Consider the following 116,819-nt stretch of genomic DNA (forward strand, 5'->3'; position numbering starts at 1 on the left):
CCATGCCTAGAACCGCCCATGCAAGGGACATAAGGTCGCCTACTCCAAAGCAGGTCAGATTATGGGTCAGTTTATTTTTTGGGCTATTTATATAGTGAAGCTGCCATGTGCACTACTTCATGGAAAGGATTTAACGTTTATAACAACCTGGTAAGACAGTGGGGACATTAAGGTTGTTTGTGAATTTAGGCCATTATACTACAGGTCCTAATATGCAAACTTGACCACGACTCAGGTGATAACGATGAGTAACCTGGTAATAGAGGGAGTTTTCTGTGGTAAACATTATCTATATTTTTATTATATTACTATACTAGTCTATATTATTTCACATATTACATTATATTGTTCATATTGCACTATATTTATCCTAAGAACACACTTATTTTGTAGCATTACTTATTTATAGCATTTATTTATATTTATTGCATCCCATTAATCCAGCCATCCAGATTTACTTAATAATTCACTTTCTTGTCTACATTTGTAAATTTTGCAATTACTGTACATAGCACAGAATTACTGTACATAGCACAGACTCTTGCACTCAATTACTGTACATAGCACAGACTCTTGCACTTTCTGCTTATTTGCACTTCTGGTGAGATGCCAAACCTCATTTCGTTACTCTATACTTGTATATGTGTAATGACAATAAAGTTGAATCTCATCTCATCTCATCTCATATTTATACTGCATTATATTATATAACTGCACTCTGCATTACTGTGGTACAACACTGCCTCTCTTCTCTGCTGTTTACATTACTTGCTGCTATTTATCATACCAAGTCACTTTAATCACTTGTCACTTTATCTTGTCATTCTCTGCAAATACTGTCTCAATTCTCAATTCCCCCAACTTCATCATTCATTTTGTACTTGTATATACCCCCTGTTTTTATTTTTATTTTTATTTTTATTTATCTTACCTATTCTGTTTAATGTGTATTTTTGAGCTTTCTTGTCTGTGCTGCTGTAACGCCCAAATTTCCCTTCTGGGGATCAATAAAAGTATTATCCTATCCTAAACAGAATTTTTTATAATAATAATAATAACTTTATTTATATAGCACCTTTTAAAAACACATGTTTACAAAGTGCTTTGACAAACAGCAAAAACAAGAACAAAGCAAACTAAACCAAACACAGAAGAACATGAACAACAGTAAGAATATAACAGATGCAAAATACTAAAAATCATTAAATACAATTCAACAGAAAAGAACCCAAAGTGCACGATACCCAACAGAGATATATAACCCGACCATCACAAGAACCATCATAAGAAACCAGGCAACACAAGAACCCAACAACAAGAGCTGAGACCAAGAGGACCAAAGATTTAAAAATATGTTAGAAAGTGTTCAGTTCATTCCTTTAAATAGGTCTATAAAAAATATCAGTCTACATCTTTACACTATGCTTTACATATCGTCCAAGACCATATGACAGATGGTCTTCTTCCCTCCCAGCATACTTGTGTTGTACCTGTGTCGACGTCTTGTATGGAGGACGAGATCTGACAGAAGTATAAATAAATAAATGTATAAATAAATACTGGAATAAATAAATAAAAGAATGAATGACTAAATAAATAAATAATTAAATGCGTGAATAAATAAATAAAAACTGGTAAATAAATGGGACATAAATAATTAAATGTCTTAAATTTATTTCTACATTTATTTATTTCTACATGTATTTATTTCCACATATTTCTACATTTATTTATTTCCATATTTATTTATTTCAACATTTATTTATTTCCATATTTATTTATACATTTATTTATTTCTACATTTATTTATTTCCATATTTATTTATTTATACATTTATTTATTTATACATGTATTTATTTCTACATGTATTTATTTCCACATTTATTTATTTCTACATTTATTTATTTCCATATTTATTTATTTCTACATTTATTTATTTCCATATGTATTTATTTACACATGTATTTATTTACACATATATTTATTTATACATTTATTTATTTCCATATTTATTTATTTCTACATTTATTTATTTATACATGTATTTATTTCCACATGTATTTATTTCTACATTTATTTATTTCCATATTTATTTATTTATACATTTATTTATTTCCATATGTATTTATTTCTACATGTATTTATTTCCACATATATTTATTTATACATTTATTTATTTCCTTATTTATTTATTTATACCTCCATTTCTTTATTTCTACATGTATTTATTTCCACATTTATTTATTTCTACATTTATTTATTTCTACATTTATTTATACTTGTGTCAGATCTGGTCCTCCGTATCTTGCTCTCCGCGGTGCTGAAACAGTGACGCAGGACGCTGCCGTTCATCACGCATCCACTCCTCCTGCCATCTTTTTGTGCTACACGACAGGCTAACTGGCCAGGCGAGGGGTCTCCATCAGAAGGAGGCGGAGAAGCCTGCAAGCAGTAGAGAGAGAGAGAGAGAGACTGAACCTTCCCTGGAGAATCGGGAAGCTCTTCCACACAGGAAATAGTTATTAGAAAGGCTGTACAATGTCCGACTTTGACAGCAACCCGTTTGCAGACCCGGACTTCAGCAATCCCTTTCAGGTAGTTCACTAAGCCAGCTAGCTCGCTTCAAATCCCAAAGAGGCCAGTCTTTTTCATTAGCATCTCTTGCTAGCTAGAGGTTTTTCTTGGTTAACGATTTGATAGCTGGACGAGCTAATCGTGATCCACATGGTTTATCTCCATCTTCGCACATAATACGGCTGCTTACTTATTCAAATGGCTTTTGGGGTGCGTTGTTGATTTCAAACTTGTAACAACGATGATACAAACTCAGGACAAAGACACATGATGTTAGCTGGCTAGCTCTGCCCGACAGTAAACATTGGCACCTAGCGCCGGTTAAGATAGGTACATTATGTGCCAACAATTAATGCAAAGGGGATAAATATACTTCCTACTGAAGGCTGCTGTTGTCTCAGCAGAGCTCCAACTAAAAGGTGTTATTCTAACTCCACGTTACTTGCAATATTGACACTGAAATTGTAATTGAATTGTCTTTAATCATCCTAACTTAACCTCCTTAACCACCTTCATATAAGGCTTTAATAATAGTGTTTGACAGTAAAGATAACTTTGTGTGGTTCTTCAGTGTAATACTAGATATGTGTGTGCTCAGCACAATGTATTTCCCGTGGAAACTATCCTACCTTTTAGACAGTCTTTGCTGGTTTTCATTCAAAGCGAACACCTTCACAGGTGCAGGTTTGAATGTTCTGTCACCTCCCCCCCCGGCGGGTGCGTCACTCTGTGGGCGGAGTCACGGTTACAATGAAAACATCTATTTGCCCTCCATACAACATGCAGCCACATTATTGTGCCTGTACAGTTCCCTCCCCTCTTTGCAGATCCCATGCAAAGTTTGAAATTCCCACAAGATGTCCTTAAATTACCTCCTGGTCTATGTAGGCACCCTACCTGTACCTGTTGTCAGCAAATCAACAATAACTGTTAAAAAAATTACAGTAAATAGACCCAGTAGATGTGTGGTGAGCTGATGTGTTTAACACAAATCATAAACTTTTGATTTTGTGTTTTTGTAGTTTTTAACCCCTGAAACCCTTCATGGTCCTCTCTGTCCCATAGGATCCTTCGGTGACGCAGGTGACCCAGTCTGCCCCTCCTGGTGGTCTGGAGGAGTATAACCCCTTCACAGACGCCAGAACGGTCAGCTTTACTAGCAAATAAATGTGTTTGTCTGCTTCCTAGTTACTGACCTCATTTCATCCAATTCCCTCTTTCTCTCTTCCTCCTCCTCCTCCTCCTCTCAGTCACAGAGGGTTTCTCTGACAAATTATGACTGTGGCCCAGTTAAAGTTGTGATTCAGGGTCTTTTTTTAGATTGCATGAATATTAACATATCATAACTGTGATGGGTTTACAGGCGGCACCTGGAAATGCCCCCAAATCTGCTCCTGCCCCAGCTCAGAACACACAACCTGCCATCATGAAGCCCACAGAAGAGCCGCCAGCTTACTCACAGCAACAGACTCAGGTACTGCACACAGAAACATGTTGAATGTATACTCGTGTAATTTTCCTTTAACTTTCTTGAAGTTCCTATCATTGTTGTTCATTATAAACACGCTCTCTCTGTCTTAGCTTTTGTTTCACATTTCCTCTTGTCCCTCATATACTCACCTGTTTTCTGTTTTCTACTGGCCCACAGAGGCGTAATGAGGTACTGTCTATCATCTGATGTTTTCCATACATCTTTATGTCACTGTCTTGATAAGTGTGAATGCATTCCATGCCTTTTCCCATACCTCCTGACTTTAAAGCTAGATCAATATTTACTGGGGCTGTCAGCGTTAACAGGTTACTCACAATGCGATAAAGGTCTGAAATGAATGCACTTGATTTTTTAAATTGCGTTGATCTATTTTGTCCCATTGGGTGCACCGTAGCTTAGTCAGCTCACAGACAGCAGTGTCTCCCTGTAAGCACAGTGAATAAAAAAAAAAAAAAAAACACTTCTGCGCCTCTAAATGGCTCATTTGACATCCAGGTGACTCAGTTGACGAGTTAAAAGTAATGTTCACCTCATGACATCAAACAAACATTTCACTTTTTCACTGTCCTCTTTAGCTGGAAACATTTGGACTACCACTTTTTCTTTTTTTTTTCAAATAAAAGCAGTTTTGTACCCAAACAGGAAATACCCTTAGCTCAAGACAGCACCAAAATACAAAAAGAAAGCATATGACAACCTTTTTTGAAATCCAAAAATAATAAAAATGTAATTAATTTCAAAAAATTGTCCTTTGACAGCCCTTATATTTACTAGAAAGACAAGTGTGTGAACAAACAGTAGCTAATTGCTTTCCCAAACCTAACCCCATTTTTTTATTTTCTCAAACTAACACACCCAAGATCACGAGTGAAAAAAACACCTTCATTGCCTACATGATTGTATAATGACTCCTCTGAAAGGCTGGCTGGCAAATTCTAAACTGTTTCTGCCTTGTCTGTGTCAGGACCAAGCACGTGCTCAGGCTGAGCTGTTGAGAAGGCAGGAGGAGTTGGAGAAGAAAGCAGCAGAGCTCGATCGCCGGGAGAGAGAGTTACAGACCCACGGAGCAGCAGGTCAGCCAGTCCATCACTTAGTCGCCTGATAAATTCACTTACCACATTAACCCCGGAGTCTGCATTTGTCATCACCAATCAAAAGAATCGTGACAGTGTTGATGAGACTCAGAATAGGGATGTGTTACCGGTCACATTTTGCAAAACACCCTGACAGAATAAAAGTGAGCTCTCAGGAGAGGAAAAGGGATTTTAATGAGGAATGTGATACTATGGGAAAGTGTCTCAAGTTTTATGACACTGAGAAGAACTCTGCTTGAAAATTGTATGCTAATTTAAAAGTAGAAGGTTTTTTTCTACTAATGTTCACAACTTTAAAGCTATTCCCGCAATTTCAAATGTATTTAAAATAGTCTCAGACATTTCATAGTTAATCTACATCCGTACATTTATATACTTGTTTAATTATAAATAGTATTAACACTCCTTTAGCTTAGCAGAATGAGCTGGGGAAAAACAGGATTGTCTTTTTGATTGGCTACTTTTGTTCTAATTCTTGCACGCTCACTTAATATAAGTATGCTTCTAAATATAGTGTTTTAAATTAGAGTTAAAACTCATATACTGTACATTGCCGGGGAAACTACCAAGACTCCCGTGTCCTTTGTCCACACAGGTCGTAAGAATAACTGGCCTCCATTGCCAGAGAAGTTCCCAGTCGGCCCCTGTTTCTACCACGATATCGCAGTGGACATTCCTGTACAGTTCCAAAAGACCGTCAAGATCATGTACAACCTTTGGATGTGTAAGTGGCCATTGAAATCCCTGTGAAAACTATCGTTGTCTTTCATTTTGATTCTCTAAATTACTCCTTTAATCAAGTGGGTTTACTCCAGAACACACCTGCCTGTTTTCTTATTTTTAATATTTAAAGACAGACGGATGTGTATTTATTTTGCTGAGGATAAACTATATATCATTATGTTCTTGTCCTAAAATTACACTGAAGGTCCTAATTTTGTTGTTATTTTATTTTTTTTCCCCCATCAGTTCATGCAGGCACTCTCTTTGTCAACATGTTCGGCTGTCTGGCCTGGTTCTGTGTGGATGCATCTCGTGGTATAGATTTCGGCCTGGCCATGCTCTGGTTTCTGCTGTTCACCCCGTGTTCTTTCGTCTGCTGGTACAGACCACTTTACGGGGCTTTTAGGTAAGGAGACACTGAGAAAATTAAACTGACATCTGCAGCAGTCTCGCCCTCAACCATTGTTAAGTGATTACAACCATTACTTTTGATTTTAGAGGCTCGTTCTTCACTCTTCACTTATTTTCTAACCATGCACTTAATAATTATCAATATGGTTTGGCTATATTGGAAGAGCCTGAGAGAAGCAGGGGGGAATAATGCTTAGTGGTGGAAGATAAGTCAGGGACTAAGTTGAAGAAAGTTATTGATCGCTCATTCACTTCTTCTTCTGTGTTTCCTCTGCAGGAGTGACAGTTCATTCCGCTTCTTTGTCTTCTTCTTCGTCTATATCTGCCAGTTTGGAGTTCATGTTCTACAAAGTATCGGCATCACCGGCTGGGGAACATGGTGAGTATTTGTGCTTCTGCTGATTCTGTACCTCTGCTGATGAGTGTGTACTAAAGTTCACTAATATCGTCATTGTATCGTTCTGCCAGTGGTTGGATTGCAGCTTTGACTGGTCTGAACACCAGTATCCCAGTGGGCATCATCATGTTACTGATCGCAGCTCTGTTCACTGCACTGTCTGTGGGCTCGCTCATTATGTTTAAGAAGGTAAGACAATGACAGAGTACTCCAACATGACTGCATCAGTTGCTATGTAGTGTTGTAGTGAAGACCACATAAACCGAGACCAAGACATATCCAAGACCAGAGGGCTCCGAGACTGAGAAAAGACCGTGACATTTAGAGATCGAGACCGAGTCAAGACCATAAATATCACTGATCATCATCATGTTTGCAGCAGGCGTGTCACTCACTTAGACCGTAACACTGGGAAGGTTGCGGCCGTAACCGGGGGGGATAAAAATCGAATTATGAATGAGGCAGTTATTTGTTCTTTTAGAAAGCGGGGTTTCCTTCTAATCACAGTAATGATTTGGAATAATAGCCTATCAGTGATGGTCTGGACCGGCTTTAATTTAAAATCCAGAGTCCGCCCAGTCTGAGATCGAGACAAGACCGAGTCAAAATGCTTTAGATTCTGTGACGAGATCGAGACCTTCAGAAAGTGGTCTTGAGACCAAGACTGATTTCGAGTACTACAACACTGCTGCTATGTTTAATAGGTGTAAAGAAGGCATGAAGAAGCCATTTTATCTTGAGATGCAGACCGAGAAAAAAAGGCTAAAACACTTTAATAATGCAAATTAGTTGAACATAAATGTTGGAGAGTGGTAAGGCAGAGAGTAAAGTATTGGGGAGTGGACAGACACACTCTTGATTACTAAAGTTGTTTTAAATTAAAATGTGATGAGACAGAAATGAAACATCTACCTTGATCATTGAATGCTTTTCAAAAGGCCTCTTGGTAGATTTACATCACTTGACCTTATTCCAACTAATGTCCTCTTCATTTCTCTCCAGGTGCACGCACTGTATCGCACCACTGGTGCTAGTTTCGAGAAGGCTCAGCAGGAGTTCGCTACTGGGGTCATGTCTAACAAGACTGTTCAGACTGCAGCCGCCAACGCTGCCGCCAATGCTGCAACCAACGCTGCTCGTGGAGCCTTCAAAGCTCAGCCATAAACACACACACACACACACACACACACACACACACACACACACACACACACACTTAGACATGCTCTGTCACACATACAAGCTTATAAATACAGTAAGTTGGAGGTGCACAACTCTGGCCCTGCAGGCGATCGGATACATTTAATTCTGTTATTGAATGTTTCGCTCAGATCTCCCTGCGCCCTTTGCTTAAAACTTGCAAAGAATTTTTAAGAGGCATTAAAAACAAGAGTTTAATTAAATAGGGTGACCAGAGTTGTCCTTCTTCAATTAAATGAAGCATTCAGTAAAGAAAAAAAAAACCTCCTACATCTTTCCTTTCTGCTTTTCAGTCCGATGACTGTCTGCTCACAAACCTTGAAACATCCACTAAGTGACTTAGTGTATGTTAGACCTAGTGTTCTGCTCTGAGTGAGTGGGATTTGATCTCAAATTATGTTGCTCCATTCCTCGCTTACCCTGTTCCTCTGTCACCTTGAGGTGATCCTAGGTCAGGCAGAGGTTGCATTTTCTAGCATACCTTGTTTTTGTCACGGTGATGACCTCCGAACAGCCTCCTGCCTGTTTATAATACAGTCATGAAAAATGATAATCGAATTATGGTGTTTTGCACATACTAGTTCTGTTTTCTTGGTCAAATACTGAAAGTACGGTGAATGTTTGAATGGTTGGGCCTGTACGTGAATGTGAACTCTCACTTTTTCTATAATCCAATACTTGGTCACTGAGATCTGAAAGGTAAATTATACCTTGTCCCATATGTGTGCTTCTAATCTGAGAAAAATTATCATCCTGGTAATTTATGAAAAATAAGAATATGTTCTTATGTGAGAACCTGCCCGCCGCCCCTACAGCGCCCCAGTGACACATGTCAGTCAAACAAATATTCACTCTTTGTGTGCTTCTTTGATCGGCAGTGTGGGCTGGGTCGGCATCGTCGCAGCTTATTGAGATTTGGCCGCATGAGAAGAACATGCATGATTAGCACACTTGAGGAAGCGTCAAGTAATTCCGGCTGTTCTGTTTTTTTTTTTTTTTTTGGGGGGGGGGGGGGGGGGGTGTTATTTATTTTCCCTCTGTTTCTGTGAAAAGTGGGCTTTAAAGTTACTGCATGTCCCAGTGGCTATCTGATCGATACAGTTTTGGATTTTTTTGCGCAGATGTACTGACGACACCCTGTTCCCACCACAAACTTTTAAAGAGGCTCAGTCAGATATTATGACGTCCTGGTGCGCTAATAGGGGAGACAAAGTTAAGATACATTTTCATCTTCATCTTTTTATGTGTGTTTGACACTAACAGACTACTGTGTTGCTCATCTCTTTGTTGTCTTTGTAGCCCCTTACACTCGCTTACAAATCTTAACGCTGCTATAAATCATCTCATGTTTAAAGAGACACATACTGCACCACACAAAGGGGGATAAGTGGCCTGAACTGGACAGCTATAAACCTATGATTCTTTAAAGATGTAACTAGTCCTTTTTCATTATTACATACAGAGCTGAAAAGAAACATTAAGATAACAGAGGACTGGACTTAATGTACATTCAGTGATATCGCTAAGATACATGAATTCATACAATAACAGTGTTATCCAGCACGAAGCTGTACAGACTACTGTCACAGAAGTGAGTGATGGACATGGGTTACTTTTCTTGTTGTGCTTTAGCATCTCATAGCGGTGGTGAGTGTCTGAAGATGTGCATGACAAGAGGACTGATGACTGATCCTGCTTTGTTCCAAACGTATGATGAACTGAACATTATAGTGGACTAAGTACTCCAGAGATTGTTACACATGTAAAAGTCACCGATTCATCATTGAAAACCATAAGCTGACAGCTTAGTTGGCAGTATTGTTTTTGTTTGAAATTCATTGCACATTTCTTGTTCTATGTTGACCTTAGTGCAAAAGACAAAACCTTTTTATTTATAATGTAATTTAAGTTGTTTGCTTTTCAATTTTGTTGGGTTGGATTTAACATTGTGTATTATGTTTGTGTGGTTTTGTAAAGACATGATCATAGCATCAGCTAGATTGAAAAAGTGTTAAATGACTTATGTACCCTGCGGGAGGAGTGCTTGTGTAGAAGAGGACGTGTGTATGATTGGTATGAAAGGAAAAGGTAAAAAAAAATCTCCCTCAAGTGTTATTCTATGTCCTGAAAAGCTGTGAGAAATCTACCAAAATGTCCATATAGATTTGTTTTTAAATCTTGGTTTGTGATGTGTTCCCTAGCTACGTTTAACGTTAGGATAATACACAACTTTCCCGTGCTACAAACACCCACTCATTCTCCCGTACATCTAGAGGTCGACACCGTTTCTAAATGAAGCCATGCCACAGAGGGTCATTCCTTGATGTGTCGGGAGAGCTGGTCTGCAACCGTGTTGTGATCTGTGACCATGATTTCACTGAATCAGAGAAGAAAGTCATTCAAAAAGGGACACTTGTATATTTTGTAAAGTTGAACATTTGATCCCCATTATCAATCACATGTAAAAAGAAAATGTAATGCACTCTTGTCTGGCCTTCGTTGCATGTGAAATAGTTTGAGTTTTGTATATTTATGGTATTAACATGAAATAAAATTTGAAAGAAATATTTCTGGACTTTGAGAAAACCTTTATGCGATCACATCACTTTTATTCCATTTTTATCCATGTCATTTATTTTATTTTTAAAGTTATTTTTTGGGCCTTTTTTTCTTTGTTGGATAGGAGAGCTGAAGAGAGTTGTTGGGAGGACAGAGTGGGTAATGATGTCCAGCAAAGGGTCAAGGTCGGGTTTGGACCCAGAACCGCTAGGCTATCAGCGCTTAGGTACACTTTTTACAACATTTTTAACAAAATTCTTAGGATTAGACCTTAACACCAGTGGGTCCCGACTTCTGGGGTTAAGTGACGCCAAAAAAATACCCTTGTCATAGCTCTGAGAATAGAGAGCAGATCACACTAACAGGTTATCATCACTTAAAAGAACAATAAATAAAAGACCACAGTTTTGTCTTGGAACCCTGACTGGGGGAGAACTGGTTCAAGCCACCATTGTGTATTTTCTACTTCCCGTCTCTAGGTGTCAGTGTTTCCTCAGAAATTTAGTTTTTAACAAGCACTAAGCCTGAAGTTAAGGTTGTACAAGTGTAGCACAAATTTACTAAAGAAAGTAGTTTATTGAGAAGACCACAAATGACAGGCTGCAATTCTCCTCACACATTAACTCGTACATGCAGCATCAAACAATGTGCCACCAATGCTGTTACTCTTTTGTTAATATAACAAAAACAGTGGACAGTAAACATCAATTTAAAAGCATAAGACTAGAAATTCTTTATGTATTATAGAAAAACATCCATAGCATGATTTCACTTTTCATCCTCTCAGCCCACTCATTCTTCTTTCTGCAAACACGCCAGGGTTGAATTATTGCACATCTCAACTACAATGAATACAAGCAACCACATTATGTTACATCAACAGCAATGAAATGATGTATTATTGGGGGGGGGGGGGGGGTTGAAAACAGGGGACAATATTTAGCAATTTGAAATGAATGAAGGCCCAAGTGCAAAACATGGTATCAGCTGACACTTTAAAAGTGTCAAACAAACAAAGAGGATTTCTCTAGACCGCATTAACAATATACAAAGCTGACCTATTTCTCTAGAGAAGGCTTGAGTTTAATTTTCAACCACTTGTTTTTGTCTAGTCTGTCTTTACAAAGCTTGCTCCTTTCTGTGTGGTGTGCAATAAGATAACATTTGATAAGCTGTGGTGCAGCCTGCGTTATCTCACTGTGAGCAAACATCCCAACATGAAAGCTCACAGCAGTGTCGGAAGACATCTGGGCCGGTCTCTTGTTATTTTTCTGCACACACTCTGCTGGTTAATAAGCTGCAACGAACCCACAAACAATCCACTTAACAGAAGGAACTCCCTTTAAAGTGAACAATCCCATGAGTGGCACATTTCAAACAGGTAGGTAGACCGTCTGACTGTCCTGCTGTGCAGCCGATTCAGAGCATATGGACATTTTAAAAACCACAACAGTTAATGTCTTACACACACAACACAACACGTGTGAGCTGTTGTGGGGTGTTTAAGTGCACACATCTGTTAGTATTCAGAGGTTTGTTGAGGTCTGCAGGTGAACCATGTGAATGAACATTATAATGACGTTACAAACCTGCACACTGCTTTACTGGCAGTGTTAAACTTGTCCACAGTTACACTAACAACACTTGCGCTACCATTTCCTAAGCATTTCTCTATTACAATACAGTGGTTTGTATAAGGTGATACTTGTTACAAGAAATATCAGCATCTTGGTCAAAAACACTGAATAAGTGTGCAGGTAACTTTGTTACCAAGGCCTCTATCTTTCAATAATCAGCTGATTTTAACAAAGCAGAATACCCAAAAGGGATGGAATCACTCAGAGAATCGTCTGTTCTCCCTTTACTGACACGTACAGATTTCTATGTAGGAGAGTTTAAAAAAAAAAGGATGAGTCCGGGAGAATCCAAACAGCCTCAAAGTCTCAGAGCAGGCAGATCAGACTCTTCCCCTCTTCGATCTCCTCCTGCACTTTATCGCTGGATGTGGCGATCTCAGCCTGAGCAGAAAGGACAGAACACATGAAGGTCGCCAGCGTTCCTCCTATCGCTGTGTAGAACGCCCATCCAAGACCACACAGGGCCGGCCTGAAGGGCGAGGCCTCGGTGCTGCAGTAGCTCTTCACCTTCTCTGAACCCCAGCCAGCAGGGTACAGCATGAGACCGACCATCAGCAGCAGGCCTGGAGGGAGAGACGAGACCATGAGACGAAGGGTTGAGTCACTTGCATGTAAACATCAGGGCTGAGAGGACAAACAAGTCCAAGTGCAGCTGGGAACTAGGTGACTCAACTCTGAAGAAGAAAGCATATATCTTTTCAGCTGACAAAAAGAGACCCCCCTTCGATTGGTTACCTAGTCAACAGATCCGTCCAGCCGAACACGCCTATCGAAGCCCTTTGTTGAAAGAAACGCGCATAAAGACTGAGGTGAACTTAAAACGTGGAATAGCTTCTGCCAACTTGTAAACTCAGGTGTTTCAACTTGTAAACTCAAAGCAGAACTTCCCCAAAGGCTACGGCATGATTATAAAATCCACAGATATATGCTTGCATAGACATGTTGCACACCTACATTATTTGTAACAGGGTCCCATATTATTAGCATTAGCTTCAGCAGCAATGACGCTAACTTGTTATATAACTTGTCCACGGCCTGGCTTCTTCTGAGCGAATCACAGGACCGTATAGATTTCAAATAATGCAAATGTTATGTTGACTTGATATTTTCCTTTCTTGGCCAGTTTGTTCACAGCTCTTAACCTTGGTATATGACGTATCTAACTTTCTTCCTGTTTATGTCTTTTTTGAAGACTGAATAAACAAAAAGAAAAGAAGAAAATCAAGCAAACACCAACCAATAAGAGTTCAGCTAAACACTCACGCATCTTCATTCAGAGACACACAGACACACAAACAAGAAGTCTGACCTGCGATGGCCTGCAGCAGTCCACAGATGTTGAATAAGCTCTTCTTCAGGATGCTCTGGAAGCACAGGCTGAAGATGGAGATACAGGCCACCACTCCGAGCACTAACGTCCCCGCTGCCAGAAACAACATGGCCGCCTGCCAGAAGCCACTGGCCACTTCCCCAAACGTCCCAGCGTAGGGCCCGCAGCTGACCCCAACCCCTCGTCTGCCGATGCGAAGGCAGCGGCTGTAGAGACCCAAAGACGGCCGGTACTCCCCGGAGTCCACTCCCGCCCCGCTCGCACTGGAGTCCGAGCGAGGGAATCCCAGCAACCAATCAGGGCTCATGAAGGCGATGAGCTCAGCGAAGGCCACCAGGATGCTGAGCAGCGTCCAGAGCATGGAGCGGCATGTTACAATGACATGGCACATGGCGTTTTGTCTTTCTGAGACGGCGACAAGCAAATTCACAAAATAGAATCAATTTTTTTGGAAGCACTTTTAAGCTTTTCCAAGTGTCAGAGCGCTGATATAGAGGAGCCGAAATTCCTTTCCTTACATAGAGAAAGGTCCAGTCGGTTCCCTGTTTGGATCCAGATGTGCAGCTGATGTTATCCTCTCTGAGCAGATGTCAAGCCTACTTTCTTCTTCGGTTTTTCCCCCCTTCTTTTTTTTTTTTCTCCGGTCATCCCAAGACGTGCAGCTACAATGCGCCGAAACAGCTTCCCTCCGCCATAATGCTGTTTGAAAAGTAACCCTGCAGAGACACAGACACAGACTCTGTATGAAGTGGGAGTCACTGACGTGCACAAGAGGGGGGAGAGGGAAGAAGAGTGAGCAAGAGTTTAAGAAGACTGCTTTCCCATCCACTATGAATCATGAAGTTAAGCCTCCCACAGAGCGCTACCTCCAATTCACTACCAGCCAGCTGTGTGTGTACCACGAGCAACTATTCCAGATGTCTTTGGAACGGTCGGGATTAGTCACACACACACACACACACACACACACACACACACACACACACACACACACAGAGCTAAAGACAACAGATATGACTGTTACTGTCGTCATTTGATTTGTGATAACTGCGCCTTTGTGCATTTGATTTTTATCTGCAAAATGACTGGAGCCTCGTGTGTCTCACCGCTCAGCAGCTGTCAACACAAATCGGTGAAGCGCTCTGTTACAGCATGCCACATCTGACAGCAGCACACAGAATCACATGCCTGATCGTCTCTGCTGCAGCAAGCACACACATGAAATCTCCACTGGAGCTCCATCATTGCGCTCGCTTTTCAAAGTACCGTCTGAATAAACATATTTTATGCATTAGAGTGAGCGGTTATTGGATTTATTGTAGCCTTTTATTATGTTATAATTGATGCTGAAGCATTAAAAAGAATGTCAATTCTCTGTTCTTGATTCAACAGCAATCAGCAGCACATAACTCGTAACCTGTAACAGATGACGTGTTCGGAGCGATCCTCTAAATCTTCTCTGACTGCATTTGAGAGTTTGTGCATGCGAGTCACTGTTGAAGTGTGTGTCTGAGTGAGTGTGTGTATAGGTCCCAATCACAGTCATTGTTATACTGTTGCTATGTTATGATTGAGTCGTAGTGACCACACTGGCCTGGATACAGCTGTGGTCCCACGGGAGCTCTGAGGTTTCTTAGAAGGCCCCTGATGTCATGATCCTGTGTTATGATACACCCAGGAAAATATTCACGATCTGGTTAAGTTCAAGAGGGCTTTAAAAATAGTTGCCCCAGCCTTGTCCCAAAACTGTGAGATCAGGAAAAGGCCTATCTAACTAAATCACAATAAAAATGTGAAGTGTTTAAAGCTTCTTTCCCTTTTTTTCTGCTTAGATTTTTAGTTTAGTTTAAAATGTTGTTATTTAGAAAGCAGTTATAAAACATTCAATACTACAGATTTGACTACATTTTAGAAGAAAGCAACAAGAAAACACACAAGTCCAAGAGTAAAACAACAGAAAGACATGCAAAAGCCCTTTTATACCTCATCCCAGGGACTTTGCTTCATGTCACTACAAAGACAGTTATCAATGTCATTAAGTTATCAGGACAGTCCACGTATTGAAAAAAGGGGAATGCCAAATCTTGTTGAAGTGCCTCCGCTTATTCCACAGCAAGAACCAAATTCTCTCCAAATCAGAGTGTGTTACTATTTCTACACGTCACAATTGAGTGTGAATATGCTGGGTTTTTTTTTTTTTGCTTTGATAATTTTGTAAAATAGTAGCTGTTGAGGACATTTATTAAGTCGTTAAAACAGATCAGAGACTGTGAACAGCACCAGAAGGATGGTCAGGCTTTAAAATTGTATGTTTTGCAAAGATTTTAAGCAAAGCAAATGTTACTCCAGTGTTTCCTTACTTTGTTACAGCTTTCCACTGAAAACACAGTCCCTTTGAACCTTTAACAGCAAGATTCATGGATTATCCACGGTAATGGGACTATTTTTCCTGGAAAGTAAAGCTGCTGGTGAGTTATTGAAATCCAATTTCCTCAAACGTAAGCATCATTAACAAAATCTGTGGAGAAAAATGTCCCAGGTGTTTTTGGGGGGGACTTTTACCTCAAAATTTCAAAACGTTGTAACTCGAAACATGACTTTGCGCGGCATGATGCCGATTAAACTTAGTGAGGAGTGATGAAGTGACTCTTTAAAAGTGTCCCAGTCTGTACAAGTTATGAGATGTACTATAAATCATGCTTAAACTCGCTCCAATAGATTCATAACTTTCACATAAAAGAGAAGGAAGGCTTGTTGATCTTATGAGAGAAGACAATTTATTCATGTTATGACTCTTAAATCATGCTGAATGTGTCACTTAGCTGGTGATGAAAAGTTCAGCCCACAAACATTTATTAAGAGCGATAAGTCACTCTAATGTCCTGAGGGAAATAAATGTGGCATGAGGTTATAACCTCCCCACCAGCCTCCATTTGGGATGCTAAATCATCCCATCACATCTGTAGAGAATGAACACTACAGATCTGAGTCAGTTCAAAACACTTCAGACGATTTCCCAAGCTACAAAATAGGAGCATTATCTCATGCAGCTAAAAACGCAGACTGAGTAGGGGTAGAAGTGGGTCAAAAAAACAAAGTCACAAGCATGACGACATCTGACGAGAAGGTATGAGATTTGAAACACTTCAGATGCGGGTGTGTCTCAGTTCAGCGCGGCTCAGTCGTGTTTGCATTTCACGCCTGTGTTCTCAAGTAGTTCTGCTGCTGCTTTCATCCACGTGAAGAAAGGTGCATTCTTTTATTTTATTTTGTGTACAGGTTTGCTTTGTCTCCGGTTTGACAGTGATGCCTATCTGTGTCTTTCCCAAGTTCATCTTACACTATCAAGTTTGACTGAGCAGTATGTTAGGCGGAATGTCTGCTTAAAAGTCCCCTTATTCTCAATTCTCTTACTACAATCTTGTATCCTAATTACAGATTACATGAACCCTCAGCCAAAATACACGGTCTTCATGTAATTACCCTGCTTGGGAAAAAGAGAGGAAGAACATTACGGTTACAGGCTGACTGAAAGAATAGAATTAGAACAAAGAAGCTACTGCACAGCAACATTACTATTCATTATCAGAAAAAAATGGGAAATGACAGAGATAAACAGGAAGCAAACAGGAAGCAAACAGGAAGCAACAGCAGCAAAAAGCTTCTAACGCACAGTCAATGTGTTGATGATCAGTCAACTTGTCTTGCTTCAAGCTAAGCTGGTGATTTATGGTGCAATAGCATTTCATGTGCATGATATCCTTGTAAGGTGAAATTATACCCTTACAAGGATATCATGTCCTACAACTTTAAAGTCTGCACTGAACTATTAATGATGGACACGTGGATGAATGCATGTATACGACTGTGATGAACGTTATTCTTCGTTTTAGGGAAGCACAGCAATTCTTGTTGTACAATGTGACATGACAATTAAAGGATTTCTAATCTTGTCTATTTTGCATTTATAGGGTTTTTTTTAGGGTATTTGTAGTCTTCGAGAGAGGGCAGCTCAATTCAATTCCATTTAAAGCGCTATATCACAAAATGAGCACTCACAATCAACATGTCGCTCATTAGGTCTGAATTTATTACAACTAAGAAGACAAAATATTCTATATACTGTAAACAAACACTGCTTTCTCACCCTCAATGAGTACATTTTACCCATTAGATGAAGGCCTGAGTATAATGATGACCATGCTTTTACATCATTTTTATGTAGTCAGGTGAAGCTCTGGCTATCTTTCAGCTACCCTCATATTATTTGGTTCAAGTTAACTGATGGGAAAAAAACCCTGCTTTTTGGATTTTCTTTTTTATTTAGGAGGGGATATGTTGTAAACAGACACTGTTTAAAACGTTTAGGAGAACAGACAGACATGACATATAACAAATAGGCATTCTTTAGTATTATTTATTTATCACACTTCATATTGCGCTTTTTTTTTTCTCTAACGTGCGGTCATAGATTAAGGAGGGGTGCACAATATTCAATTATAGTCCTTGAGTTTATTCCAGCTCTTTTATAAGCCCCTATCACTCTCCTTATTGTTATCTAAGTTTCCATTCTCATTACTGACAATGGCTTCCCACAACAGCACTCATCCAGCCTGACTCACCACATAAAAACTGTGTTTAACCTCTATTTACAGCGACCATTAAAATATAGTAATGTGTGTGCATCCTGAATAAATATACATGTGTAATTGCAGATCTGTTAAGCATGTATCTTCGTGTTTGTTTATCTGAATGAGAGCCATCCAGGCTACAGTGTTGGGTCCTCTGTAGTGATTCAGAGTCTTCTGTTGGCAGCTGATTATAGTCCACCTAGGTCAGGCACGCTGCTGTCGGTTATGACTACAATACCCTCAAATTAGCAGCTCTGCCTCTTTAAACCACAGGGATGGAGTCTAAACATACCTTGTCGAGGCAGCCGGCAGCCACCTTGTGTGATCTCTCCCAGTTCTTACTGGAAATCTCTTCACTCAAACCTCATCATGGCTCTCTGTAGTCTCACTAAGGACGGCACTCTGAGGGAGATGGAAACTAGAAGGGACTTTTTCTTGTGCGGTGTTTTGAGGAAGTGTAGCTCTTTCTTTCTGTCTTTCTCTGAAGAACAATATTTTTGAAGAACAATATTACAATTTAGAGGGCTCTACTAAATAATAATGTTGTCACCCTCTCTCGTCAGTACTGGCATTACTAATTGGTTAAGCATACTTTTTTGATCATTTGCATACAATGGCTCATCTTCTGTAAGAAAACTCTTTAGCCTGGGGCAGCTCCATATACAGTCTATGAGCGTATTTTCACGGGAGTGCTGCAGTGCAGAAAGGTCACTACGTCCTGAAATTGATAAACACGCTCCACTTGTTTACGTCTGTTTGAACAGATTTCTGGGAAAGTGCTTGAGCAGCACTTCCTTGGCAGGGTCAAGCTTTTCTATGTGTTTATGTGAGTGCTGGAGGAGGAGTATTTTAACACTTCACGGCACATGAGACACTCAGAATTATGACTTATTCATAACCCGGTGATCAAGGTGAAAGGTCTCTGCCTCCCAGTTGCTTTTGATAGATATGTATCTTCTTCAAACTGTCAGATCTTTGTTACTGCTGCTTTCTGCGTGCCTGTCTGTGATATGCATCACCAACACTGACATATCACGGGGTCTTATGATTCTTTCATGAGTCGTGCATGACGCTGAGTTTGACCGATGTTACATTAGATATGCTACAGGATGAAAGCAGTCATTATTGCATCTGATCTGGACCTGTTCCCACACTGCTCTAATGTCCTGATAGAAACCAAGCCTGCCACACAAGATTACATGCATGTAGTGAGGGCCTGAAGCCAACACACACTTTTCCAACCCTTCATTCAGCCAGCCAACATGAACAGTCTCCTTTTTCTACTATGAGAAAAACTTTCATTAATGGAATTTATAGAAAGGAAAACCTGTGGGCTGACAGCGAGCCATGTGGACTGTATGTTTGGCTGTGAAAACCTGTTGGCCAAGCAGCCTCTAAGCTCAATCAAAAGTGTACAAATAAAGCAGAACATCAGTATGAGCTGAGACATTTTGCTGCCTCAGACAAAGCAGTGGACCGAGGCATATGTGGGTCACTCAGTTGGCCGTTAGTTAGAGGAGGCGGCCGGGTAGTAAATCTGGAGTAATTGCTCTGAGATATCAGCAAAGGGCTCTGGTAGCATGCCAAGGTGCTGAGGTAATGAGTTCTGACCGCTGTAGTCTGCCTGTAGAGGGTGAATGTGAATGAGGACTGAAGGTGGGTGGTTTACAGATAAAAAAAACAAAAAAAAACAGTTGACCCAGATTGGTCTACAAAGAGAGCGTTACACACAGACGGTAAAAAAAACAAAAACGTTGAAATAAAAAATCCATTCATGGACATTGATTGAGATTGGGATTGGGAAAGACAGTGGAAATGTTTCTGTTCCTCTAAAACCCCTTTCACACTTGAATGGCACTCCTGGACATTACCCAGGTGAGTTGAAGTGAAGAACGCAACCCTAACCACAGCAAACAAAGTTTTTGCTGGCAGCCTTCTAGTTCACATGTCCACATGAAGGCAGGATGAGCCAATGTGTACAACACACGAACACAGATGATACACTACAACATTCACTGCAAGCAAGTGGACTAACTGGTATTGTTCACTATGGTTTCAATATTATGATACCCTGTGTTTTGTAATCACAGAATCGCCATTATTTTTTATGATCGATAGTGTTGAAAAGTGCTGTTATCAGAGGTTTTAATTTTTGGCCTTTATATGCCGTCATTTGAGAGACAGTGGATGGAGTTGAAAATCAGCGCGAGAGATATGCGGGAAAGGAGCAACAGGTTGGAGTCGAACCAGGGATGCCCACTCTGAGGACCATGGAGTGTTTGATAGATAGACTCTTTATTTTATAAAAGAACACAAGGCATTGATTGGTATTAGTATCTTACTGACGGTAATTCTGGTATCCTGACAACCATATTGTTCACATATCTAAATTCCTCTGCTTCATATTTCTATAATGTTTGCTTCATTATTATGTTTCCCAGTGGTGTTTGTATTTTGAATAAGTCCCTATGCTCACCTCATCTAAGCCAAACCAACAATTTCCAGTAGTAGGAAGGCGTTCTCAGAGAACCTCTTGCTGTGCGGTATATGTGTGAAAGGGCAAGTCTGGAAAATGTCAGGACCTGAATGTCTGGAAATTGTCAGGAAAGTGTCCATACATCATGTGTCAAAATGGTTTTTGATGAGCACAAGCCTTTCACTGTTTTCAAAAAAGGGAATTTGAGCAGGTTTATCGCCCACCCAGATCAGATGATTCCCCACTTTGATCGGGTCTTGGAGGACTCCATTAGCTCATTCTTCTTCACTCACACATCCTGGACCAGAAACCTCAAACCAAGGGGAACTGCTCCCTAAGCTGCACAGCCTGCTCTGCTCTGGTGCTGCCATGCATCTGGACCAGCAAAAAAAAGGAAGGCCCTCAAAACCAAAAACCACAAAATAGGCACCATCTTTAGGACTACACAGCTACCCAAACAAGATGTGGACAATCACAGGCTGCTAATGACACTCTAACTTCCTTTGTGTGTTTCCAAGAATCAGGGAAATAAGAAACCCCAAGAGATATGGAACTAGTATGATAGCAGTCGGCGCACAGGGCAGGACCAAACATATCCCTCATTCATAAAAGAATGCAAGCAGCAGAGCTCTTGGAGAAGTGAGGGAGAATGGAGTGTATGAAGCAATAGGGAACATTACACAACCGATAAAGTGGGAACATACCACACTCTTAACACTCCATTTCCCAATCAATTTTTTTTAAGGAAATTATTTATTGTCAGCGATTTATCAAGACTATGTCGGGGCGTGGCCAAGAGAGTGATGTTAGAACAGCAGACAAGCCACAACATTAGCTGTAGAAAGAGACACCCCTTCCCCTGCAGCGATGGCTCGTAAATCTTCATCACAGCTCATTTTTATCAACTGAACAACAGCTTTGGATCAACACCGAGCCCTCTTTTGCCCTCAGGCAGTGTGAAAAAAGCAGACCTTTGTAACACAAACCAGGTTTTCCAACACATGTAGTGAGAACAAAGGCTTTCAGCCAAAAAAGGTATTAGAAGACCAACAAAGACACTAATAAGCTGTACATAGTAACCCCTTTGATCGTCACACCTGAGGGAGGCAAACTTCCACCTGCTTTCACAGCAAGCTTCATTCTACAAACAGGGGACAGATAGTTCAGAGAGATCCATACAAAGCACCAAAGAGCACAAGCACAAAGACAAGTTCAGTTTCTTTGGTTTACATGAGGCTTTCTCAACCCTCACAGATATTACGAAACAAGCCAATCTTCTGTCTACAAGAACTCTAACCATAACCATGTGAGCCACCGCATTTGTTGCCTTCTATAAACAGTGACGGAAAGAGTGGCAAACTGAGAAAAAGGTTCCCATGGATCGACCTTTACCACAACTTTTATCTAACTTCAGCGAGGGAGAGATGTTTGCCTTCGATTGCATGTTTAGTGCTCCAGAGTTAGACAGGATTTACTTGACCGACATCGATTATACACTATCAAATTATTCAAGCTGTAAAAAGCCAATAAATTTAGCCCCCACAACTGGGTGAAGAAATGCCGGTAAGTTCTAGCCTTCAAATATAACCGGGGAGGCTGAGGTTTCAGAGACAATAAGAGGCCCCAAAAATGTAAACAAGACCCTTCCAAAAGTGTGCAGGGACAATCCTTTACTGACGCACAAACAGTTAAAAATAAATACACACCTTAAAAACCATGGACGATGCCAGCCTGTGCTCACTCGTCTGGGGTGTAACTGCATCTAAACGCATGACTTCCAAAGAGAAAAGTTTCTCGTTTGTGGGCATGTGTTTGTGTGTGCACCAAAAAAAAAAAAAAAAAAAAAGAAGCCCTGAATAAAAACATCTCTGCCCTTCATCTGGTGCGACTCAACTCAACAAAGGCTTCACAAAGACGTGCCGACAGTGGCCCCCTTCACTCAATCTTTAGCGTTCAAAGACCTGTCACCGTTGGCCCAGAATTCACTCCCTCTATCTCCAAGACAGGCCGCTGTGGCCCCCTAACCTATTCAATCTGTGCAGCACCCCGGCCCCTCACTCCCTACGCATGACTCTGAGGTGGCCCCACAGACACTGACGCACAAAGCCCCTCAGTGACCCTCACATTTCACTTACACAAAGACAGGAATGACACGGCTTTGCTCTGCTCCCTCCTGACTCCTCCAGCTGTCTCATTTGTTTCTAAATAAGATGATGGATGGAACAAACAAACTTTTCCTGCCTTCTTCTTCTAAACAAATCAACCCTACCTCCTCTACAGTGGTGTTTGAAGGACCTCACAGTATTACTTGATATAAAACATGTGTTTTTGGAGGGGTTTGGATTTGCTACTGGTGCTCCTGGTTTCTATTCATTGAACTATGAGATGAAGTACAGTACAGTACATTACCTCGTACAGGTAATCCATCACGTCAAACACTTTCAGTTTCGCTGATTTTTTTTATCTTTGTTTTCATGAATTCAAAGTCGCTGATTTTACATCAGAACATCACTTCGACTGTCATATAAAGTACTCAACCTGTAATAGGAAGTGTATAAAAAAAGGTTATGGATCAACCTGTGTGGTGACTGCTCCCTAAATCTAAACATTTGAGCAGCCATTATTGATAGTTGATAATATAGTGTTGATGTCTGCAGCCTTGTGAATTCATGGGAGAACACAGGTCCACCATTTAGGTACATAATCTATCAAAAGACTATATTGATATTTTAAAAAAAAACTACTCCTGAGCAGATTATACATTAACATCATGTGTATTTGTGTATGTTTTAGTGTCTTTCCTTTTACTGCTTCTTCTCATATATCAGATTTTTTTCTTTTGCAGATGTTCTAAACCTCGGTGAAGATGCTGAGTTCCCACCAATCATTTGGTATAAATGTCAGCTATCAAATGATTCATCATACAGCTTTTGCATTTGAAAAGCACTGCTAACAAAATCACCCTTTGCAATCACAGTAATATCACTTCATCTGCTGATATGTTACAAGTTTGCACTTGTTATCTGGAGGTTGTCAAAACTAAGAGTATGCAGGTTGGGACAATCTCACTTAAGTCAATCACAGCTCAACTGCTTATATAAGAAAAGGCCTGGAACCTGTTGAACATTACAAAATGCTGAGGTGGAACAGTGGGAGTTCTGGTGAAAGGACTTTCTGAGAGATGGTGGCAGTGATTCCCCTCCTCTCATCACTGCAGTTTGTCCTTGAACTCAGCTAGAATAAACACTGAGCGTTTTCCTGGCTGTGTTTAGTTTATGATGTAGTACCACTTCCCCCTCTCTGTGCACTGTGTATCAGGCACAGAGCGCCATGGGTGGCTCTAGATGGACCTCCTCCTTCTTCTCCTCCTCACTGCCCTTCAAGGACATGAGGTTGTGGTGGAGGGAGAAGGAGAAGGGTGAAGGGGAAGTTGCTGTGTGAACGACAGATTGGAAATAAAAAACAATACTGAAGGAGTAAAATAACAGGTTAGGCTTCTCACAGAGATGTGGATGTGCTGTTATGTCAAACTGCTACCAGATGTTACTGTTATTGTAGACTGTCATTGTTTAAATACAATCTCGACATATGAAACTACTCTTTATATATGACACCACCTGTTTACATTTTCCATACTGTATATTCACATGTGAAGCAGATTGATTTAATGTTTATCTTGTCATGCTTGTTGTCCTTAAAGCTGTATGTTTGCCTATGTACGTGCATTTAAAATTGAAGTCAAATTCCTTATGTGTGTGTTAATGCCTGGCCTGTCAATCTGATTATGATTTAAAGATAAGATGCTGGACCTGAACACGGATGAAGCTGGCTATCTTTCTGCAACTGCATATCTTATTTCTACTCTGCAAAAGAAATGGCTGAAAGGATGTGCAAATCCACATCTCTTGCAGGAAGTGTCAACATAGAAACATTAAGTTACTTTATAAGTATTATTAGTTTCTCTCTTTGGATTAAGAATGCAGACTTCAACTTTCCAATAACAGTCACCACAACCACTGTTCAATTCAAAAGCTCAACCAAATTAAGCTCGCTTGAGTTGTGACTGACACATAGAGCAACATTAGCCCGAGAAGGACTTCTTGTGTGTCTTGTTCAATCCACAAACTGTTTCATTCATGACATTTTCAGCAACAGTAATCATACAAGCCATAGAAACGTGTGAAATCAGTGTCATAAACAGCTGCATGATGTCTGCTTGGTTGCGTCGTCCTCTACTTACAGTCTCGGTGTAGATGGTTACGACGCCGTGTGAAGAATGTGAAGAAGTTTTTTTTTTTTTTAGTTCTAAACTTCTGCTTTTTATCCAGGGCAGCTCAGCTCTGCTTTACCGAAAACCCATTCACCAACTCTCCTTTCTTCAGGACGTTACGCTTCCACTCTCACCCTCACACTTAAAGACATCCCACTAACATCTGACGTCACGCTTTCTCCTCTTTTCTCTTCTCCCTCCCCCTTGTCCCTTCCCCCACTCCCCCGTTTGTCAAGAGGAGACGAAGAAGGAGTTTCACTGTTGATGAGAAACATGATGAGTTCCTGCATGAAGTCATTCAGTAAACGCGTCCTGGATAAGCTATCACGCGTCTCTATCAGTTTTTTATTCGTCAACTAAATGTTGTGATGTCTGGAGAATACATTAAAAGTTCTCCTTTTTCATTTGCAGATACTCAAAAGTGGACTAGTAGGCTACTTATTTCTTCATACCTAGAAGCTGCTTTACAATTCACTCAAAGATGATAAATTATCTCGATTTAAGTCAAATAGATTGGGAATATGAATCATGGAACATGCACAATTCTTTAGGTACAGCACATAATAATCAATAATATTAATTAGTCTATAATAATTACACACAAAATCAGTAAAACATACTGGGTCAATGTATGTCCTGCTGCTCGTGTTGTTGGGTTCTTGTGTTGCCTGGGTTCTTATGATGGTTCTTGTGATGGTCGGGTTTTATATGTCTGGTTGTGTATCGTGCACTTTGGGTTCTTTTCTGTTGAATTGTATTTAATTATTTTTAGTATTTTGCATCTGTTATATTCTTACTGTTGTTAATGTTCTTCTGTGTTTGGTTTAGTTTGCTTTGTTCTTGCTGTTTGTCAAAGCACTTTGTAAACCTGTGTTTTTAAAAGGTGCTATATAAATAAAGTTATTATTATTATTATTATTGAACCAACTGATAAACAGCAGGTGTTTGGAATTGGCTGAGCTGTGGCGTTTCACATTTTTAGAGCTATTTGTGGTTTTAGTGGCATCCGGGTTGTATCTACCTCCTGTGGTTATTTTTAAGGTGAAAACATCATCAAAATAAGGTCACTGTAGAACACAACTTATGGTTATATTAAACAAAGGCTTTGCTATAACATCACCATTTAAAAATGTTCCGTTATATGATAAAGGAGTCAATTCTGTTGATGTTCAATGCTAACTTAATCTGATGTCACTGAGATTTTCAGTATGTGGTACATGAGAGTTGTGATTATTAGTGTTTGGAGCAGCTGTACTTATTATGGTGAGGCATCCTTTCTGTATGTTAGCTTTGAACTAAAGCAACAGTTTGCTATCACCAAACACAGGTCCTTTTTGTTACATCATTTTCTGTCTTCAAATGCTTTCACATTCCCGTATGTACACCTGAAAAGTTCTAACTCAACGTCAGGCAGGCTGCTCCTAAAATCCTCATGAGTCAGTTGAGCACACATGCACAGAGCATGACGTTATCCCTCCCTTTATGGTATCAACAAAAGAGCGAAACAGAAACAATCATGAAGCAGTTTGATTACGTGCATGCAGATGAGATCAAACAGTCTAATGACGTGCAGCGTTCCCAGGAGTCATCACCCCCTCCCCCTCACTAGCGTTGAATTTGCCAGACTCGTACCTGCAGCATTCTCACATGTCATGTGAAATGTGTTCAAGGGGGCTTGCAGCGAAAAATTCTGAGTAAAGACGGAGGGAAAAATAACTTATTTTGTTTCTGTTTCCAGTGTTTGTTCTCAACTAACTTTTCGCTGCTGGAGGTAGCTAACTTAAATGTGGAACTAAAGTTTTGACGTGATATTTTTTATATGAAGGTCTGAGACTTTAACCTGACGTCTCTGATTATTGGTTGTAGAATCATATACCGTTAGTTGTTTTCATTGTTGAAAGCTCCAGAACAGATTTCAGATCATAGGCTTCCCTCTCCACTTTGTCTCTTCCTGTTGTTTTCTCTCTTGCTAACGACCCAGGGAGCTGAGCTGGAGACACAAACCACACTTAAAAGTTATTACATTGTGGTCTGTGGAACTGTGACAACTCAGAGGAGACTGTCACACTGGGACATGATGAAATTTGAGAAAGGTTCAAGTCACTGCAGCAGGGAATAACGTAAGACACCAGGCCCCAAACTGGACGTTTAAATAGGATTATGCGGTTTGGATGCAAAATTGGATGTAAAATGGTGACTATGATACATTGCTGGAGGAAGTTCATATAAATATATGGCTGAATAGCAGTTAAAAGTCACTTGAGACTAGTAAGAGATTAATAATCTAAACTACAGGTTCAGTTCAGGTTCAAAAATGTGTTTGTGTTTTTATTCTGCTGATAATGGAAAAACGTACGCCTTGTTTTTCTCTGATCTCTGCACTGGTTTCTTCTGTGTCATATAATCATATTTTAAATATCCCTGCCTCTAAGTCTGATTCAAAATACTTCTGATTGTCTTGATGTCTCCTGAAGGGACACTATAAATAATCATAGTGGGCAACATACTGTAACAAACTCACATTTATAATGAGACTTTAACTTTATCTGTGATGTTTAAATAAACATTAACCCCGTGCTTCTTCATCATGCAGTCTAATTTATTATAATGTATTGTGATATCTAATATATAATATATATCTTCCTGTAAGTTTTCCCTCTACATTACAGTAAAACTTGGGCTTTTATTTTCTTCAGTACATAAAATGTCCCTGCCTTTATTTGGGACAGGTGTTGATATGAGACAGGTCCTTAATAATATATTTTTTTAACGCGTGCACAGCAAAGATTAGAAAGACAATAATGTACAATGATTGAATATGAGTACAAAATAAGGATATTGATAAACAAATTGAATTACAAGTCACTGATTTGAGCTGCTGTTAAAAGACAGCCCATCCATACCATTGTGCTGCACTGTGGGGAAGAGAGTGAGACCCCCTTTCAAATACATCTTTAATCCACAAACAAATCAGCATTATGGGGGCCTTTAATTGTCAAAAACAAAAGGCAGCAACACCCAGCTAGTAAAAGGAAATGGAGCTTTAAATTGGGATAGGCTTTTATTTGAAGATTTGCAGTATCTTTAAAATGATTTTGCCATTTTGTAATTTCTTATATGTCAAAAGTAATGTGAACTGTCTTTCTGTATTAAATCATTTTACTTGCTGCATTCAGGGACTTTTAAATTCATGTTTTCATGGTGAGTTATTATGAGAACAGAAAGTACCTAAGCCTTGTCTCTGTAAGGTCTTGCAAATGTTCTGCTTTGTGTTTCTTTTTTTAAATATTCCAACATCCAAATTGAATAAACGTGCAGCAGCCAATGGAGAGGTTGTGATGTTGAGAAAGCAAACTGTCCTGAGAGGAAAAATCAACTTCTCAGTGCCAGGTAAAAGTATTTCCTTACTGTCTAAATGTTTGTCTCTTTTCTGCTAATTAAAAAAAATATATAATCAGTTCAGCAGCTTGTTGGATGATTTAATTGTTAGTCCAATTTTTCATGACGATCTGTTTGTTTAACACGTGATGTATATGCAAGAATAACCTAGCATAAACATTTAACATACATTCCAATATGTCTGCAGTAAATCAGAGTTTTACTAAGTAGATTTTGTTGAGACTATCAGAAATGAAGCTAAGAAAAAGTCCTATTACGAATTAACACTGGTGGTCTGCTTGGGACCATTTTTATGATTCATTTTTATGTTTCACATGATTTTTTTTAGGCTTACCCCCATGTTTGGCAGTGTTTGTGACTATGCAACTCAAACATTAGGAGTTCCACCACACTGGTATTTACTGCTACATTCTTGCTATTTCTGTTATTTTTTAACCCAACTTAAAAAAAAAAAACATTCACTCCTCTTCTTAGCCTGTTAACAGCAGCTCTCATTTCCTCTCTGGGATGCTGCAGTGGGAGTTGCTAAGTGCAGGCCTTCACACCGCCCTCCTGACATTCTTCACAGCCTCAGACCTCGAACTCTGCAGTTTGTCTCTCCGCTCACATGGCGCCTGATTTCTCAACTGTGTCATTTGGTCGAGCCCGGCCTCCAGGACTTCCTTTTTCCACACCAGACCAGTCTGTGTGTGTCATCCTGGTGAGAACACCGTGGGAGGCAGAAGAAGTCTGTAAATAGATAAGTGTGGTCAAGACAGCGCTCCAGTCTCAGAGGCAGGAGGATGATCTAATAGCTGCAGGGTAACTCCATGGGAAACACAACTTAAGAGGATGATGATGATGGGTTGAATGGTTAGTGGCTGTGGTGAAGAAGTTGCGCAGATATAACGCCATGATGGTACAAATAGCTTACATAAGTTTAGATATGTGTGTGAGTATAACGACTGGTATAATTGTGCTGATTACAGTAGGAATCCTTCAGTATATATACTGTTAAAACTACCAATTGTAAGTGGTATTTAAGTTTCCAAAGCTTTTTTTTCTGAACAGCAGGCCTTTGCATTTTTATTTTAATAAGTAATGTAATAAACATCCATATTCTTTGAAAGATAATTAAGTTGAAATTTGAAAAATGAAGTCCTCTAGACATTGCGACTCTAAGATCAGTGCTATAACTAAGTTCCCTTAGTTCATTGTGGGATTTTTTTCAAACCGTCACAGCGTTGCAGAAGCTCATGGCGAGACATGTAGAAGAACAGAGGGAGCTGTTCATACACACAGCTCAGTGGCCTGTCAGACTTGACATTGCACATTTATTACACCTCTCGTACTACCTCGGATGGCAGATCGGCTGCAGAAGGACTTCGCCCCGCCGATCCGCCTCTGTGCATTACAAATTGCAGATGAGGTGTAACAGGGGTTTCAATTGCCTGCCTCCAACTTGCAATGTTTCAAGGGCTATAGATATTCCGAAAGGTGTGAAGTGCCATGCTTGTACATTGCAAATTCTGTAATCTTAAAATTTTGGTATGTAGCTCTTCGCTGCATGTCATCCCCAACTCTCTCCTCCCAACTTTTCCCCAAAATATATTGGTGGAGACCAAAACAGAGCAAAAGGGAGAATTAAATTAATACTTTTTTTTACATCAGATGGCCCCAGCATGGCTCCAATTGAATGCTTTTCTTTCTCCGGATATTGCCCCTCCTGGGAAATGTGGCTCTACGCATTTCTGGCCCACAACTTTAGAACAGAAAAATCGGCTGCAGGGAATCGTTAAAGTGTGCAGCAAGATTGCTGCCACTGAACTGAACAATCTCCATGACCTGTATAAAGTCAGGTCACTGAAAAAAGCCTGTCTTATTATTGCTGATTCATCCCATCCCTTGAACTGTGAGTTCATGTTGCTGCCATCAGGGCGCAGATACAAGCTGCCATTTTGCAGAACAAACAGATTTAAAAAATCCTTCATGCCTGCTGCGATCAGTCTGGTCAACGACCTCATGTAATTGTGATTTGTTTTTTTTGTCTTTTTGTTGTTTGGTATTGTTGTTTTACTTATTGTTTGTTGGCTGTGTCTCTTTTACTGCTGGCTGTACATCAAATTGCCCCTCGGGGATAATAAAGATACCTTGAACCTTGAACCTTGAACCTTGAACCTTGAGCCTTTAACCTGGGAAATGTGGATCTACGCATTTCTGGCCCACAACTATGTTAAGGAGTTAGACATGAAGACATGATGAAAGATGGATTCACTCATGCTATTACTTCTAGTACTTTAAATTTGGCAAAACTTCACCCTGTCTTAAACATGGACAGAAGCCATTTTCACACATGCAGACAAACGATAGAGTTCAACCCTATGGCATTTATTTTCCTCTATATCAACACAATGTGTAAAACTACATGTTCAGTGAAAGACTAAAAAATAAGCAGCAGCTCAGCCCAACTTCTTGCAGATATTTTTACTTGGGGTAAAGAGATATTATGGTTAAAGCCGAAGTGAAACATTCAGCTGGTTTCATTCACACAAAAAATTACATTACAATTACAAAAATGACATGGTTACATTTTCAGGAGTTTTGTGACTGTGTGAATAGGGCTAGTGTTACAAGCCAAGTTGGCTAAACATTTATCATCACTTTTATCCAAACTCAACAGAACTTTATCGTCCATGAAATTATGTTGTTCTCACATACTTGTACTGCCAATCCTTAAACAAGGAATCCAGTTTATTATGGGTTAAAATGCTTCGGTCCAGTGAGGCAAACATAAACACACAGTGGGCAGCATTGTGGTCAGAGAGAGAAGGAGAATCCATCATTTCCATTTCTGTTTTTCAGGGATTTCCCGGCATTATACAAGTCGATGTTGGAAAAGAGGTCAAACACACGTGATGGAAATAAGGTATGAAATAAAGGTGACACACAGCAAAGAGGAACATTACTGATGGGTTAGGTCACTAAAAGAGAGCACACCGGCCCTCCTGGGACAAGTACAGTCACGATCTAATAAGGAAGCACATGCTCTGACGTCTCTGCTGTGGACAAAGAAACATTTTTACCACCTACATTTTTTTAAAGTTGTATGTAATTGCATGTAAGAGAATAAACCAAACAAAACCAAAAAGACATATAATCCAGAAATAGTCTTATATGGACATTTTGAGTGAGCATACTTTGGCTCACTATTAGCTTTATAAATATTTGGACTCTTTGCTTATCCAAATTTTATTTATCTGACCAACCTGCTTTCACTAATCTCAACATATTAATCAACCAGCAGACACCAGGAATGAACATCAAATCGCATTAAGCAATTAAACAAAATTAGACTTTCCAAAGTTTCAGTTCTTTGTGTTTTGCCAAAATAAACATGGCTCTGGGATCCAGGTGACTTCATGAATTGTGTTTGGACAACATATCTGTGGTTGCTAACAAACAATGAAGAAACAACATACACAGGCTAACTCAGTGTGATGTTTGATCCCCCGGGCAAGCATACTGTTTATTTTGTGATTTCAAATGTAAAAAATTCTCTTCTAAATCTTCATGTAATACAAGTCACAGATTTTATTGGACCCACCTGGCTTATACAGTAGATGATGATACACTTCCCAGCATTTTTCTTTTGTACATTCAAGATTAAGCAGTCTGTAGTTGTTCAGTTTTTCATACAGTCAAGCTGTGAGATTAAAAGGCACATGTTAAAAGATATGTTACTGTAAACCTTCTGTAGAGCTCTTTATATCTTTTTGCGGGTAGCAGAGGGTAATGAAAAGGTGTGGTGCTGCTCCATTCCAGTAAACTACAAGTGTGTTAGTTCAAACCCTTTTTTAAATATGCAACAAGTTGTATGTCCTCCTGTTGTGAAGCAACTGGTCTAGAGGTTCAAATCAAACCACCGTGCATGTTCTGCATGTGGGTTAATGTGCTGAACCAAAATAGCCCCTTACAGGATGGTAAGGAATCCATTCAAACAAACCACTTCTGGGAAAATTGGAAAATTCTAAACAAACAACAACACAAGGACCTACCGATTCAAAATGGAGACATATGAAGAAACCACTTCTTCAACCCTTTTGGCCCATTAGAGGAGAACAAAGAACAAAAACACATACATACACACAAGATAAACTACAAAGTCTAGAGTCCGCTATTAAGGACTATCAGAACCACTTGGATTCTCCAATTACCCTTAAAGAACTACAGGACAAAATAAAAAAGTCACTAGGCACTAAAAAGGCCTGTGGTGTTGATGGCATCCAAAACAAACTTTTAAAGTTGCCTATTCTAAAACTCTTTAATGTCATTCTTAGTTCCTGGATCGTCCCCAGTATTTAGAACCAAGGACTAAAAACGCCCCTCCACAAAAGTGGAGACAAATATGACCCCAATAACTACCGTGGGATCTGTGTCAACAGCACCTCTGAAAAATCCTCTGTATGATCATAAACAACAGATTCTTACATTTCCTCACCGAAAATAATGAAAAATTAAATCACAAATGGCTTTTTACCAAAGTATTGTACAACATCTTCACTCTTAGCGCCCTAAATGACAACCAAATAAACAAAAAGAAAAGCAAATCATTCTCCTTCTTCATCGACTTTAAAGAAACGTTTGACTCAATTTGGCACGAGGGTCTGCTGTTACAAACTGTTAGAAAGTGGAATTGGGGGAAAAAAACTACATATTTGAATTGTTAATATTTTATTATTTAAACCTAAACATTTGTATGTATTTAATACAAGGTGATTTAACATAAAGACAGGGAAGACATGACAGATATTTCTAATGGAATAATTAAGAGACCAATTGTGCAATGATAAAACACTATATAAAGACAAGTAGGAAATCCTCAAAAATGTACAATAAAGACAAATGGTTTGACATTGAATTTCAAAACATCCGGAAGCAATTAAACCTATCAAACCAAAAACATAGAGAGCCAGACAACTAGAACATACACCTCCACTACAGTGAAACATTAAGACAGTATAATAATACATGAAGGAGAAAAAGGGACCAACATATTAGAAACCAACTACATTCTATTCATACAAATTTGTAGGTGCATAGCATGATGAGTAAATAGTTATAGATTATGAATAACTGAGTTTTCATGGAAGGAAACACAGTTTTTTGTACTATTGCATAAAAGTAGATGATTAACAGTTACAGAGAAGACATAAAAAGACCTAAATAGTCATAAAACCAAAACCCAAGACTTTGTGTAATGGTGGTTTTAGCCACTGTGATGTCATCCATTTGTTTGTGGACTGCTAATTTGAGGACTGTAGCTTGGCATTGTGGCAATGTGGGTTTTTGGAGCCAAAAGTGACCAAATGCAGATGACAGGGTGTATGTTGAGAGTTGCAGGGGATTGGTGAATGCTAAGTTATTAGAGCTGCAGTCTAAGCCCCTGTCGATTCATAAGCTGGTTAGTTAGAATGTTTCCAATGAAAAATATTTAATTGGCTGCACAATTAAATCAATAGTTATTTCTGGGCTTGGCTTTCTGGGCCTCTATGGGGACTTAATTTTGGTGCCAGCCTCATTTGGTCATAATAGGAACAGCAGTTTTGGTCTTTCCTAAATTGGCTCCATGTTCAGACTGGAAGGTTGACGCTTGATGGAAACACAATGGCAGTTTTATGAGCCGCCTGCCCTGATGTGTTTGTGCTCCTTTCACCTTAATGTGCCTACATGGACTGACTCCCTAATAAATAACACTAACATATTTCTTGACAGAATCATTTTTTTAATCTGTCAAAGAAGAAGTAGACATACTTTATTAAGGGGAAATTGTGTCTTTAATGAACATGATACATACACATAGGTGAGGAATAAACCTGCATGCACAAACAGGATCATAGACATCGTCCAAAAGAGAGACATTAGAGTGAGGGGCAGCACACGAAAGAGCACCCAAGCTTTTGGGGGTTCAGTGCCTCAGAAAGTGACCTGGCACCTCGCCAGCAACCAGTCAAATATTCAAACTTTGGTCTATAACTGGACTTGAACCAAGCAACCCTCCTGTTCCCAACAGTATTAGATATTGTGGCACCAGGAGAACATGCAGAACATTTTTCCTAAGGGTGTTTCCCCTCATTTTGGGAGAGAGGCCTCATTTTGAAGTGTTCAATGGTAGTTTCAATTGGGATAAGATGTAATCATGAACATCTTCCAAATACTAATTAAACCATTCAGGGACCTTGAACACCTTCATTGTAAGGTAAATATGTAAATTCAATAATTAATTGACTTTACGATTTTCTTCTCGTCTATAAAAAAAGAGTGAAAATCGAATGCAACTAGAAAAAGTGGACTATTATGCCCTCTTGTGTCTCAAAGAAGTAATGCATTGCTTCATACAACCTTCTGTTTGTGTATCAGATTTTTTAAACCTTAAAAAAAGTGTGTCATGATGAGTTAACTGCGGCAATGTGCTATTTCCAACAACTAGTCTATTTGTTCAAGACAACAGAGATAAGGAACACGCATATAAAGACAACTACAGCCAGGTTAAAGGGTCACTGAGTGCTCTCTGTCTCTATATCTCACTATCTCCCTCTCCCCCTCTCTCTCCCTTTTGTGTTCTCACTCGCTCAATGTCTCCTTCCATATTTATCTTTTGGTGATATAAAAATCCAAAAAGAATGGACGGTTTCAACAGAGTGTCTTCTTCAGCTTGAGCTGTGATTGGACCAGAGGAAGGGGTGGAGGCACAGACAGAGAGTCCCTTTGGTATATCAAAAGAGGAATGCAGAGTCAGGCGACACAGACAACAGGAGTATTAAGTAATAATCTGCATTGATACTAAATTGCAATGTAGTTTACAAAGCAAAACATTACCTCTTTTCGAGGAGAATAATTTGTTGGATTAATTTATTTTTTTCTCAGTTCTTTTTCTTTTGCCACCTGGTCATAGAGTTTTTGACAAGTCCAACATACATTATCATCTGTAAGGAGTCAATAATTAACCACAGCTTTTTCAGTGTCAGCCCAGGTCATTTACTTTTCCTACAAACATTCCAGCTCTAGTGCAGTGTTTAGAGACCTACTCCCTCCCCAATCAACCAGTCCCCGCTCTTGTCCTTTCACCCTCTTCCATAGCCTTTGGTCCCTTTGCAACTGCATAGCAGGCCTCATTTCCAGCCTTAGCCTGCGAGAACTAGTTGTAGCAGCAAAGAGAAAATGTCACTCAGTACAGCTGTTGGTCAACGCCTGATACTCCAACTGGAAGAGCTGAAATAACTCAGAAGAAATGGGATATGGTGGAAATATTGCATGTAAATAGACTCTATATAACTGAATCTGTTTTGTAACCTCACAAGTGCTTGCATGTAATTACTTTTATGTGGTGCTTCTATGACACTAAATCTTGTATCAAAAAGAAGGAGAACCCTGGAAGAAGAAAAAACTGCTTGTAATTAATTATTTATCATTCAAAGCGTCTTTGGTCCATTCATTGGCATGTTGAGCAGTGGTAACTTTTGTGCATTAAGAGTTATTTTCACAGTTGTGGTTCAGTGCTCTCTTGGAATTTGAGGCGTTGTCCAGTGAGAAGATCTGCTGCTTGACTCAGCACTTCACTGACACTTATATGGACACAGAAATACACACATACAAACAAGTCGACAAATGCTCCACTAAAAACACATGCACACCACATATATATATATATATATATATATATATATATATATATATATAGCCTATATATCCTTCGTGCCAAAGGAAAGGAGTTAAGGAAGTTTCATTCCTAGTGAGCTACTGCACCGAGTAGTAAACAAACCACTCCTCTTAGTATACATAATCAGCCTGAGCAAAGAAAGGACTTTTTCTTTCTTATGAATGACTGGCTTGTACGGATGTAGCTAATATATTTGTAGATTGAGGAACAATGCCTTGAGCAAACTATTTAATTTTTTTAAATTTGTTTGTGTAATCCTTTTTTCTTGGTTAATAACCTTTTCCGGTTTTGCAATATTCCTTCCAAAAGCGGTCTCCTTTATTCAACTATAATCGACACCAACACGACAACACAGTACAGCATAATGTTTCACTCAGGGATAACACCGGCTCCAGTGTGCTAAAGATGCACAAGACACTTCACACTGTCACACCCATACCTTAAACTATGACAGAAGATATTAAAGGTAGTCAGTAGAAATGTTTGTTGCAGCTGTCATTGGCTGGGGGAAACACACCAGCTCCAAAAAACATCCCATATCAACTGAATAAAGCAAAACATCAAAATCTAGGTAGAGGACATAGTTTCTGCAGAAACCACTACACATATGGAGGCCCATAAGTTATGACTGAGCAGCATTACCTTTTTAAAAGTCTTTATTTCATTTAGGAAAACGTTACTGACTCTATCTTTTAGTAGCAGGTTGGACTTATTTAAATTTAGTCAGATATTGTGGCTATATCTTTGAATTGTGTCAACCATCTTAGGGTAATTCTTCTTTTGGGTCTGTGAAGCTGATATGGTGAATTGTAGCAGATCCATGTTTGGATAGGAGCCAACCATATGGTGTCAACAGCTGTTTGACAAAGAGTCTACATCTGTTACGTATAAAAATCAGTGTCATGTCATCTTTATTGTTTTATAGTGATGTACCCAAATGGAAAGGAATTTGTGGGCTGTACCTTCTAGCCGAATATAAGCAACAATGTGTGATGAAGACTTTGCCATTCTGCCATTCAGCCACTTTGCCAATGATTGTCAATGATTGCAAGTGATTGTGAGATCTTGGTCAGCGATGGTCTGCACTTTTTTTTTTAAGATGATCCACAGTCTGTTTCACTGTTTCATCATTGTTCATCTACAACCCCCACCTAACAGTGTGTGTGTGTGTGTGTGTGTGCGTGTGTGTGTGTGTGTGTGTGTGTGTGTGTGTGTGTGTGTGTGTGTGTGTGTGTGTGCGTGTGTGTGTTTGTGGGGGGGGGGGGGTGTGGGTGTCTGCTACATGTAAAATGATGAGTGGTTATGCATTAGTGTTGACAGATGAACCTGTGTACAGTAGATCTATGTGCATGTGGGTGGTTGCCCATCGTTGTGAGCCTGTGTCTATAGGGGAAATGGTAATTGCATTGAGTGACATTGTATATGTAAAATGTAAAAACATCAACGTAGACTTTTCTAACTAGAGTCTAGAGCCTTCTTGGTGGAAGCAGCTATTAAAGGTTGTTACCAAAAAGCCATTATGTGCTTGCTGTGGAGGCAATTGAACAATACAGTGGTGGACACTAGTGGAAAAGAAAGCTTAGGACTGATTATCATGACTTTTCTGAGTTGGTAAGCCAAGGGGTCTCTTGAAGCCGCAGGTATTATGTGGATTCCTTAGGAGGGCTTTGGCTTCAGTTTTTCATGGAAAACAAAATACCAAGCTGTATGAGGAATTCAGGGAAGCTATGAAGAAGAACTATTAGTTGGCAGGCCTTGGCTAATGCATTTCTCATATAGGTCAGAGTGCGTGTTGACCAGGACGAGGGATATCCTCATATGGTGTAAGTAACACTTTGAAGGATTCTTGAACCCAACCATCATGTCTTCTGATGAGGAGGCAGAGCTTTAGATTCAGGGGAAGCCTCCCCCATATCCTTGGTAAAGGTTGCTGAGGTAAAAAGGAAAAGATTCACCCTGAGATGCTGAAGGCTCCTGGACATTGTTGGACTGTTTTGGCTGACACACCTATTCAGTGTCACATTGAGGTCTGGGGCAGTATCTGTGGGTTTGCAGACTCAAGAAATGGTTTAAAAAAAAAAAAGGAAGACAGGAGGATGTGCTCCAATTATCAGGGTATCGAAATACTGAATGTTTACCGGTTGTCAAACCTGCAATACAGGAGGAACAGATTATAGCCTGGCCTTGTAACAGTCATAACTTGGGGTGTAACTGGAGTCTGTAACTGGACTACCGTGTTTACCAGGAGTACGTAACGGGGAGACTGCAGGAGCATACCAGGAAAGTTCCCATTAACTATCTGTTCCTTTTATGAGCAAGGTGAGGGCTGTGTCCGTATAGCTTCACAAAAAGTCAAACATGTCCCTGGTGGATGTTGTCTTCTGTCATGGTTATCGATAGTGTTTTTTTATTTTCATGGGCAGCATCCTAAGGTGCAGCCAGGGGATGAAGAGTGTTTGGTTTTGGGAACTCAGAATTACATTCACTGCCCAGTGTGAAGCACTCAGTAACAGAGTCAGTACCTCCAAGTCCCAGGCCATATCTCTCGACTGGAAAACAGTGGATTACGAAATCTTTGTTGTGAGTAAATTACTGCCTCAAGCAATGGAGTTGAAACTTTTGGTGTTTGGTTGACCCATGAAGGTGAAATGTATCATAAGAAAGAAAGACATTTGTGGAGAGTCTTTCTCTACTGTTGATGTTACTTCTGAGCCATTGTTGAGAAGAAGGAGCTGATCCGTAAAGGCACAGCTCTTCGATTCTCTGGCTGATCCAACTCTCTCCCATGGCCTTGAGCACATCATGAGTTTATACGACTGGCCTACCATAGGGAGAGTTGACTGAGAAATAGACAGCAAACTGGACTTTTGAACACTTTTATATAAGGCAGAGCGAAACAGGAACAGTGGGGAAAGGGAGCTGTGCAACTCCAATACAAGCTCAAGAAATCCAATGGTGGACTGCAGACAGAGGGGTTTTTCTGAACTTTGACTCTGTTGATAAACACCTGATGGAGGCCTATGAAACATTCCCCCTGGAACTGGATAAACCCAGAGCTGACAGAACTACAAACCACCACTCTACTGAAGGTCAATATCCCTGTATCTTTGTGTATGTGTGTGTGTGTGTGTGTGTGTGTGTGTGTGTGTGTGTGTGTGTGTGTGTGTGTGTGTGTGTGTGTGTATGGGTTTGTTTGTACATAATTTGACACGTGTCTGTGTGCAGCACATAGAGAAAAAGGGAGAGAAATGAAGACTGTGTGCAAGACATGTTACTGGTTAACCTGAATAAAAGTAGTGACCAGCGTTCAGCGGTTTCATAACTAGCAGGTCACTACTTCTTCAACAACAGCTATTTTCTTCATCAAGTAACTGTTTATTTATTTCTTTATATAATCTGGTCCAAAAAAAAAAACAACATCCAAAAAGTTTGAATGTTGTTTAAGAGCTAAACTTATATCCGCTTAATTTTCTATAGAATACAACAAGTAAAGCAAGAGATTCTTACAATGAAGACACAATAATATAAATAATGTTAAAAAAAAAAAACTTCAATACATTTTTACTAGATAATGAATACTACCAGAATGATCTCTGCTGACTGAGTTTATGTCAGCTTGTTTCACTGGATACATGTCTGAACCTAATGTCTGCTATAAGCCATAGCTTCTTTGTGAAGACTGACCAAAGACTAGCAAAAACAAGAGTTTTTTTTTTCCCTTGTTATGTGATCTTCAAATATTAGTCCACATCATCTAGTAGCTTTGATCAAGCTCCACACATTACATCAGTGTTGTGTCTCAGGACTAACAGTGATGTTAGCATTTGGACAGAGTGTCACAACCTTTTCTCTTCAGGCCTTTTCAGTTAACTCAAACTTGAAAGGCACATACGTTTGAATAATTGTGTGTGTTACGCAACAAAGATGTTCTGGTCTATTTAACTCATCCTGGTACCTTCTTTTATGAGGTGCACTCTAATTTGCTCCACAAACAAAGAACAGCTGGTTTGGGAATAAGTGAATGTTTAACTTAGATAGACTGAATATAATGAGAGATACAAATACATATCATAAGATTTCTCTTGCCCCCATCGTTCCAGAAGTGACTATCATAAACCCATGCCATCCCTATTGATCTGTGTTGCACAATGTCCAGACAAACATGTGGCAATTACAAATTGGCACAGACATGAAATCCTCCCATATTCACCCAGCAGTATAAAGCTGGTGAGGAGCAACTTTCTGCACTCTTCGGGCTAAAAAAGGGGTTCACTGTTACCAAGTGCTGCAACCGAAACTGGGAAAAAGAGATGGCACCTGGAAAAAAGGTAAAAAATACCTCTCTGCAGATACATACTAGCCTTATGTGTAGGGCTTTAAGAATATCTACTGAAGTTTAGAGTTGTCGTATTTGCTGTTGGACTGTGGTGTTGTAAGAAAGTTGTAAGTGTAAGTGTTGTAAGTGCCTTTTATCTTTGCACCTTTGCACCTCAATTGCCGCATCCCTCATGTTGTCACACAAAGAATAATGTCATATTCATTGCACACATTGCCGTTAGTCAATACTACATTGGAGCTGCAGAATTTGTGTACTGTAAACTTTATTTGAAAGACTTTTCACGTCAGTTAAGTTGAGTCAAGTTGCTATGTTTTTTATAGACTTATTAGATGATCCATCAACCATATTATAAACCTCTCATAGAAGATGGTCATATGCTGCTCCCACAGGGGATCCTTGAGCGTCTGAATGCTGGGGAGGTGGTGATCGGTGATGGAGGCTTTGTGTTTGCACTGGAGAAGAGGGGGTATGTAAAGGCCGGGCCATGGACTCCAGAGTCTGCGGTCACACACCCTGAGGCTGGTAAGACAGGCAGACAGCAAACACATATATTGTATCCAAAAGTACATTAAGTTCATGTTGAGTCCACAAACTCAAAAGCAACATGTCTTCCCTTAACATTTTAAAATGTTTCTGTCAGTGCGTCAGCTGCACAGAGAGTTCCTGAGAGCAGGTGCTAACGTCATGCAGACCTTCACTTTCTACGCCAGTGATGACAAACTGGAGAACAGGGGTCAGAACCTGAAACTCACTGTGAGTGCCCAACTAACGCACTTCAAACCCAACATACACAAGTTTCTGAAGATCTTCAATAAATCCATACCCGTCTTCACTTGTTCAGGGGGTTCAAATCAACGAGGCGGCCTGTGACCTGGCAAGAGAAGTAGCAAACGAAGGCGACGCTCTGGTAGCAGGAGGAGTGTGTCAGACTCCTTCCTACCTGAGCTGCAAGAGTGAGACAGAGGTGAAGGCCATCTTTAAGAAGCAGCTGGATGTTTTCCTGAAGAAGAATGTAGACTTCCTGATCGCTGAGGTGGATTCACGTTGTATTTTATTTTGTGAAGTCATATTAATTCCACATTAATCCAAATATATGATTTGTGGAGCATATATACGTGCCCAGTGGTGAGAGGGTTGTGGATTTTTTTCTTCAGTACTTTGAGCATGTGGAGGAGGCTGAGTGGGCCGTAAAGGTGCTGAAGACCAGCGGAAAGCCGGTGGCTGCTTGTATGTGCATCGGACCAGATGGAGACATGCACGGTATCTCACCTGGAGAGTGCGCTGTCCGGCTGGTGAAGGCTGGTACGTATTTAACAAACGGCAACCACCAGTGTAAAGAAATTAAACCAATGTGGCTGTGCCGAAAAAAAAAAAAATCACTTGAGGCTGGCTTTAACAAACAAAGGAAGCCCTATAAGGTTAAAACTGCCCATCTGAAATAAACATGTTTACAGTTTCACATAAAACAGTTGTGGACCCAACCTCATTTCTTTATGTCTAAGTTATTTATTTTTTTAGCTTAATACTTTGTGTGTAAAAACTGTATGGGAGTTGAGTTTATTTTTAACTAATCTGTTTTGTTCCAAAGTTAGGTGATTAGGTGATTCCAAAATTTCGTCTTCAGCATCCAATGTGTGACGTCACTGAAACTACATAAATTTTTTAAACAGTCTATTGTATTTTTATCTGCTTTACCTCAAGATTCGCGGTTTACGTTTTTTTGCTACATCAATAACTGTATCACTCTGTTTTGCAGGTGCCCAGATCGTGGGAGTCAACTGCCACTTTGACCCCATGACCTGCGTGAAAGCTGTCAAGATGATGAAGGAGGGAGTGGAGAAGGCCGGGTTGAAGGCTCACTACATGGTGCAACCCCTGGCTTACCACACACCTGACTGCAGCTGTCAGGGATTCATTGATCTTCCAGAATTCCCTTTTGGTAATGTGTTTCACATGAATATTGAAATAAAATAGTGACAGACATGCAAAGGGCTGTTGCTCACATGTTGTCTCAATTTCTTTTTCTTATGCTCTCAGCTCTGGAGCCCAGGATCCTGACCCGCTGGGACATGCACAAGTACGCCAGGGAGGCGTACAAGAGTGGCATCCGCTTCATTGGGGGATGCTGTGGGTTTGAGCCTTATCACATCAGGGCTGTGGCAGAGGAGCTGGCACCAGAGAGAGGGATAATGCCCCCTGGATCAGAAAAACATGGCATGTGGGGTGCTGGTCTGGAGATGCACACAAAGCCCTGGGTCAGAGCCAGGTAAAGAATCCTAAATATGAAACAAACAAAAAAAAATGGTAAAGATAATGTTGCACCTTCTTTCTTTGTGTGACCTGTCTTTTTTTTCCCCTCCTAGGTCCCGTCGTGAGTATTGGGAGAATCTCTCGCCTGCATCCGGACGTCCCAAATGCCCCTCCCTGTCCACACCAGAGGGCTGGGGTGTAACCAAGGGCCATTCTGATCTCATGCAGCACAAAGAGGCCACCAGCTCCCAGGAAATGAAGCACCTGCTAGAGATGCAGAAGAAGGCCAAGTCCACTGCATGAGCGAGTCGGAGCAAGAAAAGCCAAGGCACCCATCCCTTCAGTCGGGCAACTAAAGAAGGGATCCGGGGGAAGACTTTCCCAGTTCAGTTTGGAGATTTAAAGCACTTGTAACAGCGATGCTCCGGTGATGGAGTATTGCTATGTAAACCCCAAAAACAATAAACCTCAGTTTGTTACTGAATTTGATGAGTATGTGTTGTAAATGTTCTGCAACAACCACAAACCATTCAAAGGGAATTTTGTGTCTTCACTAATGGATAAATGTAACCAAACATTCACTTATGCATTGATTCAGAAGTGATTTGATCCTTTTTAGTTCCACTATCAAGTTTATGAATCTGTCTATTCAAGGTCCAAAAAAAAAAAAGTAACCCACAAACAAACAGGAAGAGGGTCAAACTCACCGACAACCATAATTAATCTGGATCCAACCAGTAGCAAAAACCCACAATACTCTCATTCAGTGAGAGAGGGGAGGTGAGGGAGTGAACATTGCAGTTGTATAACTCGCTTCTTGCCAATCAGCACGTCTCTTCCTCAGACCCCTCCCCTACTTCAGAGAGATTTATAGTGGCCCTCTGCTCCACTCTAATGTTGCTTCAGTTTCTCAAAGTCTGAGCAGTCAGGGGTCCACACAGCTGCAGGATTATGGCACCAGGAAAGAAGGTATGTGTGGAGTTTTGTGAAAAGAAGCGGTATGCTATCTGGACTTTGCTGTGAAATATATCCACCTTATGAATTATCATAACTTGTAGTTTTGTAGAATGTAGAATTGTAGTGGCAGGATGCTAAGTTTTTAAAGATGCATCAGCTCCAAACTCTATGAGCTCATTGGAATATAAAAGTAATTAAGTGTAACAGGTGAAGCAAATTTACAAACAGTTTTTCTTATTATCCACACATTTCCTAACCATGCAAAAAGATGTGGCTTTTTTGGCCCAGGTTTTGAGATATTTGAGGCTGAGAGTTTTTCATCCATCCCAATGCACAGGACGCAAATAGATATTAAGTATTAGAAAAAAAGAATTAGAATGTATGTTTTGCATATTTCATTATGAAATGCTTTCAAAAATATGAAAACTATTAGATTTGCATCATAAGGAAACAAGCTTCAAAGTTTTTAATTTGAAAGACCGATTATTTTTGCATAGAGACCTCGTCTTAAATCCGACTCTCGGTGGAGAAACCTTGAGAGGAGGTTCGTGCCAGGTGGAGATTTTCTCACACTCAAAAAGTCTGTCAATAAAAAAACAACATTATAAATATCCAGTTCTAGTGCAGATTGATGAGACCTATCACAGTAATTTGTCAGTTTAACCATTTTAAACTTAAAGATTGAATTTAGATATATTCATTTAAGACTGAGATAAGTTAAATGCTTAGATAAAGTTAAACGTTACTCTTTGACCAGCAGGCGTTTTAAAATCAAGGGGTGCAGGTCAATAAGTCATTCTGAGCATTGCAGCTGTTCTCAGACATGTGTTGCTGTCTTGATGACTCTGAGTCAATGGGAGAAGCAGTTGGGGGGGGGGGGGGGGGGTTGGGGGGGGGGGGGGGGTTGGGGTGTGGCACTGGACTTGGGAAGTCACAATGCACGAGGTGTAGATACAAATTTGAACTCGTTTCTTCATTCTTCTGTCTTCTAATTCTTCTAATAATATTGAGCTTGTATTGATGCATTATCACAGGGAGTGTTGGAGCGTCTTGACGCTGGAGAGGTTGTGATTGGTGATGGAGGCTTCGTGTTTGCCCTGGAGAAGAGAGGCTACGTGAAGGCCGGGCCCTGGACGCCTGAAGCTGCCTCAGAGCACCCTGAAGCAGGTAAGAACAAGCTGTGCGACTACTCGTATTTTACTAGCAAAAATGGCTTCTTCGTTATCCTCTGCGTGGTGATTCTTGCAGCACACCTTGTTGTTGTAGTGTTGCAGAGGGATTTCCTTGTATGTTTACCTGTGTTATGTGGGGGGGTTTTTTCAGTGCGTCAGCTGCACAGAGAGTTCCTGAGGGCTGGGTCTAATGTCATGCAGACCTTCACCTTCTATGCCAGTGATGACAAACTGGAGAACAGGGGCAACAAGCTCACCTTCACTGTGAGTAGCAGTGCAAAGAAAAGAGACGTGCAATTCCCTCATCAATGCATTTTAAGCACAAAGATATCATTAAATAAATATTCGTAGGAATATCCGATAAACTGGAAGTCATATTTTTCCTGATATTCTCTCACTTGTTCAACAGGTTTTGCGAGATTTGTTTTTCATGTTTTATGTTTTGTCTTTATTCTGCAGGGAGCTCAGATCAACGAGGCCGCCTGCGACTTGGCCCGTGAGGTTGCCAATGAAGGCGACGCTCTGGTAGCAGGTGGAGTGTGTCAGACTCCTTCCTACCTGAGCTGCAAGAGCGAGACAGAGGTGAAGGCCATCTTTAAGAAGCAGCTGGACGTGTTCATCAGGAAAGACGTGGACTTCCTGATTGCTGAGGTAGAGATTGAAAACTTAAATTTAACAACAGAGGCCACTGAGTTCATTCCTTTTTTTTTTTTTTTTTTCTAGTGTATGTTTGACTGAAGTGTTTTTTATCTGTGTCTTGCAGTACTTTGAGCATGTTGAAGAGGCCGTGTGGGCTGTGGAGGCGCTGAAGGAGACAGGGAAACCTGTGGCCGCCTGTCTGTGCATTGGACCAGATGGAGACATGCACGGTGTCTCTCCTGGAGACTGTGCGGTCAGACTTGTCAAAGCTGGTGGGTTCAGTGTTCTCTGATAAAGCCATGACCATAGCTTTTATCAACGTAACCATACCTTAAACATTCTTTTAGAATATGAAAATTGAAAGTAAGATTTACGTTGAATATTTTTTTAAATGTCTCATCTTGTCCTGACATAACCTCTTTGTGACTAAGATGACAAGGGTAGGATTTACAGCCAGTTGACATGAGATAAGACACATCAGCTGTCTGACTCTAATGAAGTAGGTTCATTACTGGGACTTTCCAAACGTTTGTCCAATAATTGTTCTGCTGAGTCACTAAAATGTTTGGATATACAAGGTAATCAGTCAATTCAACTAACCCAACTGCAAACCACAGTTTGTGCTCTTTCGGTGCTTATCTGTATCAGTCAGCTCACACCAATGCATGCTCTCCTGTAGGTGCCCAGATCGTGGGAGTCAACTGTCACTTTGACCCCATGACCTGCGTGAAAGCTGTCAAGATGATGAAGGAGGGAGTGGAGGCAGCCGGGCTGAAGGCTCACTACATGGTGCAGCCATTGGCTTACCACACACCCGACTGCAGCTGTCAGGGATTCATCGATCTGCCAGAATTCCCCTTCGGTAATCATATACTGTGTTGTATTTAAACATCAAACATTGAAACATTCAGCCTTAAGTGCTTCACATATAGAACAAACATGTAGAAAATAATTGACAATAGTAGATACAATTTTGAGTAAAAGTTAAAAGAGTATAAACAATAAAATGTTAGAAATTAACAAATTAAAATCATTAAGAAAAGTTGAATAAGATAAACACTAGGGATAAAGCTTCATCAACAACAACAAAGAGAGAGAGAGATTAACATTTGACTTTTTGTTAGATAATCGCTCCAAGTCCAAACTACAAAATACACTTCAAATCAAGTCACAGTTTAGCATATTAAGAATGAATCTTCCTTCAGGTCTGGAGCCCAGGATCCTGACCCGCTGGGACATGCACAAGTACGCCAGGGAGGCCTTCAATGCTGGCATCCGCTTCATCGGGGGCTGCTGTGGGTTTGAGCCTTATCACATCAGGGCTGTGGCAGAGGAGCTGGCAACAGAGAGAGGCTGCCTCCCCGCTGCATCAGAGAAACATGGAAACTGGGGTGCTGGTCTGGAGATGCACACCAAGCCCTGGGTCAGAGCCAGGTCAGAAGCAACTTTATATTTGTCAATGAACACCAAAAATACACACCAAACTTAGTCATACAAACAACTGTCTTTAGCACCAGCATGTCGTAATATGTGTTTTCTGGTCTTTTTGTCTCTTGCAGAGCCCGCCGTGACTACTGGGAAACCCTGAAGCCAGCCTCTGGTCGTCCCCTGTGTCCCTCCCTTTCTCTCCCTGATGGCTGGGGTGTCACCAAGGGCCACACTGATCTTTTGCAGCAGAAAGAGGCCACCTCTAAGGACCAACTCAAGCAGCTGTTCGACAGAACAAAGAACCAGTGAGCCAGTCTGTCTCCTTCAGACTGAGTCAAACAGCCATGCAGTGCAGCTACTAATGCTACACAGAGGTGTGCACTGTCTGCATACTGAGCTGCACCTAACAAACATAATGTTAGAGGCTAAATCTTCACTTGAGACTGCATCTGTTCTGTGCATGTGTTGATGGTTAAACTGTAGTTTATGAGAAGCCAGTCATGTTTCAAGTGAAGAGTCGGCCCATCTTGAGGTCGGGACCTTTTTACTTTCCATGGACCAGTTTGTTTAATAAAATAAGATCTGAAAAAATGTGATCATTTGATTGTTGGTATATTTCTTGTGTGGATGGGTGTCTGGATGGTGTTGTGGAGGTTAAAGGTGTTTTCTATCTCTGCTCTATAATTTTCTCTGTGGAGAAAAGATTACCATTGGGCCATGTACACTGTAAAGAATATTTTCTGGAGAAACTTAGCAATACACTACAATAAGCAAAAATAATAAAGACTTGAACATTTTGAAATAGAGCATCAATGCAATGAGCTACAGCCTGACCTTAAATTAACCAATCCTTTATAATTGAGCTCTGCAGCTGGTATTATTGTGAACAGCATATTTGGACTGCATGAATAACATGCAACTGGCTCTCACAATCTCCAAAACATAATATCATATATGCCATTAGAATGAAACCCATTGTTGTTCAAGGTTTCGAGATTTTATATATTTTATACTTTACTTTATATTTTATTTCAGACCCGTAGGTCCATATGGAAAGGGATGATACACCCTTTAATCCAGCAGATGGCCCTGTTCACATACTATGACCAGTATTCTTGACATTGGCTACAAAGATCCTTACAAGTAAAGATGCTCCACCAGCTAGCAGTTACGAAAACAAGCTACGACTACGTAAACAGTTTCTTTTGGTGTTTTATTAATTGACTCCACTTAATAACCCACAATACATGCTCTTGATCTTTCTCTGTTCATAGTGTTGTACCCTCTATTAAAGGGGCACTATTATAAAATACGCTTCTTTTGCAAATGTGTCTATTGGGGCAATAACGAATTAAACATTGGCCTATAAATAGTAATGTTCCCCTCATTCTGATTTAATTGCGTATTATTTTTGTTGGTTCGTTCATTGTCTATCCGGAAAATCCATCAATTTATTTTAAAGATGCGATATGTGTTTAGTGCAGCATCGAGAGTTTCGTGCATTAGATTTATTTAAAGAGGTGGATGTACATTTTATTTTGGTGACACATCTTCAGTCACAAAAGATCTCTGTTGGTTCCTCGTCTTTTGGATTGGACAAGTCTTGACCACATGACCAGGATATCTGTTATCTGTTTTTTTACAAGGTGGAGTGGATTTAAGGCTAGTGGGGGTATGATATCTGCCTTTGCCTAGCACAGAAGTCTTGTTTTGAAATGTTCTATTATCTCACAGGAAATACTATTTCTTAATAATTGATTTAAAAGGAATAAATGCATTTAGGTGCTGTCCTCGACCTCGAATTGTTTTGCTTAGTAGCGGATTAAGGTCTTTTATTTCTCTGTTTGTGTATGCCCTTTTGTGACAGGAGGCTAACTTAAGGCTGGAGTATGGCCTGAACATTTACCATTAAAGGACACTCACTGGGACAAGCACATCTGTCGACCGCCGACAGAAACAGGTAACGACTTTTAAGTAAGATTTAGCAAATAATGTCATATATTTAATGAACTAACCTTATAAAGTCTTGTACACACGTGTTTTGCAGATTAATAATACCTGCTGTGTTATTTAAATTCACCATCCACTGGTGTCGTTCATTTGTATGTGATGAGATGTATGTCTGCACCATAACCAGCATCCTCTGGACCGCTTTTTTTATGCTATAGACTTTACTGTGTAGAATAACAATGGCGCCATCTGGTGGTGTCTTTCAGTAACTACAAGGAGCTTCTTTTTTTTTCAATACCGGAAGGAAACGTGAGGTCGTCATGGGGAGCAAAGTCAGCTCCAAAATGGCAGCTCCGACAGCCCGAGTTATCCAGGTAACTTTGCTCTTTACATGTTTTAATAACTCCAGCTACAGTCGTGATGAGATATGATGAATTTCGGAGGGTAAACAATGTCGCCTCCCTCATTTTTTTTCCGATGACGTAAAGGAGTAAGGCACCTGGGTGTGTCACAGCTTTAAAACAGGAGTTACCCTTGTTGATGTCCTTGTTTCACCGGAAGCCACACAGGAATGTGATGTGTTTTTATTTTATTCAGAAATCAGCGAAACATGTATTTTACAAACTAAGTGAATGTCCATCGTCTGTTCATGAGGTCGTTAACTTTGCCCAAAGCTAAATTTAACAAAGCTGCAGGAAAGGAAACACACAGTCGACATCAGCCATTCAATCAGTGTTTACATATTTCTGTCAAATATTTCGGGTTAATATTGTAATTTTCATTGTAGATTTGAGCAGCCTGTAGAAAATGTAAACAATGTTTGTGTGGATTACGTCTTCACAATGAATTTTAATAATCCATTAATCATTTTGAATGCTTTGAGTCTCGAGCTGTGTGACAGTTGTCTTTGAGTGTGTCTTAAACCAAAGTTATGTCTTAAAATGTTACTTGTTTTTGTTTTTTTCAGTCCAAAAAATATATTAAATTTGCTTTAATAGTTAATATTAATTAATAATATTAAAAAAAAGCAGAAAAGTGTATCTTTAAAAGCTTATTGTGTGTCTAAAAACTATGTATGTATGTTTCACCTGATGTTATCTTATAAAGCATAATTAATTCAGTTTGTTTCTAAGTTTTTTTGATGGTTTAATAATAATAATAATAATTTATCCTTTATTAATCCCACAAGGGGAAATTCAGTTTTACTCTCTGTCTAATGAACATGAACACAAACATGCACAAACAGGATCCTATGGACATGCACTGATGGAGAGGTCTCAGAGTGCTCAGGAGGTGGACTGGCTCCTCTCCAGCCATCAGACCAATTTCCAGACTTGGTCCGTGCCGGTGACCCTTTAATGGTTAACTGTTGTCACTCTGGTGCTTTCTTTGTTTTTACTGTTGAACTGGTCAACAGTGATGTGCTTTTTGATGAATATGATAAAGTTTCATGTGTCAGTTACCCGGGTGACCATGCTGGCACGTCCCGAAGAATGTTAAACCTGTCCACGCTCTGTTGTAAAATATCCTGAGAAAAGTTTGGTGTAAAGAAAACTTGCTTTTACATTATCAGTTTTATACACTTTGAACACCACAAACAGAGAAAATAAAATAACCTTCATGGCTTAAAACCCTTTTGAGGAACGAGGGAAATCTGTTTTCTTTGGTTTTTGGGGGTAAACTGACCCTTAAACATCACACAATACTCCATTTCACACAGCTGTTTAATTTAAGTGTGTGTTGCAGGCGATTCGGCCTCACGCTCCTCTGATCAAGTTCCCCAAAAGGCAAGACCTCCCAAAGCCCAATGGTAAGTATGAAGAAAGTCAATGATTCACATATGATGACCTAAATAAAGAAAAGACCTCTGGGTGATGAAACTGGAAGACCTTTGTCCTATTGTTTCATGTCCACATCTCAAATGTCAAGTTAATGTATCCAAAAACTGGAGATACACAACTTACTTTAGCAACTGTTATTTGAATCTGAACCTATTCCTACATATTAGGTTATATTCTGAAACATGAGGAAACCATCAAATTCGTTATTTGTAATTCCATCTCTGCTTCTCTCAGTCTCAGTAATGGAATCTTTTTCCTCCTCCTTCCAGCCCAAGAAGCATTGAAGTCAATAGCAGTAAATTTAGCACCGCACAACGCTCAAGCCTCCCCTCCAGCTGCAGCACCCCCTCAGATATCAAGATCTCATGTACCTTTGACCCCAGTACCTGGCACGCCGGACACCCTGGCCTCTATTCAGCTACTCACTGCGAGGTACCGCAGGAGGCCGCTGACAGAAAACGAAATGGAATTCATCCAGGTGAGAGGTCAAAAGTGCATCTCAAGATTAAACACAGAACATTTTACTGACACGGCAACCTGTTCAAAGCAAAATGAAGGGCTGGATGTTGTAAGGTGGAGAATGGCGAAACGTTTTTTGACGTCTCATTTGGTATCAGTTAGGAGATAACCTTCGTCCTTGGTGGAAGATAAACCTGCATAGTCAGCTTTGGCCTTAAAACGGTTCCAGATTCTAACAGTCGCCTTTGAGCTGTAGGTAAAGTTCAACTGTTTTGTAAGAAGGGGAGGTGGCAGGTCAGGTGGCAGGTCAGGTGGCAGGTCAGATGGCAGGTCAGGTGGCAGGTCAGGTGGCAGGTCAGGTGGCAGGTCAGGTGGCAGGTCAGGCAAGACATGACTTAAATAAGACACTAAGGAAATCCAAGATGGCGGACGAAGCGACAAAGTCTGTACCTAAACAGTTTTTTCCCTCACATCAGTGCTCTGTGTAATCACACATATTCACAGTATTAACCAAAGACTGTGACGCTTCTTTTTTGTGTACATGTGCACCAGTCAAGATGTAAAGGACATTTCTTCCTCCTGTGCAGCCATTCTGAATTTTCCTGAACATTTTGTGTTGTGTTCATGTCGCCGCCCCCCAACACTGCACAGAAATGTTACTATTTTTCAACCAATCAGAGTTATTTAATGACATATGGTGCAGTTTTGTCCTCAGACGGTACAAACAAATGTGTTCAAAATCAATTTATAGACTTTTTATTCCAGGCACACATTCGCGTCCCACTAAAAACGGTTCTGTGACCCACTTTTGGGTCTAAACTATGCATCCTAATCATCTCAACATTTCAAATCTTGTTACAAAAACAGTTATCCAGAATTAAATTGGACGAGTTCATGTGCTATGTCATATATTTCCTGTTGGTAGATGAAAGCTTCTGTTTACTGATCTGTTTCCTGTGTTGTCTCTTTGCTGCAGCGCGGTGGACCAGAGTAACGAGACACGACTCACTGCAGCCAAAGTCCTTTTCAGTTGGAGATCCGTATGTGTTTCATTCTGTTCCTCAGCACAGAGAACCTAATGCCACATGAGACATGATGTAGAATAAACTATTACAGAAATCCTGTTAAAATGCTACTATATGTTTATTTTTACACGTTAATGTATTTTAAGTTTGTACTTAAGGGACGTCTTTATTCTGTTACAGAAGTCGTAAGAAACTAAATTAGCCTCCCAGTTTTTCCCAGATTGACTTTACTGTAGTATAATCATTCTTTAAAGATCTGTCTTGGGGTTAACTGTGGTTTCATGTTCTGGTAACCTTCACATATTGAGATTTTAAATTGGTTTGAGTTTCTCTTTTAGAACCACAACACCCGCAACTAATGAATGATTGAGGTAAATTATTGCTTTATTGTCACATCTTTTCCTGCAATAAACTGCCAACACTATCGAGGTATATCAATTCACAAGGGCACGTAGCAAAGATGGTGTCGACTTTATGTGAACTACTGCATTTAAAATATTAAAAGAGAATTGTCTTTTGATTGTGGTGTTCATATCGTGCTGAATGAAGATGCAGAATAAACGGACAACGAGAAGAAGAAAGAAAGAAAGAAACATGAAGGTTGAAGTTTTAGTTGTTTATTGTTGATACCGTTGCTGGCATGCTTTATATGGTAAACGTTACAACATTGAAGTTCCACAACAGTGCAGAATGACCAGCCACCATTAATGTGTCACTACCTTTCTAACTATGGGATTTACTAAGCTGTTTCGTACTTCGATGAATAATCGGCACACGTAGTACAGACATGACAGAAAGGCCAAAAGTGAATACACACTTCAACCTCTCTGACTGGCAGATTGTCCTCTTAGTTTCTACCAGAGCTGACAAGAGCTCGCACAGTGTTTTTGTTCTTCTCTTAATGAAGGAGAAGTCACACTCAGGCTAACACTTAAGAAAACAGTTGTGCGTTTTTGAAGTACATGTCTCTAAGTCTGCCTTTCGGCAAAGATTTAAGCAACCTGCTCCTAAACACATGAATGCTGTCACGGAGCAATTCATGGCTTTACAAAAATACCTCTGGATGTTGAAAACCCAATACCAAACATGAAGGTGCAGTATACTCATATTGATAGAAAGACTTACAGCAACAAGGAACTTTCAAGACACAAATGAGCACAACACAAGAAGAAACACTGAGGTATGCACTGGATTAATTACTACAAGGACGCGTCTCGGTCACAACATGAACAGCGCCTTGATATTCGGGAGCATTCAAAGTTTTTGTGTCAAAGTGTCGGTTTGGGACTTATTTTCTTTTTTGCAAACGGCAGACTAAACATTGCACTTGAAATGAAGTAGAAGCAATCAGGAGGCAAAGGACTGGTCAATTGCTCTGTTCGTCTAGTTCCTCAAACGCAGGTAAGAAATCAGCGATGGTGTCGACCACGTAGTCGGGCACCAGGTTGTGGTTGGTGGTGACCTCACTATTCCTGTACTGCTGGGCGTCCTCTATCTGAGACACACCGGTGAGGGTGAGCATGGTGTCGAGGCCGCAGTTGAAACCAAACAGCATGTCTACCTCCAGGCGGTCCCCGATCATCAGGCACTGCGCGGGATCCACCCCCCTGAACTGACTGGAGATACACTCGAACATGAAGCGGCTGGGTTTGCCGATCACTGTGGCCTTCCTGCCCGAGGCCACCTCCAAGGCTGCAGTGAGGGATCCGGAGCCTGCCCCGGATAAAGATAAGAGCAAGGTTAGATTTAAGTTGATCCAAGCAGACATCCTCTCCACAAACCCTTTCATGTCAGTAGCAGTAATGTGAAACTTGTCACTGCAGCAGCAGTTCCACTGATTTCTATTTATTTCAGTAACATGAGAATCAAATTGCAGGTTCTTGAACCTGGTGGGAAAAACTGGAGGTCGTACAATAAGGCCTCACACTTCCACAGGACGGCGAATGACTCATTAACTGTGTGTAAATTATTCAAAAAAAAAAAGATTAAAAGCAAACTATACGGCCAAAGATTTGAGAAACTCTCGCTTTATCTTAAATGTTTGTGGGAGAACTTTAGTCTTTATTTGACATTGGCGATCTGGGATGGCGAGGCTGGACTTGAACCAAGGCCAATTCAATCATAGCTGAGCGTCTTAAGACCCCTTGGAAACCCTAATCGACCAATCTTAAGGCTTTATGGAAGATAGAATATTGTATAATAATACCTGAAAAAATTCCCAAAGCGGAGGCGAGTAGGAAACCAGAATTTAACATTGGACTGGTTGGTGAGCGTACGGTTTAGGCTGTGAATAAGGAAGCTTCTACCCTTCACAACAGAAGAGTAAGACAAGTGGCAATCGTTTTTGTCCACACAACTATCAAACTATTCACCTATTCTTGGTTAATTCGTGGAGGTGAACACAGATGGTGACTTTTTTTGTTTATGGACCAGAAAGGGGAGTTAAGAAGCAGGACTTCATAAGATAATCTTTGATTTGTTAACTGCAGCAGAACTACTGTCAAACCTCAATAGTTTTACTGAAGGTCATGTATTCAATTTTATTTGATGCTGTATAATGAACTAAATGAGAAATGCTCATAAAGGGACACCTTAGGGACACCTTAGGGACACATTAGATTACTGAGCATGCACTGTGGTCCCGTGCAAACATCAATCCATGGTTGAAACTCATTTCACCAAACGGGCGTGTTACACTAGAACTTCACTGTCACCATATTACCTGGGAGTATCCGTCCACCTGACAGGGGATGCCAGGGGTCGTTGTCGGTGGCCAGGAACAGACAGTCCGGGTCCTTCAGGTAGCACGAGGCTTTAGCCAGTTTGAGAAAAGTCAGTTTGTCATCATGTCCCACCAGCACCGCTTTAACATCCGGAGCCAGGTCGCAGTTGTAGATGGTCGCGTCCGGCTCGTCCGCCTCCTCCACACAGGGGATGCCCGCCTCCTGCAGCTCTCTGCGCAGTCCGTCGCAGCCCATGACGAACACCTGGCCGTGGACCTTGACGACGTCTCTCAGGTAGAGAGCCGAGCAGTACGACGAGCTGAAGATCTGCTCCAGTATCACGTCGGTGAAGCCCAGCCGGTAGAACTTGTGCACATAATTCTCCCTGGGCCTGGTGCAGTTGTTGGTGACGAACACTACGTTTTTTCCGTTCCGTATCAACGAATTCACCACCTTCACCGCCCCGGTTATCGCCTTCTCTCCGTGCCACAGGACCCCGTCGCAGTCGAAGAGGATGAAGTCCTTCGCCTCCAGCAGATTTCTCAGCTGCGGACCTCGAATTTTCTGGCAGCCTTTGAAGCCAAAGGCGCCCGCCATCCCGGCTTTTTCCTCGGTTTCCTCCGTGTTTCACCTTCTATTTTCCCCCCATGTGAAAGGCTGGTGCATAATGTGGTGGGGGAAAAAAACGGCGGGTTAGCGATATGAAAACAAATCAATGTCAAGAAATCACATTGCACAGACCTTGGTTACATACGCGGAAAGCGAGCTACAAAAACATTGACGTTAGGTCACGCCCACACCGTCAACACTGACCAATTAGAAGAACAGCATCTCGACCAATCACATTTGTGTGTGTCATGGTTATTTAATGAGCAAATCAACAAATTACATTGTGCCCCCCCCTCCCCTCGTTACAGCTGACACTTTAAAAAGACATATTCTTTAAAAAAGTTCAACTTTAATAAAAAATAAATGTGGCTTTTGTGTAGCATTCTTGTATAGTTAGCCATATGTATGAATTGTATATCTTTGTCACTTCATCATACACTTTTAGTCACTGCAGCGTGCTAAAACTAAATCACTCAAACAAATTACTTCAGTAAATGAAACCATAACAAAGATTTTCAGAGGTGTTTGCACAATTTAATCCATTATAAAAAATGTACCAAACCAAGTGTCTTTTTTAGAGTAATGTCTAATGTACAAAAGTACAGAATACCATTTTAAATAAAGCAGAATAAAATAGTATGTTTGCACAAACTGTCGCTTTTAAACATTGGTATGCCTATGCCAGTTTATTAGCTTCAACTTTTGCTCTTAGTACTTTTACAATGAGAACCTTTTGTCCAGGAAGTTTTGCTTTTCTTAGGCAAGAAGTCCATCTTGTAGTCTCTTTATCAGGTCACTAGATGGGGCACTTTCCCACAAACAGCAAATACATTACATTCAGTACACTAGTGTGTTAACATCTTTAACACCAACTAATAGAAAAGGTTTCCATAAGATCCATCAGATTAATGTATCACTCTTTACACTTGACATTGTACTGATCCAATCTTTTGACACTCAATCATTGAACTTATTACAACTAACTCCAAAGTAACAAGCATTGTGTTATGACTCTAACGCCATGAGATCAACTCTTAATGCCAGCTCCAACATTCTACCTAAGTGTACACAAACAACTTCAAAATAAGACATCAGATGTCAACGTTTAAAAAACGAAACTTTTAAAACATTAACATTATTTGCCACTTGCATTTTATTTTTTAAATAAATATATATTTGTTTATGTCACTGAGAAGTAATAATTATGTGGTTATAATTTAGAAAATGTATTTTAACTTTTCACTGCAAGAAACCCAAAGTTGAACCTTTGTTCAGAGTTGTTAGATTTATATTTTTTTAATAAGATAGACTATAATTCAGATTTAAACCGACTGTTAATTAGATGGAATCCAGTCCAGGTTAAAAGTGCCAAAAGCGGCACATTGTAGTACCCAGTATTCTCCATCTATTTTTTATGGCTATTGTTTCTTTCTGCTTTGTAGTTCTTGTTGTTGTTGTTGTCCTTGTGTTGATTTCATTGGTGTAATCATCATTTGCTTCATTAAGTCTGTTTTTTTTTTCCCTTTTCTTTCCAGTGTCATGCTGTAGCTGCTCAGACTGCCTCTTTTGGATTGCGTGCGAGACAGAGGAAGACTCACTGGCACCTGCAACTGCCAGACAAACAGACATGTGAAACTCAAGGATGGAATGGACAGCTGAATGGACAGAGAACAAGGCATCCTAATTGGTCATTATTTCCTTGCTAATCTATATTTTCCTCCCTGCTAACCCCCAACACAGATGTGAGGAAGGGGAGGGTGGGATAGGGGGGGGGTCCGCTAAGGCCTGGTCTGCTCCAAACAGAGGCTGGAGCGCTGACCGTGAACATTGCTGTGTGCTTTTGTGTCTTGTTTAGAGAGGGGAAGGAGACTCAGTGGAAACCAGCACAGGAGGGAGTGGGGGTCAGAGTTGAGATTTGCAGGTGGTGCTGGTGGTTAATAACTGAAGAGCCAGTAGACCAGAACGCGGCCCAAAACAGAAACACACACACACACACGTGCAGGAACTAACCTTGAAGGTAGAACAGATTTAAGAGAACTCAGGTATATTCATTGACTGTCAACATACTTTGTACACACACACACACACACACACACACATACTCTAACATACAAGTGAGACAAGCATAGCCGCACTCTAAAACATTCTCAACCTTCATTCATCTACACTAACATGGCTTGCTGCCATTTGGAAATATGCAACAACACAAAAGAGCCGCTTAGTTGGGGGGTGCGTGTTTGCGTGCGTACTGTCTAACACCCCTGCTTGCAGCACAGCCAGGTCAAAGCAGCACAGAGGTGTTGGACAATGTGGCGCTGTGGTACAAATTAGACGTCTGGTAGACATGGTGGCGCTTGGAGGGTGAAGGGCATAACACTTGGCATGAGGGCTATTTCCCTTAAGTCAGGTTTTTAACACGGAAAGTGGAACACAATAAAGTACTCGATGTAAGACCTTTTAATGTTTAATTCTGCTTTGTATTACTTTGCAGCTTTGCTTGTGACAGATGCAGAGACTTTTCTGAAAAAAAACTTTTAAAAGTTGTATTTCTGCAGCTTTTTATTTTCTATCATATTAGTGGTAAAGAAAACAAGAAGCCCAAGAAGAACAAGTTTCAAAGAACTGAGTTATGGATCTGAGCTGAAGTGAAGAGGAAGTGTTTAGTGTTGCTACTTCGTCTTTTTGTGTTCATCCCTGATGTTCTTGTTCCTACACAAAGTCCAGCAGAGCACTACAGGTCCAAGAAGCCCCAAAGAGAGAAGGAGCATCAAGTCAAACTGGTATCTCTGGTACCATTGTTGCTCTAGGGATGCTGGCCTTAGATGTTTTCCCCCTCCAGTGTGCAGGATGTGCTCCACCCACTGGACCAGTCGAAGAGCTGGAGGGACCGGATGGGATTTGTGGATCCTGCTAAGGGTCAAAGCTGAAGACTTGAACCTAGAAAAATGAAATGATGAGAGAAAACTTTGAAATAATCAGAGGAGTGTATCAACACATGTCTGTCCTCAAGTGCTTTTATAAAGTCATAGCCCCTTCTTACCCTTTGTCCTGTATTAATGTGCAAATAGTGGTGCTGAGCAGCTCTCTGGTGACGTATGTGGGGTTGATGGCGAGGCCAAGTCCCTTTGTTTCAGCCCTCACAACATTATCAAACTGGTCCCCAAACAGAGGGATTGCCAGCACTGGAACAGCATGGTACACTGCCTGGAGCAGGCTGTTCTGTCCACCATGGGTGATAAACAGAAGTGTTTTTTTGTGTCCTGGGGTAAACAGAACAATAGAGGAAAATGTCATTGCTTAATGAATGAAGACAGAGCAATGGTTGGTCTTTTGGGGTCAGGGTTTAAATAAAGTAGATAAAAAACACCACATAAAGCATGTTAACAAGGGGATGCTGCATGGGGATGCACACACATTATCTTCATGAGCATGCTGCAGCCTATATGTTACAAGGCAGATAAAGTAACAACACAGGGTAAAGGCATGTCTGTGATCACTCCCATTTGTATGTTGCTCTGTTTATACTTCTAGATTAGATAATATGTCTATCTGACAATAAAAGCAAGAACTTGAACAGTAACAGTTTCTTCAAATATTTAGCAGTGTCTAGTGCTGCAGTGCAGCAGAGTCACTGTGTCCTTCTGCTGCAGTTTTCTATCCCTCTATCCCTTAACCCCCAGTGTCTGACAGGAGTCTATCCTGAAATAACAAGGTTAAGAGAGGCAGACTGTTCCTACCCAGCAGGTCATTAAGAGGCAGCCAGTCCACCAGCCTGAGGTTGGGAGGTCTGTCCAGCTGAGATGGCCATCGTTTTTGGTCGTACCTACAAGCAAAATGCAGCAAGTTTCGAAACTTCCCTTTATGTCTTTAGATTAACTGAAAATAAGAATTTATTTTAAACAAATTACTACTTCTTAACATACTGGAGAAAATTTTATAGCTTACAATTTTCCGTTTCTGTATATACGGAAAATCATTTTGTGTGACACAGATTGTTAGGATTGTGTTATCCTTGAATGAACTGTGTCTTGCTTACCTCCAGAGAACCCCCTGTGGGATCCTGGAGAAGCCAGCTACCAGCTCCTCCAGTAGAAGGTCCACAGATACTGAAGAGACCATTGATCCCAGTGTGACGACAATAAAACCTGACTCTCCAAAACTGGAGATCCACAACTCAAGATCCTGAGGGAGCAAAAGGGTATGGGCAGGAGGAAATATGTGGAGGAAAATGTTGTTTTTAGTATTGCAGGATTAGACAAACTTGGTTTAAAAAAAAAAAAAAAAAAGAAGGCAGGAGGAGACATTCAGAGGGATGTGGCAGTGAGAAAGTGAAAGTAGGAATGAAAGAAAGAAAGCAGGCATATGTGAATCAAGAGTAAGAAGATACCTGTTCTGGAGGCTTCGCAGGTTTATTCAGCAGACCTCCCACCAGAACAGTGTAGGGCATAAGTGGCTGCGGGAATTCTAATGAAAAGTCAGTGTTGAAGGCCCAGAGTTCAGCTCCCTGATGTAACTCCTCCAGACCACCAGGGGGTGAGCCTGACTCAAGGTGGCGCTCAGCTACTTCCTTAAATGTTGCCCATACACATGCCTGACCTTTTAAATAAAAACAAAATTAAAAAATACCGTTATCTGTTTTATTCTTGTTGAAACTATTTAGATTATTATCATTTTCTGTGTGTAACACTATTCTTACCCAAGGGGGCCAAGAATGAATAAAAGAGGTTTTTTGTGCGACCCCAGAGGCTCATGTGGTCAGACAGCTGGGAGCTAAAGACTGGGATGTAGGAGACTGGACTTGGGAGAGCAATGGACAGAGGACCGTTTATAGTGCCAGGATAGAAAGCTATGTAGTTGACACCTGCAGTAAATTAAAAGTAAAGTGCATGGAACTTCAGAGATACTGCTGATTAATTCACAGTGGTTGAAAAAAACCCAATTCAAACAAATCTGCAATCCTCAGAAAAAAAGGAGTGATAAGGTATTGGTTACATTTTTTCCAGTGGTCATATTACGAGTAAAAGGATGACAGTTAATATGACATAAAGCAAAGTGAGAGAAACAGCAGATGTACCAAGTTTGCGTGCCAGGATGAAGGAACAGGGATTAAAAGCATCAAGGATGGCGATGTCGTAGCGTTCCTTCTTTAAGAAAGGTATTATCTCTTTGTCCTCTAAAAGCTTGTCGCACTGATAGGACAGGTGGCCCATGAAGTTTAGAAAGTTATTAAAAGTATCCCTGAGGAAAAGAAAATGGGAGAGTAAGATAAAGGGGAGAAAAGTGAGAAAGGACCAATTACAGTCTGATTTGGGCAAAATGCCTCAAAATGCTTCTTTAAAAACCAGATTTAAGGTCATACTAAGATGAAGTAGCTTACAGAGTTTATCTGTTTTACCTGACATCAAAATCTAGATAAGAAATTGTCCTTAATGCATTTGATACCTTCCAAGAAAAAACTGTGTTTGTTGCTGCAGGAACCAGCCGTTATATTCTTTGATATATTCTTCTCCTAAGGACCAGGTGCTGGTTTGGTAACTGTCTGCCCGGCCGACATAGGAGAAACCTGGGCGCAACATTCAGATGAGAAAGATTAAAAAACAAAGTACAGATGGAAAAGAAAGTCCTGTTAAATATCCATCTGTGTATGTCTGTAAGTGCTTACAGTTTACCTGTAATGACAGGGTTGCCAAGTTGCAAGAGCATGCGGACCTCATGGCCATGCTGATGTAAGTTATGAGAAATTTCATCTAATAACAAGTAGTGGCTTCCTCCTAGCAGAGAGGAGAGAAGAAAAAATCACAGAGAAATGACTTTTTCATCCAAGCGTAGCGCTTTTTATTTACAACAAACTATAATAATTCTCTACAAACTCTAATAGTGTCTTTCCTTCACCAAGTCTTTTAACAAGACATTTCTATAACTTTTTTTTCTACTTACCAGACTTAGAGTTACACCTCTACTACAGCTATTAGAGAGTCCATTCACAATAAGAGCTCCTTTACTCACCAATTAGACAGACAGTCAGGATCTTGGCAGACTGAAGTACTGGAAGAGCCAGAAGAGAAAACATCCAAAAGACAATCCCCATGTTGTTTTTAGGGTACCACGCACTGACCTGCAGCCAGAGTTCTCCAAAAATAGTTGTCCAATTCAAAAATAACCTGTAATGAATACCTTCCTTCTTGAACCTGAGAAAGTTTTGTCCTCTTCCGCAACACCGAAACAAGAGTAAGAACAAACGAGCAAGTGGCACAGATTGGGTCCTGTAGAAGAGTTGTGATCTGGAGAAATGTTACGTTTCAACAAGAAATCAGCAAATCAGCGTTTAGTGCATCTAGTTAGGTTTAAGAAGTCCTTTTTTTCATCTCACTTCCATCAGCAAAGAGTAAAGAATTTCCTTAATGATAATCCTCATTTAGTGTGCCTAGAATATATCCGCTATGCTTTGTCTGGCAACAAGTGTAAAAGGTCCAACTTTAAGGCGCTGTATCAATCAGAAGGTTTTGGATGCACGTCTTCACGTATATTTCTGTCTGTAAGCAACACGTGAATGGCTCTGTTTTCTCTAAAAGTCAGACACCGAGAAGTCCAGGAGCCCTGGTTCTGCAGTGATAATTAAAGGGAGGGAAAGAAAAGGGCGGTGGGTCAGGGGGAGTGGGGTGTTCCCCAAGCCCTCCTTGTATCAAATTAGACAAATGTTAACAGAAGTTAACCCCCTCCGTCAATAAGTACAGGAACGCACGTATTGATGAAATTGATGACAGTCTGTGTGGAAGCTGTACACAAGGGAAATGAATGATGCATTAGTTATTTGTTTGATCTTAAGTAAAAATATAACTTTATTTATATAGCTCCCCTCTTTTTAATTTCCTCTTTTTTTTCTGAACAGCATACACACTAACTTGATTGGTTGTGGGTTCCCTGGCAGGCAGTTGCTGGCAAGTCAGGCTTGACATGTAGGTTATCCTGGACAATGCACTCATTGTAGCTGCTTTTCTGTGTCAGGGAGGTCATTAGAAAAACAAGTCAGTCAGAAAAACTGCTGGAGTGTATCAGAAAAAAAAAAGATGAGTACGAGGGGTCAATCCCGCCATTATTGATGTTATTGTTGTCAAATCAGTAAAGTTCTGCTCCCAGCCTCCACCAGTCGTGGACATATCAACATACTGAAACAAGTTACCGGTGCATGTCTGTTTATTCAATGCTGCAGTTAGCAATACATTTAAGCAAGCATTTGATGTGTAAAAGTAATGAGAATACTTCAAAAAGAAAATAAATAGTTCTTTGTGATGCAGACAGCAGAATGCACCGTATAAGTCTTATCCTTTAGGAGATCGTGAAGCTTTTGGCCTCTCCTTCAGCGGGTTGGTCGAGTAGAACTCTATGAATGTTCTGAAAGAGAAAAAGTGTGTGTGTGTAGGGGGGGGAGAAAAGAAAAGAAAAATTAAGAGATAATTGACGTTTTAAAACTAGAAAAAAAATTATTCAAAGGGTGTTGTGAAAGAAAGAAAAGATGAGATTGATTACTTATGAGGATTTGTCATCTTAATAATCTAGAAACATGGTGGCAGAAAGTTTGGAAAATAAGTGTTGTTATGTTAAACTAATCAGAGCAACATGACAATCTGAAAGAGAGTCTAAGCAATGACTTACTACAAGTTGGTATTGAGTTGAGGTCTCCATTAGTTCCTGGGTGAAAGGATGCTGAGAGAGGATGGAGAAGGGGACACAGTCCTCTGGTTTGTAGCCCAGCTCTCCAAATATATTAACCAGTTGCTAAAGGTCAGCAGTGAAACAAAATCAAAATAAGGGATGAGTTTCATTTGAATGTTTTTTTAATTGTGCTTAGAAAAGACATTTTTAAATTCAACATGTCCTTGAAAGCTCTGTGTACTTTCACAGGTTTACCTCAGTGTACTCCTGCTGACTGAGACAGCCAGGAGGAAGTGGGTTTCCATCTTTAGACTTGGGGACTTTATGGCAGATGACAGTGAGGAGAGCAGAGATGGAAACTCCTTGCTCCCCCGACCAACTGCTTGATGCGCACAGGTTGGTCTCTTCTTCATTTGTCTCTCCTTCAAGGTCTGAGGATCCAAGCTCTGTGGCCTCTTCTATACTGGGCATAGACTGTATACATAACACATTAATAAATGTTTATGGGCTGAAGTTTGTATCAATGAGAGACATTCAGTTTGTCATAACAAAATAAATTACCAGTAAGTAGAATAACCCAAAACATTACTGTCATTATGGAAAATAACATTGATAGTTTCTATTAAACTTTTCAGGTGATTGGTTTACAGAAAATCTGAATATTTTAGCCATAGATTTTGTAAAAGACTATGATTTTTTGCAATAATTTTGGGACATTTTTTGTAATCTAAATCACTCACCTTGACAAGATGGCCAGTTGAGGAGTGCTTGAGATGATGTCCTGAAACTACACTTAGGGCTCTGATGAAGCCCTCCTTGGGGTAAGGGTCAGCTGCAAAGTACTGCAGCATGGTCACATAGTCCAGTTTTGGGGGAGATGTGGAGTGGTCAGCAAACAACTTGAAAAAGAACTAGGAAAAAAAAAGTTTTACTGTTAGTTTGTTTGATTTACTTGCAACAAAGTGTATCTGTTTGTTCATTTGGTAACTCTGAGGTTAGAACAGAACAGATGTTTAATCCCCTTGTGTTATGAATAATGATGAATTTCTTTGTACAATAAGGTGACACTGAAAACACCTGAAAATCCTTTTTATTGTCATAGCGCCATTGGTGGCTCAATTCTACTTTGAAGTTCAGGAAAACAAAAGTTTATCTTGACGTGGAAATAAGTAGCTAAGCATTGCAGCTAGTTTACCTTGTGAAGGTTAGCCAGACGATCATAAGGTAGAGGCTCAGAGGGCTCCTCAGGGACAGGCTGGACACTTTCTTTGGAAAACCACAACCCTGTCTGGAGGAGAGAGAAGAAGAAACTTTTTTTTTTAACATTCAAAAAGCTGATTTCATCTTGAACTTTTTAAATGTTATAATAACTTCTCAGTGTGCTTTCGCATTGACTCAAACCGAGGCCAATTCTGACAGGAGCATCAGAATCAGAATGTTCTGAATTTGTGTTTGTATAAAGACAAACCTGTTGGTACTGTTCCTGGTTTATATAGCCTGTACAGCCAGTATCTGCTTCCTTGAAACGCTGTAGCACAACCAGAAGCTGTGTTAAAGATGGAAATGGCCAAGGGAGGGCGGCACTGAGCAGAAACCGACGCCAGTCTATCAGCTCATAGTTGTCAGTTAGTAGAGACACAATCTCCACCAGCTGGGGAAAGGAGAGAAGAGGGCATTGCTGTGCCTTATTGGGTCTTTAAAGCACATGAACTGACTTTCTTTACTTTTTTATCACTGTGTTGTAGAAACTGTTTAGAAATTGTCTTTAAGAACTGGCTTTATATACCAAGAATAAATTAAAATGTACTTTTTGTTTTCTAAACTCTCTGGAATGTTTTGAACAGTACCTGTGTTTCATTCTTCCAGGTCTCAGGTAAGGTGTTCCTGCCTATATTAACGGAGATGATTTCCATGATCAAACTGGAGAACTCAGAACTAGACATGAGGCCTGAAAGTCCGAGAAAGAAATGCATTGATGAATAGTAGAATGACATATATTAAAATACAAATCATATCACAATGTTGTCTTCCTGTATTCACCTGATGGTGCAACAGTGTATAGATGCTGGTGGAGCGCCTCTAGTTGAGTGATGGTAAGCGTCTGTATGTGTTTCTCCAGAGGAGATGGGCGGGGAGGGGGAGCAGGGCTAGCCACCATGTGGTAGTCTCCATTCAGATAGAAATCTGTACATTCCTGGAAAAGAGAATACAGAGGGACTTCAAATAAAAAAACTGAGGTCAATGAGGTCAGATTCATTGTCAAATGTCACACTGTAGAAGAAGAATTCAGATTTCATCCTACAGTTTTTTCTGTTACGACAAAAATAAAAAATCAGTACAATTACAAAGTAATACACACCAATACCAGCTCTTTCTGCAACTTAGCACCAGTCTCTATGTGGTAGCGAACAACTTCTGTTAGCTGGTCAATACTAGAGAAAAGCAAACAGGACACAGATATAGGTCAATTATCAACCAACAAGGGAAAATTTGATCTTTCTCGTGGAGATTAAAACCTATTATAATGCACACGTATTACTTTGTCTGTAAAGCTTCTCAGTCATCAGAATTTAATAGATTCTTAAAGACTGAAAAGAACTGAAGCAAGTCTTTCAGAGGAAAAGAGAAACGTCTTCAAGAACCTTTATCAAGTCTTCTTGCCTTTTGGATCAAGCCTTAAATTTAAGAGCATTACATTTTTTTATTTTCTAAAGTAATCGTTTCCAGCTACCCTCAGGCTCACTTTAGAAATGCTTTGATTAATCTCTTTATCTTTAATGTTCCATTAAAAACTAACCAGTCCTAACTAACCACAATCCGTTCATGTCCCTTTATATGCACATGATCATCCCTTAAATGAATCCATTCTCATAAAGCACCATACCTCTTCATTTCTGCAATATAATGTGCTTGTAACCACTTCTCCATGCTGCTTGCGGTCTGTTCTGCTCTGTTGTGCAGGGAGTGTAGCATCACCAGACCATGACCTTTCAGCAGAGCAATGCGCACCTTTGCTGAATTCTCTGGAAAACACACACATGCATGCAAGAAGATAGAGGGACACAACTATGAAAGCATATTGGCCAAACACTTTCATTCATGTATTTGGATAAATAGTACTCACATGGATTTTCATAACATTTGACTGAGCTACATGAATACATATCCTTTATTTTACACAGTTCTCAGTAAACAGAACCATGAAGAACACTGACCATGTTTTATATGAGCATTACACATACTATGAATACAGAAGTCACTGAAACTCTCAATGTGTGTGTCTGTGGGTGTGAAAGTGCATTTGTGCATACCCTCATGACCCAGGGCGGCTGCATACTCTCTATGTATCTTTTCTCTGACTTCTCTAGCATGATTCTTCCCTGAGTCTTCAGGTGGATTGGGGCTGGGTTCAGGAGGTGGGGTTGGTGGACCTGTTGAAACAAGAAGAGGAGGAATATATTCATGAGATAGACTTTCTAAAGCAGTTCTGTACTTGCTAGATCTACATTGTTTTTAATACTCTGCATGGGGCATGCCTTTTCTTTTTTTGGATGCTTGCTTCTTATTTTCCTTTTTCTTTGCACTAGCTGGGGCATTTGGCTTTTCCTTCTCTGGTGGTTTCTCCTTCTGCTCTTTTGTCTCCCCCTGGTGGGCTTCTGCTGCCACCTATAGACATGTAGCACGTATACAGGTTAGTGATTAAATAGAAAGATACTCTGTGTGTAAACCATTACAATAATATACTCTTTCACACTGAGTATTACCAGTTTACTGATGGCTGTGAAGGCCTCCTCATAATCAGAGATTAGTTTCTCATGGGGTGGCTGCAGTAAACAATGAAATGGGTTAATATCTCCTACCCTGACATTTGGAAAGCTTGATTTTACAAAAAACATCACACTGTCAAGAAACAAGCATCTAATAGGATGGTACAGTCTAAAATAAAAAAAGCATTGAAAGCACTGTAAATACTTAATGCCATCCTACAGACATAAATACTCTAAAACATCATAACAAAACTAAGGCAGGACATCTGATATGACATGACCTTGACAGGTTCTGCCTGACCCTGGCCTTTGGCCTTGGACACCTCTCCAGTGGAGTCAGGACGGCTTGGGATGAAGGGAATACTGGAGCAGAGGATAATTTGTTAAAAGCTTACAGGGTTTATATGGACTGTGAGGAAATGTCAACATGCGGTTCTTCATTTAAACACACTCAAGAAAAGGAAACACTGTGTGCTGGTGCTTTTTCCTCACAATTTACTTTTCCATGTGAGCTCTCCGTCGTTTCCTTGACTACACACAATAGTGTCTGCTGGCTCAGAACTGGAGGCACAAAATAGACCTATCATTTCTCATACATTATTCACCATTTTGTTATTCTATCCTATCATCTTGTATTAACATGGTTAGGTTGTAATCGATAGCGTGATTCTTGCCTCTCATCCTGATCCTTGTCCAGTAAGGGGATACAGACAAAGTTTGAGGGGAGCTCAGGCAGCACTTGTTTGTACATGCTCAAATAGTAGACTCTTAGGATGCACAGTGTGTCCTGGAAACGGTCCAACTCCACCTATTCAACCAAAGCAAAACAATATTATGATCAACCTGATAAGTCATGTAGAATGCATGGAAATTAATGTAACAGTTACAAAATAAACAGACTAAGGAAAATATTTCTAAGGATGGAATTTGAATCTACTGAATTGAAAAGCCAGAGTTAAGCCAAATTCTTGAAGGGAAAAAGAAAAGTGACCTGCATGAGTACAGAGTGGTTGTTGATAAGGACAGCACTGTGGTCCTCCAGCCAGCCTTCTCCTAGAGCAGCCCTCTCTTTTTCATCCTCCTCTTTACGCTGGTCACTGATGTCCCACAAGCGTTCACGCAGTTCCTGTACACATTTCAGTACAAATGTGTTATATTGTGATTTTAAGCTGTTTATGTAATCTAGGATTAATTTGTATTGTATGATGTTGTTACAAAGACGTTTACATCTAATCTTAGATGTAGTTCTGCTTTGGTATCATCATCTTCTCTCATATCATCAGCAATACTGTTGAAGTCCTTCTGCCACTGAGACACCAACTCCTGCTTCAAGTCTGGACGGCCAAGATAATGCTTAAACTCCTCCCTACAGATAAGTAAACTTGTCATATATAGGAAGCATCAAATGTAATATATAATAATAAACTGTGCTAGATTTACATGGTATAAGTGTACATGTACAAGGAGGCGATTATGTAATCTCAGTTATAGAAATAGACATAAAAGGGAAAAGAAAGACGGGTACAGAAAAGTCAGCAAGTTGTAAATGCTTAATAATGTGACCACTCATACTCAATAAAATAAAAATGGTCACACGATTTAAGGGCTTGGAGATCACCTGATGTTGTATAGGTGATGGTCAATAACAGTGCGCTGTGAGCGAAGCTGCTGCATCACTGTCTTTATGTTCTTCACATAAGAATCACACACTGCATCCCAATGGGGGCACAAATATTCTGGGATTTCCTTGAGAAAAAGAGATGGAGAGGGGCAGATATTAAAAAAAAGCAGTCGGTTGGGGAGGATAGGAGACTATAAAACATAACAGGAAGTCAGGAAGGGGACACATGTAACATTGTAGCCTACTGGAGGGAGGGGTTCATCCACATAGACCCAGGCAGGTGCGCCTGGGAGGGGGGAGGCAGACTGAGGTGGCTCCTTGATCAAAGAAGAGGTTGATGACTTCCTAGAGGGTCCTGTGTATAAGCCAGAAGACAGCTACATAAACTCACTTAAAAAAAAAAGAAATTACCATATTTTCAAATGTTAATCACAGACGGAATGGAAGTAAAGCTGACTGTGTTAAAACAACATTGGGATGGCCTCCCTAACATCGATGCGATCTATTTCACAGACTACTAATCCATTCACCTCTGGGGGAGTTTGGGCTGGATTTGGAAAGTGACTTCACACTTTGGGCTTTTTTCTCCTTAAAGCTGGAGCAGGAGCCCGAGCGGCTGGGATCCTTCTCTGTGATGGCTGTCTGTCTATCTACAGGTGAAGGTGTGGCCGAAGAGGGGGATCCCGGAGCATTCAGACTGTCCAACGTTATAACTTCAACTTGAGGTGTGACACGAGCTAATAAGGCAGATGTGGAGAAACTGTCTGTAAATATGGTGTGTCTTTCACCTTGTTTTTTTTTTTTAAATCTAATATGAAATAATGAAAAAGTTGATTCTGAGCAGGATGGTGAAAACACAAAGAATTTGAGTTTACCAACATTCTCTAAATACTAAAATGATAACCAGGTACCTTCCTGCCTTTGCAACATCACTTCCTGCAGGGCAGACTCCACCCTGTTGTAAAGCTCCTTCTCATCAACATCTGCATCAACACGCACCAAAATGCTTTGTTTTCCACCAAACCATCTCTCAAGTTTTGGCCAGGTCTCCTGAAAAGTGCTAATCCTTGATGGGGTGGAAAAGATTCAGAGACATCTGACAGGCAGCAATATTTATTTTATTTCATTTAAGCTTCCCTTCTAATCTTTAATTTTGTTACCTGTGCGGAGTTTGTGCCACGAACATTGTTTTGTCAGAACTGGAGGTATCAGCAATTTCTGTATCTGCACCAGAGAGAGCAAGAAAACACAGAAATCCAATTGTTTCATTGTGGTTTTGTAATACAGAGCATGGGCGCACACAGATATATAACAGTAAACACTTATCAATTCAACTTACCTGTCTGACTGTATGCACGTCTCACCACACACTCGTCAGGGATATCCAGCAGCAGAGCCAGGTCCAGTACAGGAGCAGGCGGTGGTGGAGGTTTGGGAGGATTCGGATCAGTGGCAAGGTCTGTCCAGCTGCTCACATCATCATTTCCTCCATCCACAGATCCACCCAGGGCTTTTTCTAGCAGGTGGGCCTGGATGATGTCTGTTGGAAAGCCATCCAGGATCCAACCTGAATGAGCTGGAACTTGCCTGGTATGAACACAACAAATATGTTACTGTCTTGAGAGTGACTTGGGCTGGGTTTGTTTGGTAATTTCTTCCAAATTCCAAATATAGCTAATTTAAATCTGTGGTCCCTTGGCAAGATTACTCTGAAATAATAACTATGTGAAATGGCTTGCATGTTTTCAAAATGTCATTTCACAATACTAAGCCAAATATTTAGTTTTATGTAGAAATACAGGTTATGTGCTTACCTAATAGCCTCTGCTATAATATCAACCAACAGCTCATTTGGGATGGCGTTGCCTTTACTCAGCTCTTCTTTTGCAGCAGCTCCATGCACGGCATGGGTAGACAACTGGGAAAAAGTGACACATGAAAGCAGGAAAAGGGTTTCATTCCAATTAGATGCAAACACATTTTGGAAAAGAATATTAACAACGTTATGTATCAAATTGTTATTACCCACAAATGTCATTATTTTCCCAAGGAGAAAATTATTCTGATTTGTAAGCAATATTAATTCAAGACCTACTCTTGTACTGCTGTCTCTACTTTCCTCCTGACTGTGAAGATCTGGAAAATAACGACGAGGAACATAACTCCCATTAAACATGCAGCTGCGTGAAAAACTTAACATGCAGTAAATTATCTACATATAACAAGCAAATAACACACTGCAATGTTTACTATAAAACATCGTGTAGTAGATTCATGCAACCCACCAGGTTTTAATAATGTGGAGTTTGAGTGCTGTTGCTCACTATCACTCTCTCCTTGCTGCTCTGACACCTGTACATTTATTTTAAAGAAGAGTCGTTTAAAAGATGAAATGTTAAAGATCATTAAGGAACGTTTTTAAGACCATGCATTTAAGGGATTATACAAGACAAGACTATATTCATAAGGATACTTTAGAAGCTACAGTACTGTTATTCTGTGTCTGGCTCACCTCCTCTCCGTTCTTGTAAGCACTCAGCGCCTCCTCAATCAGTGTGTTAGCACATAAGACATAGATGCCATGAGCTAAAGAAGAAAATATAACCCACATACTCAGCAATAAGTTATATGACTATATAACATGTTGGTGTATCATTTATTCTTTCAGTAACAACATCTTTAATTTGTGTTAGACTGTTCAACTGTATGATTGCATCAGTGTGTTTGCATGCTGTGTACCTTGAGCAATCTTCGTAAGGCAGCTGGTCTTCCCAGAGCAAAACTTGCCCAGGACACAAGCCTTGAGGGTAAAGTGAGGAAATAAAGGCAAGGAAGGTTCCATATCGCATGGATTCATAATGTTCTTCAGTCGCTGGACAACATGTCCAAGAACATTGTTGTTTTTCAGGGGTAATTTGGTCTCCCCTTCATCCTCAGGCCATGCCCACTCACCTATCATGTTCTGACAAAAATAACACATGGCTCAGACAAAGAGAATCTTTTCTGGCATTATTAACTTTTTCTGTTTTTTTTTAATTCTTATTTTGTTCACTACTTAACTTGTGCATTTTCCACTAATTTGCAGAAAAAAGGTTAAAACACACACACATGTTCAATCTCACACCACACTTGTGTTTCACACTCACAGTGTAGTCATCACAGTCCTGGTTATTGAGTGTCTCCTGCTTCTTAAGCTCTACAGGGTCTAGCGGGGTAGAGAACTCAAACCCTGGCTGCTGACCCTTTATCGACTCATAGAGAGGCAGACCACTGAGCAGCAGTTCCTTCCACTCTCTCATTGCCTTCTCTGGAATCAGACTGAACATGACAGCAGAACAGAAATGTCAGGAGGCAAAGCTAGACTGAACCACATTTTGAACTATATAATTTACCACATACAAGGTAAATTACTGTGGCTTTACAGGGCTTTAAATGTTTCTAAATGTACTCAGTATAACTCAGAATGTTTTATGATTGACCCTACAAAGGATTCAACTTGAATGTCTCGTCTTTTAAAGCTTACTCTAACCAAAAATAAAGCTTAAAACTTAGGGGAGCAGCAGTCATATTGGCATAGAATGTGAATACTGAACGCAGTTGTGTCGGAGCTGTGCATATATATATATATATGAAAATGATGCATTTGACTGTGGGAAAAAGCAGACAGGATATGCAAATCTCCTGGTTTTATTTGACATCTTGCTAGTTGTACAAAACTTTTTCAAAAATGTATATTTTTTCACAGGGAGTAGACTTGCATCTGAATCCACACTGCACCGGAATATTTATTTTTTATACATTACATATATGTTTTAAGTCTTCAATCCCATTTAAGATTTATAGTATTTTTCTAAGATACATTTAAATGGTTTCCTGTTGAAAATAAACTAAGTAAATAATGATGACAGTTGTTGGTATAATGGTGTAATGATGTACATTTTATAATGGTATTAATATTGGAAATATTGGTATAATTTCCAGTATTTTTCTGTTGCCCCTGTTGTTATGATCTTTATTTTACTTTACCAGTCAATGAGGTTATTTCTTTTATAGAAAACACAACTTTTCATTGTGATTACACTTGAATGTTAAGTTTTGCACTCAAATGTGATGTGTTCAAGTATGAATAGACAATACAACTTTCAGATGTAGCAGAGCACAAAGCACAAATGTCTTTACAACTGCACTTAATTTGACCCAGAAAATGACATACTTAACAAATTCACAGAACGAAAACGGACGATAATACTCAGTAACTACCAAGAGACGCAGTTTTATAACACATTTTGGAATTTCCACACTTTCATTATCAACAGGCTGAGAGGTCATTTGTATAATTGAAGCGTATACAGTAAAAGCGTTTCTAATGCATCGATAAAAGCGATGTGCTACATACTTCCCAGTGAGGAGTCGATATTCTCCAACTTTGGTGGCCAAGTCCACTAAGTGCTCCACAATGTCCTTGCAGATCATAAAGTGTTTTTTGTATCTGCTCTGAGCTCGCTCTGCGGACATCCGGCTACAGAGCTCAAGCTCCTTTCTGATCTCTTCAGCGCCATCCGACTTAGCCTGCCGAGCCAAAGCCTGTACCAGGCCCCGATCAGAAAGATGGAATGGGTTGGAAAAGACATGACATAAATACTCCTGAGTTCAGCACTGTTAAAAATAAAGGACTGTTGTTATCTAGCTAATTTACTGTGCAAAACAATGAACAACATTCTGAATGCTGAAGGATTTTTAATCATTGTTACCTATTGGATAATTAATGTTGTGAATATATATGTATATATAAATATTTTTTACGTCAACTTTAATAATACCCGATTAAAGTATTAATACCTATTTTCATTTAATCATGTAATTTTTCCCTTAAGTTTCTTCTAATAGTCTGAGATTAAACCACACGACACCTGCTCTGAGATTAATAACAGGACCACTGCACCTTGACCACAGCATACTACTACATCCATCAATCCATTAGCTACACTTCTTATCTCTTGTTTGTGGGAATGCTGGAGCCGATATGCCAGCAGCAGGGATCGACTGTGTTGTATATCTAACACTTAAATCATGAGAATGGCAGTAATCTCTTGTGAAGCATTATTCCAAGTATCTGTGCTTACTTTTAATTAAATCAGGCATCTACTGTATAAGGGTGACCACTATACACACAGAAAAGATAAACATATTCTGCAGTAGTCCCTGTCTGTACCTCTGAAGTTATTGTCTCTCATAACAAAAGCAAAAAGTCTGTTGATACTATACAAGTTACCAAAATCAACCCTTTCTAATTCCTTTTTCTCTCCCTCCGTCGCAAATCTGACTATCACACAAACAGCCTAACACAAAGTGCTACGAGAGAGATTATTCTTCTTTGTTATTGGTCCTATCTCACCGCCTCCCTCTCCAGAGCTTCCTGGAAGTCCCTCTCTTTCCGCTGTTGGTACTGCTGCTCTCTGAACAGGCGGTTTTCCCGGATCACCTCCTTCTGCATATGCATCTGGAGGAGCTGAGTTGCCAACTGCTGCTCCTGCTGAGTCTGACGTGTCAGACGCTTCACCAACTGCTCATCTCGCCGTGCCTCCTGCAGGGTAGGCCAGATGGGGATGATTATTTGATTGATATTGGGTTAATATAATTAATGTTATGAACTGTGTGTAAACATTTATTTTAAATAGCTTTTTCAGTTGTTGTAAAAAAAAAAAGCAATATGAATATACAAAATTATAAATATAGATTTTTCAGAAGAAGGAACAGATGTTACTGAATAAATTGTCATGTTTCACCTCTTGAGCTTCATGGGCCTTTAGCTGTTCCACAAGGAACCTGTCTCGTCTTTTCTCTCTCTGCTCACGAGCAAGAGCACTCTCCTCCAGCCTCTGACGTATATCCTTCAAGTATTTGCTGTTGGATTGCAATACCAGTTTAGCTCCACTCCCAGGGACCTCACTGCCATGACCGCTGCCACCAAGGAAATCTCCAGGGAAGGGCTGCCCACTAGGAAAAGTTGAATCACATTTTGGAGTAATTATACTGATGCATGATGGGGAATATCTCAGGGTACTATAAAATAAATACAACTAGCTAAATAACATTATTCTGCATAAAAACAACATTTATCAAGTGAATGTTGTATTTTCTCTCACCTGGAAGAGGAAGAAAAACCACAAGTTACCACTTTATTCCTGTTTGTCTCAAACTGGGCTATTTCAGTCTGGACTGTCTGTGAAAACAAAACAGACAGCAACTATAAATATACAGGGAGGACAAACAAACTTATTTCACACCCATGTTTGTTCATGTGTTTTCAGTGGGAAATGTCATTGATTGTTGTTGAACCTGTGGCATTTCAATTACTTAAAGGGTAGTGTTCTTTACAGTGTCTTTAAATAGAATGTATCAAAACAAAGTAAATCTCAAATAAGACCCCCCCACACACACACACACTTTCCTCTTTTTAAACAATAATGGATGTTAAGGAATAACAAGCGATCACCTTGAAGAGGACTGGAAAAATCCAGTAAATTCATTTGTAAACAACAATAAGTGTTCTTGGTATTGAATTGATTAATTTAGCTAATATTTTTGTCACATTTTTTCCGCTATGTACTGAATAGATTCCTACGACCAAAGGGAGTTTTTGAAAAGACCTTAACTTAGACTTAAGACCTGTTGTGGCATCAGCATCTATTAGCACTGTTTCAGCATGCCAAAAATAAAATCCCTCTGTGGGTTGGTAGGTTATCAAATTTAATTTGTATCACACCTGGACGTGTTGTTCTCTGCGCTGTTGCTGACGTTGTCTCTTCTTTAGGTTGAGCTGTGAAGTGTAGGGAGGTGGCCTGGGGACCTGGACAATGGCGGCCTGGTTATAAGTCATGGTGCCATTGTGCTTTTGTCGACACATCCGCAGCTGCAACATACAAAGCTCTCCAATGTCAATGTTATTAATGTTTCCTTTATTCCATCAGTTATGGTTCAAGGTTAGGTTTATCAATCAGTATCAGTATTGTATTACACAGAGTCAAAAACAAACAAACTACATAGAATCACGTGTGACTGAAACTGACAAAGATACCTTAAAAAAACACAAGATAATAAATATGGTTTCTGTAGTTTTCCTTGAAGTCTGTTTATACATTTTCTCTTTTCATCTAGTGTGTTTTGATTTCTTTAGTACCTTTTCTATATTATTCAGTCTCTTGTCATCCTGCCCTTTGAGTGGTCTGCTCTGCTGGATGGGATGAATCATCACAGACCTGTCCCTCCATTGCTGACATTTATCTTCATAGTGCTCGTAAATTTGCTGCAGCTTCAGCTCTGCATCTCGTTTTACCACCTGATGCAGTTTATTTACAAATGAAGAGAATAAGGTTCTAAAAAATACAAATTGTATATTGGTAACTTCAAAAAAAGTGAACTATAAGACTGATAGAGAGTCAGAATTGTCATGGCTACTTGTGTAGTATTTAAAGGTACAGCGCAAGAAAGTTATCCTCATTATGCTTTTACATAACCAAACATGCAGCTGCTTCAATAAATCTGCCACTGACAACATGCATATACATAATAAACATCCAAAAAGCATCCCCTTACATCAGAGTAGATCTCGTGCTCCTTTTTATGCAGTCCAGCATTTGCTGCAGGCTGCATGATTTCCATCACTGTCCCACTGATATCAGCTTTCTTCTTCTTTTCTAGGGAGACGTAGAGTTGGTAAAGAAGGCGTGTGGCAACACCCTGCTTCTCCTGCATCAGGTCCTGGGCTGTGTTTATGTCAAATGAGATCCCCAATAACTGGAGGGTAGGCTCAATACGGGTGAAATTATTCAGTTTGGAGATGGAGGTTCTACAATACAAGATAATAATAAACTTTAAGAATTGTGAACACTTTTAGTTAGAAAAATCAAAGAAAAGTGAGGGAAGCTTACTGTTTCTTCATAAACATACTGAAGTCGTTCTGCAGCTGATATTTGTGCAGAACCTCCCCAATGAGGTAACCATTGGAGAAATTCTTGGCAAAAGTCCTTGGCTCTGAAGATAAACATGCAACCACTTTCAGATATGAAACATTTTAAACATGTTTTTGTTTTCTTGATTTTAACAAGTTGGTATTAATCCATTAAAATGTGTATTAACATATTTTGTACACCTGATAGTTGGAGTTCTTTCTATGTCGAGTATCATAATCGCTTTACAGACCAATTAGGATTTCTCAAGTCACTAACTGACCGACTGTGACTATTTCTCAGGTTTTTCTCGAAATACTTCTTTACATAATACATTGCTCTTTTTCTCCTAGTGCCTGAACGTCACAAATACATAAACGTCAATATGTTAAGAATATAATAGTTTTTATTTTTATTTTAGGTAAATAACTAGCTAGGTTCTGAAATAGCTTTTACATTGTATATTATGTAAATTCAGTCTCCTTTTGCTTGTGTGCCACATCAGTCACGGTTAGTTACAACCGACTAAACCACCGAGTAAGTGTTAAGTAGGTTACAAGAGAAGTCACACTTACCAACAGCTTTTGACAGCCGGAGCTCCTCATTTAGCCACCTGCACAATATATCCGACATCTTCTCTCTTCTCGCGTTCAACGCTATCAAGTGAATTACATGTTACACAGGGTAATAGTTTGAGTGTTTATCTCGCTACTAAATGCTCAACAAATCAGGCAAAAGAGAAGGAAGTCCCAGTGGTGCACTGTTGCTATGGTGACTCGTCAACTGGGTTGCCCAGTGTGCTCCAGAAGGGCACTCACGGGAGCGGGCGGGCCCCGCTGGTCCTAGAACAGTTTTCCTTTTTCTGGACGCAAATAAAAGCAGCAATAAAATGACTGCAAACCGATCCAAAAGCTGTATTATTTCACTCTTCAGAAGGTCATTAGGGACGATAATATTTTTAGCAACACTTGACTGCAGCCAACCTTTACCAATTAGGGAGTGAAAGAAAATGCTAAAATTAATGAATTAGAGTGAAATATATCCTATTGCTAAGCAGATTTATAATGCCAAGTGGAATCATTTATTGTTTTCTAGAGATAAAATTTGTTGAAAAAAAATAAAATAAACATGGACAAAATTAAGGGTGGCCAGACAAATTTATTGCATTAATCAAGTAGCATTTCACTTGTTTTATTAGTGTTAACATTTATTTATTCATCAGAAGCACTTCACTGTCTCGTAAAAGCAATAAGTAAACCATTCGAAACATCATCAAGCCTTTTTTTTTTTTTTTAGAAATGAAAGCCTTTAAAAGGAGCAAATTTCTTCAGTCCTGTTGTCATGCACAACATTAGTCAGTGTTAGTGTTTCAAAGCCACACGGTAACATAAACATGAAGTTTGAAGGATTTACTTGCAACTGTTTTGTGGTAATAGTTTAGCATGCATCAATTTTGCAGATATATGTAGGGCCAGAGATGAAGATGTATAAGGCAGCAGGCGTACCCTGCTATATAAACCTCATTCCCAATGTCCTACAGAGTAATCTTAGGCTCCCATTAAAGGTGTGGATGAACAATGGAAAAAAAAAAAAATCATGGTCTGTAATGGAAATTTGCAAGTCAGCTGTCACCATGTTTGTCTGTTTGGTGAATTCTCTGGCCCAAATTACAATGTGACTAGAAAAGCGACAATTTTGTGATAAGATAGGAATGCAGAGCAGGCAAAACTATCCTAATAAGACAGAATCACAATTTAGTTATAATGAGTTTTAGATACTTTTTTAAAAACGTTTCCTTGTGTTAAAGCACAAAACAAATATACATTAATCGTGTGATTTCTTTACATTTTATAGGACTCAATATATTTGAGATTCATCAGAATAAACATTTGCCTTTTTTCCTCCTAAGAAAGTTGGTAAGTCAACATTACTGTATATCTGCCTGTCGTCGCATGGGGAATAGAATTTACAACATTAAACAACATAGCATTTTGTATTGTAAGCAGGAAACAATGAAAAAACAACAACAAATATGTACAGTTTTCTTGCATTAAAGATTTAGAGGAAATATAAAGGGAATCTGTTGCCATGTTAAAAGACAGGAAACTATATCCACCCTTTACCATTGCATCTTTTTTTTATCACTGATCTCACAAAATGTAACTGCTTGGTTCAGTTATGACCAAATTGGACTGGTCTAAGATGTAGCTTTGACAAATTCTATTAACCATTTTATTCCCTTAATCAGGCTAAAATTCAGATCAGTGATAAAGGCGAAGACAAAGAAGATAGAAATTTTTTTCAGTAGTCATAGAGGACTGTCTGCCTGTAATCCCTTCCTCATTAAAGCTATTACTCTCAATCGAAGTCATGATTCATGTCACAGTAGTTTTACTTAAAGCTTGTTAGCTGGAGGCACTGAGAAACTAAAGAAAGGCTGCCACACAGGCAAACCAGGGCCTGACTCTGAAAAACTGGATAAAATAAACCTTCCGGTAACCTCAGGAATTAATACCGAAGGACAATATTTACATAATGATGCTGTAAGGAAGCCTAGCTCTTGCTGGAGAGCAAATGTACTGAATAAAAGTGTACTTAAACAGTTAGTGGGCAGTGTTTGACTTATTGACTTTCCAAAGCGCTCTCATGCATTTCCAAATACGTTCTTTCCTGTTCGTCCCTTTATCCAACATCCCTAAATATTCAAACTTCGCCCTAAAGGGAGGTGTCAGGGGAACATGAAATTAAGTGATTAATAGGTTCATACTTTTTATTCATAACTTTAAATTCTCTGGACTTCAAAATCAAGCTTCCAAATAATTATTCTCCACACCCACACAATTTAACTAAAAAGGTTGACAGAAACATCAAGGCAAACATAATGTAAGCCTCGTTTAGAAGTTTTACGGTGTACTAATATCTATTAAAACCAGCCAATTTTGCGTAATGTTAAGTAAAATACATTTTCTAATCAGTTCTGAACTGCATTGCTGTAATATATTCTTGTTCATGATACATTTAGGAGCAAGGCAGTGTTGTGAATGGTGATAAACCAATGGTGTGAATGAGACCCCCTTGAACACGAGGTGATACACCTCAAGGAGCTTATCCTAATAAAATAAATTTTCATTCTATAACTTGCAAGTTTCTGGAAGCATTACAATAATCAAGGCAATTCAAAAGTTAATTCTCGTCATATGTTCACTGCAAATCAGCTCGAGCATAACACTCAACATTGAAAAGTGAAACTGGCCTGAATGGGAAACACAACTCTCAACAAGACAGATAAAAAAATAAAGAAAGACAACAACTAACAAAACAACAACAAAATAAAGTCAAAAGTAACAATTGAGTGTTTTCATTCATTAAATTACATCAGTTTATAATCATGTTCTAGCTTATATCAGTGTTTATCTACTGGGCTCATGAGCCACATAATTCCAGACCATAATAGTGAGCGCCACTCGTATCAGAGAAACAGAATCACCGTTCTCAATCACAAGTGCATCTTCAAGTGAACACCCACTGTTCAGACAGTAACAGACCACATCTCTAAGGAAGGAAGCTACCTTGGTGTTGTTGCAGGAGAGTGCCATCTTGATATACCTGTAGTGGACTAGCAGAAGACACAGCTACCAAGGGTTTCCTTTCTTCACAGCGACCTTCCATTTCAATTGTTGTCTTCTTAGTGTCCGTCCAAGAAAATAAAAGGTCCTTTTCAGATAGTGTGCAGTCTTTTTTTGCTCTCATTTTTTTTTCTGTAGTGTAGTTAAGTTCACATTACAAAAAATAAAAAGCATCTGAAATGCAAGCTAAAAACTGGATAATCTCATCTGTAACACAGGATATGCAATTGCTAAATGCCCATAATATGGAGACACACACGGGGCAGTGGGGGGGATGTAACGACCACAGGAGGCCAGGGGGTGCAATGTACTGTGTATGAAGAGGGGGAGATATGAGGGGATTTGTTGTCTTAGTGGAAATGTTTTGACATATAAATATACAGAATCTGATATTTATAGTATTTGCGCAAGAGTCAGCTAACTACATATGTGTTTAATGAACAAATAAATTAGCATATTTAACCTGAATGTGAAACTGTATGAATGCAGTGCTACACCAGAGGGGATATTTGTCTTTCTTTATGTGCTATGCATCACACTTGTTACATAAAATAATCTGTTTGTGAACCCCCCCCCCCCCCCCTCCCTGGCCTGGCTGCTAATAGTGAAGGAGAGATGATATCATGGTTTTGTAGATGACAACAGGTTGGTGAACCAGGTTGCAGGTGATGATGATAGGTGTTTCTTTTCTTCTGTGTGTTTCTCTCCATCAGGGAGGAGGAACTGAGTGGAAGCAACAGAAGTGGGAGATCCCAGAGACGGCGCCAAGCCGGCGCTTTCCCCGGAATCCTCTGGTGAGTCCAAGTGCCAGGAGCACTGGGGTTTGTAGCCCCCAGAGCTGGCGCCCTGAGGCTCTTGGAACGGCTCGGGTGAAGCTAAGTCAAAGCCATCATTGTGGGCTCTAGATTGCATCTGGGGCCGGTAACCCCCTCCTCCACCGCCACAGCTTACAGGCAGATCAGCCAGTGGGCGGTGGGTGTCAGAGGAGCCCTGTGGATCCAGCTGGAAGACCAAAGAAGACCCTGATGTCTGGATCCCTGTGTATGTCACATCGGTGCGTGCTGAATCCAAAGAGGATGCGGAGGAATCAGAGGAGTCTGGGAAACGTGGTCTGATTGGCCGCTCATCCACCACTTGGTTGTAGTAGCGTAGTGACGTTGGCTCGTCTGTATCAACTGGCTCCTCTCCTATCCCCTGGCCTTCTTCATCCTCGTCTTCTTCAGGAATGACCACAAGAGCTTCTTTACTGGAATCCCACTCAGGCCTTTCTACAATATGGACCATGCTGTGAGGAGATGACTTCACATCCAACGGCCCCTGTAGACACACAGAAGGGTTAAACACTGGCTCAATTTAAACAGGAGAAAACGTACTTATAGTGCTCCTACAAGGGATTATCAGGAAAGCACAACATAGGAAAAGGAGGATTACTTTTCATTATATAGCTTCAGCACACAATATGTTTATTCATTAGGCTGAGATTTGATGAAGATGAAACTGTACCTGAGACCTGGACCAATCACCAGGCAGCTTGGGCTCAGGTATGTCTGGGTAAAACGCCGTTTTCACCCTGGTTACAAAGTAAAATGTTATTAACATGATACAGTACATCATCATCACAGGTGGGACTAATTCAAATAATACTTTCAATACTTGTTGTAAAAGTATAGGGGATATTTAAAATTATTTGGTTACTTTTTACGATACTTTTTGAACATACACATAAAGAGAAACAAGGCAGAAAGAGGAGAAAAAAACCCACGCACCATTTCCTTTTCTTGTAGCAAATGTAGGTGACAATGACGAGGAATAAAGCTGTGACTCCCAGAGAAGCCAAGATTTCCAGGATCAGCCAATCAGCTGTCAGAACAAGACAGTAGAAGTATTAGAGACACTGGACTTTAAGCAAGGTGAATATTTTTTCTTTATTTTGAGTGTAAATTGCATGCCATAAAACTATACATTCACATACTGTATGGCTCCAGCGTTATGGAAGAAGTGGCGCCTGTGTCCTCGCCTGCCGAGGTGTACGACTTGACAGTGAACTTATAGTCCCCCTTAGAGAGACCTTTAATTGTGTAACTCCTGCTTCCTACGTCTGACAAGTTTGCTGTTTAAAAGGACAGGAAAGAGACACAGGAAGAAATAAAGAAGGACAAAAGAAGAGAAGAAGAAGGGGGAACAATGAGGAGAAAACTGAGTTTCACAGGATGAAAAACGCATTTTTAAGAACATATCAATATAACATATCACCACATCGAATATCATTGAATAACTTGAGTTTTTTTTATTTTGTATTTGATCCTTTATAAAAACTCTCTTCTAACAGCTGTACTGTCACTTACCTAGAAGTGTGAGCTGGGGGCCATTACTCATGTAAACGTTGTAACCCAGGAGGAAGCCTCGAATGTCCACCAGCGGGATCTCTCCCCAGGTTAGGACAACATTGAAGTCCTGCTGGCTGGTTAACAGAGAGACAGAACTGGACGGGACTGATGGAGCCGCAAGGACGGAAGACATAACATGAGAGAACAAGAAGAAAAGAGCCAGCAATTAAAATGCAATGTAGGAACTCTGAGGTAATTTCTGTTTCTAAAAGAGTAAGCATTCCATCAGCAGTCCTGTGCTTACCCAGCTCCTGCATGTATCCCTGCCAGCGCTGCAGCAGCTCTGGGGCCTCCGAGGAGCAGCTGTACAGGGAGAAGTTGTATCTAACACCTGGCTTGAAGGAGGCTGGTGGAGAAGAATGAGATTATTAAGCATTACAAGATTTCAAACTTGAGAACCCTGTATTAGGTAGATTCTTAAGATTAAAGTAATGTTGTGTAATTGTAAAGGTAAAAAGACTGTCTTTGGCATAGAATAACAGGGGAACGAAGACTGTGGAGATTTTTAGTCTGATTTGCATCCAACTTCCCATTTAGTGTGTGAATATGCTAAAAGAAACATCTGCACAATTTCAATGTAAAGGCAGCATAAAGGCTGGCCTACCTGACTCGATGAAGACATTATTTAGTCCAGCAGACACCTTGATCCACTCCACGAGGCAGTTCTTTGAACAGAATGCATCAAACCATTCTACCACATAACCACAGGTGGCGTTGGCGTCGCCCTGCCAGTATAAAGGGAAACCTCTGTCTGTGTAAACTGCCCTCGAAACAGAAAGGTGTTCAACATCTGGAAAGAAGAGAAAATGCATACAGCAATATAGAACCTGTAAGCCTTCATTTTGACCTATTCCAAGACCCCATATCCATGTTACACACAGATTCTGCCTTTGACAATAAACATACTAACTCCTTTTTTCTTTCATGCCAGTTTTCCTCCATTTCCACTGACCTGTCAAATGTAGAGGTATGAGCACACTTGCAGGCTGAGATACCCCTTTGTTGTTCTTTGCAATGACTGTTGCTGTGACCTTGGTGTCAACGCTGAAAGCAGCGATCTGTGTGAGATTTATTGGTGCAGCAGACGTCTCTGCTGGAAAGATGTCTGTGTGCTGTATGTTTTCATCAGACGTCCAGAGAGTGACTTCATAACCTGTGATCTGACCGTGGCTTTGTCGTCGTGTCAGAGGCTGGAGGCATAGAAGTAAAAAAGGAGGAGGGTTTAAGAGAATAGGAAAGTCTGTTTCAAATCACTTTTACCTAACTGTTTCAGATTTATTTATGGTATGTTTTTATAACGAGGGAAACATCTTTAGGTCAAAAAGGAGTCCAAGGTTTGTACTTTAAACCTCTTGGTGGTGCTTATGAAGATGCAGTAAGGCTATTCTCCACAGAAAAAAAAATCGAATTATCCTAAATAATGTTTTGATATGTTTCAATCTAGAACATCTTCAGACAATAATTACCTTCCAAATGACCTGCCCAGTGTTGTCTTTGTTAATCCAGAACCACACATCAGGAACATCTGGAACTGAAAAGACAAAAAAAAAAATCAGTCATGAAAATTACTTCTTATTTCTGATGCCTTAATCTTACTACTGCTGCTATATGAAACTAACAATTGAATTAAAGACTGGTATCAACGAATGCAATCTTGATCATGAGAATTCATGACTGATGTTTACTGAAGAAGTGTGACAAGAACTTATTTGAGCCAGGTCATCTTGATTGTACAGGTGACTTACTTACATCATAATGAGAGGACCTCAAATAAGGATTTTTATATTTGCCAATGGAACTATTGTTATCAAATAGCCCCTGAAGGAGTCTGGTGTGACTCGGATCTGACTCAGGACAGATATCACATCTACATAGTAGGCAAATCACAAATCAGAGGTTATCTTATATTGGACAGGGTTAGGCATAGTTGAGGCACTTTTGGAATCCAAAATGGTTTATGAAATCATGATGTGAAAACTTCTATTGTGGCAGTATTACACAAACTGGTCCGTAGTTTATGTACTTAAGTGAGTGTTGAATACTAAATCATGTCGTACCTAATGTCTGGTGCTGTTTTGAACTAGAAGCCAATGACACTGGATAACGGCACTTGGGAAACAAAAATCTACAGAGAACTAAAATGTCAGGCATCTTATTTCTATAAATAAACTTTTGAAATAATTACTACTGAGCCTCTTAATGGACACAAGGGCTTCACAGTCGGGTTAAGAGAGATATTACTACTATATTTTTAACTAAAATACTTTCAAATCCTGAAACTAAGAAAATATAATATTTCATCTATACTTCGAAGTAGTCGTTATTTTCCAAAATTAGATTGTTAGAAAAGTTATTAAAATCAGATAAAGAAATTATGAAACATGATCTTATTTAGTTCCAGCAAATGTCACAAATTTAGACTTTATTTATTGTCCCAGAGGGAAATCAGCAAATCATTTTCTGCATTATTGTTGTTTTTAATAAGACCTTAGAATGTTGGACAGTTAATTTAAAAAAAAAAACTAAATAAATTATAGACATAACCATTAATTTAAATGACACATAATCAATCAGACCACTGTTGTTTATTACAGTAATAACAGTACAGCCCTAGCTCATCAAACCGCTGGTATCCGGAAGATTCCACAAATAATTCCCTTACCATCAGTGTTAGTTTTGAAGGCTAATGGCTCGCTCCAGTTTCCCCACTTCCAGAAATTTTTCTGAGCACCACAGCGGACTTGGATACTGTAATCCTCATCAGGATAGAGGTCTGAAAGAACCACTGACCGCAGACCCACACCAGAGGAGGTACGCTGGAAACAAACATCCATACACACTTCATTACGGTTTGGTGCATTGATGGTCACCCAAATGGAGAAAACATACAGATGTCAAGCTTTTGACTGATGAAAGCAGTGTGTTTGTTCATGACAAACACACTGACACTTTGACAAGTTGTAATGGAAATGTGGTAATCTGACATAAACACAAACAGAAATGATTTAAGACAGACCAAGAAACCGAAAAATGCTCTGCTGACTGAGACAGAACAGACACACATACAGAGATCGCTCACCTTTGTTTTGGACTCTTGAGAGGTCAGCTCTACCTGGCAGACAAGAGCGAGGGAGGAATAACTCTCGTACTTCCACTGCCAAAGCACGGTGGCATTCCAGGCGTTCACGACTGTGGTAACGTTAGCTGGTGCTACTGGACGCACTGAGGAGGTGGGGTGACACAATAATTAGTAACATGAAGAGGCTGTTCAACGACCGCAGGCTTATTTCATGTCTATGTGTACTTCTACATGGAAATTGTGGTTGTAAGATTGTGTAGATTGTTTTTCTTGGTACGCATCAGTCGATTCAGTGAAGGCATGGGTGATATACCTACCTCTGTGTGTGAGTTCAGCAGAGTCAGAGAGGCTGTACTGGCCCAGAGGGTTAACAGCTACCAGAGTCCAGTTATCCTCCCACTTGTCTACGCTACACTCTTTCTGCTTCTGCTGCGGCTTGTCTTCAGGGCAACTCCTACAAACAACACATAAACATTTGCTAAGTGTGTGGAAATCAAATTATTTTGAAATAAAAAATATTATCATTCCAGTTTCTCCCTATAAACTAAAGATGCAGACACAAGTCCAATCATGTTCCTAATGTAACTTGTCCTCTTGTCAGCTTTCAGACAATTCCTGTAAAAGGTCTGGCAGAGAGCCAATACACTATTAATGTTAAATGGACACACAGAAGCAGCAAGTGGTTACTTAGACTAAGTGCCCTTGACATTTTCTCTCTCTGGGTTGATTTTTCAGGGCGGAAAATATATTTTCAGAGAAAGTCAGGGGGGGAATCATAAATAATGCAGGAACATTGTGAACAAAACAACAAACAAAGTGATACAGTACCACATCCTGGCACATCTGTAAACTGCTGTGAATTTGTTCAAAGAAATCATCATTCTAACATCACCACCTCTCACCCAGACTGATATGAATATCTACTGAGGGTGTCTTTGCTTGTTCTTGTTTTAAGTGTTGGGTTCATGTCCATATCGCTGTAAACTTTTACTTTCCCAGGATGCAGGCCTGCGTGTGGTACCTAGTGTCTAAAAAAAAAAAAAAAATGGTACGGGAGGTAGAGCTTTTAAGTCTCAGGCTCTACTCCTTTAGAATCATCTACCAAGCAGGGTCCAGGAGGTGGACACCCTCTTCACTTAAAACTTCCCTTTCTGATGAAGCTTATAGTAAGGGCTGGCTCAGGCATGGACCAGCTCCCTAGGTTTGAAGCTATGGGCTTAGACTGCCAAGGTAACCGACACACTGAGCTCCTGTCTCTCTCTATCTGTATATATTCATATCATATTACTGAATGTCACTCACTTTAAATCTTCATGTCTCATTATTTACTACACATAAATCTTGCCGGGAGTTCTTGAGCTTCCATATCTGGTAGGTTTGGCTACATCTAACTGTATTAGACATCTTATTGAATACACCAGTGTGAATGTGGTACCTCATGTTCAGAGAGTACTGTGTTCTTCTTTGTTTGCCGTACAAGCGTGTGTCCCGACCTTCGTTCCACCTGCACACGGCTGAGGTTAAGTCACGAGTCTCGCACACAAGATCAGTGGGCAGCGGCGTTTCTGGGGGTGGGAGGTGTTGAAAAACAAGTAAAAACCTAGTAATCTTTTACATTCACACTTTATCATACACATTAAAACAATAAGTTACAGTTAAATGAATTAAGAGCACACTCAATCAACTTTCACATGCAGCTGTGTAACTGTTTCACCTAAGAGCCAGTAACTTCTTAAGCCGACCCCTTTAGTCTCCTATTTCCAACCACATTCATCCATCAGAAATGCACAAAAATTCCAATGTACTTGTACTGTCGTAGCTGTGCAAATGGCAATAAACATCTATTCTATTCTATCAGATACACAATCAAACACACATGACTTCTTCTGCATCTTGTTTGTCAGCGTACCTCCAACAAACACCACCGCTCCACAAATCTTTGTCTTCAGATTGTCTGAACAAAAGACGTTGGTTCCAGTTCTGTCAGACGGTTCCTGATTGAGCGCTGTGATGGCGTAAGTTCGCCTGCTCAGCCGTATCGTGTTCATCACCATTACGCTGTAGTGGATGCTGCCAAAGACCATCCCCTCTTCCACGATACAACAGAAGGTGGTGTTGGCCCCCACAGGCACAATTCTGTCCTGGGGGTACATCTGGAATTTCTCATTGCTGGGGATATCGTTTCCTATAAAAAACAACCACAGAGAAAGAAGAAAGGAGATTTTAAAAGAAAGATATAGGTAGAAATGTATCTCAGTCCCAAATATTTTGGTTTCCGGCAAAGTAGTATTCATCTTTCTGCTATCATTAATGCCCCTCTGACCTTGAAGTATCTGAGTGTCGCTCCATTCACTTGTTGTCTGTCCATCTCTTGAGCGGATCTTTATAGACAGGGAGGTACACTCTAGAGGTTCCACTGAGGTCCAGTTCCACTGGTGATGACCGCTCTCCTGATTTATTGTTGCAGACACAGTCTCCTGGAAAGGAAACAGGAAACACACAGACAGGGAATAAGTGAGGAATGAATCAGGAAAACATTAAACTGGTAAATTATTGTTCACGATTCAAGCAGGAAAAGAAACAGAAACTGTTTTTATCATCTGTATATTGCATGACATAATGTGAAATTAAATACAGGATTACATCCAAAGGTACTGCAGAGAAGAATATACAAACATCAGGCACTTTTTTCTTATTGGAGATATATTGTTTTCAGTGGATACGTCAGCCATAACACGATAAGACAACTGACCTGCCCAGTATATCTCTAGGTTCCAACTATTTATAACTATTATATCATTGGGCCTCACAAATATCTATATCTATAGTTCCACAAGTTTTTTCTGAAGTTGTTCTTAAGTAGATTTCTAAGAAGACTCTCTGTCAGATTCACAAACGTGTTCTTAAACGACAACATTTTCTCAGCTGTGTTCTTATCTCCTTGTGTTCATAAGTTGAAAGCGAGTGCACGTTGTTCCTAATTAGCATATGCAACCACCCACTAGTGCCCATAAAAGGGCATGAGTGCAGGGCCCTGCAGACACAGGGGCCGTTTCGGAATAGCCACAGTTCAGTAGGCAGTACGTACTTTTCAGTATGGAGTTTCAGTATACTGAACTTTCGTGGTCATTCAGTATGCATTTTTTGGGTCCGCGCAGTATACTGAACATTTCAGTATGGATACTAACTTCCGGGTTTTATGCAGTATGGATCGGATGCATCCTTTCAGGAAATGAATTGTATTTTACCACCCACAATGCTGTGCAAAATTCAACGTAAATCGTCACTTCACGTGCGCCTCCAAATCAAAACAAACGAGCATTGATTCATTTAATCTTAATTTAAAGTCCCGACTGAAATCGCTACTTTTAGTTAACAACAAAAAAATGTAACAAATGATTTAAATGCGTCTTTATCGGTTTGTTTTACTTTATATTCTGTATATTACTGTCTTTCATTTGTACTTCCCTTTATGTACTGTATGTTATTTACTTATTGTCTGATATTGTTTTTTGTTTACCTGACTGTATATGCGCATTACTCTTCTTGAATAAAGCTAAAGAAAAAAAAACGGGTGAATGCGGCCGGTTCGGGTAACGTAAATGATGTCACTTCCTTACTGAATGAATCAGGCAAAGTAGGAACAAATATCTGCCTACTGTGCGCGCCTACTGAATAGTAGGTACTAACAGTATACAGCACGGATAGTACATACTGCATACTACTTACTGACAGATTGAGTAGGCACTTGGCAATTTGGATGCACCCACACTTAGTCACATTCTGGTAGCAAAACATATATTACGGAATTCATTATCAAATATTATAATGTAAACCCTATAATATTATACAACTGTAGATTTAAACTTAATGCAATACACTGTTTATTCTGTTCTCACCAAATAACAAATCCCACATAAGAACACATTGGTGAATCCCAGAATCTTCTTGAAGAAGGATTTACAGTTAGAACAAATTTGTGTTTCAGACCAGTTGGTCAATGAGGCCCAATGTAAACAGCGCCCTCAGAAATTCTGTATCATTCAGGCTGTTTTTGTATAAGAATGAATTCTACAAATGAAAGTTATTGTACAAAAAGAAAAAAGCATGAGCACGTACATAGAAGGCAGTTTCATTGAGTTCAGTTCGTAGAATCATGAGGTCAAACGTTGTGGCTGCTCCTCCGAGCCAGGATATGGATAGTTGCTGTTTGTAAAGGTTTGGTGACAGGCTGACCTGCTGCGGTACAGGAAGGGCTGAAATGAAGATTGGACAAGATTTATTGACTTAAATTGAAAATGAAACAAAGATCATACAAATCACAGTGTTGAGTTAGGGCTGGGTAATATAATGAATTGTTAAGATGTATCAATATAATTTCAAACAAGATATAGGGTAAGACAATTTCGTTAATATCGATATAGTTTATGGTGCATTAAAATAACGTTATAGAGCTGCCAGGTCACCTTTTTCTCATCTCATTGATGATGATGACTGACTGTCCCCCTTAACCCTGCTCCTTCTCTCTCTCTCTCTCTCTCTCTCTCTCTCTCTCTCTCTCTCTCTCTCTCTCTCTCTCTCTCTTATTTTATTTAAGGAACATTTTTATTTTATGATATCATTTTTTTATTTCTTAAACAGGTAGTTTATTTTTTCATGTGTTTTCACTGTTAATAAAAGACATATCGATATATATCGAATATCACCATTCAGCTAAACAATATCCAGATATGAGTTTTGGTCCATATTGGTCCAGCCCTACGTTGAGTGTTAATGTAGATGAGTTCTTCTTACCATCTTTTGCATGAGTGTGTATAACTAAGAGGCCGAGCAGAACACAGAGAAGCCGAACAGGGTTAGATTTAAGCTTGAAGCTGTGACTGACACCTAGACGAGGCATGATGATCCACTAGCAGAGTCCCTCTGTTTGCAGATCCTTATGTGGTATGGCCCTCTACTGCAGTAACACTATGCTGGACATCCTGTGAGGCAAGACACAGACAGAGGGTGTCCTGAGGGGAAAAGACAGCAGAACAGAGACACAATGGTTAATCAGGAATAATTACAATATGAATACTGCTAATTTAAGGCTCCGGAAAAATGAAAATAACACCTTAGCAACAAATAGATTTGTATCTAATTCTCCGTAATAAAGGATCTCTCAACGTTCTTTGAACCTCACAGCCTTTAAGCTGTAGTTGCAGTTTAATACAATGAAGGTGTTGTTGTGAAACGGTGAAGTTGAAGTGATGCCAACAAGGTCCCTGGCCCAGAAATATTCTAGCATGCACATCATTTTTTATAAAATGTCTCTGGAGATTTGGCTAGTTTACTCTTGTTGCAGTAAGGTTTTATGGATGAGCAGCAATCCATTGCACCATTTTCAAATCTTGCAATGATTCCCTGCCAACTCAGCTGTGTTTGTGGAATAATTGCACGCCAAATCCAAACATACAGAACCACTGCCGGGTATAGCAATATTTGACATCGACACGAGAAAACAAGTCTCTCAGAGAGCTGTTTTCAGCTAAATGTTGAAACACAAAAGTTAGAAAAGTCATTATTTATCAGAGTCTTCCTTGTTGCTTATCCAGTCCACCTGCCTTCAACTTAACTTGTGTAGTTTTTGAATTCTCAAGGCCTAGTTTTGCTGTTGATTTAACTACCTTTTACTAGTACTGTGAAAATCCAGACGGATATCAGGCAGACAGAGACAATTAAGCTGGAGACAAATACAGCTGTGGGTCTATCTTATGTAAGAGGCTTGGAACTGCCCTTGATTTCGTTAGGTGCATTACAAAGAACCCGTTTTACCAGAGGAGTGTACTACGAAAGGGGATTAATGGGTTAGGCAGGCAGTTGGCGTCTACAGCCAGAGTTTTCAACGTGGTGAAGGTGGCTCTCTTTTTTAATCTGGCCTGATTCAAGCAGGAACCAGCAGGTTTGCTAAACACGAAACCAGCCCCAGTGATGGTTATATATTCACAGTCTCTGGTTTAAATCAGCTGCTATTTTTATTTTATTTTATAATTCCCTGAGGGCAAATATGGTTTACAGTCTGTTATTGAGAGACATGCTTCTCACACACATAGGCCCGAAATAAACACACATGCACAAGCGGGACCTGTGGACATGCATTAGTGGAGAGATGTCAGAGGGGGGCTGCTACACACTGCTATGCAGGGAGTGCAGCAGAGCTGTTGGGGGTTCAGTGCCTTGCTCAAGGGCCCTCGGCAGAAGTGACCCGACACCTCTCCAGCTACCAGACCAACTTTCAGATTTTGGTCGGCATACAGACTTGAACTGGCGAACCTCCCGTTCTTGTATATACTGTATCAATTTCTACTTTCATCTAAAGGTTGAACAGCCATAACATGCTCAACGGCTGTGACAGGAAGTCCACAACAACCTCGTGGACTTTTTACATGTTGTTCCTGACCATGTTTACTGTACCAATGTGATGGAACAAACATGTAAAGGGTCACAAAGTTGTTCCCTGAAGATTTGAAAGTATGCAGGTTAAATGTAACCGTGAACAAAAATAACAAGAGATGATAAACAGATTTTATTTCTGTTCTGATAATTGATTAATTAACAAAGTCTTCTTTTTTTTTTAGACAAAATGAAAGACATACCAGAGGCAACAGCATCTTCGGTGACAAAGAGCTGAACAGTTTTAATCAACAGTCAGTCTGATAAAATCAGTAGATCAAAGACTCATGCTTCAGGAGATTGAGACATTCATTCCTCACTACTTTCTGATGTTTGAAAGACCATAGGTCATAGGATAAAAAGCTAATTGAAGAATCCAAAAAAACAACAACATGCAATTGAGTATTATAAGCATGGATTAAAAAAAACAAATATTGATCACAGTTCACTAATGTAGTGGTGATACAAAAGCAGTAGATAAAGATACAACGTGTTTCAGATCGGCATCCTGAAAAGTCATCAGCTTAACTACAAAAACATCCAGATAGGGAACGCAAGGTCAAGGCTCCATCCGTGCTTAATGGGATTGTCGTTCTCTCTAAACAAAGAGAGACACATCTCAAAATTCCTGAATGAAGCACAAAAGGAGGTTTTGCAATCATTTAGTTAAGAGCTTTGGCCTCGATGAGCTTGTGTGTGCAAGTTCTTGTCTGTAACTAGAAGTTGTTTTTGTGCTTAAAGTGTCAACAGCACAGTGCAGAGAAGTTCATCTGGTTTCACTTGCATGCTGGGACAGGCCTTAGACGGATTGCTAGCTTGATAAAACAATGCTCTCAAATACAGACAAGCCTTTCATTGAAACAGTATTACCCAAACACATAATACACAAACAGACTACAAAAAGCCATTTCTAGAATCTAAACTGTCTGATACTGACCTGAAGCAGACAGTCAGACAGTTTGACCCCGATATACTCTAATCAGGTCAGTGTATTTGGTATGAAATATAAAGGAAAACAGTATTTAATCTACATCTGGCAGAATGTGCAAATACTGTAGAATTTTACAAAAGAGTTTAGAGGAAGATTAGAAATACAGATATAGATGGATAATCTATCTTTTTATCCATTCATTTTAAAAGGCGCTCAAACATGACAATACAAGACATGAATACAACACAACCATGCTCCTAAATCCTGGCTGTCATTTTGCAATCCCTTACCGGATGATATACAGTTGTTGAGAGCAAAACACTCTGTTCGAGGTGCCAATAATGGAACATGAGGCTACACAAACAAATGCAACCTGATTCTAGAGAAGTGAGGGCCTAAATACTGGGAAAGGAGGACAGGAACACCCCCCCCCCCCTACTTATTTAACTGCCCACTCAACATTTCATTCCAAACCTTTTAGTTTCCCTTTTATCTTCACTCTGGTGAAAGACCAGATGCAAATAGTGGAAAACTATCCAATGATTAAAAAAAAAATAAGAAAAGAACGGAAATGATACAAATAATTATAGGTCAAATGAAAAGTTTGGGAAGAACTTTTAGCACCAGCAAACAAAAAGATTCAGGGAACATTTGTATGCTGAGTAGAGAGTTGTCCTTGAGATGATTCTGCCGCAGCAGTACAAGTATGACAGGAATGTCAAATTGTGAAAGTGATTTTGCAGCTGGCTCCTGAAGTGGATTGGTTTACAGATTTATAATGGAGCTTTTACCAAGGCATGGATGAACATAAAGTAGTCTATTGTACCCACAATCATATCATTAGCTGGGCATTTGTATGGTAGAATACTGCATTTGTATTCATTCTGCTGCTTAATTAAAGCAGATTAAACAACCTAACAAAACACAACACGGTCAAAACTTTACATTTGATGTTTCTAGTTTTACTGTGTGAAAAGGAAACTGGGGCTTTTTGTCAAGACAAATGTGTGCGGCCAATACTTTCCATAGTTTTTTAAAGACATCGAGTGTGTTCCTGGCCGTAAATATATCACCTCCAGATGAAATTCAGAGGCATTGCTCAACATAAATACAGCTGTTTGGAGTCTGTGTTTCACACACTGTGCCTGCACCAAAGGCTTCCTGGGCCTGTTACAAGCCTCTCCCCACATGAAAAGAGCTGTTATATGTTTTACTGGTCCAGGATTCTAAAGATTATTTTTCCAACTTTTGCACAAGGCTGAAACATTTTACAACCTCAAAATATATCCTCACAGCCAACTGAACCCTGGCAAAAAAAAAAAAAAAGTGCATTGATGGGAAGCGGGGGGGGAAAAAGCTGCAGATTCTGGGAAATGTAACCACGAAACTGATAGCCACAAATGCACACCAACACACAAATCAATACCTCTCTACTGGGCTCTGTTCCTTGTCCTTGCAGCAGTAATAAATATGACCACAAAATCAAAAACCCACAAAGATATTGTGACTTCAAAACCTAGTCCAAACCTATGTATGTTTACAGTTTTCATATTAAAGGAAGCTCACCTTAAGCCCTAAAATATAATATCCTGAATAAATTCTGTTAGCTTTCTTTCCCCATGCTGGACTTTGCCGCTGTTCTGTTTGACTATGCAGCTGAGTAAAGATTATAGGAAACTCCAGGTACTCACACACAAAATAAACTGTGCAGGACTAACCACCTTATAACGCAACCCTATTCCCAGAATTCAAATGTACTCAAGGGCCTCATTTGTTCCCTTGCCATTTCCAAGATATCCAAACATGAAATGGTACTCAAATAGCAATAGGAGCAAAAGTAAGTCACTATGTAACATTCCACTGTTTGTTGACTATCAATTCAGGGGTTGTGCAAGTTATAAAATATACGCAGTAACTGGAATATGCAAATTCATGTGTGTTAGCTTGGGCACTGCACACAAAAAAAGTTGGTCACCAAAGTAAAGCTGCTTCTCTAAAGAACGAGTGAGGTATGTTGTGTTTTAGATGATCTTGCCCTTGATTAATGGTTAGATAAATACAATTGATTTTTTGCTAAACCATGTTGCAACAGTATTGATGGTAAACATACTTATAAAGAGTACAGTTGCCAACTAAAAGTTTCGAACCAGATTTATTTTTTCATAGTTTTTTTCTGACGAGTTGTAGCCAGCAAATGTTTAGTTTGAATTTCCTTTTTTGTTGATTTACTGTCAAAAACAAATCTTCTCTTCAATGATCTAACGTTCTCAACACTAGTTTCAGTCTGAAAGATATCCTGAAGTATAAAGTGAGCTTCAACCAAAACCAGGACAAAAGTAAAAATGGAATGGAGCCAAAGCCAAAATAACTTCAAACTGCATGACACACAGCCAACAATCTTACTTACTGCACCTTACTATCGCAACCACATTTTTAAACAAAGATCAGATCCTCCAATGGTGTTTTCTTTTCTAAAAGTGTGTGGGATGGAAGCTGAAGCCAAGCCCAGGAAAAACTTGTCTGTTCTCAGCCTCCACTCTGCAACACTGTCATTACGCTGTCATACGATGACCACCACGACCAACGAAATAAGCACACAGTGCCTCTGGTATCCAGTATGAGAACGGTGACATTTTGAAACATGAGCTAAGTTTGCTGCTAATTATGTTTGACCTTTGAATGGGACCAGAGGAAGACCGGATGCAAGCCAGAGAAAAAGTGAAAAACAGAGCAAGTGTGTTAAATGTTGCTGCTCTGACCTCAGCAGAGAAGGGACATTCAGTTCTCTGTGTGTGTGTGTGTGTGTGTGTGTGTGTGTGTGTGTGTGTGTGTGTGTGTGTGTGTGTGTGTGTGTGTGTGTGTGTGTGTGTGTGTGTGTGTGTCTGTGTGTGTGTGTGTGTGTGTGTAGCTTTTGGACTTCAACCAAACATGGTTTCCTTCCTGCCTCTTTCAAATGTAAATGTTAGAAGCAACAGGATGAGAGTCAAACCATCACTTAAAGAATAACTATTTGCTCCAAGATGTTAGCGTCCAAGAACTGGATGAAAACATCCAGTAAAACAGCCGAATGATTGGTAATATTCCCTATATTACATATATATATTATATCCCTATATTATATTACATATGTCTCACATTGAGTGATACTGGGATGACAACTTGTAGAATGGACAGAAACCCGTTTAAATGCAATTTATCCTCTTATAGGGCTAGAGCAGAGTAATTTTCTGAGAACACTTGATACAGCACAGCACTGTGTGTGTGTGTGTGTGTGTGTGGGGGGGGGGGGGGGGTATATAAAGGTTAACAGTTATCTGATAAAAATCTATGCAAATGACTTATTTCTAATTTCCCCTGTACAGGTGGAAAAAACGTCACTGCATCAACGCTGAATAGGGGTGGGACAAAATACTGATTTGACAATATATCGTGATCCTGACTTGTGTAATCAAATTATTGATACGCTGGTCAAAGACATTGATATTTTAATTTAAAAGATATGGTACTCTAAACGCTCATGTCTTCTTGTAAAGAAAAGTGTTGGGGTTTTTTTACACTTAAGTTCTTTAATTTAATTTACAGATTCACAACAAAAACATTGTATCATCTCAGTTTTAGGGGCACTTAGTACACTTTTGTTGATCAGATTTTATAATGTATCATTATGCAATTGTCCTGCAATATATCAATAAACGCAGAACCATGCAGCTTGTATCTTATCATGAGCTACCCTGAGATAGCTGATCAATCTAAACCTTCTGCTGCTGATGCACTTTATACATTTTTTTTTTTACAAGTTTATAAAAGTGGACAACAACATACAACATAAATTGGTGATGGCATCAGTAAAACCAACCCCAAAGGTTCAGTTAACCAGGCTCCCTTCAATGCTTCAATCTGAGAGCAAAACAACCCTAATGATGAAATACACTTTACGTTGTCCCAGCTCAAAGTTTAAAGAATAATGTGGTTCTGCTCACTCAAAGTCCAATAATATGTTCATCAATATTGCAAAATAAATCGACATTTTACTCGGAATGTGTTCCTCCTGATAAAAAAGGTTACTAAAAGTAGATAACCAAAAAAAAGTGCATCATCTCAGGACGATGTGTGTAATTAGCATTAGCAACTGGGAGAGCAATAAGAGTACCGTTACAGGTCTTATGGTCAAAAAGGCGGCGAATATACATTAAACATGTAGCTGTCGTAATGAGGGACATTTAACCATGAGAGACAATGTACTTTTAAAGGAACAATTAGTTTAAATGTCGTTTTAATACACTCAGAAGCTAGCACCCATCATCATCATCACGCACGCAGTCAGGCCACCAATGTTTGGAAAAAACACTGCTAGCTACAAATAGCTGCCAACTACGAATTTACGTAAAACGTGGCTATAAAATCACGTATAACATGTAAAAATCAAATGTGTTACCTCCTATGTAGCGAGATATCCTTTTCCGTACGGTTCAGGCTGTTATTATATCCAATAAATCAGCTTTCTAAGTAACCTGCCCCGTGCTCGCAAGTGGACCATTCCCAATGAATCCAGAACAGGGTGGGATTACTGGAATAGTGAAACTCGAGGTTTGATTGACGGCCGGACTGACCAATGGCCACCGTCTAAATTGTCTTTCCCACAGGAGAGAGGGCGTTGTCCTGCTGTGATGAAGGCGCACGGGAAAAACAGCATCGAAAACGTCACAACGCCCATCAAAGTAATAGTCAGGATTTAATTCACTACAACCTGATAAATGATGCATGAAGTAATCCCATTTGTAATAAAGCGATACCCCGCCTTCAAACGTCACACACTGTTTTTGTTTTGGGAACCTAATTCACTTTTTAACTGGAATGTTCCATGCAAAAACAAAATTTGGACAAATGTCATAAACCAAGTCTTTTTTACTACTTACTTTATTATTCAATAAATAATTGATTAATTACGTTTATAAGATCTATTCTATTCTATCTATTTTAATTATAAGTCTTTCCACAAGTGGAAATGCACATACCTGGTATTGGAATAGAATATAATTACTTTATTGATCCCAAAGTGGGAAATTGTGGCGTTACAGCAGCAGGTTATCCAACACACAATATGAGTAAAAAACACAATGTTAGCAAATCTAAACACAATATAATATTAAATATAAAGTAAATAAGTACTAAAAATATAAAAACTAAGAATGTAAATATATACAACCAGGATTTAACTAAGCATTACTAGTCTTAAATAAATACATATTATTCTATTTTGTGTATTTTTTCTCTGCCGTTATTTAACTGATGTACATATGTTTGAATTTTATTTTTATTTTTAATAAATTTATCCCTTTTTCCTGTTTTCTTGAGCTGCTGTAATACGAAAAGTTCCCCCATGGGGGATCAATAAAGTCTTTATCTTCTATACTTGATGTGATGCACATGTTTTTTTTCTAAAGCATTTTTTTATTATTTGGGAATCCTTTATGGTTCGGTATTATATATATTATTTTTACAGTCTATGGTTCGGTACTATATTGTCGAACTGTTTCAAACCACTAATTTGTATATTGCATCCCATACTTAATGATGCAGAACTGTTTTAATAGTATATTACCCTAATGTTTATGTGCTGTTGTGCCTGTCAAATACTGATAATTTCTCAAATGTACTCCCTTGCAGATAGAGGTAGGCCTAAACATTAATTATTAATCCTTCATTATTATTTTTTTGTCAGGTGTATGCTGTTCACGTAACTTGCAGAATCCAACAACTGCCTCTTTTGGTCTTTTATTTGGCGTTTTTCTTTTCTGTTTTAACTTCTTTTCTTCTTCTAGATTGTTTTTTTTTTTTTTGCTGTTGTTTTGTTTTTTCTTTCTCTATTAATCTGTCATATCTTTTGTCTTTATGCTGCTGTTGCGACCACATTTTCCCTCCAGGAATCAATAAAGGCATACCCTATCAACAAATACCTTTATTGCGGGGTTTCATTCACTCTCTTCTGGATTGTCACATAACCTTCAGTTTCCCTCCACGTCGATAGGGGGCAGCAGGGTTCCGAGTGGAGTCATACGGACATCAGTGAGGGAGAGAAGGGGGCGGGGCGGCTTCTCTAGCACAACAGCGCCACTTTTAAGCGGTCGTTAATATTGCTAACAATAACACACCGCCGAAGTTGTTAGACAGTCGACAACGAACTCCAAAACAACACTGTAACGACGATAGAGCCGTCGGTACATGTATAAGGTAAATTAGATTCGCTTTGTTTTTCCAACATTGTGTTATTAGTCAATAAAGATAAGCTAAAAAAAACAAACAACTGGAGTCACCACTATCCTTCAGTAGCAACGGTTGCTAGGAGCTTAGCTTGCTAACGCCCCTGCCGGTGACAGGAGAAGCGGTGCACGGAATAACTTCATTTCTGATTATTTTAACCAACATACCGTGATAATCCCTTAAGGTAGCGTACTGTCAAAGGTTAGGTGTTACACGTGAATGTGTGACCCGGTCGATCTAGGAACACGGACTAGACTTAAAGCACCAGATGAGGTGTTAGCTCTGCATACTAAACCAGTCACTACCTGTCATCAGACAGAGCTATACAATGTTCATCATCATTTTCCCCCATTATAGTCAACCTCACCTATATGGGCTCAACATTTTTGATAACGGACGTAAAAGTATTTACCATTATGACCAAGAAATAGTCAAATGTCGCAGAATCTGCAAGGATATTTGCCCCAAAAATGACTAAAATTGGATTACTTGTGCATTAAGAACAGTGAAGTAAGAAGAAAATCTTAAGTAATACGAAAAGCAGAGGGTGTATGTCAAGAATCATGTATAGAAAACAGTAAATTACAAATTGATATGCTGGCAGAAATCCAGTATCTTTTACTGAGACAGCTGTTTTTATGAACACAAATCTTTATACCAGAAAAGTATTTAAGATCTCCTACCCCAAATAAGTTTGATCTATTTTGACTCTTAATGACTTTTTTAATCTGTGTGTGTTTGTAGGTCAAAGATGGTTCAAGACAGTGCTCAAATTCGTCGGCAGGGTCCCCAGGACTTTATGGCATACTATGAATTTGCCTGTGCCAGACAGGAATCTGTCCCACTTCCAGCAGTAAAGATGAACCTTGAGAAAGGGATTTTGGACTTTAATGGAGACAGGGTCAAACTCACAGACTGGCCACCCATTCTCAACTCTATCTGCATCAACAAGCACCTGCACCACATTGCAATAAGTAGCACATACCAAGCAGGTCTGGGTTCTGGGGAAGCAGGTAAGGTTGAAAACAAACCTTTAACATCGAGTAACAGTTTGAAAAAAATAAAAATTCTAACATATAACCTCTGATCTAGAAACAAGTACAGGAACTTCAATCTCAATTTGAATAAATGCCAAATCTTGCCTCTTACCATTAATCACATCACTGCCTATTTTAGATAGAAGCTATTTAAAGTCTAACTTCAAGAAGAAGATCCCAGCCATTCGCTCTAAGGACATGACATTTAAGTTGTGCAAGGCCCTGAGAGATTGTCTGGGTGTCTCTCCTAACCTCAAGACTCTGCATCTTAATGGACTTCCACTGAGAGAGAGGGACCTCATCACCTTAACAAAGGTATACAAAATTAAGAATATTATTATTTTATTTTGAATTTGATATTACTTGAAGCAATTTATAATGTGTTGATTAATAGCCCTGTCTATGTACCACGGTACTTACTGTAATTTTAGTGTAGTAAACATACATACATTGCATGTACTGTACACATTGTTAAATCACAAGTTAATATTGATTCAGACAGCTGCTCTGTGAAAGAGTCTAACTTGGTTAAAAAATAAACAGTGAAAAAAACCCTTATGTATTCTGATCCAGGGTTTGGCAAAAAGTGTTTCCCTGGAAATCTTGTCCTTGGCTAACTGTCCAATCGCTGATGAAGGCTTAGAAGGTATGTATATTCACAGTTTGATTTCCTCTTTGGACACAAGATTGAAGAGTGTCATCGTGTCTTTGCAAATCTTTTTTTTTTGTATGTTTCAGTCATTTGCCAAAGTGTTAAGTATTCCACAAGCATTAGGACGGTAGATTTCACAGGATGCAATCTCACCTGGAGAGGGGCGGAGCATATGGCAAACATCATCAAGGTGTGTATATTAAGACTGTTGGTTTTTTTTTTTTGAGTTACAGACTCGTTCTTCAGATTATCATTAAGCCCTGATCTCATTCAAAACTTATCTTTACATGGAAAATTCTGGTACTTGTGTAAAATGAAGAATGAAAAACTATATTTCTTAGCATCAGGGAATGCAGAGGCACGGTACTGCATGGGCAGAGTCTCTGAGGTACAGACAGCCACAGTTTGAAGGAATGAGAGGTCTCCGGCGAGTCACCTTAAACTGTAACACTTTGATTGGGGACCGAGGCGCTGCTGCTCTGGCAAAAGAACTAGCCGAGGACCTCTGGGTAAAAGGTGAGTTGGTGTGTTGGCTTGAAGGAATTACAATGGGAAGTAGAAGTTCAACTCAGGGTTTCTGTAACTATTTTGTTTCTTTATGAACAGCTGTGGACCTACAGAGGTGTGGTCTGTCCAATGAGGGAGCTCGTCGTTTACTGGAATCCTTGAAAACAAATTATTCTCTTTGTGTTGTGGATATTCGAAGTAATCCTTTAGTGGGTAAGAAGTAACTCAGCCAAAGTCATCATATTTTAAAGATGCTTCTCACAATGCAAGGAAGTACTGCCTTTTAGGCAAAGTATCTAAAAGGCACTTTGTATTGTGGTTTTGATTTTTAAAAATGCAGTCTTTAGGGGCGGCTGGAGCATTGTTAGAATGTTATTTAGCTGTGTCCCTAATGAATGTTTTTTTTAGGCAAGTCTTCATGCAATTACTGTTGTAATACTCTGTATTTACTTTGGTAATGTTATTGTTCAGAAACATCTCTGAAAACAAAAGATACCGTACAAAAATCTCTGCAAAGCTTTTATGTCAATAATTGTTTATTTTTGTTTAACAGACAAAGTCCTCATTAAAACTGTAATTGAGAAAGTGCTGATGAATGCTGGACAGTCACAAGAGGTGAGTGTCTGCAACTGATGTGATCAAATACAGTCTTAGAAAAACTCACTGAAATTAAAAGTTAATACATGATTTACATGCATGCTTCATATTTGTTACAAATCCATACTCTCCTGTAGTACTGCTGGATCAAGCCTGCAACCACAGAGCCACAAAGAGTGTCTTGTCCAAGGAGGCGTTCACTGCCAATTACGGTCAGAAGAAAAGCTACAGTACGGATTGGTACGTGTATAGATTTGATAGATTTTTCTTCACACAGTCTTACATTAAACATGAGTACCTGTCTATATGTTTAACTGTTCAACTCAGTCTCCCTGTGCAGACAAAACATACTATATTTTAGTATAAAGGCATAGTTGAAATACAGATTCCAAACCTTTTATCCTTTGCATCCCTTTGAATCTATATGAGATAGTGTCCTTACTATGATCACACACTTATACTGTCTCTTTTTGACTTCTCACCGTTTGGCTTTTAAGTCATCCTGAGAACTGGTAAGAACTGAATTCATTTTAATCTTTCTCATTTTTTGGAAGTTGTTATGGAAATATTTCAGTGAGAATATGAATAAAGACCCAAGACCCAATCATTGTTGTGAGGCATTATTCTTGCATTATTCTCCTTCTTGCAAGAAGTTGCAAGAAGGAGTGACTGCACAGAGTGTATTATGGTGATCAGTCTGCAGAGAAACTCAAATGAGAGAGACACTGAAGACTCCTTTTATACATGTCAAGCAGGAAGGAACAATATTGACAAGCTCTGTTGTAGGAGTTAAGCAGTTTAACACAATCAACCTAAACAGAAGAAGAGCAGATGTCTATGCAGTAACATCCTTGTAGAGATCAAAGGTCATGCAAAAACAAGATGTTTATAGGCCAGTTTAACTTAAAACGGCATTCCTTGAAATGTCAAACAGTTCACAACATAATTATTATTAGTTTTTTTAGATTTATTTTTGTGCTTTTTGTGCCTTTAATGTAGAGATATAACAGTGGATAGAGTTGGAAATCAGGGAGAGAGAGAGTGGGGAATAACATGCAGGAAAGGAGCCACACCTGGGCCGCCCGCTTGGCCTCCATACATGGGGCGCACTCACTAACCATTGCAACACCAGCGCCCCACAACAGAATTATTTTAACACATAAACAAAATAAATTTTTCCCATAACAAAGTCCAGCCAGCTCTGATGACTGGTGCTGAAGGAAACCTACGAATGATCTTTAAGTGCTTGATATAGTTTGAAAGTTTCTACTTGTAAACAACAATGTTAACAACAGTTGTAGCCATTTTTTTTTTCCTTTCCTTTCCTTTTTTTTGACTAGAGCCTTTCTTTAGACATGAAACACCTTGTGGACACACAGTTTCTCAATGTCTTATTACCTGTAATTAATGCATTTAATATCTTATAGTACACCCATTTGTGTCCTATATGGCCATTATTAGCAATATCACAGAAACTGAATTATTCACTCACCAACTTTGAAGGCCTTTGCCGTAAAAGTTCCTAGACACCCCATACTTTGTCTTAGAGGTCTCTACGTGTGAATGAATCTTTTAAATGGTTTTCTTCCTGTTGCAGCCCCTCGTAAAGGAACGTCTGCTGGAGGACGCAGTTCCGGCGTTACTCAGACACGCTCTCGCTATGTGCCATGGCGTGCTGCTGCACGAGCTGAGCGCCAGAGGTGAGGAGATGTTTTAGTTCATAAAAGACACAATTTTTCCATCTCTTATTGGAAGACATTCTATTATTTTAGAAGATTCAACAATAACATTATCAGATTAAAATATCAATGTGTATTTGACTGTTGGGTTGGATATTTTGGTGATTGGCTTGTGGCGTTACTGTTTCGGATCACTTTGTTACAGAGGTATGCCTCCTGGAGTTAGTGTGATGGATCAAAGCTTTCAGGTGAGTTTTTTTTAGTCTGTGCATCAAGTATGGATTGGAAGAACAGTCACATTTGCAAATAAGGATTTTATTTCAAAGGCTAATGTCATCTTTTTCTGGGGAAAAAAAGGGTGCAGCTACAGTGAAGGTTACTATGGAGTCAAATTCAGAGGAAGAAGAAGAAGATGAAGAAGAAGAAGTGGTCGAGCAGAAAACATCTTCTCCTGGTCTCCGAGACAGACTTACTGGGCGGGAGTTTACATGTGTGCAGGTCAGTTATATCTGTCTTATTTCTCAAACGAGAACCCTTTAAGTTTTTGCAAACAGGAACAAGAAAAGGTTTTGGACTTACTCAGCTTAGATTTACTGAATATGAATATGCTTTGTAATTGTATTTGTGTATGTGCTGTTGTGCATGCCCTGCAGATGGAGCTAAAAGAGTGTCGCCTGAGGCTGGCAGAGGAGCGCAGGGCCAGGCTAAAAGCTGAGTCAAGGCTCATGGAGGTCAGGATCATCTCAAAGATACTTATAAACCTTTTTTTTTTCACATCATGTTTCCCTTCTGGGAATTTCCTTTGTACCACTCATCAGTTAGTATTTTCCTGAATAAGCCGAGGAGCTCACTCAGGCTGTAAAGTTGAACTGTGGATTCCTGAGCTTTAGAGATTAAGACGGCCAAACTAAATGTTTTTTGCATTGAAGGCTGTTAATTCCAGACTTACATTATAAACCTATAGAGTCCTTCCAACATGTTTAAGTGTGTTTTGGATTATTATGGTGGTTATGACTCAAAAAGTATTTATTTAAGTGAAGCCTGAAGTAAGAAGAAAACTAATTTGATTGTAAAACATGTAACTGTCTCAGATTGTCTCAAGTCTTGAAACACTTTGATATCATGTTTGAGAGACTGGTTTCAAACTGCTCTTTAACTCGTTCTTTTCTTTTATTACATTTTCAGTTTGAGTTGGAGAATGCCCGTCTTCGTGACAACAACCATTCCCTGTCAGAGGCACTTGCAGCCACCGGCTCTGCATCAGTACCATCTGCTTTCGGTGCTCTCGAGGATGAGGCCATTCTTGAGAGCATTGAGACCTCATTTACTAAGTTCCATGCTTTCCTGGATCTCCTCAAGGATGCTGGGTGAGTATTATTTTTTTTAAATCTATGTAGCACATTTCAACAACAAGGCAATTGTTTAAACTGAACAGGACAACATTTGTCTTGTCACTTTGCTTGTTGCCAGTTGAGGTCTGGTGCTAGGCGGTGTAAAGCGAGTATTTACCGTAGAACTTTCAGTTTCATTATACAAGTCTGGTCATTCAAATGATTTCATTCATGTATTTGGGTTAAATTGCTCCCCCCCCCTCCTTTTTAACACACCCTGTGCCAAAAATAGAGTTTCATTCTAACAGAATCCCCCATAGAAAGTCATTTAGTGTTTACTTATATTTCTACATCATAAAATCTGCTTCTGTGTGGAAAGACACATCAAGATGTGTTGTTGAATCATACCTGCCAGTGTAAAAACATGAAGTATACTAAGATTATTTTGGTCTGTATGCATTAGGATGAGGTGCAGTTGTCCGGTAAATGCTGGGTTGTTTTTGTAAATGGACTTGTTCCCGTAGACGTGTGTTCGATTTCAGTTTCGGTCTGAGATGCCCTTTAACAACAGTAGAGTATTTGTTTGGTTCTGTTGGCTTCCAGCTTTTGGAAACCTGATAATGAGCCCAAAAAAACAAACGTTTATTTTAGTTTCACTGTGACAGGCCAGCTGTGATTTATTTTAACCTCTAAATTTGTCATGAGCTCTTCATCCTCCCTTTTGTTTTGAGTTGTCTTTAATTGTTTATCTTAAGGTGCAGTCACTATAGGTGTGGAAACCAACTCCCTCCAGTATGAACTGTGCACATCTCCTCTTGATTCCAGTTTTTGTCCTGGCATTCACCCTACTGTTGGTTCTACTTTTGTGGCTTTTAGAGTTTCTTAAGGGCTAAGTCTGACTCGTTCATTCCTCCTGCTAACAACTACTTTATTCTTTTACACAGTGGACACAATAAAACCAGTCTCCTTGAATTCTCTATCTTTACTCTAAAGCACTCTCTTTGCCCTTATAAAAGTGTCCTGACTACTGTTTGAAAACATGATACCTTCCCATTATAACCTTCCCATGCGTTAACCATGCATCCAACCAAAATATATCTTCAAGTAATTAATCCTAATGGAAGGAGCAAATTGGTAGCATTGTATTTCCATTTCTCTCTCTGAAAAAAAGGCAACTTGTGTATATGAGAGGAAACATTCACCAGTTCAATATCTCACACTATGTTGGTGCACATCTTAGTAGAGCCAGAAGGAAATTTGGACCTTTAATTTTGATGGATTTTATCTCTTTTTTTTGCAGCCTTGGTCAGCTCGCTTCAATGGCTGGAATTGACAAATCCGATTTCCATCCTCCAGGCAGACCTCAACTCTCTTCTACAGTAGGACCTCATTTAGGTGTTGCAGAATCTCTTGGTAGAGAGGAGTATCTGGAGGTCCGAGCAAAGACTGATGCTTTGACTTTGGTAAGGGACAGCAGCTAAATGTAGGGGAAACATTCAAGTGTAGTGTGATCGCAATTTACCTACACAAGTGTTTCAATTAAAGAAGTATGAGACAATGAATCCATATGAAATATTGCATTTTGTTATAAGGACAAATTTTTACCACCAACCTTCTGTACAAGCTCCTGTGCACTCACACTCCTGTTTGACGTTTGAGCAAAAATACTCTAGAAACACATCAAGGAGAAATTAAGAGCTGAACAGGGGCGTCGGATAGCCTAGAGGTTATGTTGCGCACTAGGGAGTGTGCGTTTCAAAGGGAGAGGAAGACAACATTCTGGCAGCCTGGAGAGGGCGAATGAGCTAAACCTGTTTTTCAACAGGTTTAGTGCACAGCCTTCATCTGCCTCTCCTACCTCAAACAACACCCCTGTACTTCACACCTCCCTGTCTCCCTCTGTATTTTCTCCCCCCAACCCACCTCAAACAACACCCCTGTACTTCACACCTTACAGCCTCCCTTTGTATTTTCTCCCTTCCCCCCAACCCCCCATGGCGAACTCTTTGGACTCTGGTTTCGCACCACAGGAATGCACTTCCCCCTCTGAGGTGAATTGCTCCATCCCCCCTGACTCTAACAACTGAAGAGACAGCTGGAGAAACTACACATTAGCAAGGCTCCATGCCCGGACGGCATCAGCCCAAAGGTTCTGAAGACCTGCGCCAGCCAGCTGTCTGAGATTCTGCAACACCTCTTCAACCTTAGTCTGAGCCAGGAGAGGATACCGGTGCTGTGGAAAACGTCCTGCTTGGTCCCGGTCCCAAAGAAGACGACACCATCTGATCTCAAGGACTATCGACCAGTGGCTCGTTTTGGAGAGGCTCGTCTTGACCCACCTCAGGCCGCAGGTGAAACCATCCCTTGACCCTCTACAATTTGCCTACCAGCTACACCTGGGAGTGGACGATGCCATCATCTACCTGCTGCAGCATGCTCACTCACATCTGGAGGGAAACGGCTGCACTGTGAGAATCACTTTTTTTGATTTCTTCAGTGCATTCAACACCATCCAGCCACAACTGCTGGAAGAGAAGCTGCAGTTGATGGGTGTGGACTCGTCCATCACCTCCTGAATTACTGACTACCTGACAGACAGACCACAGTTTGTCCGACTTGGCAGTGTTCAGTCTGGAATGGTGGAGAGCAGTACAGGAGCTCCACAGGAGACTGTGCTATCTCCTTTCCTTTTCATCTTGTACACCTCTGACTTTCAGTACAACTCCAGGTCATGCCACTTGCAGAAGTTTTCTGATGACTCTGCGGTGGTGGGGTGTATAAATGATGGGCAAGAGGGGGAGTACAGAGAGCTGGTGGATAAGTTTGTGGAGTGGACAGGAAGATATCACCTGATTCTGAACTTGGATAAGACCAGGGAGATGGTGATCAACTTTAGAACGAAGAGGACAGAGCCACCACCGCTGTGCATCCTGGGAGAGGACGTGTCTGTGGTTGAGGAGTACAAGTACCTGGTTGTCAACATAGATGACAGACTGAACTGGAAGGCCAACACTCAGGCTGTGTACAAGAAGGGGATGAGCCGACTCTACTTTCTGAGGAAGCTGAGATCCTTCAACGTGTGCAGCAAGATGTTGGAGATCTTCTATCAGTCTGTTGTGGCCAGTGCACTGTTCTCTGCTGTGGTCTGCAGGGGGAGCAGCATTGGAGCTGGTGACACTAAGAGACTGGACAAACTGATTAAGAAGGCCTGCTCTGTGATAGGCTGCAAGCTGGACTCTTTTGTAGTGGTGACAGAGAGGAGGACTCTGAACAAACTGTTATCCATTATGGATAATCCTGATCACCCTCTGCACACCCTACTGGACAAACAGCGGAGCAGCTTCTTCAACAGACTGATACAACTCCGCTGTCACAAGGACAGATACAAGAAATGTGTCTTACCGAAGGCCATAACTCTGTACAACAGCTCACCTCATGCGAGCAGAGAACTGTCATCATGATAATATCTGTCTCTCCATACTGTAATCTGTTCTGCACATGTTAAATTTACAAATTATTCCTGCACTCATGTTCACTTCATTTGGCTGTCTACTCGCCGTTATATTGTATAGTTTCTGCTTATAATATGTCTGCACTCATGCACTTTAACTTATATCAATACTGTCCATTTACTACTCTGTTTTTGCACATTTACATTTAATCTTTCATATTTAATTTGCAACCATTCACAGCTCTGTTTTTGCATATTTACATTCAATCTTCCATATTTAATCTTCCTATTTAGGACTAGTAATGCTTAGTGAAATCCTGGTTGTATATATTCACATTCTTATTTTTGATACCTTTTAGTACTTATTTACTTTGTAGTTAATATTATATTGTGTTTAGATTTGCTCACATTGTGTTTTTTACTCATATTGTGTGTTGGATAACCTGCTGCTGTAACGCCACAATTTCCCAGTTTGGGATCAATGAAGTAATTTTGTTCTATTCTAGAGGGGGAAAAAAACGATTTATGTAAAAATCAAGATTCTTAATGTCTGAGATTTTAAATAGATTCATAACTTTTTTTGGCTAATCGGTTACTCCCTGCTAAGTGCTAAGGCTAGAGCTTTAATTCAGTAGAAAGCCAAATGGAGCCGGAAGAAATTCAACCAGTCTCACAGGTGACTGGAGTAGATCCTGATGTAGGTACTTCTGAAAATAGACTTTGAATAATATTGACCCCAAGGATCGAAATCGAATTGTGAGACACCCCAAGATTCCCAGCCCTATTGTGTACAGAGGAAATAGTCCTCGTTGCGATGGACATGGATTTAAATCTGACTTCTGCCCTTTGCTGCAAGTCATCCCCCACTCTCTCTTCTCTTCACATTTCCTTCTCTCCTCAGCTGTCCTATCAAATAAAGGCTCAAAACATGACTTTAAAAAAGTAAAGAAATTAAGATTAAGAAATGAATAGCAGTTCTATGGCAATGAAATGTATTACTAAATCTTGTTCTTAGATGTTTGTCAGCACTTGTCTGCTGCTCTCCATCTCACAGACACTTGCGGTGAAACCGGAAGGGAGGGGTGGGGGAAGTGTGAAGGCAGGAGGGGAGGGGGAGCTGAGGGAGGAAGGAGTGTTGTCCAAAGAGAAAAATAGTTTTGGTCTGAAAATCTGCTCTTAAAGTTGCCAAGTATGCCTCTCTTAGTGTTTTTCTGTCTTTATTTGTAGCACTTAATTTATAGGCTGTATTCTTTAAAGCACTCATTCTGTAACAGTTTGTTTGGTTAAACATTTTTCTCATCAAACCTTGAATTTCTTTCTTTAGGAAGGCTGCGTCCTGCCTGCTCAGAGTGGTAAACCGGCTGACACCACCACTCCCAGATCTCCAGCCTCAGTCAGGGAGTTCTTGTGTGAAGACAGGCTGCTAGATGTAACCTTCAATCAGGCTTGTGGATCGGCAGGTGACACTGGTGTTGGTAAAGAGGAGGAACCGGATAAATGTTTAAAGCCCGCTACCCAGCATGACTCAGGCTCTGAGCATAGTTTCCGAAGCCAGAAATCCTTTGACAAGGTTTCTATTGGTAAAACTTTCCAGACTCAAACAAACCAACCCAGGAGCATCAGCAACTCTCACAAAAGCAACAGCTCCAATGGATACAGCTTCCACAAGAGCTATGCTAACAGTCATGCTTCTCATAGCAATGGGTCTCATGGCAGATTGTCTGGAAGATCGAGTGTTAGTGACATTATAAGTGACAAGGCAGAGTCTGTGGGATCAGTGGGGTCAAGGAACAGTGGACAGGGGAGGCTAGTGACGGTAGGTCAGTCAGGGTCACAGGGGTCCCATCGGAGAGCTTACCCAGGGATGGAGACTCTGGAGCAGATCAGATCTCTGATCAGTCTGGGAGGACAGTCGGACAATGATTCCTTCTGACCAGAGACATTTTGAATACCCTTTTCAGTGCCATCTCCTGGAAGTGCTTTCTGTTTCTCTGAATTGTTGGCCATTTAAAGAATGTCAGTGATTTATGTTCTATAGAGCTTTATATTGAAAAGCATGAGAACTCAGTTAAACATCTTGTTGCTTTATAGTCAAACAGAGGTAAAGTTGAAGGTGCTGTACAATTTTAGTTACTGATTTAACCTTTTTTGCGAAGCATTTATTTATTTGAGTGCGAGGTCAGTCGTGTTTCTAATCTTAACCCATCTTTTACATGTGAGAACACATCTCAGAAAATGATCAAATCCCAAAGCCATTCCAAGGGGGTGTTTTTTAAACTACTTGTTACTTCTTTTTAAAGCACTTTTCTACTCAATTATTTGACTTTAAATCACTTTGATTAATATTTGATTTATCTTTAAAAAAACTTGATGATTCTGAAATGCATATTTTATTGTTCTTGTTAGGAAATTCTGATTTGCTCTAAACTGAATGATTTTTTTGTTGTTTTTTTTCTAAATATGCTAGCAGTATAAGTGTTTTTGAGCATCTAAGCTTCATTGTTTAAAAATCTATCAACTGCTACTTCACCTGTTTATGCAAATTTCACATGCAATAAAAGAACATACTGATGTAAATATTCGCTAATAAAATCAAGGTGTTTACAACACAGACACAATTGAAGGCTGCCCACTGACATATTTATACATGTTGTAGTTGTATTGACTGTCAGTGCTCTATGTGCTGTGAGAGCTTATTATAAGTGATGTAGACTACTGGGCGAGGTATCACCCCGGCCCTTTATGGAGCATGTGAGCTCCCTCAGAAGGACCAGAATCTGTTTACTACGTTTAGTTGTTTACTGCTGTATCCTGAGAAACGCAGAAACGTGACCAAAGCACGACTTAGTGGGTGAGGGAAGAACATAGTGTTCTGTTGCCGTGTGTTTTCCATTAAAAGTGAGCACAAAACACCAGTTAAAGCCAAAAGTTCAGCTCTCTACAAAGTTGAATGGAGTGCATAAAATTACATTCCTCTGTGGTATTTTAACTTCAGAGAGCGGATTGGGTCATATACATTTGTTTTCTTTTATAAATGTTTGCAGCATTAAGAGAGCTTTTGTTTAAAATGTTACTGGTTAGTGTCTATAAACAATAGAAAATGCTGTTTGAGGTCATGTTTAATTCTGGAAAAATGTATGTCTTGATGGACGTCAGCCTGGGTTGGACTTTTGACAGGGTGTGACAGCCCTCTGTAGGGTAGAACAACATATCTATTCAGCAATATATGAATATCAATTTTTAAATGAGAAAGACATATGGCGCTCTAAAGAGATTTTCCTGGCAATTTGACTCAGAGCATTACTACTTCATGACTCAGAGTGTTACTACTTCATGAATCAGCATTACTACTTCATGACTCAGAGCGTTACTACTTCATGACTCAGAGCGTTACTACTTCATGACTCAGAGCGTTACTACTTCATGAATCAGAGTGTTACTACTTCATGAATCAGCATTACTACTTCATGACTCAGAGCGTTACTACTTCATGAATCAGCATTACTACTTCATGACTCAGAGCGTTACTACTTCATGACTCAGAGCGTTACTACTTCATGACTCAGAGTGTTACTACTTCATGAATCAGCATTACTACTTCATGACTCAGAGTGTTACTACTTCATGAATCAGCATTACTACTTCATGACTCAGTGTTACTACTTCATGAATCAGCATTACTACTTCATGACTCAGAGCGTTACTACTTCATGAATCAGCATTACTACTTCATGACTCAGAGCGTTACTACTTCATGAATCAAAGCGTTACTACTTCATGACTCAGAGCGTTACTATTTCATGAATCAGCCTGTTACTACTTCATGAATCAGCGTGTTACTACTTCATGACTCAGAGCGTTACTACTTCATGAATCAGAGCGTTACTACTACATGACTCAGCGTTACTACTTCATGACTCAGAGCGTTACTACTTCATGAATCAGCCTGTTACTACTTCATTACTCAGAGCGTTACTACTTCATAAATCAGCCTGTTACTACTTCATGACTCAAAGCGTTACAACTTCATGAATCAGAGCGTTACTACTACATGACTCAGCGTTACTACTTCATGACTCAGAGCGTTACTACTTCATGAATCAGCCTGTTACTACTTCATTACTCAGAGCGTTACTACTTCATAAATCAGCCTGTTACTACTTCATGACTCAAAGCGTTACTACTTCATGAATCAGAGCGTTACTACATCATGACTCAGCGTGTTACTACTTCATGACTCAGCGTTACTACTTCATGACTCAGCGCTACTACTTCATGACTCAGAGCGTTACTACTTCATGAATCAGCATTACTACTTCATGACTCAGAGCGTTACTACTTCATGAATCAAAGCGTTACTACTTCATGACTCAGAGCGTTACTATTTCATGAATCAGCCTGTTACTACTTCATGAATCAGCGTGTTACTACTTCATGACTCAGAGCGTTACTACTTCATGAATCAGAGCGTTACTACTACATGACTCAGCGTTACTACTTCATGACTCAGAGCGTTACTACTTCATGAATCAGCCTGTTACTACTTCATTACTCAGAGCGTTACTACTTCATAAATCAGCCTGTTACTACTTCATGACTCAAAGCGTTACAACTTCATGAATCAGAGCGTTACTACTTCATGAATCAGAGCGTTACTACATCATGACTCAGCGTGTTACTACTTCATGACTCAGAGCGTTACTACTTCATGAATCAGAGCGTTACTACATCATGACTGAGAGCGTTACCTATTCATGACTCAGAGCGTTACTACTTCATGAATCAGCGTGTTACTACATGACTCAGAGCGTTACTACATCAAAGGTGACAGAATTAAAGACGGAGAGCGCAGGATATTGCTCCTGCAGTTTGATTGTTTTTGGCATAACCTCTAGTTTTTTAAGGCTAGAGTTGGCCCATGTTCAGACTAGGTAACAATGTCTTATTAGGCTTCAAGTTACAATCTTAGGTTAGACTTAACTAATGCATTATGCATTCATTGATATATGCTCAACTAAGTTGGGTTCCTTTAACAAAACAGTTTTAATCTTACCCATGTATGGACTCAGACTGTGAGTCAGTTTCAATTAAAGATATACTTAACATACATGCTTGAATACAGTTACATGAATAAACTAAGCATTTTTTCCCTGATGGTTTATTTTTGGACTTTTTATGCCTTTATTTGAAAGAAAGGACAGTAGATAGACTACAAAATCGGGTAGAGAGAGAGTGGGAAGCGAAATATCAGATTTGAACCCGGGCTGCCCGCTTAGAGGACTAAAGCCTCTATACATGGGGCGTGTACACGAACCACTATGCTACCGGCTGCCAGAATAGGGATACTTTAACTGATCTGTTAGGTGGGCAAAATTATGTATGATACATAATGTTTGACCATTCATGTAAAACTCAAGTGAACTTCAAAGGTACATTAAACTTCAGGTCCACATTGAGGTTTCAGGTGTTTTATCATGTCTCTATTCTACTTGTGTTACTTTCAAACACATTCAAACACATCTTTACCAAAATAAAAGTTCCAACAGAAACAAGGGAAGATCTCTGAATTCAGTGAACTTAATAAATAAATCCACCTATTACAACATCATGACAGGTTAAGAAAAATCTGAGAAATGCTTAGGCAGCTAAAGACATTCATTGCTGGCTCGCAAACCGAGGGTGTGGCTTATTTGTGTTTTCCTAGTATGCAATTTGTGGAGCAGGTTGTTAAGCAAGTATTGAGATGCAGCTGCTTGACCTCTGTGCGAGGGATGAATGAGTTTGTCACTTCTTGAGGTCAGTAAATTGAAGGGTGTTTGTTTTGATTTGTTTTTATGAGTTAGTTGACCCTTAAATGTTGACATTACATAAAGAAACCTGTCTTCAATGTTGTGGGCTCCATGTACAGAGGCTTTAGACCTCGTTGCAGCTGCCGTGGGTTCGAATCCGTCCTTGGCCCTTTGCTGCATGTCATCCCCTACTCTCTCCTCCCAACATTTCTTGTCTCTCTTCAGCTGTCCTATCCAAAAAAGTCAAAAAGGCCCCAAAAAATTACTTAAAAAAAAAAAATCTGAATTCCAAAGATAGGTTCAGGGGGTCGCCAGTAGCGTAGTTGTAAGTGCGCTCTCCCCATGGGGATTTAGTCCTCCAAGTGGGCGGCCCGGGTTCAAATCCGACCTGGGCCACCTTTCTTGCATGTCATACCCCACAATCTCTCCCTGATTTCTGACTCTATCCACAGTCCTATCTCTACCATAAAGCCAGATTTAAAAAAAAAAAGGACTTTCAATCAGGCTTTAGCGCATATGTTTCCACTCTTACTGAATTTGTGACCTCAGACTAAATTCAGATGAAAATACGGTCTCAGTTCTTGTGTTCTACCCAAGCATAGCTTTTGATACCATATAGACCACATCTTACACAGTATTTTTGAAAATGCATTTGTCTTTCTGAATATCTGTAAAACATTATCAAAGTATACATCAAACTGAGAAAGCTATATGTAAGGCTCAGAGATCGAGTTTCATCTGTTTTTGGGGTTGGGCAATGGATCTATCTTGGTCCAATATTCTCCTTGCTTGCTGCGGCTTGGTGACATAATTAGAGAACACTAAAGTATTAGTTATGTAGATGACACACTGCTGTACATCACTGCTAAACCAAATGATGCTGCAACTAAAAATGTATTTACTACAATTTTCTTTTCTTGTTGTTTTCATTATTATTTTTGTGTCCATCTCGTTGGTTTTACTTTTAGTTTATATTTTCATAAAGTCTGGAGCTGCATTCCATATGAAATGTGCTCAACAACATTTTGTTGTTATTAACATTCTTCTAATTAGTCTGAAGTTGCAGAGAAAGAGCTGTATCATGCTTGTGTTATAAAACAATGAGCTGTCATGCAAAAGCGAGTTGATAGCACAGCTGAGCATATGTGATATTTGTTATATTAATGAGCGTTTCACTATCAATGTGCTGAGGCCACTTCGATAAGAGAATGATCAAGGCTGTTCTGCGTCTTCCGGTGTTGTAGAAAAATCCACAACACAGGCTGTTTGTTATCTTCACAGGGGAAATTTCCAGACTCCACTTTGCACTTTCAGTCTCTGCACGCCAGAACAAAGTGGAGGGTAAGGGAACTGTGAATATTTCTCTCATGTTTTATGACCTCTACCATTAACTGTAGCTGCTTCACAGATATGAAGACTACAATATAATAACACCTACAAAGAACAGTGCGACAAAGCTGACTCAACAAAAGAAACATTTAATGAAAAGTGACACACCTGAATTATAACTGGTATTCAGTATTATAACACAATCAGCAGACCAAAGTAGCTGCTACAAGCTAAGCCTTTTCTATTAAGGCCTCATCAAATCATCGAAGGTCATTATAAACACAAAAAAGAATCCACTAATTCTGCATTCACTTTTTGTCCTTAATTACTTAGAGTGCTTTCAAACAAGAAACGGGTTAGTGTCAAATTAATTGTGTGTGGGTAGGAGGTGCTCAGTTTGTGAGATATAACTGTACCAAATGATTGTTGCGTCACAAAGACAGCAAAAAGTAAAGGAATGAGCCTCTCGTATGTTTTAGTTCTATGAATGTCAAATAATTGAAATACCATTTATTGAAGTACAGTACGAATGGAGTGTTAAAATAAAGAAGAGATGATGAGGAGTTTTTACCACAATCAGGACTACAGCATGGAGAGTCATCCATGGATTACCAACATGTAAAAATTAGTTGTGTTTTTATTCTTTAACATTTCTGAAAGCAATCCTTAAATTTAAGATCACCCATGATGCAGCTCTCTTACATTAACACTCGTGCAACTCTGCATTTGGATGACTAGTGCAGCCATGTGTCATATAAAAAATACCATGCTACAGTTATAAGAAAAGTAATGGTTTCTTGTGTTTTTAGACTGGCTATTCATACATTGAGTTGTACATACATACATATATTTTATTATACATTCATAAAGCTATACATAATCCATACAATTCAGATGAGATTGGAATAATCTGGGACTCAGAAAAAGTTACATACCATAAAACTTAAATTAAAGGCTCAGGCATTTATTTACTTCAGTCTGTGAAATGACCTAAATATTAAATTAAATGACCTAGCCGTACTTTGGGACAGGAGTCAATATGAGACAGGCTTTTTATTATTTTCAAACTTAACTCATGCACAGTAAAGACAAAACTGTTCATTTACACCAGCTATAATATTTAACTGGTTACAAAATTAGGATATCAATAACCAAATGAGATAATCAATCATTTATTTTATTTTGTAAGGCCTGTACACATGTACTCAATCTATAGGCCTACATACTTTTTTGTTTTCTCTGTGCAGCGTTTTCCTCCTTATTTTGATATTAAATGCATCGAGGCCTTTAATTAGGAGCTGCATTTATTTATCAAAACTTGCAGCAACACTAAATGTGCTTCTATTTGAGGTTTTACGGTACGTAAATTTTTATCTGTGAAATCTGCACAACAAGAAGCCCCGTGTCCTCTTTATCTACACTGTCGATGAATCATGATGCTCAATGTTCTGACACTGGA

General features: G+C 39.8%; 10 protein-coding genes across 17 annotated transcripts; 5 read left to right on the top strand and 5 right to left on the bottom strand.

Moving 5' to 3' along the window:
* The first annotated feature begins 2,361 nt into the window (after positions 1–2,361).
* Positions 2,362–10,461, top strand: LOC109994236 (secretory carrier-associated membrane protein 1). 2 transcript variants are annotated; one of them, XM_020647480.3, is made up of 10 exons: positions 2,362–2,596; positions 3,641–3,721; positions 3,939–4,049; positions 4,224–4,235; positions 5,032–5,140; positions 5,757–5,885; positions 6,131–6,290; positions 6,573–6,674; positions 6,764–6,881; positions 7,695–10,461. In XM_020647480.3, exons 1-10 carry the CDS (start codon positions 2,540–2,542, stop codon positions 7,854–7,856), a joined length of 1,041 nt encoding a protein of 346 aa, XP_020503136.1. In that variant the 5' UTR covers positions 2,362–2,539; the 3' UTR covers positions 7,857–10,461. The 2 variants fall into 2 exon arrangements, with proteins under 2 accessions (XP_020503136.1, XP_020503137.1); XM_020647481.3 differs by lacking the exon at positions 4,224–4,235 and having other exon boundaries at positions 2,363–2,596.
* Positions 10,462–11,007: 546 nt separating this feature from the next.
* Positions 11,008–24,940, bottom strand: LOC109994207 (LHFPL tetraspan subfamily member 2a protein). 2 transcript variants are annotated; one of them, XM_020647436.3, is made up of 4 exons: positions 24,766–24,940; positions 13,937–14,134; positions 13,398–13,823; positions 11,008–12,651 (listed from the first exon to the last, which is right to left on the bottom strand). In XM_020647436.3, the coding sequence occupies exons 3-4, from the start codon at positions 13,807–13,809 to the stop codon at positions 12,395–12,397; spliced, it is 669 nt and encodes a 222-aa protein (XP_020503092.1). In that variant the 5' UTR covers positions 13,810–13,823; positions 13,937–14,134; positions 24,766–24,940; the 3' UTR covers positions 11,008–12,394. The 2 variants fall into 2 exon arrangements, with proteins under 2 accessions (XP_020503092.1, XP_065805567.1); XM_065949495.1 differs by lacking the exon at positions 24,766–24,940 and adding an exon at positions 22,232–22,250 and having other exon boundaries at positions 13,398–14,134.
* Positions 24,941–38,895: 13,955 nt separating this feature from the next.
* Positions 38,896–42,963, top strand: LOC109994230 (betaine--homocysteine S-methyltransferase 1). Its single transcript, XM_020647474.3, has 9 exons — positions 38,896–38,979; positions 40,108–40,218; positions 40,619–40,751; positions 40,870–40,982; positions 41,071–41,262; positions 41,384–41,531; positions 41,986–42,168; positions 42,267–42,495; positions 42,593–42,963. Exons 1-9 carry the CDS (start codon positions 38,911–38,913, stop codon positions 42,780–42,782), a joined length of 1,368 nt encoding a protein of 455 aa, XP_020503130.2. The 5' UTR covers positions 38,896–38,910; the 3' UTR covers positions 42,783–42,963.
* A 333-nt stretch (positions 42,964–43,296) lies between these two features.
* Positions 43,297–47,271, top strand: LOC109994238 (betaine--homocysteine S-methyltransferase 1-like). The gene is made up of 8 exons (XM_065949526.1): positions 43,297–43,448; positions 44,471–44,603; positions 44,760–44,872; positions 45,068–45,259; positions 45,372–45,519; positions 45,927–46,109; positions 46,453–46,681; positions 46,807–47,271. Exons 1-8 carry the CDS (start codon positions 43,431–43,433, stop codon positions 46,982–46,984), a joined length of 1,194 nt encoding a protein of 397 aa, XP_065805598.1. The 5' UTR covers positions 43,297–43,430; the 3' UTR covers positions 46,985–47,271.
* Positions 47,272–48,353: 1,082 nt separating this feature from the next.
* Positions 48,354–52,470, top strand: kgd4 (alpha-ketoglutarate dehydrogenase subunit 4). 4 transcript variants are annotated; one of them, XM_065949550.1, is made up of 5 exons: positions 48,354–48,635; positions 48,892–48,999; positions 50,360–50,435; positions 50,736–50,944; positions 51,902–52,470. In XM_065949550.1, exons 2-5 carry the CDS (start codon positions 48,946–48,948, stop codon positions 51,917–51,919), a joined length of 357 nt encoding a protein of 118 aa, XP_065805622.1. In that variant the 5' UTR covers positions 48,354–48,635; positions 48,892–48,945; the 3' UTR covers positions 51,920–52,470. The 4 variants fall into 4 exon arrangements, with proteins under 4 accessions (XP_065805622.1, XP_020503117.1, XP_065805617.1 ...); XM_020647461.2 differs by having other exon boundaries at positions 50,372–50,435; XM_065949545.1 differs by having other exon boundaries at positions 48,930–48,999.
* Positions 52,471–52,551: 81 nt separating this feature from the next.
* pdxp (pyridoxal (pyridoxine, vitamin B6) phosphatase) lies at positions 52,552–55,426 on the bottom strand. Its single transcript, XM_020647458.3, has 2 exons — positions 54,673–55,426; positions 52,552–53,663 (listed from the first exon to the last, which is right to left on the bottom strand). The coding sequence occupies exons 1-2, from the start codon at positions 55,268–55,270 to the stop codon at positions 53,317–53,319; spliced, it is 945 nt and encodes a 314-aa protein (XP_020503114.1). The 5' UTR covers positions 55,271–55,426; the 3' UTR covers positions 52,552–53,316.
* Positions 55,427–55,596: 170 nt separating this feature from the next.
* Positions 55,597–62,334, bottom strand: LOC114920996 (UDP-glucuronosyltransferase 3A1). Of its 2 annotated transcripts, XM_065949518.1 has the most exons (11): positions 61,289–62,334; positions 60,952–61,053; positions 60,725–60,845; positions 60,357–60,520; positions 59,979–60,143; positions 59,670–59,878; positions 59,319–59,464; positions 59,020–59,105; positions 58,323–58,542; positions 58,076–58,219; positions 55,597–56,892 (listed from the first exon to the last, which is right to left on the bottom strand). In XM_065949518.1, the coding sequence occupies exons 1-11, from the start codon at positions 61,368–61,370 to the stop codon at positions 56,877–56,879; spliced, it is 1,455 nt and encodes a 484-aa protein (XP_065805590.1). In that variant the 5' UTR covers positions 61,371–62,334; the 3' UTR covers positions 55,597–56,876. The 2 variants fall into 2 exon arrangements, with proteins under 2 accessions (XP_065805590.1, XP_065805586.1); XM_065949514.1 differs by lacking the exon at positions 55,597–56,892 and having other exon boundaries at positions 57,734–58,219.
* Positions 62,335–62,458: 124 nt separating this feature from the next.
* On the bottom strand, positions 62,459–77,108 carry spef2 (sperm flagellar 2). The gene is made up of 39 exons (XM_065949508.1): positions 76,848–77,108; positions 76,255–76,357; positions 75,920–76,172; positions 75,504–75,662; positions 75,090–75,236; positions 74,470–74,546; positions 74,110–74,320; positions 73,719–73,907; positions 72,720–72,907; positions 71,470–71,641; positions 71,063–71,285; positions 70,836–70,909; positions 70,609–70,675; positions 70,419–70,459; positions 70,138–70,241; positions 69,663–69,910; positions 69,484–69,547; positions 69,235–69,389; positions 68,854–69,060; positions 68,569–68,678; positions 68,321–68,448; positions 67,930–68,068; positions 67,694–67,828; positions 67,377–67,510; positions 67,195–67,263; positions 66,984–67,065; positions 66,700–66,759; positions 66,472–66,601; positions 66,247–66,366; positions 65,820–65,958; positions 65,295–65,367; positions 64,976–65,129; positions 64,783–64,883; positions 64,404–64,586; positions 64,131–64,223; positions 63,676–63,846; positions 63,191–63,409; positions 62,936–63,058; positions 62,459–62,674 (listed from the first exon to the last, which is right to left on the bottom strand). Exons 1-39 carry the CDS (start codon positions 76,903–76,905, stop codon positions 62,609–62,611), a joined length of 5,169 nt encoding a protein of 1,722 aa, XP_065805580.1. The 5' UTR covers positions 76,906–77,108; the 3' UTR covers positions 62,459–62,608.
* Positions 77,109–77,410: 302 nt separating this feature from the next.
* lifra (LIF receptor subunit alpha a) lies at positions 77,411–97,312 on the bottom strand. Its single transcript, XM_020647455.3, has 18 exons — positions 97,163–97,312; positions 90,159–90,376; positions 89,484–89,620; positions 87,688–87,841; positions 87,274–87,549; positions 86,800–86,929; positions 85,682–85,818; positions 85,365–85,507; positions 84,948–85,101; positions 83,752–83,816; positions 83,238–83,475; positions 82,890–83,075; positions 82,530–82,631; positions 82,244–82,390; positions 81,871–82,008; positions 81,665–81,758; positions 81,402–81,468; positions 77,411–81,215 (listed from the first exon to the last, which is right to left on the bottom strand). The coding sequence occupies exons 2-18, from the start codon at positions 90,262–90,264 to the stop codon at positions 80,520–80,522; spliced, it is 2,970 nt and encodes a 989-aa protein (XP_020503111.3). The 5' UTR covers positions 90,265–90,376; positions 97,163–97,312; the 3' UTR covers positions 77,411–80,519.
* Positions 97,313–98,818: 1,506 nt separating this feature from the next.
* cep78 (centrosomal protein 78) lies at positions 98,819–110,860 on the top strand. Of its 2 annotated transcripts, none has more exons than XM_065949568.1 (16): positions 98,819–98,958; positions 99,733–100,001; positions 100,165–100,340; positions 100,599–100,671; positions 100,764–100,867; positions 101,019–101,193; positions 101,284–101,397; positions 101,738–101,799; positions 101,919–102,021; positions 103,379–103,481; positions 103,666–103,708; positions 103,818–103,958; positions 104,114–104,191; positions 104,646–104,827; positions 106,092–106,254; positions 109,567–110,860. In XM_065949568.1, exons 2-16 carry the CDS (start codon positions 99,740–99,742, stop codon positions 110,173–110,175), a joined length of 2,388 nt encoding a protein of 795 aa, XP_065805640.1. In that variant the 5' UTR covers positions 98,819–98,958; positions 99,733–99,739; the 3' UTR covers positions 110,176–110,860. The 2 variants fall into 2 exon arrangements, with proteins under 2 accessions (XP_065805640.1, XP_065805647.1); XM_065949575.1 differs by having other exon boundaries at positions 101,025–101,193.
* The last annotated feature ends 5,959 nt before the right edge of the window (positions 110,861–116,819 follow it).

This window comes from Labrus bergylta, chromosome 2 (assembly GCF_963930695.1).
Source record: "Labrus bergylta chromosome 2, fLabBer1.1, whole genome shotgun sequence".
Classification (NCBI taxonomy): domain Eukaryota; kingdom Metazoa; phylum Chordata; class Actinopteri; order Labriformes; family Labridae; genus Labrus; species Labrus bergylta.

Bases quoted from the DNA above. Each gene is read 5' to 3' on its own strand.
- LOC109994236 (XM_020647480.3), top strand. From the start codon at position 2,540: ATGTCCGACTTTGACAGCAACCCGTTTGCAGACCCGGACTTCAGCAAT. The intron at 5,141-5,756 runs GTCAGCCAGTCC...TTGTCCACACAG, and splicing joins ACAGACCCACGGAGCAGCAG to GTCGTAAGAATAACTGGCCT. The intron at 6,291-6,572 runs GTAAGGAGACAC...TTTCCTCTGCAG, and splicing joins CCACTTTACGGGGCTTTTAG to GAGTGACAGTTCATTCCGCT.
- LOC109994207 (XM_020647436.3), bottom strand. From the start codon at position 13,809: ATGTGCCATGTCATTGTAACATGCCGCTCCATGCTCTGGACGCTGCTC. The intron at 12,652-13,397 runs GTCAGACTTCTT...CTCTCCCTCCAG, and splicing joins ACTGCTGCAGGCCATCGCAG to GCCTGCTGCTGATGGTCGGT.
- LOC109994230 (XM_020647474.3), top strand. From the start codon at position 38,911: ATGAAACATTCCCCCTGGAACTGGATAAACCCAGAGCTGACAGAACTA. The intron at 40,752-40,869 runs GTAAGACAGGCA...TGTTTCTGTCAG, and splicing joins GGTCACACACCCTGAGGCTG to TGCGTCAGCTGCACAGAGAG. The intron at 42,496-42,592 runs GTAAAGAATCCT...TTCCCCTCCTAG, and splicing joins AAGCCCTGGGTCAGAGCCAG to GTCCCGTCGTGAGTATTGGG.
- LOC109994238 (XM_065949526.1), top strand. The intron at 44,604-44,759 runs GTAAGAACAAGC...GGGTTTTTTCAG, and splicing joins CTCAGAGCACCCTGAAGCAG to TGCGTCAGCTGCACAGAGAG. The intron at 44,873-45,067 runs GTGAGTAGCAGT...TTTATTCTGCAG, and splicing joins GCAACAAGCTCACCTTCACT to GGAGCTCAGATCAACGAGGC.
- kgd4 (XM_065949550.1), top strand. From the start codon at position 48,946: ATGGGGAGCAAAGTCAGCTCCAAAATGGCAGCTCCGACAGCCCGAGTT. The intron at 49,000-50,359 runs GTAACTTTGCTC...GTTTAATTTAAG, and splicing joins CGACAGCCCGAGTTATCCAG to TGTGTGTTGCAGGCGATTCG. The intron at 50,436-50,735 runs GTAAGTATGAAG...TCCTCCTTCCAG, and splicing joins AGACCTCCCAAAGCCCAATG to CCCAAGAAGCATTGAAGTCA.
- pdxp (XM_020647458.3), bottom strand. From the start codon at position 55,270: ATGGCGGGCGCCTTTGGCTTCAAAGGCTGCCAGAAAATTCGAGGTCCG. The intron at 53,664-54,672 runs GTAATATGGTGA...TATCCGGGGCAG, and splicing joins AGGTGGACGGATACTCCCAG to GCTCCGGATCCCTCACTGCA.
- LOC114920996 (XM_065949514.1), bottom strand. From the start codon at position 61,370: ATGGGGATTGTCTTTTGGATGTTTTCTCTTCTGGCTCTTCCAGTACTT. The intron at 60,846-60,951 runs GTAAACTGTAAG...TGTTGCGCCCAG, and splicing joins TGGCAACCCTGTCATTACAG to GTTTCTCCTATGTCGGCCGG. The intron at 58,220-58,322 runs GTAAGAAGGGGC...TCATTTTTCTAG, and splicing joins ACATTAATACAGGACAAAGG to GTTCAAGTCTTCAGCTTTGA.
- spef2 (XM_065949508.1), bottom strand. From the start codon at position 76,905: ATGTCGGATATATTGTGCAGGTGGCTAAATGAGGAGCTCCGGCTGTCA. The intron at 66,367-66,471 runs GCATGCCCCATG...TTGTTTCAACAG, and splicing joins AGCATCCAAAAAAAGAAAAG to GTCCACCAACCCCACCTCCT. The intron at 65,959-66,246 runs GTATGCACAAAT...TGTGTTTTCCAG, and splicing joins AGCCGCCCTGGGTCATGAGG to AGAATTCAGCAAAGGTGCGC.
- lifra (XM_020647455.3), bottom strand. From the start codon at position 90,264: ATGCCTCGTCTAGGTGTCAGTCACAGCTTCAAGCTTAAATCTAACCCT. The intron at 85,819-86,799 runs GTACCACATTCA...TGTTGTTTGTAG, and splicing joins CAGTACTCTCTGAACATGAG to GAGTTGCCCTGAAGACAAGC. The intron at 85,508-85,681 runs GTAGGTATATCA...CCACCTCCTCAG, and splicing joins TGCTGAACTCACACACAGAG to TGCGTCCAGTAGCACCAGCT.
- cep78 (XM_065949568.1), top strand. From the start codon at position 99,740: ATGGTTCAAGACAGTGCTCAAATTCGTCGGCAGGGTCCCCAGGACTTT. The intron at 101,800-101,918 runs GTGAGTGTCTGC...ACTCTCCTGTAG, and splicing joins ATGCTGGACAGTCACAAGAG to TACTGCTGGATCAAGCCTGC. The intron at 103,482-103,665 runs GTGAGGAGATGT...ACTTTGTTACAG, and splicing joins GCACGAGCTGAGCGCCAGAG to AGGTATGCCTCCTGGAGTTA.